The sequence below is a fragment of the Chiloscyllium plagiosum genome, unplaced genomic scaffold (assembly GCF_037043375.1).
Source record: "Chiloscyllium plagiosum isolate Xiang-an unplaced genomic scaffold, Cpla_swu_hap1 HiC_scaffold_18, whole genome shotgun sequence".
Taxonomy (NCBI): domain Eukaryota; kingdom Metazoa; phylum Chordata; class Chondrichthyes; order Orectolobiformes; family Hemiscylliidae; genus Chiloscyllium; species Chiloscyllium plagiosum.
Window position 1 is genome coordinate 95,562,809 of NW_028270156.1, and position 144,179 is coordinate 95,706,987.

At 44.1% G+C, this 144,179-nt stretch overlaps 1 protein-coding gene across 1 annotated transcript; it reads left to right on the top strand.

Moving 5' to 3' along the window:
- Window positions 1-43,322: 43,322 nt before the first annotated feature.
- On the top strand, window positions 43,323-118,830 carry LOC148147076 (uncharacterized). Its single transcript, XM_087996219.1, has 2 exons — window positions 43,323-44,165; window positions 118,792-118,830. The coding sequence occupies exons 1-2, from the start codon at window positions 43,323-43,325 to the stop codon at window positions 118,828-118,830; spliced, it is 882 nt and encodes a 293-aa protein (XP_087852345.1).
- The last annotated feature ends 25,349 nt before the right edge of the window (window positions 118,831-144,179 follow it).

Below are 144,179 nucleotides of genomic sequence, written 5' to 3' on the forward strand. Positions count from 1 at the left end.
GTTCGAGATAGGGAGGGCTGCAGACACTGCGTGGGATCATAGGGATAGGGAGATTTCTAAGAGCAAGGGAAAGTCACAAAAACATAGAAAGTACGGTGTCTGAAGGGGGTTAACAAACAGGTTTCAAGACTCAGGACAATGTTGCAAAATAAGGACAGTTATAGGGATTGCATGACCATACAAGATAGCTAGGGCTTTCGACCCTGTAGGATATTACGTTACAGATATGGGGAGAGCTTCACGACGAAAGGGAGTTAGAAAGATCAGGAAGATTTGAAGTCATTGGAGCAGCTTTGACTATCTAGTTCCGACAGAGATAGGGAGAGTTCTGGAGTCTGCATCAGGTAACAGACGTAGGGAGAGTTTTAAGAATAAGAAGGGCTTTTCAAAGAGACTGAGGTATGTCGGGATGGAACGTGGTGAGAGTAAGTGAGAATTACGGCAACTCATGACAGTAATGGAAAAAAATAGTGTATTCATATGGGGATGACGTTAAAGGTATAAACATTCGTAGTGACTGAAGGTGATTACATGCATAGGGAGGGTAGTGGGGACCAGCAGAGGTTTCAGAGATTGAGACTGTTTCAGAGAGGAAGAGTTTATCGTCACCATTAGGATTGTAGAAACTACTTTCCGTCATATGGACGGTAGAACGAGATGGGATACACAGACATGGAGCATGTTAACAGGTGGAGGGAGTGCCTAAGGTCAGGAGTTCCTTAAAAGATGACACAGACATTGAGATTCTCATGTAGTAGCCTGACACAGTTGCAAAGACAGGGAGGTATTTCACATCTGGCAGGGATTACACAGGTCGGGACAGCTCAATGGTCTGAAGAAATTTTCACAGATACCGTAGGGTTGCAGGAACTGGAGACGTTTACCCAGATAGGGACGCATGTAGAGGTTAAAGCCAAATACATTGACATAGAGGGTGGTATTGGTAGGTGGAGCATACAGGGAGAGGCTGGTTTGTCGGGGTTTAAAGGTATGACGTAATTTATTATCTACTGAAGAATATTTCGGGATTAGGGTGTTCGTGATTGCAGAACCTGACAGAAACAGAGAGCATTGTGTGGACTGTAGGAGATTCCAAACAGAGGAAGGATTATCGGAACTGGAGGATAATACAGAGATCACTAATAGAGCATGAGTCAGGATCAATGCCTGGGACCTCCTGCGCTGTCTCAGTGAGGATCAATACAGCAGAGCTGAGCGCAGGACCCTGACAAGATAGTGGGAATGAAGCCTAGAATGTAGCTGTTCCTTGCCCAACAGTGTGTCAACATCTTATCTTCCTGGTACGAATATTGAAGTCGACTAAATCCTCCCTATGCTGTTTACTGTGATGTTTCTTTCGTGTGTTGCAGGATTTACTGAAGGTTCCAGATTTACATCTCCATCTCTCTCTGGCTGACCAACTGTCTCTGATGTGATTATGGACGAGACAGGAGTTAGTAATTCAGTTGAGTCAGAACATCCTGTTTACCTGTAGGAGACGGAGAAATAGTCAGAATGGGAAAATGGACAGATGCAGTGAGGATGACTCATGTACAGTAGCACTGAGTCCAACAGAGATCTGGAAAATCCCAGTATCCATCCCTGGCGTGTACTGCCTCGTCTCTCTGGATTAGAGATTTCTGTTGGCTCAGGATGTGGAGTAGCTACAAGAGCGATAGGCGCAGACAGAGGCAACAAATAGACTCAAGCAGTGATGGATATCTCATGGAGAGATATTGAATGATATCGCCATAGTTCAGGAAGTTAACAGGCCAATTAATTGAGACAAATAAGATGTTCAGAATGTTAGATCATTTGTACAGTGAGACCTTTTTCCCTCGGATAGCGATGCCGAGCCGGAGGGGTAATAGATATAGAACAGATGGCAGAGGTAGTTTCTTTACTCAGGATTGTAGGGGCGTAGAATTGATTGCCTGCAACAGTAATGGACTCGCGAAATTTATTGGCATTTAAATCGTCATTGGATAAGCATAGGAAGAGAATTGAATAGTGTTGATTAGATGGGCTTCAGGTTGTTTTCATAGGTTGGCGCAACATTGATGGCAGAAGGGCCTGAACTGCGCTGTCATATTCTATGTTCTAGACGGCATAAATATGAGGTGGAGAGGAAAGACCTAAAAGGGATCGTAGGTGAACATTTTTCACATAATGTATAGTGCATGTATGGAATGAACATCCAGGGGAAGTGGTAGAGAAAAGCACAATAACAACATGTAAAAGACATTTGGGCAGGTACATGGAGTGGAGAAGGGTTGAAGGGATATGGGATAAAATTCAGGTGAACGCGAGTTGTTCAGGGACTCTGGTCAGCATGGTCTAGTTGGATCGAAGGAACTGTTTCTGTGCTTCAGCGAGAGAGAGAGAGAGAGAGAGAGAGAGAGATTTGCTTCATGCAGCATTGGTATAACTGGTTAGGAATGAGCAACCTGTGAGCATGCGAGGTGATGGCCGAGTGGTATCATTGCGAGACCATATATCCAAAACCTCAGCTAATGTTCAGGGGAGACAGGTTTGAAATGGTGGAATTTGAAACCAATATTTTTTAAAAATGCAATCAACAATCCATAAATAAGTACGAAACCATTGCAGATGTACAAAAAAGGTCCTTTGTACATCAATACAACACTTGTCCTTCAGAGAAAGACATCTGCCATTCTCATGTGGTCTGCATGACATGTCAACAGCAAAGTGTTTGCCTTTTAATTGCCCTCTGAGATGGCAGAGCAAGCCATTCATTCAAGTGCAGCTAGGACTTAGCAAGAAATCTGGTCAACCAGAGACACACACAACCCACGAGTAAAAAGTAACAATAGCGTTGAACTAAGACTAATGGAACCGTGTTAGTAACGGTGCCTTTGCCAATCATGTCAGTATATTTAAGGACATGGTTTTAAGCTGACATGTAGGATGTACGGACAGGGTTCAGGTGAAAGTTGCTTTCCAAATTCAAACAGAAAAGGTGAAGCATTGGAACTGCACAGGGATGGGACTGAAGACAATCAGAAAGAAAGAGGAATGGAAAGAGTTTAACTAAAACTGTACACCAGGGAATCGGTTTGTGACAGGAAATTATGGGAAACGTTAAATTATGTATTGTTTTTGGAATGGACAAAGTATCTCAGTCAGGTAATTGGATTTGTGACACGGACATAAATGTAGTTTAGACACCAGAGAGAAAATGGTTACAGGGCGAAAAAGAGGTGGGACATTAATATGCAACGGGACACAATCCTGCGGCATCTAAAGCAGAATAGGAAAACAGGGTTGGGTAACGCTGACAGTAAAGGGTAACAAAGGCATTAACGAGAAAGCCTTTGACCTCACATCATAAAATACAGTCAGCCTGAATGTAACTTCTGCATACTACTTGCTAAGGACACAAGCAGCAGAACAGTTTTAGCCACATAACAGCATTTCATTGCTCATCACTGCATTAAACAGGCTAAACCGTTTGGTTTCTGGCTGACTGCGCAAAGAGTAATGGGAATCCTTGTGGATCAACCTGAACAAGGTAGCTTATAGGGTCAGCAGGCAATAAAGAAGGTAAATCAAATGCTGACATGTATTACAAAGGGAATGGAGTCTAGAAATAGGGAGGTCTTGCTAAAACTATACATGGTACAAATCAGACCACATGTAGAATATTATGAACAGCATGAGTGCCAGAAGGAAAGATATTCCTGCATTGGACGGGAGGCCAAAAAAGTTTGATTCGGCTGATGTTAGAATGGGCAGATGTTAAAAAAAGAGATGGATTGATTGAGCATGACTTCATTGGAATTTCGAAGAATGAGGAAGAAATTGAGTGAAACATCCAACATTCTGAACGGCTTTGCCAGGGTGGATACTGGGAAGTTAGAAAACAGAACGGTACAGCATAACATCAGGCCCTTCGGCCAATCATGGCTGTGCTGTCCATGATGCTATTCTAAAGTAATCCCATTTGCCTGCACACGGTCCATATCCCTCTATCCCTACCTGTTCACATCTCTGTCTAATTGCCACGTCAAAACTTTGCTCACGTTTCCGCTTCTACTAACTCCCATCATATCTTTCACTCTCTCTGTAAAACAACACTTGCTTCGAACATTTCTTTTAAACTTTCCCCAGCTCCGCTTAATCCTATGCACATTTGAATTTGATTCTCCTACACTGGAAAATATATTCTGACATCCACATTATCCTTGCATCTCCTAATTTTATATTTCTGTACCATTTCACGCCTCAGCCTATGATACTCGCAAAACAATCCAAGTTTGCTCAATCTCACCTTATGGTTAACAGACTCTTAAAAGATATAACACAGGTAGAATGTTTGTAACCTGCTTTTATACCCATCACAAATACTCCCGATTCTTGCTATCGTGTGGCGATGAGAGCTGCACACAGTATTCCAATGTGGCCAAACCAAAGTTACACACAGTTACAACATGACGTGCAAACGGCCATACTCAAAGCGGTGAGTGATGGAGGCAAGCATACTGTGTACTTTCTTTTTCATCTCAACCACTTGCATTGCTATTTACATGGATTCCACTGCAAATACATATCCTCAGCATCCTGACTTTCTTGCAGTTGACCACACAAATGTTTCATCTCACACTGGTCAAGTTAAGCTCCTTTTGCCATTTCTCCACCCATCTTTCCAGCTGATCTATATCATGCTGCAACCTTTATTTTCCTCCCTCATTGGCCACAACTCCACTAATTTTCTTGTTGTCTGCCGTAATTATCTTTGCCAATTCCTTTGGTTTCCCTTGTGTGAGAATCGTTAACTAGGGGGCATCAAATCCCCGGAAGGGCTCACTCATTTAAGATGTCGATGAGATGGAACATATTCACTTTGAGGGGAGTGACTCTGTGAGGTTCCTCACTACAGAGAGCTCTCTGGGCTGGATTATTAAGAATATTGAGAGCAGAGATGGTCAGATTTTAATTCATCAGGGAAACAAGTGTGTCGTGGGAAAGACAGTGAAGTACAATTAGGGGGTCATTGGATCAGCCATGATCTCACTGAATGTTGGAAACTCTCAATGGGTCAAATGCCCTATTTGTACCTCTAATTCTCCTGGTCTTCACTTAATCAGACTGAAGATCAACAAAAGATTATATAGTATTATGGTTCTCTGCTCACAAATCTTCTTGAAAATGAGATTATTTGACATTTCTCATTATCTAACATTTGATAGAGAGTAGGGAATTTTCTTGATGGCTCCTGACATGGTATTACAGAAAACTATTTGTATACAATCAATGATTATATTCATTACAGCTCTGATACTCATTAGTTATCCAGCCGGGATGGAGACTACTGTCACACGCAGTTCCTGTCCTGCTCTTGCTACAAGTACATTCCGTGTCCTCATTGTAACCATATTTACATTACCATCACTGTTCGCTGCCTATAAAGTAATTCTTGCTAACGGTTGCTGCCTCTTGCTGTTTCTCAGATCCACCTAAATAGAATCTAAATTTTGATTTTCAGATCCATATGGCTGTCTTACCAATGCACTCACCACATCCTTTATTTACAACGTAAATTAACCTTGCTTGTCGTTTTGCCTGTCCTGCTGAAACCCGACGACCCTTCAATATTCACTTCATAGCCTCGCAATTCTGTAGCCACATCTCTATAATGACATTTCGAACATATCTATTCACTTCAGTTAATGCTGTCATTCCATTTGCCTGGACACAATCCCAAGGGTATTTCAGTGATTGTGGATGTTTCTCTGGATGGATAGAGGTCACAGAGTTAGGGAGACATTCAGAGGATCGAAGAAGTTATAAAGATACGCACAGTTACAAGCAGTCGAAAATGTTGGTGAGAGAAATGGCTTTAGGAAAGACACAGGGAGATCTGAAGGGACTGCAGGTGATAGAAAGGACAGTGAGGCTTCTCAGTGTAGAATGGGGTTAATTTACACAGATGACGAGTATTTTATGGAATAGTGCTCTTTACAGAAACTAAGAGAGTTGAATAGAATTGAGGAACTAACAGACACACGGAAGGCTACAGTGAATGAAGACATTTGCTGATATCAGATGAGGAGATCTGGAGGTTATATCGATGGCGAGGCTGGAGAGACACACGAACAGCAATAAGGCCTGGAGACAAACAGATAGGGAGCATTGCACAAACTGGAGGAGATTCTTGCGGTAGGGAGGGTTGTAGGCCAGTAAATGTATCAGGACAGTAAAAAGGAATTGGTCTGGATTCTACAGATCGGGGTGTTGCAGAGACATCATAGGATAACATACATAGGGAAGATTATAGGGACTCCACATTTTAAGAGCGTTTAATAACTGTAGTTACTTGCACAGATAAAAAGTGATGTTGGAGCTGTAGGAGCGTACCGAGATGGGGAAGATTGGAGGTCTTTTTATGCACAGAGGGATATTTTTAGAGATAGTAATATGGAACACAGGTGGACAGTTGCAGAACAAAGAACATTACCACGCAGGAACAGGCCCTTCAGTTCAAGCCTGTGCTGATCGAAATTCTGTATCTAAACTTACCGCCTATTTTCTAAGAATGGAGATCCCTTTGATTTCTGCCCATACATGTATCTGTCTAGATACATCCTTAATGACGCTACTGTTCCCGCCACTACCACCTCCGGTGGCAAACTGTTCTAGGCAATCACCACCTTCTGCGTAAAGAACTTGCGACATATATCTACTGTGATCGTTTCCCCTCTCACTTTGAACTCGTGACCCTAGTAATTGTGTCTCCCACTCTGGGGAAAAAAATCTTGTTATCCACCCTGTGGACACCTTTCACGATTTTGTCAGCATCAGTCAGGTCCCCGTCAACCTCTTTCTTTCTATTGAAAATAATTCTAATCAACTCAAACTCAGCTCATAGCTAGCACCCCCCATTCCAGGCAACGTCCTGGTGAACCTCCTCTGCAACCTCACCAAAGCATCCACATCTTTTTGGTAATGTGGCCACCAGAACTGTATGCAGTATTCCAAATGTGGCCGAACCGAAGTCATACACAACTGTAACATGACCTGACAACTCTTGTACTAATTACCCCGCCCAATTAAGGAAAGCATGCCATATGACTTCTTGACCATTCTATCGACCTGCATTGACACATTCAGGGAACAATGGATCCGAACACCCAGATCTCTCTGCACTTCATTTTTCGCAGGACATTTTCATTTACTGTATAGTTCATTTTCCGATTGCATCTTCCAGAATGCATCAACTTACATTTGTCCGGATTGAACTCCATCTGCAACTTCTCCTCCCAAATCGCCAATTTATCTTTGTTCGGCTGTATTCTCGGACAGTCCTCTGCACAATCTGCTCATCCTCCAATCTTAGTGTCAACTTCAAACATGTTAATGAGGCAAAGTACACCTCGGTAGAATTTATTTATGTATTTCATAACGAGTTACACAAAGGTTGAGCGTTTGAGATGCGGGGAGTATTGTAGGGAGTGGAGGAATAAACAGAGTTGAGGAGTGTTGTTGTGCCTGGAAAAGTACTCTGAATATAGGGGGACTATGAGGGCCTGAATGTGGTGACAGTGACAAGAGCCCACAGAGTCTGTCAGGACTGGAGTAAGCCCGGCCGATGGCGAGTGATATCGCTGCTGGACCAGTTACAGAGTAGACCTGACTGATAGAAAGTGATATTGCTGCTGGAGCAGTTACAGATGGGGAGAGATGTGGCTGCTGGAACATTACAGAGTAGGCCCGACAGATGGGGAGTGGTAGAGTTGCTGCAGCACTTACAGAGCAGGACTCACAGATAGGAAGTGATATAGCTGCTGGAGCAGTTCACGATTTGGCCTTACAGATCTGGAGTGATATAGCTGCTGGAGCAGGTACACAGTCAGCGTGACCAATTGAAAGTGATATAGTCGCTGGAGCATTTACAAAGTAGGAATGGCAAATGAGGAGTGATATAGCTGCTGGAGCCGTTACTGAGTTGGCCTGGCAGAAGGGGAGAGATATAGCTGTTGGAGCAGTTACACAGGCGGACTGACAGATGGGGAGTGATATCGCTGCTGGAGCAGTTATGGACTAGGCCTGACAGATGGGGAGTGCTCTGCATGAGCAGGTACATATAAGTGCTGACAGATTGTGAGCTGCATAGATCCTGAAGTAGTTACATAGTAGTCCTGACAGATGGGGAGTGATATCATTGTTGGAGCGTCACAGAGTAGGCCTCTCTGATGGAGAGTGATGTCACTGCAGCGGCATTTATATACTATGCCGGAGAGGTGGGGATTGATATTGCTGCTGGAGCATTTACAGAGGAAGTCTGACAGATGGTGAGTGATATAGTTGCTGGAGCAGTCAGAGTGTTGGCGAGATAAAGGAGGAGTGATATAGCTGATGGAGCAGTTACAGAGCAGGGCTGACAGATGGAGAGTGATAGAGCTGCCGGACCAGGTAGAGAGTAGGCCTGATAGAAGGGGAATGATATCTCTGCTGGAGCAGTAACAGAGTGGGCCTGATAGAGGGGAGTGATGTGGCTGCTGGAAAAGTTGCAAAGTAGGCCTGACAAATGGGGAGTTAAACCGCACCCTACAGAGTAACCTGTCAAATGGAGAGCGATATCACTGCTGGTGCAGTTAGAATAGGACTGACAGATAAGAAGTAATACAGGTTCAGGAGCAGTTACACAGAATGTCTGACAGATGGGGCGTGACATAGCTGCTGGAGCAGTTACATAGTAGGCCTGACTGATGGAGAGTGATATCGGTGCTCGAACAGTTAGTGTAGAAATGACAGATGAGAAGTGATATGTCTCGCAGAGCAGTTACAGAGCAGGATCGACAGATGGGGAGTGATTTAGCTGCTGCAGCAGTTACTGAGTCGGCTTGGCAGATTGGGAATGATATCATTGCTGAAGCAATTAAAGAGTAGGCCTTACAGATGGGGAATAATATTGCTGCTGGAGCCGTTACCGGGTGCCGGACAGATGGGGCGTGGTATAGCTGCAGGGGCAGTTACACAGTAGGCCTGACTGATGGGGAGTGATATCACTGCAGGGCCATATATATTACTATGCCAGACAGAAGGGGCGGGATATCGCTGGAGGACCAGTTAAAGAATGTGCCTTCCAGATGCGGAGTGATGTCGCTGCTGAGAAGTTAAAGAGTAGGCGTTACTGATGGGGAGTGATATAGCTGCAGGGGCAGTTCCACAGTAGAACTGACAGATAGGGAATGATATCGTTGCTGGATCAGTTACATACCCGGCCTGACAGATGGGGAATGAGATAGCTGCGAGAGCAGTTACACAAAAGGCCTGACAGATGGGGAGTGATAAAGCTGCTGCAGCAGTGAAAGAGCAGGCCTGACAAATGGGGAGTGATAGCGCTGCTGGAGCAGTCACAAAGTAGCCCTGCGGGATGGGGAGTGATATTGCTGCTGGAGCAGTTACAGAGTAGGCCTGACAGAAGGGGAGTGTAATAGCTGCTGGAGCAGTTACACAGTAGACCTGGCCGATGTGGATTGATATGTCTGCTGGAAAAGGTAGAGTAGGCCTGAGAGATGGGGAGTGATATGGCTGCTTGAGCAGTTGCAAAGTATGCCTGATAGATGGCGAATAATACAGTTGCTGGAATAGTTACAGAGTAGGCTGGATATTTGTGGAGTGATATAGCTGCTGATGCACTTAGAGATAGCGGGTTTTGAGAAGAGTTGTAGCTCAGGTTGAGATTTTTGTTATAGATTTGCTCGCTGAGCTGAAAGGTTAATTTCCAGACGTTTCGTTACACTACTAGGTAACATCTTCAGGGTACCTCAGGCGAAGCAATGCTGAACATTCCTGCTTTCCATTTATATGTTAGTGTTTCTTGATGTTGGTGATGTCATTTCCGGTGGTGATGTTACTTCCTGTGGTGAAGTCACGTCCTGTTCCTTTGCTCAGGGTCTGCTAGAGGGGGTCTAACTCGATGTGTTTGTTGATAGAGTTCTGATTGGAAGGCCATGCTTTTAGGAATTCTCGTGCTTGTCTTTGTTTGGCTTGTCCTTGGATGGATGTATTGTCCCAGTCGAAGTGGTGTTCTTCTTCATCCGTATGTGAGGATACTAGTGAGAGAGGTCATGTATTTTTGTGGATAATTGGTGTTCATGTATCGTGGTGGCTAGTTTTCTGCCTGTTTGTCCAATGTAGTGTTTGTTACAGTCCTTGCACGGTATTTTGTTCATTTTGCTCATTTTCCGTATAGGGTCTTTCAAGTTCATTAGCTGCTGTTTTTGTGTATTAGTGGGTTTGTGGTCTACCATGATGCCCAGGGGGCTCAGTAGCCTGGTAGTCATTTCCGAGATGTCTTTGATGTTGGGAGAGTGGCTATGGTTTCTTGATGTGATTGGTCTGCTTGTTTGGTTTGTTGCTGAGCAACCGGGGGACTGTGTTCATTGGGTGCCCTTTCTTTTTGAATCCACGGTATAGGTGATTTTCCTCTGCTCTGCGTAGTTCCTGTGCGTTGCAGTGTATGTTGGCTCGTTGAAATAACGTTCTGATGCAGCTTCGTTTGTGGATGTTAGGATGATAGGCCTGACAGATGGGGAGTGATCTAGCAGCTATGGTATTTACAGAGTAGGCCGAACAGAGAGGGTGTGATACAGCTGCTTAAGCACTTACAGAGTAGGCCTGAGTGATGGGGAATGACCTAGCTTCTGGAGATGTAACAGAGTAGGCCTGACTGATGTGGAATGATATCGCTGCAGTGGCATTTACATACTATGCCAAAAAATAGCGGAGTGATATTACTGCTGAAGCAGTTACAGTGTAGGACATATAATGGAGAAGTGAAATATCTGGGAGAGCAGTCACAGAATAGGCACCACATATAGGGAGTCATATACCTGTTGGAATGGTTCCACAGTAGGCCTGACAGATGGGGATTGATATAGCTGCTGGAGCAGTTACAGAGGAGGCCAGACAAATGAGGACTGATGCATGTGCTGGAGCAATTAGAGTGTAGGCCTGACTGATGTAGAGTGATCTAGCTGCTGGAGCAGGTACAGGGTCGGCCTGATAGATTGGGAGTGATGTCGCTGCCCGAGTGGTTATGGAGTTGACGTCACATATCGGGTGTTACGTTGCTGCTTGAACAGTTGTAGAGTAGGCCTGATAGATTGGTAGTGATATCGCTGCTGGAGCAGTTAGAGAGTAGGCCTGACGGATGAGAAGTGATACCGCTGCTGGAGCAGTTACAGAGTAGGCCTGACATTTGTGGAGTGATATATTTGCTGGTGCATTTACAGAGTAGGCCTGCGAGATAGGGAGCGATATCGCTGCTGGAGCAGTTACAGAGTACGGCTGACAGATGGGCAGTGAGATATGTGCGAGAGCAGTTACACAAAAGATCTGAAAGATGGGGAGATACATAGCTGCTGGATCAATTACATAGTAGGCCTGACAGATGGGGAGTGAGATCCCTGCTGGACCGGTTACAGATTAGGCCTGACAGATGGGGAGTGATACTCATGCAGGAAAAGTTAGATAGTAGGCCTGACTGATGGGGAGTGATATAGCTGCAGGAGCAGTTGCACAGTATGCCGATCCACCGGGGAGTATACAGCTGCTGGAGCAGTTACAAAGTAGACCACAGAGATGGGGAGTGATATAGCTGCCAGAGCAGTTACAAAGTAGGCGTGACCGATGTGGAGTGAGATCGCTGATGGAGCAGTTATATAGTAGGCCTGAGAGGTGGTCAGAAATACAGCTGCTGGATCAGTCGCAGAGTTGGCCTGTTGGATGGGAGTGATGTAGCTTCGAGAACAGTTACAGAGAAGGCCTGAAAGATGGGGAGTAACAGTGCTGTTGGAGCAGATACAGAGTAGGCCTGACAAATGGGGAGTGACAAACCCGCCGGACGAGTTACAGAGTAGCCTGACATTTGCGGACTGATAAACTCGCTGGTGGCATTACAGAGTAGGCCTGACATTTGGGGAGTGATATAGCTGCTGGAGCAGTTACGGAGTAGTCCTGACAGATGGAGAATGATATAGGTGATGGAACAGTTACAGAGTCGGTCTGCTAGATTGTGTGTGATATAGTCAACTAGGAGAAAGTGAGGACTGCACATGTTAGAGATCAGAGCTGAAAAATGTTTTGCTGGAAAAGCGTAGCAGGTCAGGCAGCATCCAAGGAGGAGCAGAATCGACGTTTCGGGCATAAGCCCTTCTTCAGGAATGAGGAAGGTGTGCCAAGCAGGCTAAGATAAAAGCTCGGGAGGAGAGACCTGGGGGAGGGGCGTTGGGAATACGATAGGTGGAAGGAAGTTAAGGTGAGGGTGATAGGTCGGACAGTCGGTGTGGTGGAGAGGTCGGGAAGATTTCAGTTCAAGAAGGCGGTGCTGAGTCCGAGGGTTGGGATTGAGATAAGGTGGGGGGGGGAGGGGAAATGAGGAAGCTGGAGAAATTAGCATTCATCCGTTGTGGTTGGAAGGCCACTGACTCAACAAAGATATCTACTATAAACTGACCGACTCCCACAGCTACCTAGATTACACCACCTCCCACCCTGCCCCCTGCAAAAACGCCATCGCATATTCCCAATTCCTTCGCCTCCGCTGAATCTGCTCCCAGGAGAACCAATTCCAATACCGAACAACCCAGATGGCCTCCTTCTTCAAAGGCCGTAATTTCCCCTCAGACGTGTTTGACGATGCTCTCCACCGCATCTCCTCCACCTCCCGCTCCTCCGTCCTTGAACCCCGCCACTCCAATCGCCACCAGGATAGAACTCCACTGGTCCTCACCTACCACCCCACCAACCTCCAGATACATCGTATCATTTCTACCACCTCCAAACAGACACCACCACCAAGGATATATTTCCCTCCCCACCCCTATCAGCGCTCCGGAAAGACCACTCCCTCCGCGACTCCCTCGTCAGGTCCACACCCCCCCACCAACCTCCACTCCCGGCACCTTCCCCTGCAACCGCAAGAAATGCAAAACTTGCGCCCACACCTCCCCCCTCACTTCCCTCCAATGACCCAAGAGATCCATCCATATCGGTCTCAAATTCACCTGAACCTCCACACACATCATTTGCTGCATCCGCTGCACATGCTGTGGCCTCCTCTACATTGTAGAGACAGGCCGCCTACTTGCAGAACGTTTCAGAGAACACCTGTGAGAAACCCGCACCAACCAATCCAACCGCCCCGTGGCTGAACACTTTAACTCCCCCTCCCACTCCGACAAGGACATGCAGGTCCTTGACCTCCTCCATCGCCAGACCAAGGCAACACGACGCCTGGAGAATGAGCGCCTCGTCTTCTGCCTAGGAACCCTCTAACCACAAGGAATGAATCAGATTTCTCTAGCTTCCTCATTTCACCTCCCCCCACCTTATCTCAGTCCCAACCCTCTGACTCAACATCGCCTTCTTGACCTGCAATCTTCTTCTCAACCTCTCCACCCCACCCGCTCTCCGGTCTATCACCCTCACCTTAACCTCCTTCCACCTGTCGCTTTCCCCTCCCCCAAGTCCCTCCTCCATACCTTTTATCATAGCCTGCTTGGCACACCTTCCTCATTCCTGAAGAAAGGTTTATGCCCGAAACGTCGATTGTCCTGCTCCTTGGATGCTGCCTCACCTGCTACGCTTTTCCAGCAACACAGTTTTCAGCTGGGAGTGATATAGTGGTTGGACCAGTTACTGATTAAGCCTGACAGATGGAGAGTGTTACACATTCTGGAGCAGTTACAGAATAGGCCTGACAGAAGGGGAGTGATGTAGCTTCTGGAACAGATTCCAGAGTAGGCCTGACAGATGGAGAGTGATAGCGATGCTAGAGTAATTACAGAGTAGGCCTGACAGTTTGGGAGGAAAATAGCTGCTGGTGCAATTACAAAGTCGGCCGGAGGATGGGGAGAATAATCGATGCTGGAACAGTTACAGAGTCGGCCTGACAGAGTCGTCCTGATATGAAGTAGGGGAATTTAAAGAATAGGTCTGACAGATGGCGAGTGACATAGCTGCTGGAGCAGTTACAGAGTCGGCCAGACAGATGGGGAGTGATGTAGCTGTTGGAGGTAGTTACAGAGTCAGCCTGACAGATGTGTTGTGATATAGCTCCTGGAGCATTTGCAAGTAGGCCTCGCAGATGTCGAGTTGTATCGCTGCTGGCTTAGTTACATAGTAAGCCTAACAGATGGGAAGTTATACAACCGATGGAGCAGTTACAGAGTAGGCCTGACAAGTGGTGAGTGATGTAGCTACTGGAACAATTACAGAGGTGGCATGGCAGATGGGGACTGATATAGCTGCTGGAAGAGTTTCAGAGAAGGCCTGACAGACAGGGAATGGCATCGTTGATGGAACAGTTACAGATTCGGTCTGCTAGATTGGGAGTGATATATCGGCTGGATAGTTACTGATTCGGCAAGACAGATGGGGACTGTTACACATGCTGGAGCAGTTACAGAGTAGGTCTGGCAGATGGAGAGTGATGTAGCTCCTGGAGCAGTTAGAAAATAGGCCAGAATGATGAAGTGTGAATAGCTATTGCATCAGTTACAAAGTCGGCCTGCTAGAAGGGGAGTGAGAGAGCTGCCGGAACAGTTACAGATTCGGGCTGACAGATGGGGAGTAATACAGATGCTGGAGCAGTTAAAGAGTAGGCCTGAGAGATGGGGAGTGATAAAGTTTTTGAAGCTATAACAGAGTAGGCCTGACAAAAGGGGAGCGTTGCAGCTGCAGGAGCAGATAGGTAGGGTAGCAGGTACTGAAGGAGATACAGAGACAGGGAGTGTTACACAGATAGAGAAGGTCGGGATTGAAGGAGATACAGAGACAGGGAGTTTTACACAGATAGTGAGGGCAGTAGGTACTGAAGGAGATACAGAGATAGGGAGTGTTACACAGTTAGGGAAGAGCGAAGAGACTGAAGGAGATACGGACACAGCGAGTGTTACACAGATAGGGAACATCGGGAATAAAGAAGGTACGGAGACAGGGAGTGAGACACAGATAGTGAGGGTAGTAGGGACTGAGGCTATACGAAGACAGGGTGTGTTACACAGATAGAGAGGGTAGCAGGGACTGAAGGAGATACGGAGACAGTCAGTGTACACAGATGGGGAGGGTTGTAGGGAGTGAAGGAGCTATGAAGACAGGGAGTGTTACACAGGTAGGGACGCTAGTAGAGACTGAAGGAGATACAGAGACAGGGAGTGTAACATAGAGAGGGAAGGTCGATACTAAAGGACATATTGAGATAAGGAATGTGACACACATAGGGAATGACGGAGATACAGAGACAGGGAGAGTTACACAGATAGTGAGGGTAGTAGGGACTGAAGGTGATACGGAGACAGGGAGTGTTACACAGATTGGGAAGGTCAAGACTGAAGGAGATTCCGAGACAGGGAGTATTACATAGATAGGGATGGCAGCAGGGAACGAAGGAGATATAAAGACAGGGAGTGTTGCACAGATAGTGAGGGTAGTAGGGACTGAAGGAGATACGGAGACAGGGAGTGTTACACAGAAAGTGAGGGTAGTAGGGACAGAGTCAGTTAGGGAGATAGGGAGACAAAAAAGTTTACACAGATAGGGGGTAGTAGGGACTGAAGGAGATACGGGAACATGAGTATTACACAGATAGGGAAGCTAGGAGAGACTGATGGAGATTCGGAGACAGGGAGTGTTACACAGATAGTGAGGGTACTGGCGACTGGAGGAGATATTCAGACAGAAAGTTTACACAGATAGGGAGTGTAGTAGGGGACTGAAAGAGATATGGAGACAGGCAGGGTAACATAGATTGGGAAGGGCGGGACTGAAGGAAATATGGAGAGAGGGAGTTTAACACAGATAGGGAGGTTATTAGAGACTGAAGGAGATACCGAGAAAGGCAGTGTTGCACAGATAAGGAGGTTGAATGGCCTGAAGGAGGTAGAGAGAGAGGGAGTGTTACACAGGTAGTGAGGTTAGTAGAGAATGGAGGACATACGGAGACAGGGAGTCTTACACAGACAGGGAGGCTAGTAGGGCCTGAAGGAGTTAGAGAGACAGGGAGTGTGAGACAGGTACTGAGAATAGTAGAGACTGACGAACGTACTGAGACAGGGGGTGTTACATAGTAACAGAGAAACAAGGACAGGTGTAAGCCATTCAGCCCTACCAACTTGCCCCACGATTCAATATGATCACGGCTGACCAGCTAACTCGGTGCCCTATTCCTGCTTTCACCCCCATACAAATACTGTCAGAACTGGGGAAGATAACCTAGATAGAGAGGGTTGGATTAAGTGGAGGTGATTACATTATTCGGGAGGGTGGGAATGATTGGAGGAAGCCCGTGGATTCTGATCGAGATTAATGACCTGGGGAAGATCATTCAGTCTGGAGAAGATGATGCAAATAGGCAGAGATTTGGACATTGAAATAAATTACTTAAAAGGGTGGTAGTTATACATGGATTGGAGAAGGTTACTGTGACAGGGAAAATTATAGAAGGTGCTGTTGGTTATCGAAATAAAATCGTCTTTGTTTCTGGAGGTGGTAATACACAAACGTTTCTAATGACTCTTTAGGTTTGCATGCACAGGGAGGGGAGTAGAAAGGGGAAGAGTTTAGTGAGGGGCGAACTGGGTTGTAGAGATAGAAGAAAGGTTTATTGTAATCATGAGGGTTGTCGAGAGAAAATGATGCAATGCGAGTGTAGTAGGGACAGAATGGTATACAGGGATAGGGAGGAGCTGGAAGAGGATACTGCGATAGTGAGGTTTGTTGTGATGATTGTCGCGATTAGATGAAGGTTGTAATACAGAGGGATGTAGACTCTGGATGGTTCTTCGGACTGAAGGATATTTCAGAAAGTGACAGATGTAGGGACTGGGGTTGGATACAGCAATAAAGAGGACGTTTTAGATACTTGGATGGTTTTCGTGGCTTCAGGAGGTTATAAACATAGTAAGGCTAGTAGTGATGTGAGTAGGTAGAGTTAAGGATCATTGTGGTAATTGGAGAAGGTCACAGCGATAGACGAGATTGCAGAGACTGGAAGCGGTTGCAGGCATGGGAGGGTTAAAGTGGCTTCTGAGCGCTCTACACAGGAAGGCCTGTAAGGATTGGAGCAGTTTACAAAGGCAGGAATGGCTATAGTGACTGCAGGAGTTCATCCAGATAGGGACGTCTGGAGGGATATTAGACGGTTACAAAGGTGGTCTGGCGCTATAGGACGTAAGGCAGGGGTGTTTTGGGTCAGGAGAAGGTTTCGGTGATATCATGTGCGATAGGGGTGGAAGGAGGTACGCAGATAGGGAGTTTGGTAAGGGCTGGAAGATGTTACAGAAACAAGGTGGACTCTCAGTACTGTGCAAGATGGCAGAAATGAGCATCATGATATTGACTGAAGGTGGAGATGGCTGAGATTTGCCATGTCATCCACACTGGAGCAATATACAGAGGTTGGGATTGTAGTCAGAATTGAACTAGGTTTCAAATATATAGGGGGATTGTAGACATTGGAGGAGTTTACAGAAAGAGGAACTGTTTGTAGAGTTAGAATAATTAAAGGTACTGGCGCAGATGAGCACAGGCCTGGACTGATAACTGTGACAATCCCTTTGATGTTTCATGCTGGCTCAGTATAGCAGAGTTGAAAATAATCCTCCCACAAGAGGGTGGGGATTGAGCCCGTGAACTTCATGCTCTATGTTTCCCCTTCAGCACTGTTTCTGTGTCATGTCTTGTGGGCCGATATTTCAAGCCCTTTAAATGCGCTCTATTCTGTTCACTCTGTTCCGCTAGAGAGCTGGCCACACACCCTTGACTCATACAGGTAACTTGGAAAAACATAAATGCTTTGGCCTAAAGTCTCATCTGTTTATGTACAAACAAAAAGGCCTTTCATCTCTGTCCCATACTCAGCCGTCTTGGAGCCCAGCCTCTTCATGACCCCTCTGGAAAAGAAAACAAGCACACGGTATCCTTGTGAAAAGGAACAGCTTTTAGTAAAAAGGATTATCTTTGTGACAATATGGATGCTTTGGAGAGGATGCACAAAAGGTTCACTCGGATATTGTCTGGTATGGACGGTGTGCGAGCTACGAGGAGAAGTTCGGTAAATTAGGATTATTTTCATTGGAAAGAAGGCAATTGAAGGGGACCTGATTGAGGCCCACAAAATCATGAGAGCTGGAGACAGGGTGGAAGACTCAATTACTCGTGGTTATGATTTAAAAGTGAGAGAAGAAATGTTTCGTGGGGTTATACTTGGGAAATTCATCACACAGAGGATGGTGGGTGCCTTTCCCGCATTGCCAGCGGAGGTGGGGGGTGGAATGGGAACGATAGCGTTGTTTAAGATGTATGCAGACAGATGCGTGAATGGACATCCAGCAGAGGGATACAGAGCCTTAGAAAATAGGCGTCAGGTTTAGACAGAGGATCTTGATTGGCGCAGTCTTGGAGGAATAAAGGGCCTGTTCCTATGCTGGAATATTCTTTGTTCTTTGTTCTCACCAGCCTCTGTGTGAAAAGATTGCGCCTCAGGTCCATTTAATATCTTTGCCCTCTCACCCTGAACCTATGCCCTCTAGTTCTGGACTCACTCAAACCCAAGGGAAAGACGTTGTCTGTTCATCCTATCCATGCCTATGATGAAATTATAAACTCTATAAGGTCACCTTCAGCCTCCGACACCTCCAGCCTATTCAACCTCTCCCTAAACCTCAAATCCTCCAATCCTGGCAACATTTTTATTCATCTTTTCTGAACCTTGTCAAGTTTTACAACATCCTTCCAAAAGGAAGGAGATCAGAATTTCATATTCCAAAGTGGCCCATCCAATGTTTAGGTTTCCTTGGGTTGATGACGTTATTCCACATGGAGAGTCATTTCCTGTCATTTTTTTTTCTCTGAGGGTGGTAATTGGGGTTCAAGTCAATGTGTGTGTTGATAGGGTTTCGGTTGGAATACCTTGCTTCTCGGAATTATTGTGTGTGTCTCTGTTTGGCTTGTCCTTGGATGGATGTGTTCTCCCGTTTAAAGTGGTGTACTTCTTCATCCGTAGTGAGGACAATCATGAGATTGGGTCGTGCATTTCTGTGGTTAGTTGATGTTTGTCAAATGTAGTGGTGTTTTTACGGTTCTTGCAAGGTATTTAGGTTCTGCAGATTATTTAAATATGGAGGATGTGGAATGGAACATTTTACCAGAGATAGGAACAGCAGCTTTGGTTGAGACTGTTTTACATATAAGGAAACATTGTACAAACTGGAGGAGGTTCCTGCAGAAGGGATGGTTTTGGGAGAAGGGGTGATGTTTACACAGATAGGGCTATAAGACCTGGAGAAGATTATGGAGATGAGGAGATGGATGGAGAGACTGGAGGATATTACATTTACTGTGTTAGTGATTGCAACACGAGGATGTTACTTCGATAGTGAGTCTTGTAAGAACTGGATCAAGAGAGTTACAGGCATTTGATTGGGTTCGACAGATCGACAGTGCTGCAGGTGCATTAGAGGATTACACAGATAGAGACAATTGTAGGATCTTCACAGACTGATAGTGCTTTAGCGACTGGAAGAGGTTATGTCGAAAGGGAGGGTTGTAGGTGCTGCCGAAGCTAATAGAGTGTTGAGGGGATGCAGTAGTTTACTGACAGCGGGAGGTTTCTTGACAGAAGTAGGTTACTGATAGTGATGATGGTTTGGCTTGAGGAAATTAAAGGTAATTGAGAGTTTTCGCGTCTGGAAGAGATTACGTTGATACGGCCAATTGAAGACATAAAGTATTCTTTCATGGAAAGGATAACACACATTGTGAGGGACATGGGCATTGAGAATGAAAACGCAGACATAGAGGGTGGTATTGATAAATTGAACTTCAGGGATAAGGATTGCAGTAGGGTTTAATGAGATAGGGAAAGTTGTATTTCCTGGAGAAGGTTACACTGATACAGATATTGTTATGAAGAGTGTAATGGAAGATAGAGGAGTTAAGACGCTTTAGTGATGGGAGAAAGTCACGGAGATAGGAAGGGGGCCAGGTTACAGACATAGGCAGGGTTCAAGCAGCTTCAGAACACTACCTAATTAGCACATCTTTGGATTGTGGGTGAAAGCAGTAGCACCCAAAGGAAACCCACGCAGATTCGGGGAGAATGTGCAAACTCCACACTGACAGCTGCCTGAGACTGGAAGCGAAACGGGTTCCTGGTGCCGTGAATCAGCAGTGCTAGCCATTGAACCACCGTGCCACCTCCAAGAGATAAGGATAGTGCAAAACTGAAGTGTCCAAATTTGAAGAAGTACACTTACCATTAGATTATCATTATCGCTGGATATTATCACTATCGTTAAACAGGATCTGACTAGCACAAATTGGGAGACACTGCTTGCACCTGAGTCTCTATTCAGAAAGTGGGAGTATTTTAAAGTGATGCAGTGAGAATTCAGGACCAGCATGTTCCCATAGGAGTGAAAAGCAAATGCAACACTTCCAGCGAATATTGAGCAAGCAATATCATGAATTTGACAAAACAAATGCAGTGCAATAAAACAGGGGAAACACAGAGAGGACAATGGGATTGTGAAAACATGAGGGGAAAACAATGGTCAGGATATATATTTGGAAAATAATATTAAACCAAAGCCATGAGTATTTTATCACGACAGTTCGAGTAAGAGGAATCCCAGCAAAACAGTGGGGTTTGTTAGAAACCAAAGGGACAATCTGTGCATGGAGCCAGGAGAAATAGGTGAGGTCTTGATTGAATACTTCCCATCTATATTCATACACGAGAAAGACATTGTCGCCGGGGACTTCTGTTGTGATGGTGAGGTTCGAGAACATGTTAAGATGAATAAGGAGGAGGTATTAAATGCTTTCACAGGCAAAATGGTGGAGAACTCCCTAGCGCCCAATGAAATGCATCCCAGGCTGCTATGAGAGGTAAGGCAGGAGATTGCTGGAAATATACTTAATGCTTTCTTGTACACAGGTGAAGTGCCACATTACTGAGGATAGCTAATGTGGTTCCTTTGTTCAAGAAAGGTAGCAGGGATAGGTCAAGTAATTACAGAGCAGATTGTCTGACATTAGCGGGAGGGAAATTGTTTGAAATAATTCTGATAAAAAGGATGAATCAACATTTTGGAAAGGCAGAAATCGATTAAGTATAGTCAGCACAGATTTGGTACAGGAAGATCCTGTCTGATTAATCCAACTGAGAGTTTTGAAATGGTGTCTGAAAGTACTGATGAGGTCAGTGCAGATGACGTGGTTTACATGGAGTATATTAACGCCTCTGATAAGATCCCACATGGAAGGCTGTTCCAAAAGGGAAGAGACAATGGGATTCTCGCCAAGTTGGCAAGTTGGATCCTCAATTGTTGAAGGTTTGTTTTTGTGATTGGAAGCCTTCCAACATTGGGTGTACCGAAGGGATCTGAGCAGAGGCTTATAGAAATACATTTAACAGACATCTGAATGGGAATATCAGCAGAGGCCTCACCTTCAATCCCCTACGCTGTCGGATTAATGAGTTCAACACGTGGCGTGACATCGAACAATTCTTCCGCCGCCTTCGCCTCCGTGCCTATTTCTTCAACCAAAACTCTCGCCCACCCTCTGACGACCCCGTCTCACGCCTCCAACACACCCCATCCACCTGGACACCCTGTGCTGGCCTCCTACCTGTCCTCGACCTCTTCATAGCCAACTGCTGCCGTGATATTAATCGCCACCTGAACTCCCCCACCCCTCTCACCCACTCCAACCTCTCACCCTCGGAAGGCGCAGCCCTCCATTACCTCCGTTGCAACCCCAACCTCACTATCAAACCAGCAGACAAGGGAGGCGCGGTAGTAGTTTGGCGCACCGACCTTTAACCGGCTGAGGCCAAACGCCAGCTCGCAGATACCTCCTCCTACTGCCGCCTTGACCATGACCCCCCCCCCCCCCACCAAACCATCATCTCCCAGACCATCCATAACCTCACCACCTCGGGGGATCTCCCATCCACCGCCTCCAACCTCATAGTCACACAACCCCCTACTGCCCGCTTCTACCTCCTGCCCAAAATCCACAAACCTGACTGCCCCGGCCGACCCATTGCCTCAGCCTGCTCCTGCCCCACCGAACTCATCTCTGCATACCTCGCCACGGTCCTGTCCCCCTTAGTCCAAGAACTCCCCACCTACGTTCGGGGACACCACCCATTCCCTCCACCTCCACCATGATTTTCGTTTCCCCGGTCCCCAACGCCTTATCTTCACCATGGACATCCAGTCCCTGTAAACCTCCATCCCCCATCACGAAGGACTCCGCTTCTTCCTTTCCCGCCGTACCAACCAGTATCCTTCCACTGACACCCTCCTTCGACTGACTGAACTGGTCCTCACCCTGAACAAAATCTCTTTCCAATCCTCCCACTTCCTCCAATTGAAAGGAACCCGCATGGTCACCCGCATCGGCTATGCCTGCCTCTTCGTAGGATATGTGGAACAGTCCATCTTCCGCAACTACACTGGCCCCACCTCCCACCTTTTCCTCCGCCACATCGATGACTGTATCGGCGGCGCCTCGTGCTCCCATGAGGAGGTTGAACAGTTCATCCACTTCACCAACACTTTCCACCCCGACCTCAAATTCACCTGGACAGTCTCAGATTCCTCCCTCCCCTTCCTCAGCCTTTCTATTTCGATCTCAGGCGACCGATTCAAAACGGACATCTGCTACAAACCGACCGACTCCCACAGCTACCTGGACTACACCTCCTCCCACCCTGCCCCCTGTAAAAATGCCATCTCATTCTCTCAATTCCTTCGTCTCCACCGCAGCTGCTCCCAGGAGGACCATTTCCAATACCGTACAACCCAGATGGCCTCCTTCTTCAAGACTACAATTTCCCCCTGATGTGGTCGACGATGCCCTCCACCGCATCTCTTCCACTTCCCACTCCTCCACCCTTGAGCCCTGCCCCTCCAACCGCCACCAGGACAGAACCCCACTGGTCCTCACCTACCACCCCACCAATCTCCATGTACAGTGTATCATCCGCCGTCATTTCCGCCACCTCCAAACGGACCCCACCACCAAGGATATATTTCCCTCCCCTCCCCTATCAGCATTCCGTAAAGACCACTCCCTGCGTGACTCCCTTGTCAGATCCACACCCCCCACCAACCCAACCTCCACTCCCGGCACCTTCTCCTGCAACCGCAGGAGGTGCAAGACTTGCGCCCACACCTCCCCTCTCACCTCCCTCCAAGGCCCCAAAGAAAACTTCCATATCCGCCACAAATTCACCTGTACCTCCTCACACATCATCTATTGCATCCTCTGCACCCGATGTGGCCTCCTCTATATTGGGGAGACAGACCACCTACTTGCGGAGCGTTTCAGAGAACACCTCTGGGACACCCGGACCAACCAACCCAACCACCCTGTGGTTCAACACTTCAACTCCCCCTCCCACTCCACCAAGGATATGCAGGTCTTTGGACTCCTCCATCGTCAGACCACAACAACACGACGGTTGGAGGAAGAGCGCCACATCTTCCACCTAGGAACCCTCCAACCACAAGGGATGAACTCGGATTTCACCAGTTTCCTCATTTCCCCTCCCCCCACCTTGTCTCAGTCAAATCCATCGAACTCAGCACCGCCTTCCGAAGCTGCAATCTTCTTCCTGACCTCTCCGCCCCCACCCCAGTCTGACCTATCACCCTCACCTTGACCTCTTTCCACCTATCGCATTTTCAACGCCCCTCCTCAAGTCCCTCCTCCCTACCTTTTATCTTAGCCTGCTGGACACACTTTCCTCATTCCTGAAGAAGGGCGTATGCCCGAAACGTCGATTCTCCTGTTCCCTGGATGCTGCCTGACCTGCTGCGCTGTTCCAGCAATACATTTTCAGCTCTGATCTCCAGCATCTGCAAACCTCACTTTCTCCTCTAAATAGGAAGGGTTGAGAAGAATATTGACAAAGTTCCAGCAAATGAGACTAAAAACATCATGCAAGAGTTGAACCAAAGGATCTATTTCGATGCTGTGCATATCTATTATTCTATATCTTAAAAGGACCCCGCTATAGAAGAGGAGGTGGTGGATGTCTTAAACCACAAAGTTAGATAAATCCCCAGTACCTAATCAAATGTATTTCAGGGCATAGCGGGAAGCGAGGGAAGAAATCTTGGGGCACCGATCAGAGATATTTATACCACAGAGAGACATGTGTGGTGGGATGGAAGACTGAAGGATGGCATCGTGGGCAGTGAAGGAGGTTTTCTAAGATTACAAAGGAATCTCGATGATATGGCTGAATGGCTTAAAAACCCGAGATGGAATTCAATCTGAATAAATATGACGCAATGCATTTGTGTCAACAAAGAAGGTAGGGCTTATACAATAAATGGTAGGACCTTCTACAGTGCTGTAGAACAGAGAGACCTCGGGGTTCAGGTACACTAATCTTTGAAGTTTGCAATGTGGATACATAAAATGGTTTGAAATGTGCGTGTCACACTTGCTTTCATTGCTCAGTCCTTTGGATATTGGAGTTGGAAGTCACGTTGAGTTAATATAGGCTATTGGTGAAGGTTCTTTTACAATACAGTATCCAGTTATAGGAAGAATATTATTAAGCTGGATAGGTTTCAGATGAGATTTACCAGGATGTTGCTAGGTACGGAATGTCTCAGTTATGAAGAAATGCGGGATTTGTTGCAAATTTTCATTGAAAGCTGAATGCTGAGTGGCGATCTGATAGAAGTGAATAAAATACTGAAGGTATAGATAGAGTTAATATTCGTTATCCTTTCCTTTGGACATGGCAGTTTCAAGACTAGGGGCGACATTTTTAAGTTGAGAGGACAGACATTGGTGGTGGGGTCCGTTTGGACCATCTCTGACAACTCGCTACCCTTCCTGGTTCAACTGGACCATCTATGACACCTCCCTCTCCCTCCACTTCCTGGACCTCTCCATCTTCATTCAAGAATGACCGACTTGACACTGACATTTTTTACAAACCCACCGACTCCCACAGCTACCTGGATTTCAACTCTGCCCACCCTACCGCCTGCAAAAATCCCATCGCATATTCCCATTTCCTCCGCCTTTGCCGTATCTGCTCCCAGGAAGATCAGTTCCACCACAGAACACATCATGGCCTCATTCGTTAGAAACCGCAATTTCCCTTCTCACTTGGTTAAAGTTGCCCTCTGACGCATCTCGTGCATATTCCGCCTCTCCATCCTCAAATCCCACCCCCCAACCGTAACAAGGACAGAACTACCCCCTCTCCCGGTGCTCACCTTCCACTCTCCCTTTGCATAAATCACATCGTATGACAACATTTCCGCCACCTCCAAATGGACCCCACCACCAGGGAATTTATTTCCCTCCGAACCTATTTCCGCTTTTCTCAAAGAACGTTCCCTCCGCGACTACAAGGGAGTTGCAGTGGGAATGGTCTCTGCAGAATGCATATACGGATGGGAAAGGAAATATATCGCTGGTGGTGTGGTCTGGCAGCAGTTAGTAGAATTGGCAGAGGTTAATGCGCTGTATCTGGCGATTAGTGAGGTGAAGATGAGGCCTGGGGTAAAATTCCTATCGTGGTTGAAGTGGTGGGGTAAAGGCGGTCGTGTGGGAATTGGGGGATATGCGTTGGAGGACATTGTTGATCACGTTAGAGGAAAATTGCGATCCTTGAAATCGGAAAACCTTCTGAGATGTTCTGAAGGGGAATTGCTCCTCCTGGGTGAAAATATGGCAGAATCGGAGGGAGTATGTGTACAGGGTCACGTTCTTACGGGAGTATATTCGAGTGTGGATCAGGAGAGCAAAAAAACTGGACATGAAATCGCTCGAGCAAATGGTTGAAACAGAATCCAAAGAGATGATGCAAATACATCGCAGATAAAAGAATAACCAGGTAGAGAATAGGACCCCTTAAAGATTAACAAGGCCATCTATGGAAGCACAGAAGGTGATAGAGATATTATGCGAGAATTTCACATATCATTTTTATTACTGGAGAGTTATATGGCAGCTAAAGAGTTTGGAGAACTAAATAGTGATAACTTGATAAATGTTCATATTGCAGAGGAATTAGTATTAGTTTTCTTAAATCGCATCAAAGTGGATAAATCAATGGGACCTAATCAGGTGTATCTCAGAATTGTGTGGAAAGCTAGTATGGGGACTGTTGGGCCCCTCAATGAGATATTTATATCATCGATAGTCACAGGTGAATTCCTGGAAGACGGGGGGTGCAATGATTTTAAGAAAGGTGGTTAGGAAAGGCCGCAGAACAATGGAACTGTGAGCTTGAAGCCAGCGCAGTCAAGTTGTTGGAAGGGACTCTGAGGAATAGGATTAACATGTGATTGCAAAGGCATGAAATTATTAGGGATAGTCAACATGGCTTTGTGCATGGGAGATTGTCTCACTAACTTGGTTGTGTCTTTTGAAGAAATTACCAAGAAGATTGAAGGCAGACTGTGGACGTTGTCAATATGTACTTCGGAAAGATATTCAACGAGGTTCCACAAAGTAGACTGGTTAGCAAGGTTAGATAACATGTAATGCATTGAGAACTAGCCATTCGGAAAGAAAACTGGCTTGAATGTAGGAGACTGAGAGTGGTGATGGAGGGTTGCTTTATGGACTGGAGACCTGTGAGCAGCAGTGTGCTGCAGGGACAGATACTAGGTCTTTTTATGTAAATGACTTGAATGTGAATAGGCTGAGAGAAGGGGTGTCATGGCTCTAGAAGTAAAGGTGGCAATAAAGAAGTGATAATGAGTGTGCAGAGAGAGATTATAGGGAGATTAGGAGCTGTGAATGACCAAAGCTGAAGCCAGTGTTATGTGACAAAATATGTGGATGATGGGGGGGGGGGGGGGGATGGGTGAAGCAGAGGCAAAATGGAAAACAGGGGAGAAGGGTATCAAAGGGGGATGAGGAGAGGAAAAGGGTAATGAGAGAGTGGGGAACGAGGGAAAGAGAGACAATCAAGAAATAAGACGTACAGAACAGTGAAAAACAAATTTCAAAGGCAAAAAAAAATAAATGAAATAAAATTACTGAGCAGAATGAAAGCAGAGGGGTCGAGATAGGATAATCATCTGATGGCAGATGAGTTTTGGATGTGAATATATGAGGTATGGTCAGTAGGTTTACAACATAGACCGAAGTTGGAGGTATAGTGGAATGCGAGGAGTCGCAGGTCGGCAGGGTAGTTAAGGCAGCGTTTGGTACACTTACTGTTATTGGTCAATACATTGAATTCAGAGGTTGTGACGTCATATTACGGCTCTATAGGACATTGATTAAAGCTCATCTGGAATTCTGTTTTCAGTTTCAAACTCCCTGTTCAAGCAATGATGTTGTGAAACTTGAAAGGGGTCAGAACATATTATCAAGGACTTTGCTAGAGTTGGACGGTTTGAACTATTGGGAAAGCCTGAATAATCTTGCTCTATTTTCGCTGTAGATGTAGAGCCTGAGAGGTGACCTTATTAAGGTCTATAATCATGAGAGGCATGGGTCAGGTGAACAGTCTGTATCTTTTTCCCATGTTAGGTGGTCCAAACTAGAGGGCAAATGCTTAAGGCGAGAGGGAAAAGATAAAAAGGGATCTAAGGGGTAACATTTTCACGTCGAGTGTGGTGAGTGCTTGGAATGAACTGCTTGAGGAAGGGGTGGAGGCTAGTACAATTCTAAAATTTAAAAGCATCTGATTGTGTACATGAAGAGGAACATTTAGAGGGACATGAGCCAGCCCCTGATAAATGGGACTCCATTAGTTTAGGATTTCTATTTGGCTTTCACGAGTTGGACAGTAGGCTCTGTTTCAGTGTTGTACATCTCTATGACATTAATAAATTATATTTAAGATAGGTTTCTCTTTTTTGGACAAGTAGTACAACTTTAGATAATTCTCTTTGGAGCTGAGAAGATTAAGCAATGATTTTGACAAGGAACAGCTTTTTCTTCAGAGAGATTTAATTGACAGAGAGGCAGAGACAAATTATTAACGTTGTCACAATTTTCAGTAACTACTGTCAGGTAATTGGCAAATAATGCAGGTTGCAAATGTGAATATTATTTTACTCAGTAAGTTCTGAGCATCTGGAACTGTCTGAATTGCAGCTGGACACAGATTCAGCAGTTATTCTCAAACAGATTTAGAATTTTACTTTTTAAGGAAACATGTAGAGAGCTATGGACAAATAGGAGAGGGTTCGGGATAGAATGGCAGCATCTCCAGAGGGACAGCCACAATTCGTTCAATAGCCCCCAGCCCCTGTGCTCTGTGATGATGCCCCATTCACTATGATTGGGTATATGAATAGGAAAGGTTTAGAGGGTTATGGGCGAATAGCTGGCAAATGGGGCTCCATTGATTTAGTATCCCCAGTTGGCAGGGGCGTTTTGGACAAAAGGGTCTGTTTCTGTGCTGTACATCTCTATTATACTAATAAATTAAAATATGAATCTCTCTTATTGAGAGGTAGCAGAAGATAAGATAATTTCGTTGGAGCTGAAACGTTTAAGCAGTGATTTCAACCAGGAGCAGATTTGTTTCCAGGCTACTTAATTTACAAAGTCAGAGAGAGAAATCATAACGTTTTCACAATTTTTAGTAACTATTAAACTTGGCAAATCATGCAAGTTTGAAAGGTGAAGATTATTTTGCTCAGTAAAGCCTGAACATCGGGAACGGTTCTGCATTTTCTGATTGTTGCTTCTGATTTACAGCATCCACAGTTCATCCACCGATTCAGCAGTCATTCTCAAACAGATTTGGAATGTAATTTTTGAAGGACAGATTTGGACAGCTATGAACAAATGGAAGGAGAGTTGGGACAGATTTGCAGCATCTCCAGAGGGAGAGAGTATAGCCCCAATATGCTGAAGAGCCGCCAGTCCTGTCATCTGTGATACTGCCCCATTCATTGAAATGATGAAGCTCATCCCAGGGCAGAGAGAGGGAGGATCCCACCACTCACCTCACAATGGGGCCAGGCTGATTGACGGCAGCGCCAGACCAATAGGACGTGAGTTTGTGTGGATAACACGTGACCATGAGCTGTGCAGGCACAATGTCAATGTGAGGGGGAACTCAGTGAATGGGAAGGGAGTGGGAGAGACAGCAGACACTGTGTAGAAATGGCGTTAGTGTTAACTGGGAGGGTGTATAAACTACAGGTAAATTAGAACTAAATAAACTGTGGATGCTGTAAATCAGAAACAACAGTCAGAAGATACTGGAAAAGGTCAGCAGGTCTGGCAGCATCTGTGAAGAGAAATCAGTGTTAACGTTTCGGATCCAGTGAAACTTCCTCAGAACTGATGGTATGACGGTTTCTATGCAGAAGGTATATTATACACAGCGTGGAGAACATTTAGATCAAGGAGTAGCTAAAGATCTGGCTGGGAGGGTGAATAGCTCTTAATGGAGACTGTTAGTGGCTAACCATAGGTATTGTGTAATGGCGAGTTATGTAATGACAAGACCTGGTGTGTGAGTTAGGGGCATAAGACATGAGGGAATTCAGGCCAGATAACTAGTGAACTCGGTGTTATGTCCGGAGTGCAGCAGCATTCCCAAGCGCAAAACAAAGTATTCTTCCAGCTTATGCTGATCTCCGCTGGAAGACTGCAGTACGTCTGAGTCAGATGTTAGCGAAAGAACAGGGTAGGGTGTTAAAGTGGCAGCAACTAGAAGCTCAGAGTTACTTGCAGACAGAGTGCAAATCATCTGACGTCATTTCTGTCAACTCCAAGATGCCGCCATCAAACATTCCCCTCCCATCCCTTGTCCACCTTTTGCAGGGACAGTTCCCTCTCGGACACCCTGATCCACTCCTCATTCACTCCAAACAGGACCCACCGCCAATCCAGCACTTTCCCCTATAACCGCCGACGGTATAACACGTGCCTATTGACTTTCTTCTTCCTCAGTATCCAAGAGCCACAGCACACCTTCTAGGTGTCTGTCTTTTTAACACACCACTCTGTACCCTGGCAAACACCTCTGTTTCAGGCTTGCTGCAGCATTCCAGTGAAGCTCAGCACAAGCTGGAAACGCAGCACCTAATATTCTGCTTGGGGACTGTGCAGCCTTACAGACTCAATATCATGTTGAATAATATTAGGCCTTTCTCCTAGCCCCTTACCCAACACACCAGGTCTTGATATCACATAGCCTGCCTTTGCACATTACATGTTGATTATTTGCAGGGCCTAAAACCTTTACACCATTTGTCCGTTTGATATTAGATGGATATGCTTGATGTGTATTAGCTACACCTAGGTCACAGGAATGGCTAATGTAGAAAAAAAAAATCATGCAACAAAAAAGTGATTCCTTGAACCGTCCCAGTAAATCAAATTAAACTCCATTTGCCTTTCTTCAGCCCATTCTCCCAATTGATCAAGATCCCTTTCCAATCATAGATAATATTTGTTACGATGCACTTTAACATTTTTATGTCACGCAAACGAACCATACTTTGTGCATTCTTATCCCCAAATCATCTATATACATGGCAAATCAAAATGGACACAGCAGCGATTGCAGTAGAGCACTGCTGGTCACAGACATCCAGTCTGAAAAGCAACCCTCCACTATTGCTCTGTCTTCTGCTTTTCAGTTAATTTTCTATCCAGTTGGCAAGCTGTCCCTGAATCCCACGTGATCGAACTTTACAAATTCGTTTCCCATGCAGAACCTTTTCAAAGGCTTTACTAAAGTCAAAATAAACAATGTCTAATGCCCTGCCATCATTGATTTTCTTGGTGACTAACTTAAAACCTCAATCAAGTTTGTGAGACACCCTCTTATATAACCATACTGAATATCCATAATCATTCCTTAGCTCTCCAAAAATATGCAAATCCTAATCTTCAGAATCACCTCCAACAGCTTCCACACCTCTGAAGTCCGGCTCAGAGGTCTACAGTTCCCAGGCTTCTCCTTATATCCTTGCTTTAACAAGGAGTGTTAAAGAAAGCATTAGCCACTCTCCAGTCATCAGGCAGCTCACCTGCTGTTGTCAGTTGTACAGATATTTCTCAATGGTGCCCCCAATTTCCTCCCACCCAAACTGTTCCCGTACAATCACTTTAGTTCCTTTCGCTATCTTATGTGCCAAGCAAATGTCAGGTGTTGCTCGATTTCTGACAGAAATATTGCATATGGATAAAGAATATTGTCTTGAACCCATTTCACAAACTCTGATCCAATCAAACCTTTCACACTACGGTCGTCTAAGTCAATGTTTGAAAAACATGAATCACCCACTATTACAACATTATTCTGACTTTATATCAGAGATCTCTCTGTCTATTTGTTCCTTGCGTTCTCTCTAAGTATTGAAGCGTCTATAGTGCCATTCAACTCAGGTTATTTTTTTAAATTATTTTTAAAACACAATTTCTTTTGAAAAAATGCTCTCACCCACAATTTAAAAATAGATCTTTTTTGTTTGTTCACTCCGAGAATGTAGGTATTTTCCCAGAAGGCAGTTGAGAGTCAGCCACATTGCTGTGGGTCTGGAGTCATATGTTGGCTAGACCAGGTGAGGTTGATAGTTTCCTTCCCTAAAGGACATTAGTGAACCAAATGTTTTTTTCTTCAAACAATCGACAATCGTTTCATGATCATCATTAGACTTTTCATTCTAGATTTTATTGAATTCAGATGACACCATCAGCCATGTTGGGATTCTAACCCTAATCCTCGGAACATTACACATACTACTCGTCTGTCAAGAATACCATTCGGCCATTGCCTCCCTTTTTACTCAGGTTCAAAACAAAAAGGTCAGTCAATCTATGTGTACAATTTGAGATTACGCACTGAAACGTCCATGTATCGGCCTCTCCCAGAGGTCATCTCACAGAAGTCTGCATGGGGGGAGAAAATATTTCACTTTTTTGGATTTTTATTTTATATTTTTGAGATAAAAGAAACAAAAAATGAATCGAAATGAAAATCTTGTATCACAGACATGTAATCCCTGAAACTGGAGGGGCGATTACAGAGCTGGGGAGGGATGTGAGACTTGAGGGGCAGTGCAGAGACAGGGAGGGCTGTGAGGCTAAAGGGGATCATTGTCCAAACATCACCGGTGTACATGGACTGCAGCATTTCAGGAAGGCAGTTTCCACCAACTTCTCCAAGTCAAATAAAAATAGCCAATAAATACTGGTCTGTGCAGCAAAGGCAACCCTCAGCGAATGAAACGAAAGCAGTGAACTCTCTCGACTGACTGGCTGTGAAGTTAGAAACCTCTCTGGAAATGGAACTGGGAGAAAAGAGACACAAAGTGACGTTTCACAACTTCTCTCAGTAAGACCTCAATCTCAGAACTACTAAAAGTCAGGGATCATCTCAGTGGGTATCAATCTCTTAAAACAACAATCTTATTCTGTTTTAGTTTGATCCGTCTACAGTAGTGTGTAAAGTGATGGTTTCTTTTTAATATGTCTTACGGTTTCTTGTTTACATTTTTAAAATGTAAGACATAGGCATTAAGTTAGTCTCGGGCATTATTTTGTAGATCAGTAAGACTGTGCCTTTTTCTGGATTTGTAGATTGTTAACGCGGAGAGATGGCCTGTTTCCAGGGACATGCTGCTCCTGTCGGATGTGTGAGATTAAGGAGAGTTGCAATGATCCTGATGATTATATCTGAAGGAGGTGTGATTGCAAGTCCTATCGGATTTCATGGATGGGTTGGGGAGGGATTAAATGATTTGGAGATGCCGGTGTTAGACTGCGGTAGATAGAGTTAAAAATCAGACCACACCAGGATATAGTTCAACAGATTTATTTGGAAGCACTAGCTTTCGTTGCACTGTTCCTTCATCAGATGATTGTGGAGTGATTGCACGCAGTGAGGAATTGACAAGAGCCAGGGGGTGTTATAGGTGGCAGTCTCAGGATTGTAGGATATTGCAGATACGATCAGGTAGATGGGTTACATCCAAGAAAGGTGCAAGGGTTCGGCAGGTAATGCAGGAGTCTGCTGTGCCTGTCCCCACCTCAAAAAAGTATTCTGGTTTGGAAAATTTAGTGGTTACTAGTCGTTCAGGGAAATGTAGCACGAGCAGCCAAGTTACTGGTGCTGAGACTGGCTCTACTCTAATGTGAGGTATATCAGGATCCAGATAATCAATTATGATTGGGGACTCTCTAACAAGGGGCACAGACTTCCGTTTCTGCAGCTGACAGTAAGACATCAGAATGTGTTGGTGCCTCCCTCATGCCAGGATCAAGGATGCCTCAGATTGAGAGCAAAATATATTCAAAGCGGAGAATCATCAGTGGGAGGTCATTGCACATTGGTACCAATGACAGAGGATGGGGGTCCTGATGAGAGAATGCAGGAAATTATGTAGGAGGTTAAAAACAGTTTCTCAAGGATAGTAATACCTAGATTACTCCCGGTGCAACATGCTAGCGAGAGTAGGAATATCAGGATGGAGGAGATGAATGTGTGGCGAAGGAGCTGTTGCAGGTGAGAAGGAATTACATATTTGGATCATGGGAATTTCTTCTGGCGTATATCTGACCGACATAGCAAGGAAAGATTGCATCTGCATTGGAAGGGGACTAAAATCCAGGCAGGGAGATTTGCTAGTGCTGCTCAGGAGCCATTAAACCAGTGATGGAGTAGGGGTAAACCCAAAGAGACAGAGAGAAAACACTTAAATGTGAGGCTGACAAGCAAGAGGTCAGACAAGCAAGAGCAAGCCACAGAATGAGGTGCGACCGTGCAGTTACACTGCTTTTATTTCAGTCTTGACCAGTCAGGCAGATGAGCGCAGGTTTTGGTTTTGAACATGGCACTGCGTTATTATCGCAACTACAAAGGCATGATAGGTGAATAGGACTAGCAGCTCAATGTTCCAAGATATCAATGTTATAGCAAGGAGAGAAAGGGAGATCAGAGCAGGGGGAGTGGCGATTTTGCTTAAGGATAACATTATGGCTGGAATTCAGGAGGACATTCCTGGGAGCCCATCCAGGTACGTTATTTGATTGGAACGGAGAAATAAAAAAAATGATGATCTCCTTATTGGGATTGTGCGATCGACAACACCCACCCTTCCCCAACCCCCCCCCCCCCCCCCCAACCCCCCCACCCCAACAGTCAGTTGGGAATTGATAAACAAATTTACCGGAAGATCTCAGGTATCTGAAAGAATAATGTGGTTGTAATGATAAGGAGTTTCAACTTTCCAAACTAAGCCTCGGAATGTTGTTAAGGGCTTGGATGGAAAGGTGTTTGTTCAATGTATACGAGAACATTTTTGGTTCATATTGTAAGATGTACCTACCAGAGAAGGAACAAAACTTAACCTTGTTTTTTTCATTTATTCACACATGAGGAGGTCACTGGCTGGGCCAGCATTTATTGCTCATCCCTAATTATCTAGAAGGCAGTTAAGAGACTACCACGTTGCTATAGGTCAGGAGTCACATGTAAGCCAGATCAGATAAGGATGGCAGATTCCTTCCCTGAGTGACATTAGAGAATGATTTATATAAATGACTTGGATGTAGATATATGTGGTATGATCAGTAGGTTACAGAGTATATCAAAATTGGAGGTGTAGTGGACAGTGATGAAAGTTCGTTCAGATACAACAGGATCTTGATCAGATGGGCCAATATAGTGTGAAATGGAAGACGGAGCTCAATTTAGATAAATGTGAGCTGTTGCATTTTGGAAAGGCAAATCAGGATAGGATTTATGCAATCAATGGTAAGGTCCTGGCAAGTTCTGCTGAACAAAACGACCATGGAGTGCAGGTTCATTTTTCCTTGAAAGTACAGTTGCCGGTAGGCAGGGGAATCAAGGCAGCATTTGGTACCCTTATATATATTGGTCAATACGTTGAATAGAGAAGCTGTGACATCATATTGTGACTGAACAGAACATTGATTAAGCCACTTCTGGAATTGTATGTTAAGTTTGAATTTCCCAGTTCTCGGAAGGGCAATGTGAAATGTGAAAGGGATCAGACAAGACATTGCCAGGATTGGAGTATTTGGGCGACAGGGAAAGGCTGAATAACCTGGGTCTATTTTTCTCTGGAGAGTCACAGACTGAAAGGTGACCTAATGGAGATTTATAAATTCATGACGGGCATGGATAAGGTGAACAGCCGAGGTATTTTCTCCCCATGTTAGTGGGTCCAAACAAGAGCAAATGGGTTAAAGTTGAGAGGGCAAAGATTTTAAAGGGATTTAAGGGGCATCACTTTCAAGCTGAGTGTGGTATATGTATGGAATGAGCTGCCAGATCAAGTAGTGGAGGCTGATACAATTACAACATTTAAAGGCTTCCGATTGGGTTCATGAATATGAAGGGGTTCGAGGGATATGGACCAAAAGCTGGCAAATGGTATTCCATTTGCTTAGGATTTCTAGTTGTCTTGGTCGAATTGTGTTGCACTTCTGTATACACTAATAAACTAAAATAATCTGCATTTTTCTTTAATGGAGAGCCAGCAGAAGCACAGATAATTGTCGTTAGAGCTGAGAAGGTTAAGCAGTGATTTCGACCAGGTGCAGATTTGTTTCCAGGATATTTAATTTGCAGACAGAGAGGAATTGTTAACACTGACACAATTTTTAGAAACTACTTTCAGATAATTGACAAATAATGCAGGGTTAAATAGTGAAGATTATTTTACTCAGTAAGTTCAGAGCATCTGGAACAGTCTGACTGGCAGCTGGAGACAGATTCAGCAGTTATTCTCAAACAGATTTGGAATTCTCATTTTAAAAAAACGATTTGGAGGACTATGGGCAAATGGCAAGGGAATTGCGACAGATTTTCAGCATCTCCAGACGGAGAGACAACAGCCCCAATGGGTTGTATAGCCCCCAACCCCTATGCTCTGTCCTACTGCCCCATTTCAATAACGAAGCTCATCGCAGGGCAGAGAGAAGGATGATCCCACCACTCACCTCACAACGGAGCCCGGCAGATTGACAACAGCTCACCAAATAAGAGAAGAAGAGTTGGTGTGGCCATGCAGTCAATGAGAGTGAACAGCAGCCTGACACGTGACTATGATCTGGCCAGGCGCACAGTCACTGTGAGGGGGTACCCAGTGAGTGTGAAGGAAGTGGGAGAGACTGCAGTGACAGTGACGGACTCTCCAGAGAAAACCAAAATAACTGTGAATGCTGTAATCAGAAACAACAACCAGGAAGTTCTGGAAAAGGTCAGCAGTTCTAGCAACATATGTGAAGAGAAATCAAAACTAAAGCTTCACATCTCAGTGATCTTGAGCTGATGTTACCGGAAAAAAATGGTTTATATGCAGAAGGTAGGGTGGGGTGGGGGCGGATATAAGGAATAAAGGATAGATGGGGATAGAGCGATAAGAATGGTTGTGTAAAGAATGGATAATGATGTGGCGAGGAGGGTGAACAGCTGTTAATGCAGATTGTTAGTGGCTAACCATAGGTAGTGTATAATGGCAGGCTGCGATAAGAAGGTGTGGTGTGTGGGTAGTGGGCTAGGACAAGGGGTTGTTAACCTACTGTTAGCCACTCACTGTCTCCATTGTAAAATGTTCCCCATCTACATCACTCCAAGATTGGAGCCGCCGAGGACACAATCTTCTGGGATATCCTCCCTAACCGCTCTGACCTCCTTTAAGATGAATTTTAAATCGTTCTCTTTAATCAAATTTTTTCATCATTCATGAAGCACTTTAGGAGATTTGTCAATGTCGAAAGCTCCATACAATGCAAGTAGTTGTTGTTATTTTCTGACAATGGGAGAAACAGGAATGAACATTCACTCTTCTATCTGATGAACAGGAGTCAAGCAGAAGCGCTGTGCATGCAACAGCCCACAATGGGCCACAGGTGATTGATGTCAGCGCGGGACCAATAAGAGGACAGGGCGCTGGATTAGAGCGCCAAACAATCGGAGTGAATGGGGGGCGGGGCTATATTTGACCAAATGATCAGCCTCGCGAGCAGCACATTATTGTTATGAACAAGACATTGGGAACATGATTGTGCAGAACCCGCGAAAGGTAAGAAATGAACAGCATGAAGAAGGAGGGGAATGGTGTTGGTATGTGCTCAGAAGTTTTACAGCAACTTCGAGCACATCGGAAAACACAAATTTGAAAATCCCAAGCCTGTGTTTGCCTCAGATCGCAATAGACCCGAGTGAGCGCTGGAATCTTTATTGAAGGGACGTGATCCTCGGCGGTCATGTTTGTGAGGGGCAAGCTGCAGCAGGACGGATGCGCAGCCTTCCCTGGCAGGGAGTGATAGTGCAGAATTTACACAATGTGCCAGAGTCAGGATGTTTTCAAAGTCCAAGAGCGTGATGCTGGAAAGCACAGCAGGTCAGGCAGCAGCCGATCTGTGGGAAGGAAAATGGACTGGAAAGACATGTCAAGAGGGCGGTGCCAAGTTGGAAGTTTGTATCTGGGATAAAGTGGGGGGGTGGGTGGAAATGTGGAAATTGCTCAAATCCACATTGATCCCATGTCATTGGAGGGTACCAAGGCGGAAGATGAGGCATTCTTCCTCCAGGCATCATATGCTTTGTATTTGGGTGTGGAGAAGGCCCAGGAGCTAAATGTCCTTGGTGATGTGCAAGGAGATGTTAGAGTCTTCGGACACAACTTGTTGGCTTGTTTAGTGGTTTATTGTTACTTTCACAGAACTTTTATAAATGACTCTCCACTGCTGCTCAGCCTCTGAGCATTAGCTGCTATCTTAACGGATTACAGTTTCAACAATATCTGTAACGATCAATAATTCGTTTCTCGAAAAAAGTAGATTTTCCTTCCACTTCTGACTGTCAAATTCTGCACCATTTTCATTCACTGTCATTCATTTTGCACTCCCTGAAACGTCAGCTGTTTTTCTCCCTCCACAGATACCAATGATCAATGCCACGGTTGCCTGTGGAGAATGTGATGTTTGACTTCCTTGTCCTGCTGCAGTTCCTGTGATTTAGATATTCCCACAATGTCGTTCGCTCAGAGATGTTACAGATGATTCACTCAGCAACAGTGAAGAGGTGACAACTTATGTGTAAATTCAAAACAGTGTGTACTTTTACTATTTTTATAACTTCTGACATAAGAGATATTAGGTTAGGTGATCAAAAACATTGCCCAAATAAGCAGGAATTCAGTGATAGCTTCAAGGATGAAAGCACACCTGAAAGCGTGAGGGTGGGAATTCCAGATAGTGTTGCCTTGGCAACAGGAGAAAGAGCCAGGCAGGTGAAGTAATGCGTAAACATGGTTGGGAGTCTGAAAGAAAATAAGTTGTCGAGATCTCAAATGTCGTGTGGTGCAGGAAGATCGCAATGTTCACAGCCAAGAATTAAATCAAGGGTGAGAATTTTATGTTCTTGTTGCTTATAAATAGGAACCTTTTGATGGATCAACAAGGTTTGGTCTAAGTGAGCAATTGGGTAGCAGATCGTTAGATATCTTTGAGGTTACATGTAAGTTGAATGTGGAAGTCTGGCCAGGAGTGTGTTTGGATAATAAGTCTGGAGATAGCATTGAGATGGATAAGAGATTCACCAATTGAGCTGAGACTGGGGTGGAGTTGTGCGAAGTCACTGATGTAGAAATAGCGGTTTTGGAGTGGGATTAGGCTGTCACCCTCAGCTCATCTCTGGGATTCAGCTGTTTGTCAGTTTGTGAATCAAGTCTGCAAAAAGCTCAGGAACTGAATGGCTCTGGCAGAACCTAAACTTGGCATCACTGAGCAGGTTATTGCGGAGCAGCTGCTGCGTGAGAGCACTGTTGACGACACCTTCCATTACTTTACTACTGATCGAGTGTGGATTGATGGAGGGAAATTGGCTGTGTTGGCTGTTTCCTGTGTTTCTGCATTGAACAGACCTCGGCAACGTTCCATATTGTCAGTCGATGCCAGTGCTGGAGCGGTACTGGGGTTTGTGGTTGGAAAGTTCTGGAGCACAAGCTATCATTACCGTAACCCGAATGTTGGCAGGGCTCATACCCCTTACACTCTTTGTCCATTTCTTGATATTATTTGAACTGAAACGATTGGTTAAGCATCTATGATGTTGGGGACCACTGGAGAAGGCTGAGATAGAAAATTGCTGCAAATGCTGTTTCCTAGTTTTTGCATGAATGTGTGAGGCCCCTCCATCAAGTAAGAGTGGGGATATTCAATTATGCTTCCTCCAATGAGTTGTTTAATTGTCCATCACCATTCATGATAGAATTGCAGAGCTCAGATATAATCCATTGGTTGAGGGATCGCTTAGTTCTATTTCTTGTCGCTTGTGCTGTTTGGCATGCTCGTTCGGTAGCTCTTTTAGGTATATTACAAGATTACAGTGATGCTGGAAAAGCACAGCGGGTCAGGCAGCATCTGAGGAGCAGCAAAATCGAAGTTTTTGGCAGGATACTTTCATCTTGCACTGAACCAGGATTGATCCACTATCTTGATGGTAATGGTTAAGTGCGGGTATGACAGGCCATGAGATTTCAGGTTGTGCTGGAGTGCAATTCTGCTATTGTTGTACCACAGTGCCTCAGAGATGCCCCGTTTTGAGGTCCGCCATCTGCTCGAAGTATATCCCATTCAACAAAGTGACAGTGTCTGTAAACACAGTGGAGACGACTCTCCACGTGAATGCAAGGCATTGTCTCCAAAGGACTGTGTGATGGTCGTTCTTACTAATGCTGTTATGGACAGATGTATCTGTAGCTGGTCAATTCATAACAATGAGATCAAGTATGTTTTTCCCTCGTCTTGGTTCTCTCACCACCTGCTGCAGGCCCAGTTGAGCAGCTACGTCCTTTAGGACCCAACCAGCTGAGTCACTAATCCTGTTGCTGAGTTAATCTTAGTGGTGCATATTGAAAACCCATAGCCAGAGTACGGTTAGCACCATTTACACCCTCAGTGATTCATACAAGTATTGCTCAACATGGAGGAGTACTGATGCATCAGCCGAGGGAGGACGGTATATGGTAATCAGCAGAAGCCATGAGACATCCTGCCGTCTTCTGTTAATGCTGAGTACTCCCTGGGCAAGTCCTTCCTGTCTGTACACCACTGTGCCACCACCTCTGTCTGGTCTGTCCTGCTGGTGGGATAGGACATATCTAGGAATGGTGATTCCGGGTTCTCGTTATTGTCAGTAATTTATGATTCCGTGAGTAAGACTATGTCAAGCTGTTCCATGGTTAGTCTGTGAGACAGCTGTCCACATATTCGTACTTGCGCCAGATGTTAGTGAAGAGAAATTTGCAGGGTTGAGAGGGTTGATTCTGTGGTTGTATTTTCTGATGCCTTGATAGATGCCATATGGTCCATCCAGTTTATTTTCTTTGTTGAGACTTTACAGTGATGAAGACAATGAGTAGCTTGCTGGGCCACTGCTACATTGGCAGTTACCTTTCCCGGGAGGGCATTGGTGATTTATTCTGCCATTGGCAATTGTTCAATGGAGATCAGTCGGTTCGTAATTTCAGTTGTTTTTTTTTTTAATTGAATTCAGATTTCACTATCAACCGAGGTAGGATTCGAATCCGGACTTCAGTTTTACATTTTAATATTCTGGATAGAAGTTAAATACATCAGGTTTGTTCACTCATTTTAAATATCACTAACCCAGGATTTGTTTCTTTGTTGAACACTGTCCATCATCCTGTCTTCTCCATTCTCCCCAACAAGTGAGGAGCACATACAATCCGATCAGCTGCCTCTGCTGCTTCCATCCCTTTCATTAGCCTACCAAGCCAAACTGCCTCACGTGGTTCTCATCGTTTGAGTCTGAAACTAACAGCTTTCTCCATTTTCTTGTCAAGCTTAATTAGAGCTCATCTTGACCCTTTCCCCTAGCCTCACTAAACTACAGACACTACAACTTTGTCTTATCCTCCTCCTCATCAGTCTCCCTCACCACATCTCAGATACTGTTCTTTGTTATGTCTGTCTTTTCTCGTTATGTCCTTCTCACCCATTCCGCTAAATCTAATATTTGAGCTCACTGTCGTTGGAAACTCTTGCTCCATCTCCACTTTCCCTTTCCTTTCTGAATTCCTTTATTTGGTGTCCCTCCAGGAATAATCCATAGTCCCTCCTGTTTCTCACCTACATACATCCAGGAGATGACATCGTTCAAAATATCGTGTTGGGTTTCACACGTACAGAAACAATACATGTATTGTATTGTACCTCATTAACATCCTCACGAGGTGGCATAATGGCACTGTGTTTAGCACTGCTGCCTCACCGCACCAGGGTCCCTGGTTTGAATCCAGCCTTGGGTGACTGTCGATATGGAATTTGTACATTCTCCTCGTGTCTGGGTGGGCTTCCGTCGGGTGTTCCGGTTTCCTCCCACAGTCCAAAGATGCGCAGGTCAGGTGAATTGGCCATGTTAAATTTCCAGTAGTGTTAGGTGCATTAGTCAGATGGAATTCGGTCTGGTTGGGTTAGTCTTCGGTCTGGTTGGGACGAAGGGCCTGTTTTCACACTGTATGTAATCTAATCTATTCGAATCTCTCTCCATTGCTGCACTGTTACAGTCATCAAATTCAAAGTTTGTGTGAAGATTTGTAGCTCGGGTACTCGTTGTTGTGGTTCTGTTCGTCGTGCTGGAAGTTTTTGTTGCAAACGTTTCGTCCCCTGTCTAGGTGTCATTCTCAGTGCTTGGGAGCCTCCTGTGAAGCGCTTCTGTGGTGTTTCCTTCGGCATTTATAGTGGCCTGTCCCTGCCGCTTCCGGTTGTCAGTTTCAGCTGTCCACTGTCGTGGCCGGTAATATTGGGTCCAGGTCGATTTGTTTATTGATGGAGTTTGTGGATGAGTGCCAAGCTTCTAGGAATTCCCTGGCTGTTCTCTGTTTGGCTTGCCCTATGATAGTAGTGTTGTCCCAGTCGAATTCATGTTGCTTGTCGTCTGCGTGTGTGGCTACTAGGGATAGCTGGTCGTGTCGTTTCGTGGCTAGTTGATGTTCGTGGATGCGGATCGTTAGCTGTCTTCCTGTTTGTCCTATATAGTGTTTTGTGCAGTCCTTACATGGGATTTTGTACACTACATTAGTTTTGCTCATGTTGGGTATCGGGTCCTTCGTTCTGGTGAGTTGTTGTCTGCGTGTGGCTGTTGGTTTGTGTGCTATTATGAGTCCTAGTGGTCGCAGTCGTCTAGCTGTCAGTTCAGAGATGTTTTTGATGTATGGTAATGTGGCTAGTTCTTTGGATTGTGGCAGGTCCTCGTTCCGTGGTCCATCCCTTAGGCATCTGTTGATGAAATTGCGAGGGTATCCGTTTTTGGCGAATACCTTGTATAGGTGTTCCTCTTCCTCTTTTTGCAGTTCTGGTGTGCTGCAGTGTGTTGTGGCCCTTTTGAATAGTGTCTTGATGCAACTTCGTTTGTGTGTGTTGGGGTGGTTGCTTTCATAGTTCAGGACTTGATCTGTGTGTGTGGCTTTCCTGTATACCTTTGTGGTGAATTCTCCGTTTGGTGTTCTCTGTACCATCACGTCTAGGAATGGGAGTTGGTTGTCCTTTTCTTCTTCTCTCGTGAATCGGATGCCTGTGAGTGTGGAGTTGATGATCCGGAGTATTTTCACTATTTCCGTGTTTTTAATGATTACAAAGGACCAGCTGTCCCTAGTTGCCACACACGAAGGCGAGAAGCAACATGAATTCAACTGGGACAACACTACCATTTCGGGCAAGCCAAACAAAGAACAGGCAGGGAATTCCTAGAAGCATGGCACTCATCCACAAACTCCATCAACAAACACATCGACCTGGACCCAATATACCGGCCACGACAGTGGACAGCTGAAACTGACAACCGGAAGCGGCAGGGACAAGCCACTATAAATGCCGAAGGAAACACCACAGAAGCGCTTCACAGGAGGCTCTCAAGCACTGAGGATATCACCTAGACAGGGGCCGAAACGTTTGCAACAAAGACTTCCAGCTTGGCGAATAGAACCACAACGAGCACCCGAGCTACAAATCTTCACACAAACTTTGAACACCTACGGGCGAGAGACGCTAAGACAAGCCAGGAAATGGGAATCCTGCACTAACCGCCTAAGCGCCACATACGAACAACTCCAGTTCCTGCATGGATGCCGAAAGAATCGAATCCTTGCACGAAGTGTCAGATACAGACCGCCAGTCAACAACCCACAAGCCAGAGACACAGCCAGACAGAACGGATTCAGGATGATGCAGGTAATGATTACACACGCTCACAACCAACTTCACAGATACAGACAAGAAATTGCGCGCCAAAAGTCGTTAATTTCAAAAACCACTAATCAGGAATGGACCCGGACCACAGAACAGGCTGTCAGTATAGGACAGAACAGGACTACACACCGCAAAAAAAGGCACTAAAAGAAAAATTGGCCAAATTAACACACAACAAAGAAGACACCACAACACACACCTGTGTTAAATACCTCTCCAACAGACAGCTAACAGACACGGAAAGATCAATACTGGCCAAGGGACTCAACTACAACCACAGGGACGCCAAGACAGCAGACTTCCTAGCAGCACTAGAATACACACTCAGGAACAATGGACTGACAGAAGAGACACAACAAACAGTGAGACAAAGTATCGTACCTCTGATAACAAGGAAAAGACAAACACATAACCGCAACACCAAGGAGAGGGAAGCACTAAAATCACTAAGAAACGATAAGAACATAATCATACTACCAGCAGACAAAGAAAGAATGACGGTCATCCTGGACAAAGCAGAGTACACCCAAAATGCACAACAACTACTTGCAGATACCAACACCTCCCAAAAGAGGGAGTTTGACCCCACCCCACAGCTCACCAATAGGATAAACAACACACTGAGGAATCTACAAAAATCCGGACAGATAACCAGGTCTGACCTACAAAGAATGAAACCTGAAAGCAACAACACCCCAAGATTCTATGGACTACCTGAAGTGCACAAACCAGACATCCCACTCAGATCCATAGTATCACGACCAGGGACACCATCACACAAACTGGCTAAAGAACTACAGCAGAAACTGAAACACCTGATCAACGGATCCAGACACTCTATACAATCAACACAGGAATTCTTGGACAGCATCAGAAATATACACATAGACAAAGAAGAAACCATGGTCTCATTCGACGTAACGGCACTGTTCACCTCTATTGACAAAACCCTAGCAAGAGAAACATTAGCCAACCTGCTGGACAGACATAACAGACAACAGGACTTTTAACCCATCGACAAAGACGGCATACTTAAACTACTAGACTTGTGCCTCACAACACACTTCACATTCAACAACCAGATATACGAACAAATCAACGGAACACCCATGGGCTCACCGATCACGGGACTCATAGCAGAAGCAGTAATGCAAAGGTTAGAACAGACAGTCCTACCACAAATTCAACCCAAAATCTGTGTCAGATACGTGGATGACACCTTTGTAATCATTAAAAACACGGAAATAGAGAAAACATACCGGATCATCAACTCCACACTCACAGGCATCCGATTCACGAGAGAAGAAGAAAAGGACAACCAACTCCCATTCCTAGACGTGATGGTACAGAGAACACCAAACGGAGAATTCACCACAAAGGTATACAGGAAAGCCACACACACAGATCAAGTCCTGAACTATGAAAGCAACCACCCCAACACACACAAACGAAGTTGCATCAAGACACTATTCAAAAGGGCCACAACACACTGCAGCACACCAGAACTGCAAAAAGAGGAAGAGGAACACCTATACAAGGTATTCGCCAAAAACGGATACCCTCGCAATTTCATCAACAGATGCCTAAGGGATGGACCACGGAACGAGGACCTGCCACAATCCAAAGAACTAGCCACATTACCATACATCAAAAACATCTCTGAACTGACAGCTAGACGACTGCGACCACTAGGACTCATAATAGCACACAAACCAACAGCCACACGCAGACAACAACTCACCAGAACGAAGGACCCGATACCCAACATGAGCAAAACTAATGTAGTGTACAAAATCCCATGCAAGGACTGCACAAAACACTATATAGGTCAAACAGGAAGACAGCTAACGATCCGCATCCACGAACATCAACTAGCCACGAAACGACACGACCAGCTATCCTGAGTAGCCACACACGCAGACGACAAGCAACATGAATTCGACTGGGACAACATTACCATTATAGGGCAAGCCAAACAAAGAACAGCCAGGGAATTCCGAGAAGCATGGCACTCATCCACAAACGCCATCAACAAACAAATAGACCTGGACCCAATATACCGGCCACGACAGCGGACAGCTGAAACAACCGGAAGCGGCAGGGTCAGGTCACTATAAATGCCGAAGGAAACACCACAGAAATGCCTCATAGGAGGCTCCCAAGCACTGCGGATGTCACCTAGACAGGGGACGAAACGTTTGCAACAAAAACTTCCAGCTCGTCGCACAGAACCACAACAGTTATCAAATTGCTTATCACGATTTTTCTATCCGATTCAGTGGTAGTTCTTCCAATGAAACGTTGCAATGTTTGAAACCAATGCGATCAGTTGTTATTACAAATTAATTTCCCATTCAGCTGAGCTTCTCCCTCTGACTGGGATCTCTCTGAGGCAGAACTACGCTCTGCACAATATTGCTCGCCATTCTGAACCCAAGGTTAGCTTCTGATCAGACATCTACACAATTACAAACGCCAGAAATTACAATCTCTTAAATGTTGCTTGTCTGCTCCTCATCTCAGCTCCATTGCTACGGAAACCCCCTACCCGTGTCTGTGTTGCTGTATGCCTGATGAATCCGAAACAGAACCACTGATTCCGTAAATGATGCAGAATCTGGTTCTGGACACCCCCATGTTTGGAACCAGCTTCTGAGTATTTACCCTGTCAAACCCCTTAAGAATCATATATGTTTCAATCGTATCGCCTCTCATTCTCCCAAAATCCAGGGAGAAGTTTCCCAATTTCAACAGCCATTGCTTAAATGATAATCCCTCCAAATCAGGGATTATCCCAGTCAATGTTCTCTGAAATGCCTCCAATGAAGTGATACATTTCATTAAATAAACAGACCAAAACGTCTTACATTACTCCAGATGTGGTCTCATTCGCACTTCGGACAGTTGCCCTAAGTATATACTTCGAACACTTACACTGAAAACCCCTTGAAATAAGGAGCAACATTCTTCCTCCCCTTCTTGATGACCTGTACTCACTGCGTGCTAGCTTTCTGTGTTTTCTGCGCAATTACCTTTAGCTTTCTACAGTTTACACCATTTAAATAGTACGCTGTTCTTTTAGTATCTCCCCAAAATGAACAACTTCACAATTTCCCAAGTTATATTCCATTTTCGAACTTGTTGCTCACTTCTCCTGTAAATATCTCTCTGTATTATAATCCTCTTGGACCTTTAAAGGTATGCTTTTCTCGGAGATTTCACACCTCATTCTTCTAAACATTTCCTGGGAGTTCTGGGCAGTGAGCAGCATGCTCAGTTGTTATCCTTTTCGGGATACTCTATGGAATGACTGCAAGGGCATTGCTGACCATTCTTCAGAATGCCGATAACCTGCCCATCAAGCTGCATTCGCCTTTCACACCCAATGTCTAATTCGTGAGGTGCAGTGGCAACTCGGAAGGAATGAAATGAAGCAAATCCTGCTCACCACATCTCAGCAGCCCTTGGAATATTCTGTCCCATGTGTCAAAAATCTGTTCTGTTCAGTCACATGAAGTCCCAAGGTGCAAACTCATAGAAACCACATAGAGTTTCCCCTGTATTGACTGCTGATGTCCACAAGGGGTAATGTCTCCAGTATCCTGCGGCAGTAGGAAAAGATGGTTTGAGTTTCCAATCTTAACTGACAGTGACGCGTTTTATAAACTTGTATTACAGGATATGACAGGTGAACATTCAGATTGTAATCTCAGTAACTGCAACGCCAAACTCTAACAGAATTACTCAATTCATCAGGACCTCGATATTTGCATTGTATATGAGTATTGTTTTCCAGTTCGTTCTCATTTGCTGCATAAAAGTTTTCCTTTGAATCGAACCATTCTCGAAATAGATTTCCCCGAACTCTTCGATATCTGTCCTGTAATCCTTTTATAATCAGCTGATGAGTGTTAAGTTTATCGATTTAATGTATATCTTTTTTTAACGCCTATTTCACAGTTCCCCACTATTTCCTTTGCTACAAGGAGAACAATGTCAGTTTGTCCAAACCTTTGATTCCACAATGTCTGTTTGCTCTCTATAAGGTCTCAACAGGATTGTTGTGGATGATTCTCCACTTGCCTGTATCAGTGCAGCTCCCAACAATATGAAAGAAAGTTAACATCCTCCAGGACAAATGACTGTGCCTGAATAGTGTCCTATCCAACACGTTCAGCATTTCCCCTCTCCACCCCGAGGCATTGTGGGATCACTGTATAAAAGGTAAAGACTTAGTAGACTTAGCAGACCGTAAGGCTGCTCTCTCATTAGGGAGAGATGACTGGTGCTATTTTAACCTGAAGGTTATACCAGCCCATTCAAGGGAAAGGTTGAGAAGGAGAGTCCCATCAACACCCACGTCTCTGCTACTAAAATTCGCCATTCTTTGAACCATCCTGGTAAATCTCCTATGCACTCTCTCTGGGATCCTGCCAAATGTACCAACGTGTGAGTGATCTCTGGAAGGACAGACCCAGCTGCTCCGTATTCTTGTGGGTAATGCCATTATATTGCAATAGTTGCACTAAACATCACTGTCTGTAAGGGTGGGAGACACAGGAATCCCGAAAACATTTAATATATATTTAGGTGTACACTGGCGATGCCATGACAGATAACACTTTGGACTAATTACTAGAAAATACATTTGGATAGGTTGGAAGCAGTTTTCTTTGTCACAGATACAATAGACCACACAGTCCTTTTTCTGTCTTGTAGATCACTGAGATGATTGACAGAGGAATATGACAAGCCACATTTGAACTTAAGGTCAGAGAGGTGGTAAGATGACAAATGATTGTTTGACGATTTGGGGAGTAAAGTGAGATGGAGGGGTTCAGGAGGAAATTCTGGAGCCTGGGGAGAGGGTACAGGATCTGATAGTGCCATCGTCACATACGAAGTTAAAAGAGGGCATTCTCAAGGTTGGAATTGCACATATAGCAGCGCTTGGAGAGATTCGAAAAGATTAGAGATCGGGAGGATAATGAAGCTGGAAGAGATTTGTGTTCGGGAGGACTGTGAGGTTCGAGAAAGTCACAGCGATAGAGATGGTTGTGGCAGCAGAGCTTGTGTGAGTTTTGGCTCTGCAGAAGAATTAGAGATAAGGGGGAGTTCTGCGGCTGGATGAGGTGACAGTGATAGATTTGTGAAGAAAGAGGAATTCACAGATAGTGAGAGTTAGTCGTAGAGATATATAGAACCAAGACAGACCCGGTCATCCAACCAATCCACGTCAACAATCACTCCAAACTGAACTATTCCCACGTGCCTCCGCTTTGTCCAAACCCATTCAAACAACGTAGCTGCCCAAAGGTCGTTCTCAAAGAATCCCATTCCCCTACTAAATATCCACGCATGACTAATTCACCTAACCGACACATTCCTGAACCTGGAAGAAACCCACGCACACACGAGAAGAATGTGAAAACTCCACAGAGACAGTCGCCCACGTCTGGAATCGAACCTGGGACCCTGGCGCTTTGGCAGCAATGCTAACCACTGAGCCACTGTGCAACCCTACAATTGTAATTGTATTCACAACTACGACTTCCTCTGGAAGCTCATTTCACACATGAACCGCGGTCTGTACAAAAATAAAAAAAAAAAATCCTGAACGTCTTCTTAAAGCCATTCTCCTCTCACCTTATAAAGTATTTACCCAGTCTTGAATCGCGCACCCTCCTGGATGAGGTGATAGTGATAGAGTTGTGAAGATAGAGAAATTCACAGACAGCAAGAGTTAGTCATAAAGATATACAGCACGAAAACAGACCCGGTAATCCAAACAATCCATGGAAAGGAAATCGGCTATTGACGTTATCCGTCCCCCTCTTGATTTTATAGACCTCTAATACGATCACCCCTCAGACACCTTCACTCCAGTGAAAGTAGTTCCAATCTATCCAGCCTCTGCTTAGAATTCAAATCATCCATTCCCATCAAAATCGTCGTAAATCTCTTCTGAACCAGCTCCAATTTAATAATATCCTCCCGATAACACCGCAACCAGAATTGGACACAGAATTTCAGAAGAAGCCTCACCTACATTCTGTATAAACGCAGCAAAACGATTTCCTATACTCAAAGATCTAAAAAAATGGAGGTATGTGTTTCAACACCTTTGTAACCACCCTCTCTACATGTGACGCAATCTTAAAAGAACTGAACCACCTGGTGTCTTTGTTCTCTATCACTAATCAAGGCTCGACTGCCCTCGTTTGCTTTATCAGGAAGCAAAAGTTTGCATTTATTCAAATCCAAAAATCCAAAAGATCCTGAGATTCCAAAGACAGTAGAAGTGACTAAAGAGGGAAATCAAGACGGTAAAAAGGGGACATGAGATAGCTTTTTGAAATAGGTAAGGATAATCAAAAGGATTTTCTTTTATATAAATGTCGTAAGAACAAAACGGTAACGAGAGACAGAACTCGATGCCTCAAACAGCAACGAGAAAGCCTATATGTGGAGCCATAGGAGATGGGGGAGATACTAACCGAATATTTGGCATCAGTGTTTACTGTGGAGAAGGAAATGGAGGATATGGATTTGGGGAAATAGATGGTGAAAATTTGAAAATATCCAACTTATTGAGGACGAGATGTTGGGTGTGTTGTAATGCATAACGTTTGGTAAATTTCCAGGACATGATCAGGTGTACCCTTGAATTCTGTGGGAAGCTGGGAATGTGATTGCTGGGCCCCTTGCAGAGATATTTGCCTCATTGATAGCCAAAGGTGAGATGCCGGAAGACTAGTAGTTGGTTAAGAAATGTGGTAATGACAAGCCATGAAACTATCAAACAGTGAGCCGGATATAGGTGCAGTGAAAGTTGTTGGAGTGAATCCTGAGGGAGAGGATTTACATTATTTGGAAAGGGAAGGACTGATTAGTGATAGTCAGCATGGCTTTGTGTTTGGGAAATCATGTCTCACAAACTTGAGGTGTTTTGGTGAAGTAACAAAGAGGATTGATGACGGCCGATTTGTGGACATGATCTATATGGACTTCAGTAAGACGATCGACAACGTTCCATATAGGAGACTGGTTAGCTTGGTTAGATCTCATTGAATACAGGGAGATTTAGCAATTTGAATACATAGCTCAAAGTTAGAAGACAGAGAATGGTGGTGGAGGGTTGCTTTTCAGATTGGAGATCTGAGACCAGTGAAGTGCCACAAGGATTGGTGCCGGGTCCACTACTTTTCATCGTTCTTATAAATGATTTGGATGTGAACATAGGAGGTATACTTAGTAAGAGTGAAGAGGACACCAAAATTGGAGGTGTAGTGGACAGTGAAGAAGGTTACCTCGGATTACAATGGGATCTTAATTGGATGCACCAATGGGCTGAACATAGGCAGATGAAGTTCAATTTAGGTAAATGAGAGGTCCTGCAATTTGGAAAAGCAATCTTAGCTGGAATGATACATAGAACATAGAACAACACAGCGCAGTACAGGCCCTTCGGCCCTCGATGTTGCGCAGACGTGTCATACCAATCTGAAGCCCATCTAACCTGCACTATTCCATGTTCGTCTATATGCTTGTTCAATGATGACTTCAATGTACTTAAAGTTGGCGAATCTACTACCGTTGCACGCAAAGAATTCCATACCCTTATTTCTCTCTGCGTGATGAAACCACCTCTGACATCTGTCCTATATCTATCATCCTTCGGCTTAAAGATATGCCCCCTCGTGCTCGCCGTCACCATATTTGGAAAAAACTACTCTGTCCACCCTATCCCAGCCTCTGATTATCTTATATTTATATTTAATGGAAAGTTCCTAGGGGTTGTTGCTGAACAAATAAACCTTGCAATACAGGGTCATATTTCTTTTAAAGTGGAGTTGCAGGTAGATGAGAGAGCGAAGCTCTTTGGTCCACTTCCCTTTATTGGTCAGAGGATTGAGTATAGTCGTTGGAAGGTCATGTTGCATTTGTGCGTTACAATGGATAGGATACGTCTGGAAAATTGTGTGCAATTCTGTTCTTGGTCTATTGGAAGGATGTTATGAAATTTGAAAGGGTTCAAAAAAAATTACAAGCATGTTGCCATGGCTAGAGGGTTTTAGCTGTAGGAAGAGGCCGAATAGGCTGGGACGTTTTTCCTTGGAGCATAAGAGGCTGAGGGGTAACCTCATACAGGTGTATAAAATCATGAGGGGCTTGCATAGCATTATCAGAAAAGTTAATTATCATGGAGTAGGGCAGTTCAGAAATACAGGATGTAGGTTTGGATGAGAGGGGAAAGATATAAAAGGGAACTAAGGAACGCAGAGAGTGGTGGGTGTATGGAATGAGATGCCAGAGGAAGTGGTGGAGGCTCGTACAATTAATGCGTTTTGAAGGCTCCTGGATACTTACTTGAAACAGTTTAGAAGGATATGGCCCAGATGCTGGCAAAAGGGACTAGATTAGGTGAGGATATCTGCTCCGCATGAGCAAATGTGACAGAAGGTTCCATTACGTGCTGTTCACCTCTGTGACTTACAGCTCAGTGGGTTTCAGTCTCTTAAAAAATAAACGTTCGTCTGTTTTAGTTTAGTAAAGTTATAACATTCAGTGCGGTGAGGGTTTATTTCTTTAAATACACATCTTATGATATTTTGATTAAATCTCTAAAATATAAAATATTAGTTCTAACATATTCTATGGTAATATTTTTTGAAGCAGCAAGACTGCCTTTTTCTGGGTCAGTGGAATGCTAGGGTGCAGGGATGGCCATTCATATAGTGATGTGTCATTTCTGTCGGACGTGGGAGATTATGGAAAATTTTAATGATCTGATGATTGTCTGCAGGAAGTGAGCGGGCAAATCAAATAGGATTTCATGGATCAGAGGGAACGGTCGATAAATATTATGAAGAATTTACAGGAATCGGGGGTTTGATAGGTGGTAATTTCAGAAAGGTAGGAAAACTTCACATCCAGTCAGTTAGATGGGTAAACTCTCTGAAGGGTGGGAGTAGAGGGCAGTTAGTGCAGGAATGTCCTATGGCTATCTCCTCTCAAACATGTATACTATTTCAGAAAACGTCGGGGTCACAGACTCTCAGGAGAATGTAGCACTGACAGCCAAGTTACTGGTACTGAGACTGACCCTAGTTTAATTAGAGGTATATAAGGTTCCAGGTAATCGATGGTGATAGGGGACTGTCTAGTCAGGAGCATTGAATGCCGTTATGTAGCTGAGAGTGAAACATCAGAATCGGGTGGTGCCTTAGAACCAGAGTCAAGTATGTCTCATAGAGGGTGCAGAATATTCTGAAAAGGGAAGAATAGCCCATAGGAGATCATTGTACATTGATACCAATGACACCGGAAGGAAAAAATGATGAAGTCCTGATGAGAAAAATAAAGCAAATTAGCCTGGAAGATAAAAAGTATTTCCAAGTGAGTAATAATATCTGGATTGCTCCCAGTGCCACACAACTAGTGAGAATAGGAATATTAGGATAGAGAAGATGAACGTGTGGCGAAGGATCTTGTCCAAGGGAGAAGGTTTTCCGCTTTTGGATCATTGGAATCTATGCAGTGGTAGAATTGACCTGCATAAGAAGGACGGATTGTATCTGAATTGGAATGGAAGATTTGTGATGCTAATCTGGAGGCATTAAACCAGTGAGGGAGTGGGGTTAAATCCAAAGACATATTGAGAAAAAGAGAGATGTCTGAGGCTGATAATGTTCAGAAATCAAACAGTCAAGGTAGGCAAGGGTAATTCACAGAATGAGGTACGACTGACAAGTAACACTGCATTTATTTCAATGCAAGAGGCCTGACAGGAAAGGCATATGAGCTCAAGGAATGGTTTTAATTATGGGACTGCGATATCGTGGGAATAACAGAAACGTGGCACAGGGATGGATAGGACTGGCAGCGTAATGTTCCAGGGTATAGATGGAAGAGGAAGGATAGAAAGGTGGAATCAGAGACGAAGCTGCGTGGCGTTTTTATTAGGGATAGCATTATGGTTATGCTTAGGGAGATATTAATGACAGTACGTCCAGTGAAGTAATTTGGATGGAACAGGGAAATAAGAAAGTGATGATCACTTTAGAACGTAGAACATGGAAAGGTACAGCACAGAACAGACCCTTAGGCACACCATGTTGTGCCGAGACTTAATACTAATGTAAGATATAGTAACTTAACCTACGCATCCCTCAACTCACTGCTATTCATGTGAGCTTAAATGTCCCCAATGACTTCGCTTCCACCACCTTAGCTGGCAACGCATTACATGCATTTACAACTCTCCGCATAAAGAACTTACATGTGATGTCTCCTTCACATTTTCCTCTAAATATCATCAAACTATGACTTCTCGTATCTGTCATTCCTGCCCTCCGGCAAAGTCTTTGGCTATTGACTCTATTTATTGTTCTTATTATTTTGTACACCTCAATTTGGTCTCCGCTCTTTGTCCGTCTCTCCAGAGTGAAAAGTCTGAGCTTATTAAACTTTCTTCATAAGGCAAGCCCTCAAGTTCAGGCAGCATCCTGATAAACCTTCTTTTCACCCTCTCCAAAGCCTCTGTATCTTTCCTAGAGTAGAGCGACAAGAACTGGACACAATATTCCAAGTGTGGTCTCACTCGGGACTTGTAGAGCTGCAGCAAAACCTCGTGACTCTTAAACTCGATACTCATGTTAATGAAAGCCAAAACACCATATGCTTTCTTAACAATCCCACCCACTTGGGTGGCAACTTTGACGGATCTATGTACTTGCACACACAGATCCCTCTGTTCCTCCACACTGCCAAGAATTCTGTCTTTAATCCTATATTCAGCATTCCAGCTAGCCCTTCCAAAATGTATCACTTCGCATTTATCCAGGTTGAACTCCACCTGCATTTCTCAGCCCAGCTCTGCATCCGGTCTGTGTCGCGCTGCAGCCTGCAGTATCCTTCTATACTATCGGCGACACCTCCAACCTTATGTTATCTGCAAATTTACAAATCAACACCTCAACGTTTTCATCCAAGTCATTTATAAAAACTACAAAGAGATGAGGCACAAGAACAGAGCCCTGCGGGACCCCACTCAACACTGACCTCCAGGCTGAATACTTTCCATCTACAACCATTCTCTTCCTTCTGACTGCCAGCCAATTCTGAATCCAAATAGCGAAATCTTCCTGTATCCCATACTTGCTGACTTTTTTGAATGAGCCTACCATGGGAAACCCTGTCAAAGGCCTTGCTGAAATGCATATACAGTGCACCCACTGCTCGACCGACGTCGACCTGTCTTGTCACCTCCTCTAAGAACATATTAACATTTGTGTGGCATGAATTGCCTCTCACAAAGTCATGCCGACTGCCTTTAATCTCACTACGCTTTTCCAAATAGTCATAAATCCTATATCTCAGAATTATTTGCACAGCTTCGTTGACCACAAATGTGACACTGACCGGTCTGTAATTGCCAAGGATTTTTCTATTTCCCTTCTTGCAAAGTGGAACAACATTTGCTTCCTTCCCATCGTCCGGTACGACTCCCATGGAGAGTGAGGAGGCACAAATCCTTGCCAGCAGCTTAGCAACTGCCTTTTCCGCTTCCCGGAACAGCCTTGGATAAATCTGGTCTGGCCCTAGCGAGTTATCAATCTTAATGTTGTCAAATATTTCTAGCACAGCATCTTCATCAACCTTGATCTGGTCAAGATTGTATCCCAGCACCTCTACGTTTTTATTTGCAACAAGTTATCCTTCACTGGAGAAAGCCGAAGCTAAAAAACACTCTTTTCGGGCTTCCCCTGTCTGCTCAGACTCCACGCATAAGTTTCCACCACTATCCCTGATCGGCTCTACCTTCTCCCTGATCATTCTGTTATTCCTCACGTAAGAGTGAAACGCCGTTGGATCCTCCCTAATACTTCTTGCCAAGCCTTCTTCGTGCCCCCTACTGGATCTCCTCAGTCCATTTTGAGCTCCTTTCAAGCAAGCCTGTAATCTCTAAACTTATGCTAGATCCTTACTTCCTCCACCGTACGTAAGGTGCCTTCTTCATTTTGACGAGAAGCATCTCTGTTCTCTTCATCCAAGATTCCATAATCTTACCATTTCTTACCTGTCTCAGAGGAACAGATTTGTGCATCACTCGCAAAAACGGCTCCTTAAATAGTATCCACATGTCTGCTGTGTCCTTTCTGTGGAAAAATTGCTCCCGGTCTGTATTTCCCAACTCCATCCTTTTCCCCAATTAAATACCTTTCCTCGGTAATTGCACCTTTCACTCTCCCAGACTATGCTAAATGTAAGGCAGTTGTGATCACTTTCACCAAAGTGCTCTCCCACCGCGAGATCTGAAACCTGTCCTGGCTCGTTGCCGAGCACCAAATTCAAATTGTTCTCTCCCCTCGTCGGACTGTCTACATACTGAGTAAGGAAGGCCTCCTGAACTCACCTGACAAAAAGACGCCATACTATCCATCTGCACTGAGGAGGTCCCACTTGATATTGGGAACGTTGAAATCACCCATAACAACAATCCTGCTACTTTTGCATTTTTTCAGAATCTGCCCACCTATGAGATCTTCAGTCTCTCTCCTGCTATCAGGTGGTCTCGAGAAAACTCCAATGCGGTGGCTTTTTAAACGTTCTAAACCCTGCAACATCAAGCAAACATCCCTGCCCCTATGAAACCCACGTCTCCGTTATGGCCACAGCATTGTAGCCCCAAGTCCAGATCCATGCTCTAAGTTCGTCACTCTCATGCCAGACAATGAAGCAGACACACTTTAACCGATCCCTTTGTTTCATCGCGTAAGATACCTTCCGATAGATTCAATAAATCCTGTCGCTGTCCTGTCTGCAACTGACACCCTCTCAGACATGTGGCTCCGATTCCCACGCCCCTGCCAATCTAATTTAAACCCTCCCGAATCGCACAAGCAAATCTCCCACCCAGGACATTTGTATCCATCCAGTTCAGATCTAACCCTTCCTTCATGTACAGGTTCCACCTTCCCCAGAAGTTATTCCAATGGTCTCCGTATCTGTAGTCCTCGCTCCTGCACCAGCCGTGCAGCCATGTGTTAAGCTGCATTCGCTAATTATTCCTCATCTCACTATCTCGTGGCACCAGTAGCAAACCTGAGCTCCCTACTCTACTCGTCCTGCTCTTCAGCTTCCAACTAACTCTCTGTAGTCACTTTTAAGATCCTCCGTCCCTTTCCTGGCTATATCATTGGTGCCAAAATGTACCACGATTTCTGGCTGCTCCCCCTCCCCCTTCAGAATCTTGTAAACTCGATCGGCGACATTCCTGACCCTGGTACCAGGAAGGCAACATATCTTCCGGGAGTCCCGTTCCTGACCATAAATTCTACTGTCAATCCGTCTAACTATTGAGTCCCGTACCTGTAGCGTTTTCCTCTTGCACGCCCCCCTTCCCTTCTGATCACAGTGCCATGCTCAGTGCCAGAGACCTGACAAATATGGCTTTTCCTGGTAGGCTGTCCCCACCAGCAGTATCCAAAACGATATACTTTATTGGCTGACTCGTGGTTCCTGCCTACCAGCGTGATGTGCTGAGTAGTCTCCTTATCTTCCTGTGTATTAACAGACAAACAGGAGGGTAGAAGTAACCTGTAGCTTGGCTGCATCAGGAGTTGGAGAAGTCAACATTTTAGATCTAACCATTCTTCCTGACTGAGGGTGAGAGTTGGGGGATCTGCAGATAAAGAGAGAAGGAAATGTTTGTGGTGGGATGAACAGCAGGTTGCTGAAGTAGGGAGAGGTGGACACAAGTGATAGATGCAATATGGTTGGTCGATGAGAGAGAATCCGGTTGGTAAATGAAAAGAAGGTACGTTAGGCTGAATGGAAGGGAGGAGGTGGACTTGAAATGGTGTAGGTGCATGGCTGGGAATGCCATTTCAAATTGCAGAACTCATTGTTGTGTCCTTTGAGCTATAGGCTGCCCAGGCGGATGATCAAGTATTGTTCCTCCAATTTGTGGTCTGACTCACTGTGGCAACAGAGGAGCCCAAGAATGGTAATGTGAGAAAGGGATTGGGAAGGGGGATTGAACTGGGTCGTGAGAAGATCATATCAGGAGCGCAGGATGCAATAAAGTAGGATAGAAGAGAGCCAGGTGAAACTCTGTCTCACCTGGGTAGACACGGAGAGCTCTGCAGGGAGGTGAGGGGAGTGTTGTGCTGACAAGTGATGCATCTATTCCAGTTGCAGGGGAAGTTTCGGGTGGGGGGAACTGGAGGAATAGGTGGGAAGTGTGGCACCAATATTAGCGAAGCGAACGGCCCTTGTGGAATATGTACCAGGTCGTAGGATCCAACCTAACTTACTGTATCTGGTGCTCAGGATGTGGTCTTGTCGATATCGGGGAGACCAAACGAAAACTAAGGGAATGTATTGCTGCACATCTCAGCTGGGCCCATCAGCGCTGACCTGACTCCCAGTCGCGGCCTATTTTAATTCTCCCTCCCAATCCCTTTCCAAGACTGCCTTCCTTGGCCTCCTCCATTGCCACAACGAACCAAACCGCAACTTGGAGGAACAACACCACATCTTCCTCCTGGGAAGCCTACAGCCTGGAGGAATCAACAGTGAGTTCTCCAACTTCAAATAGTCTCCCTTCCAGTCCCCCAACTACTTTCCCAGCCCGTTCCATTACTTCCATTCCTCTGATCAAACCTTTTTCCAGCCACCAACCGGATTCAGTCCTCCCGTCAACAACCCTGATGGTACACTCTACCTGTCTTCAGCCATCCAGACCTCACCACACTGCCACCTCCTCCCTCACCCGCCTCTTTATCTGTAGCTCCCTTACTCCCACCCCCCAGTCTTGAAGAATGGCGTTGACTTCTTCACCTCCTGCTGCTGTCTGGCTTGTTGTGTTCTTCCAGTCTCCTGCCTGTTCCCTTTGGATTTAACATTTGCAGTTAAAAAAAAAGTCAAGGCAGGAGATAGTGAATGGGTTGTGCCTCTTCTTATCCAATAGTTTCGAGGGGCTGTAGGGCTTTCTCACATTCCTGTGAAACCAGCTTGAGATGCTGCATGCGCTTCTCTTTATTTTCTGTGGAAATGTGCAGGGTCTAACGGGACTGTTACATGCATGTTTACTACACGTTAACAGCACACGTTTGAATGTGGTCCAGGTTTTGACACATTCGCACCTGTGTCGTGATAAATTGTTCTGAACATTGTGTGATAGTCACTGAACCGTCTCACCTCAGATTGTATGATGTAGGGAAAGACATTGATGAAGCAACTGAAATGATTGTGCCAAACAGGCAACTCTGAGGATCGCCCATAGCGATATCCAGGGACTGAGAGGAGTGACTTCCACCAAACACATTGTGTTCTGAATTATCCAACCAGTTTACACCTAATTCCCATTAAGTTTATTTTTTGTTCAGGTTCCTTGACACCTTGCTCAGTCAAATCCTGCTGTGATGTTATTGCCAGTCATTCTTACACAGTGTTCATATCTTTGTTCATGTCAATAAGCCAAGGTATATGTGTGGGGAACATTTCCTTCTCTCAGAGGTTAGTAACTAATGGGGTCTCCGTATCCCAGACAGTTACAGGAGCTACGTCACTGAAATGTTTTGTGGGATGGGGGTGGGGGGGGGTGGTGGGGAAGGGTGTCAATGGTTTTTGACGTGTCAGAGAGTTGATGGCAACAATGAACTGGGATGAAAGAGAAATTGAGGCCGACAGCAGATCAGCCCTGACGTTACTGAAAATGAAGGCAGGGTTGAGGGGCGAAAGGGTCTCCTGTTACTTCAGTATACCACATATGCCAGTCTATTTGGGGACTCTTTCTGTTCTTGTCTAACAGACTTGAGGAGCTGAATGGACTGATCTTGTTTCTGTGTCCCTGGGTAGTGGTGCTGCATGGCCTAATCTGGGTACAGTGTTATAGGCTTGAGGCGCTGATATGCCTGTGAATGTGATTGCATATCAGACTTCAGGGGTGAACGGCCTCATCCTGTTCTGGTGTAATTGAATTCCGCATAGACTAAGTCTGCTCGGAGAAAGTGAGGACTGCAGGTGCTGGAGGTCAGACTCGAAACGTGTGGCACTAGAAAAGCACAGTCCGTCAAGAAGCATCTGAGGAGCAGGAGAATCGTCATTTCAGGTATCCACACTTCATCAGAAATGTCTGAACATCGATCCTCCTGATCCTCGTATGCTATCTGACGTGCTGTGCTTTACCAGCACTACACTTTTTGAATTCTACCTGGTCAACCTTCCTGTTTAATTCATCACATAACTTGAACAAATTCGTCAGGCATGTTCTCCCATGCGAAAAGCTATGCTAACGATTCCTAATCAAATCCTGTCTTGCCAAATGCATATATCTCTTATCCCTCATAATCTTCTCAAGTAGCGTACCTCCCACCGATGTTAAGCTGAACAGTCTACGTTTCCCAGGCAGTTTTTGCTTCTTTCACAGTCCTTCACGAAAAAAGGGAACAACATTTGTGACCCTGCATTCACCGCGGACCTCACCTGTAATTAATAGTGATGCAAAAATATCGGCCAAGTCCCCTGCAAATTCTTGTCAATCTACTTGCAGTGTGTATCTTGCATTTATCTGATCAAGGCCAGGAGATTTATCTAACTTCATGCATTTCAACACCTCCTCTACTGTGATATAGACTGTCGCCAATATAGTACCACGAACATCCTAAAGGTCCGAAGTCTTCATGTGTTTCTGCATGGTAAACAGGGGAGAAATATGCATTGAGGACTTCGCCCATCTCCAGCAGTTCTGCAAATACATATCCTCCTGGATCCTTGAGCGGTCCTATTCTCTCTATTGGACTGGGGTGTACAAGGTTAAAAATCACACAACACCAGGTTATAGTCCAACAGGTTTAATTAGAAGCACACCAGCTTTCGAGCGTCGCTCCTTCACCAGGTGATAGTGGAGGACTCAATGCTGGGACAAAGAATGTTTAGCAAAAATTACAGTATGATGCAACTGAAATTATACATTGAAAAATAACTTGATTGTCTGTTGAGTCTTTCATCTGTTTGATTGTCATGATAGTTTCACTTCTTTCATGTGTAAATCACAAAACCTTTTTTTAAATTTGCATTCTCGGGTTAGCTGTTACAACGTGTGATAGCTAGACCAGTATGTTGAAGGTGTTCGCCCCCTGCGTTCTCTGTCTATGCCTTGATGTTTAGATTGATTCTAAACTAAAAAGTGAGATAACAGAGGATTACATGAATTCATGCAGTTTTTGGGCAAAGTGCAATGTAACTCTGTAAGTACAAATTCAGCCCACAAAATTTATGTGTGCATATGGGACTTTGTATGTGTGTGTGTGCAGGGTTGGAGATTGTGAGAGAGAGTATATGCGTGTGTGTAGTGAGTGTAGAGTGGTCTACGTCTCTGACAGGATGGCTGTGTGAATGTGGGAGTGTGCGTGTCTGTAAGGGTGTGTGTGGGTGTATGTGTGCGTGTCTGTGTATACGTGTGTCCGGGTATGTGTGTGTGTGTGTGTGTGTGTGATAGAGAGAGAGAATGTGTGTGTGTACGAGTGTCTGTGTGTGTGTCCGGGTTGAGGCCCTCTCTATGGGTATCAAACTTAGCTATCAGCCTCTTCTCGGCCACTTATTCACTCTACAATCACTACACACACACATACACTTTCTATCACACTTACAACCCCAGCCCAGACACATACACACACACAAACACATACATACGAAGACCCACATGCACACATATGTTTCGTGGGGTGAATTTGTACTTGCAGAGGTACGTTGTACTTTGCTCAAAAACGGCATGAATTCATGTTATCCTCTGTTATCTCACTTTTTAGATTAGAATCAATCTAAGCATCATGGCATAGACAGAGAAAACAGGGGGCTAATACTGTCAACATATTGTCTTGCTCTCACCTATTTTTACAGCTAACTTGAGAATGCAACTTCTCAGAAATAATTGTGTGATTTACACATGAAAGAAGTGAAACTATCATGGTATTCAAACAGATGAAAGACTCAACAGAAAATCAACGTATTTTTCAATGTATAATTTCAGTTACATCGTACTGAAAATTTTTGCTTTAAATTCTGTGTCTTAGTGTTGAGTCCTCCACTATCACGTGACGAAGGAGCGACGCTCCGAAAACGAGTGTGGTTCCAATAGAACCTGTTGGACTATAACCTGTTGTTGTGTGATTTATAGCCTTCTACTCTCTCTAGTTATTCTTTTTTTTCTTTAATATAATTAAAGTACCTATTTGGAATACACAATCTTCTCACCCAATACTACTTTGAGCCCCCTTATCGCCCTCCTGATTTCATTCTTCAGTAAACGCCAGTATCTCCTGTACATCTCCTCTTTATCTCAACTGCGTGTACTTGAGCCATGCCTTCGTTATTCTGGTCAAAGCCTCAATTTTTCGTGTCACCCATGGTTTCTCAATTCTTCCCAACATTTCCGTTCGCCCTCATGGGAACATATAGACCTTGAACTCCCGCTATCTCACTTTTAAATGCCTCCCACTTGCGCGAGTGCCCTTTGCCTGCAAACAAACACTTCAATCAACCCCTACAAAATTCCGTCAAATTTCACGTTGCATGAATTTAAATTTTGAACATGTGGACCAGTTTTCTCCCTCTCAATAACGATTTTAAAATTTAATAGAACTACGCTCGTTTGTCCTCCAAACTAAAAATTGGATATGAGTCTGATTTTATAACAGTGTTGACCTTTTGATAATCCACGCAGATTCGTTGAGTCTTTTCCAGTCTGAGAACTAAGCTGTTTGCCGAACTCTATTCTTTCAGGCTTGGTTCACTGATACCGTCATCGCGCAGACCTCTGCCTCCATCTGGGTCTATCTAGCTTTGAAAGGATTAAGCCGATAGTGATCTTGTTTTATCAGAGCAGTATTCCCGATGTCTACTTCATGTATGGCAGCATTAGTCTTAACCGTCTGACTCTTACATATGTCCTTCTCATGCAGTAACAGATCTTTCAACTGCGTTTTATCCTCATGAGGCATATATTTGACTAACCTATCCCACTCCTGAAGGACTCCTTCGTTTTTTAATCGATTTTGAGGCAAATCAAAAATCACATAATCTGGATTTGATTCCTCATTGTCCGGAGACGCAACTCACACCTGTTTCTCCAGTTCGTTTTCTCACCTAGTTCTCTGGAGGGGACCTACACAATCAACAATCACCCGTGTGAAAGGTTGTTCAAATCTGGGAATTGGCAACAAAGGTGCTGGTCTTTGGCTGTGGCTTACCTAGCATTTGGCATGTATGACACGTACGCCAAAGGTAATCACATCCTTATGCATTTCAGGGCAATAAAAATGTTCTTGTAACTTAACCATTATCTTTCATGCACGTAAGTGATCTCCTACAGGTAGTGTATGTGTTATCAGTAAAACCTCCTGTCTGTATCCGACTGGTAACATAATCTGGTGCACTTCGGCCCATTTCTATTTTACAGTGATCTGCTGTTGTTTCTATTACTGCCGTAGAATTTTATCTTTCAGATAATAAGTTTCCAGAATATTCTCTGCCAACTTTCGGAAGTATGCATCCTAAAATATAATTTTGATCGTCTCGTCGTGCTGTTGCAAAATTCTTTGACTTTCAGGACTCCAAACTTTTGTCTGATCCTCTGCCTGTTCTCGTTTTTGCTGTACCGTTCTGTCAACAGGATATTCGCTAACTGATCCTCAACCCCTTCGTCTTTTAGCTAGTTTTGAGAAGATTTGTAGCTCAGGTTGAGGTTCTGGGTGTGGGTTAGCTCACTGAGCTGGAACATTCATTTCCAAATGTTTCGTCACCATATTAGGTTAAATTTTCTTTGGGCCTCTGGGCGAAGCACTATTGATAATTCCTGCTATCTATTTATAAATAGAATAAATTTAAAACATATAAATAGAAAGGCTGATTTATCGAAAGTGCTTCGCCCAGAATGCCACTGAAAATATTAGGGTGAGTAGGGTGAGGAAACGTCTGGGAATGGATCTTCCAGCTCAGCGAGCAAGCCTCATTCAGGTCCTTTATCTTTGTCTTCACGTTTCGCTTCAGGCTGTGACTTATGATAGCGGGACCAGTTACTACACTGTCTGGGAAGATACCAGGATATTTCTATTTAACTCCTCAGTTTTGTACTCTTCCTTGGGCTTCTCCACAGCAAGGGTTTGATTCTCCCATCTTGGATTCTGCCAAATCATTCCAAAAAAACAAACTGAATTCCTGGAACTGACACTCTGTCAATGATTCGTACTGTAACTTGCACAGTCTAGAGTTGGCACTCCAACCTAATCTTACATTGGGAGAGCTAAATATCTGTCCATTTATCCCACAAAGTACCATACACTCATGCAACAGATCAGAAAGAGTGCAAATTCACTCATTCTTTACTATCAGCGTTAGATCCTTTGCCTCTCCAAATCATAACTTCTTGTCATTTCCCCTGTTCTTTAGAGTAAACTTTACCCACGGAGGGGAAATATTTGTATACATCAGGCACTAACTTCATACGCAGAGAATTATTGACAATTCCTGCTATCTATTTACAAATAGAATAAATAGAAAAACATATAAATATAAAGGAAGAATTATCAACAGTACTTCGCCCGGAGGCCCACTGAGAATGTTACCTACTAGGGTGAGGCTGTGCACTTTCCTGCAGTTCCTCGTCTCTTCTTGGGGTCTCCTTCACTACCTTCACTAATGCCACTGTCTTACATTATTTTTTCCACATCTTTTCTCACGGCGCCTTTCTTTAACGACCCACACTGTGACTTTACGTGTCTGACGTTACCACAGTGGAAAAACCTGAGACCATTCCAACGTCTTAGCCTTTTTTTTTAAAATCCTGTGATAATTTCCGTACCAGTGTTCTCTACACTTTGTTCGCAGTGAGGGAGCTCCTTTTCTCCCAACGTCTTTCTATCACACGACGAAATGCAGGCCAGGAACTTGCCTCGTGCATTACGATATATTATCTGCTAATTCTGCTGTCGTTTTCATTTCCTGAATTTTCTGTTCCTCCACTGAAATTATTTCTATCTCTGCAAGTGGGATTGTAAACCCCTCCAACGTATAATCGTTCGGACAGCCTCGAAGGTTCTGATGTATTTTTAAAGCACGCACCCATCCATCAAATTGACTATGTTTAATTCCTTCTAACTCAACATAAGTCTGACTTTATGTTCCTACTTTATGTTCCTCAATCCCAGTCTATATGCTTTTGTACCAGTTCAGAACAGTTAAAAAAAAAACCTGATTGACGTCTTCGTAATGCCTTGACCGCTCATCTGACAGCGCCACAAAAACCGCACGCGTTCGGCCTAAAAGTTTATTCTGAACTAGCAATACTCATAAATCCTCTGACCGCTCCATATACCTAGCCAATTCTTCAAATGAAATAAGTAAGGTTTCAACGTCTTTCTCATCGAAATGTGGCAGAGTTTTGACATATTTGTATATATGACGACGATCCTTTAATCTTCAACCGGTTAACTTGACTTTGCTGACTATGGTGCACCTTCACAAGTTCGAGTTCTCTTTCTCGTTATTTCTCCCTTTCTTCTCTCTCTCTCTGCCCAACTAAGAGCCATTTCTCTCTCTGTCTTTTTCCTCTCTCTGTCTCTTTTTCTCTGTCTCTCTCCCTCTCTTTCTCTTTGTTTATCTTCTAACTCCATTTTCCTCAATTGTAATTTATGTTTTTTTTCTAGCTCTAATGCACGTGTCTCTGACACACATAATTGTTTGTCTAACTTACTTACAATTTCAACTTTACTTGGCCTTTAGTTGAACACAAATCTAACTTCTTAGTGATATCTAAAAATATGTCATTTTTCTTTATTTCTAAACTTTCTGGAATAATTTGAGAATCATCTTCATATTCTTGAACTGCTTTCACAATTTTAAGAGCCATTTCGCTCACTTTTAATTGAAGCAACCACAAGTCAAGAGAATTAAACAAATTGTCTCACCTAAATTTTATTGAAAGATCCAGGGCACTAACTTGCAAGTGTTCAAATCTGCTGGTATTATTTTCGTTCCTTCAAATCTGTCTCAACCAGTTTAAATCTCAGATGAAAGACCACAAGCTGTTAAATCCCAGCACCGAGACCCAAGTTAAGACATGGAGTTAGCCCCAAGCCCTCCCGCCCCTATCCCCCTGATTTAAACCACAAACACAGAAACGATTTAACCAGGGTCGTAATCTGTGAAAATTCTAGAAGCCAAGACCATTCAAAATATCACTGTTTCAAGTAAAATCTAGTGATAATGTTTAGGTCTAACAGAGAACAATTAATTACTCCATCTAATGCTCTGTTAGGGAAATCATTAACTACATTGTCCCTGCATTAACTACATTGTCCCCTCTCACCCTGCATATTTATTCTGTTAATTCCAGTTGTCTATTTGGTGACCTAGGGTACAAACCCGATAACGTCACCATCCCCTACTTATTTCTTAGTTCCACCCACAAAGCCTCAGTGGATGAACCTTCGGTTATTTTATCCCTGATCACTGCTGTGATTCTCACCTTAACCAAGCATGCAACACCTCCTCCGCTCCTTCCAATACGTCTGGCCCTCCTTCAACACCTGTACACTGGTTCATTAAGTTGTCAGTCCTATCTCTCCCTTAGCCATTTTTTTTGTAATGGCCATGATATCCCTATCCAATGTATCTGTCCACGCTCTGAGTTTATCGGCCTTACCTGTCAGCCGTCTTGCTTTGAAACAGAACCAATTCAATACAACAGACATTCCTTGCTCACTGTTGTGTTCTAGCCTGACCTGCATGTCCAAATTACTATTTTTTGATTATTATGTCTCCTTCCTGCCTCGGACTTGCTTCCCAGCTGTTCAGGATTCCACTTCTCCTACCAATTAGAGTTTTAATCCTCCTTTGAAGCACTGCCAAACCTCGGTGCCCCCCACCCCACGCCAATCCAGGGACAAACCGTTCGTCTTGAATAGGTCACCCCTGCCGCAGAAGAGATCCCAGTGATCTAAAAATCTGAATCCCTGCACAATGCACTAATTCTTTAGTTACGCATTTATCTGCCATATCCTCCTGTTCATGCCCTCACTAGCACGTGACACTGGAAATAATCTTGTACTATCACTGTCATGGTCCTGGTTTTTAACGATTCCCCTCGCTCTCTGCAGAAACTCCACAGGACCTCATTGATATTTCAATCTATGTCATTTATACCAAATGTACAATGGCGTCTGGCTGCTCACGCCCCCCACCCACACCCACACCCCCCGAGGACGTTCTGCAGCCACTTGTAGATATCATGTACCCTGGCACCTGGGAGGCAACACACCATGCTGGATTCCCATTTGCGGCCACCACGTTTCCTGTCTGCCCCCTAACTGTTGAGTCTCCTATCTCTACGCAAACCCCCTTACTTTTCCACTTTCCTGATGTGCCCCAGAGCCAGTTGTAGTGCAAACCGACCTTGCTACCGCTGCTTTCTCCTGAATGGTCATACGCCTAACATTATCTGAAACAAATTAACTTGTCTATGAGGGGAATGGCCACAAGGGATTCCTTCACTCTGCCTTCTCCCTTTGCCTTTCAGGGTTGTAACCCAGCTCCTCTCTGCCTGCAACACGACAAGTAGCAAGGACCTCGCATCTATTTCAATGCAAGAGGGCTGACAGGAAAGGCTGATGAATGCAGGGCATGAATTGGTATGTGGGACTCGGATACCACAGTCATTACATAAGGAGGGACATGGGTGTGATCACTTCACTAAATCTCTTATCTATGAAGTGCTCAGCATCTCGAATGGTCCTGAATGCATCCAGCTCCAGCTCCCTAAAACATTCTCCAAGGAGCTGCAGACGGGTGAACCTCAAACGCATGTAGTCATCGGGGATAGTAGCAGTTTCCCTGAGCTCCTGCATCCAGCAGAAGAAACACGCAACTGCTCTAACTGCCGTCTCACTCTTGTAAGACGGAATTTTAAAGGACTTTACCTGAGCTAACCTGTACTTTTGGCTGAACAGTCGCTATCCAAAATCTCTCGAACCAAACCCTTACTTCTGACGCTGTTAACAACAAATTAAGCATATCACTCCATCCCTCCACCCTCCACCCGTCCGTTTAGATTTGGTTTGTGAAGGACGGAGATACGACAGTGATGTAGAGTTTGCATCTTCAGCACTCCTCACCAACAGACACAGGATGTTCTACTGCACAGTGCAGGTCATTGGTTGGCCTTGGAGGGTATCTGCCTGAGGTCTTCCATACCAATCTGTATCATCACAGTCCTCTGCTGGTCCTTTCTGGCTATTAGTATTGCATTTATGAATTCCATGAATCCGTTGATTGCATTCCAAACTATGCCTCACTCCAGAGGGAGAGAGGTTGATGTTCCAGTGAACACAGGGCTATTGGAAAGGGAATATCATCAGACAGAGGTGCAATAGCATTCCTAGCCCTCACTGAATCTGTCCTTCCTTTCAATAACATTACATTTATTCTGATATTTCCCTTTTCTACTTCCATGCAATTTTCCCCATAACCGTTGTTTAAAGAATCCGTCTCCCTCAGCCTTGATCATATTTAATGATTCTATAAGTCCATTAGTAACAGGAGTGGAAATAAGGCCATTCAGCCAATCGAGTCCACTCCGCCCTTCAATCATTGCAGATGGGCATTTCAAACTCCATATCCCTTAATTCCTTGTGAGATTAAACATTATATTAATCTCTGCCTTGAAGACATTTAATGTCCCAGCCTCCACTGCGCTCTGTTGCCATGAATTCTCCAGGGCCGCCACTCTCTGATTGAAGTAATGTCTCCTCATTTCCGTTTGAAATTGACGCCCTCCAATTTTAAGGCTGTTCCTACGAGTACAAGTATCCTCACCTGACAGAAAAAAATTCCAGCATCCACCCTTTCTCAGCCATACATTATCTTATAAGCTTCTACTAGATTTCTCCTCTAATGAATATAATTCCAGGATCTTCAGCCGTTCATCATGTGTAAGGCCTAACATTCCAGGAACCATTCGTGTGAATCTCGGCTAGGTACGCTCCAGTGACATTATGTCCTTCCTGAGGGCGTCCAAAACTGGACACAATATTCTAAATGTTGCCTAACCGGAGCTTTATAAAGTATCAGTCCCATTTCACTGCTTTTACATTACAACCCTCCCGAAATAAATGACAACATTACATTTGCTTTCTTAACCACGGACTCAGCCTGCAAATCATTCTTTACAGAATCCCACACGAGTATTATTATATACCTTTGTAGTTTGGCTTTATGCATTTTCTCACCGTCTATAAAATAATCCATGCCTGTGGTCTTTTTACCAAGGTGCATGACCTCACATTTGCTCACGTTGAATTTCATCAGCCATTTCTTGCATAATTCTCCTGAACTGTCTAAATCTTTCTGTAGCCTCTGCACCTCCTCAGACCTACCTGCCTGTTCACCTAACTTCATATCATCGGCGAACTTCGCCAGAATGCCACAGTCTCTTCATTCAGATCATTGATGTATTAAGTGAACAGCTCGGGACACAACACTGAACCCTGCGGGACGCCACTTGCCACCAGCTGCCATGCTGAAAAAGAACATTTTACCCCAAATATCTGCCTTCTGTCAGACAGCCAATCCTCAGTACATGCCAGTTGCTGACGTCGAACACCATGGGCCCTCACCTTATTCAGCAGCCTCCACTCAGACATCTTTCCATCGCCCTTTTGGAAGTCTAAGTAGATAACATCCACTGGGTTTCTCTGGTCTAACGTACTTGTTATTTCTTTAAATGTCTTCTAACAGGTTTGTCAGGCACGACCTCCTCTGACTAAACCCATGCTTACTTCTTCTAATTCGTCCCTGTACTTCCAAGAATTTAGAAATCTCATCCTTTAGGATGGATTCTGGATTTTTATCGCCAACTGAAATTAGTCTAATCGGACTATAATTTTCTATCTTTTGTCTTGATCCTTTCTTAAACAAGACAGTTACAACAGCGATTTTCCAACCACCTGGGACTTTCCCTGAATCCAGTGATTTTTGAAAGATTAAAAACAACGCCTCCACTTTTTCTTCAGCCACATTTCTCAGAGCTCTAGGACGTAGCCCATCCAAGCCAGCAGATTTATCAGTTTTAACACTTCAGCTTATAATTACTTTCTCCTTTGTAATGGCCACCATACTCAACACTGCCCCTTGACTCTCCTTAATTGTTGGGACATTACTCATGTTTTCCACTGCGAAGACTGATACGAAGTATTTATAACGTTCTTCAGCTATTTCCTTATCTCCCATCACTAGCCTTCCTGCATCAATTTGGAGAGGTCAATCTCTACTTTTCCCTCTCGTTTGTTTCGTATGTATTGAAAGAATTTTAAAATTTAATTTCTAATATTACTGGCTGGCTTACCTTCATATTTGATCCTCTGCTTCCTTATTTCTCTCTTTGTTATCCTCTGTTTGCTTTTGTAGACTTCCCAATCCTCTGATTTCCCAGTGCTCTCGTCCACTTTATAGGTTCTCTCTTTTTCAGTGATACTTTTCCTGACTACCTTCGTCAGCCATGATTGTCTAATCCCAATCCAGGTAATCTTTCTTTTCTTTGGGATTCAACCTGAATTTTCTCAATTATTTCCTACCACTGATGACAAAATTGATAGTCTTTATTCCGATGGTAAAAACAATGACTGCAGATGCTGGAAACCAGATTCTGGATTAGTGGTGCTGGAAGAGTACAGCAGTTCAGGCAGCATCCAAGGAGCTTCGAAATCAATTATTCCACTGGCCCATTTCTCACACTCTGAAAATTGAACCCGCATTAGATGTTATCCTGTCCTATAAAACCTGTTCAGTGGCCAGTGGCAAAACGAAAAGAAAAGAAATTCAAGAACCTGTAATCTCTTCTCTCATCTCGCACATCAGCCGAAGATACAGCTCATCCAGATCTGGGGATTTGCCCACTCTTTATCGAGCATAAACTTCCAATTCTTCCTCGACGTTTGCATCAATCTGTTCGAGGATCGCACTGTCATTCTCCCTGAATCCAGTCACTGCTTCTCCAAAGGGAAGACCGATATGAATTGCGTATTTATCATGTTTACAAGCTCCATGCACATGCTGCCTCCTTGGTCCTTAATACAATCAATTCTTTCACGTGTTATCCTCTTCCCCTTCACAAACCGATGCAATATCGTTGGATTGTTGCTAATTTTTCCCGTTAATGTTTTATCACATCACCTTTTTGCTTTTCTACTCACTTTCTTAAGTTCAGCCCCACAGTGTCTGTATTCCTCTTGTACCTCCACTGATCTGCTCACATTATACGAGGCTTTAAGCTTTCATTTATATTTTTTATTCCGTTTCGAAAATTTGTCGACATACTAGAGTCTCTACGCTGGTTTTCCAAACTTTCAGCTTCGATGTAACATGTTGGGCCTGTGCTGACATCATTTCCATTTAAATCATGTGACCCCATCTCACGCTGTTTTGCTGCAATGTCAAACAGATATAACTGTTTCCACACTGTAAGTAATTTAATCTAATCTAAACTGCACTTTCGCCAGTTCCTTTCATTTTTAAAAGATGAAATCTGCCTCCGCATTCCAAAAACATCTTATTTCTCAGACCTTTTGTTTTGATTTTTCCCTGGAAAAATTTAAAATGTATGAGACATAGTTACTGGTCCTATAATAGTCTCCAATTCCTGCCTACAATAACTGACTGACTTCACTCCCCACAATGAGGTCACAGTATTCCACCACCTCCTGTTGCGGCTTCCACATTTTAATATAAGAAAATCCCTGGAATAAATTTCAAACCATCTGGCTTCTCTGAAAAAAAGTTATCACGGCCCCAATAAATATTGGGAATTTAACTATCTCAGATCATATTACTGTTTTACACACCTCAATGATTTGTGTTAATATCTGTATCCTGTATTATATCTATATCCTGTATTTTCATTCATCTGGTGAGTAATAATGTATCCCAGCAGTTGTCTGTCATCGTTTTAATCCTAAACTCCAACCACAAAGCCTCGCTTGAAAATACTTCCAAGATATCATCCCTCCTTAAATCAGTAACTTCATGACTAATAAACAAAACCACCTTCGCTTTTACCCCTCTTCTGTCCTGGTTATGGTTCCTGTACAATAGAATACTGAGTTACGAGTCCTGCTCTTCCTCAGCCACATCTCTGTGATGGCAAAAATGTCGCACCTCCACATCTCAAAGAACAAAGAAGAACAAAGAAAATTTACAGCCCAGGGGCAGGCCCTTCGGTCCTCCAAGCCTGAGTCGATCCAAGTGTACTGTCCAAACCTGTCAGTCAATCCTAAGCATCTGTATCCCTCTGCTCCCCACCTACACAAGCATTTGTCCAGACTTTCTACCTTTTAGCTTGAAAGCGTGACCTCTTGTTATTGAATCCTTCACCCTAGGAAAAAGCTTGTCTCTATCCATCCTGTCTTTGCCCTTCATGATTTTGTTAACCTCAATTTTGTTGAACTCCTTCAGCCATTTCTCCGCTCAAATCTCCAGTTTATCTATATTTTCCTGTATTCTTCGACAGTCCCCTGTGTTTTCTGCTACTCCACCAATCTTCGTGTCGTCTGCAAACTTACCAATCAGACCATCAATGTCCTCTTGCAGATCATTTATTTACATCACAAACAACAATGGTCCCAGCACTGATCCATGCGGAACACCATTGGTCGCCTTTCTCCATTTCGAGAAACTCCTTTCAACTACTAGTCACTGTCTCTTGTTGCTCAACTAGGTCTAAATTCACCTAGGTTGAAGACTGTGAGCACCATGTGACTTCACTTTCTTCATTAGTTTACCATGGGAAACTTATCAAACTTCTTACCAAAGTCCAAGTATATGACATAGACATCACAACCTTTATCTATGAACTTGGTCACTTCTTCAAAGAATTCTAATAAGTTGGTAAGGCACGAATGCCAACGCACATAACCATGTTGCCTATCACTGTTTAGACCATTATCTACCAAATAGAAATGGATCCTATCCCTCCGTACCTTCACCACCAACTTTTCAACCACTGACATCAGGCACACGGGTCTGGAGTTTCCTGAAATATCCTGAGAATCCTTTTTTGAACAGGGAAACAACATTAATAATGCTCCAGTCCTCCGGAATTTCACCTGTGTTTAATTAGGCGACAAAGATCTCTGACAGAGCCCTTGCTATTTCCTCTCTCACCGCCATCAGCAACTTGGGATTGATCCAATCCAGTCCTGGGGATTTGTCCACCTTAATATAATTTAGCGTACCCAACACATCCTCTCTCCTTATGTCCCTCATGATACCAGTACTTTATAAGATTTGTAACGTTGACTTCTTCAACAACCCTCCCAAGCAATGCATTCTGGACACATACCATCCTCTTTATTGAAAGCAGATTGCACAAATACTTTCACAATACCTTGTCTTTCACTTTAATCGTGTGTCCCCTGGTTTTTAACTCATTTACTAAGGGGATCAGCTCCTGTCTGTTCACTCGGTCCGTAACACTCACGACCTCTGTCAGGTTCATTCTTCAATCTTCTCTGCTCGAAAAGCAAATCTAGCTTATCTTCATGGTTGAATACTCTCTTGTCTTGTGTTTTTCTTCCAATGTACAGCATTCACATATTTCAGCGTTAAGTTTTTTTTTGGGGGGTCATTGATCTGCCCATTTGAACAATCTGTTTGTACTCTCCAGTAACCTAACACGGTCCTCCTCGTTGTAAACGACCGGCAAAGCATTGTGTCAACAACAGCATTGTTTATCATCCTACAACACCCCCTCAATCGCGTACATTCTAACCATCAACATTTATGCATATCAGAAACAAAACTTGATTTTCTTCCTGTTCTATACAAGTTGTTACACAGGAAGAAGTCAGAATACCATTCTCCTGATTATTTTTCTCCATTCGTGAATTTTTAGCGTGATGCCATTGAGGTCTTTTATGAGGGAGCCACAAATCGTATTTTGGACATGGAACTGAATTCTGCCTTTATATTTTGCTCCGCTGTGGCACAGTGGTAAGCACTGCTGCTTCACAGCACCAGAGACCCGGGTTCAATTCACCATCTCAGACTATTGTCTGTGTGGAGTTTGCACATTGTCCCTGTGTTGCATGGTTGCTCCGGTTTCCTCCCACAGTCCAAAAATATATAGGTCAGGTGAATTGGCCATGCTAAATTGCCTGTAGTGTTAGATGAAGGGATAAAATGTAGGGGAATGGGTCTGGGTGGGTTGCTGTTCGGAGGGTCGTTGTGTACTTGTTGGGACGAAAGGCCTGTTTCCACACTGAAAGTAATCTAATTTGATGTATTATGCATAAGGCTAGTACATCACCAATTTTAGACAAGCTTTTGGCACTGTGCATTGTAACATTTCCGCTTTATGCGCACCTGCAGCTTATTCTTTATGTCATTCACTGCAGTAGTCAGATCTGAAGATCTTTTTTCATCTGCAGGATGGACAGACTCTTTCGTTAAGTATGCTTGAAAGAGCTAGAGCGATGAGAATAAATGTTGAATTAAATTCTACAGTTAAACACTGTGTAGAAAATCAATTTTCTCGTTCTCATCCCTGGGTTAAGTTGGAAGCAATTTAATGGAAGAAACAACCACCGTTCTGAATATTTTTATTAAAAATGACGTCATGTTGAAATAATGCATTGGGGACAAAGAAAAACGTTGTGTGCACTTGATAGACATACAAAAATGCAGAGTGATTGTACAATATGAACAAGAATCTAGTGTTAATTTTAAAAGTAGGAGAAATCTTTTCTTAATTTTCAAAGGAAACCAGATACCAGATTTCCTGAACCGTGATATTTGATTGTCCATCAATCTCACTTTTCCAAACACAGGCTTTTTTTGCCACTGATGCTTTTTCAGCCACACCACCTCCTCGCCTTCCTACTCTTTCCTTTAACATATACTTCCCTTGCATTGCGCGGTTTACTACTACAGACACTTCCACTGACCGTCTCCCTTAACATCTCCTGCACTGTATGTCACTCCACTTCTCCTATTACTCCCACTTACCCTGACCATCACTTTCGCTTTTTGCTCTCAGCTCGATGCTGAAAGTTGCTGATTTCTATGCTACTGCAGGTCATCAATGAATGATGAGTTTGGAATTATCAATTTCCAACAGCTACAGACAATAATATTTTTCCAACAACTGCTGCACCGTGAACTGAATGGTTTTGGCCAATACTGAGCTTCTTGCTGTCCCTCTTTCACAAAGCTTAACCAAAGAATCTTATTGCCAGTAGGACAGAAATCTTCGGGCAGAATTAAAAATCCGTGCCCAATTTACTTTTGAAAATTTTGAGGACATTATTAAATAAAACAGTCTTCTCATCTTTTGCTGTTTATTCTTTCAATGGACCTTCCAGTGTAATTTGAGGTGAGATAAGAGTAAACTCCCTTTCCATTGAAGCAGGACTTGACGGAAGGTGGCATCAAGGACCTTGACCAAATTATGACAAATCCGCATTAGAGAATATTCTGCACTGGTCATGGGAATAGTGAAAAAATAAAACGTCTGCAAGTTATCTTCCAAGTAACATGTCATTCTGTCTTGGGACTAATTTGTTGTTAATTCACTATCAGTTGTTAAACACAACTCGAAATGTCGCTAAAAAACAGTTGTGTGCGTATGTGCATCGTTCAGACAGCTCTCTGTCACCTTCTGCAGAATGATTCGGTTTGACAAATACAATCTTCCCATGTTAGTACGTTCAAAACTCATGGAGTAATGTGTCCTGTATAAATATGCCAAGTTATTTTATGTTTCATAATGTTTGAGAACTTGCTAGATGAATCCGAACCCAGTGACATGAGGAAACGACATGACATTGAGGTCATGATCGGGGTTTTCACTTCAATCGATTACCTTCAAGGGGTTGATTGTGCGACATCATGGCCACTGATTTCAACATTTGCATGTCAAGTTTTGAGAGTTCATGACGTTATCGATATTGAGAAATTTGTCAAACATAATTTATTTTAATTTTACGTTCAAATTCTGTTACCACATGCTTGAGAGTCAACTGAAATGGCAGCTTCACCATCTCCTTTCAGGTCAGATATATGTCCAGTCCAATAGAATAAAGACAGTTGAAACCATTAGCACATCTGTCAGCATCTGAGCAGCGAGAAACAGAATTTAAGTTTTGAGACCAATATGAGTTTTTCAGAAAAGAGTCAGATCAGACACAATATGCCAGTTCTGTTTCACTCTTCGATCCTGAGTCATCTGATGAATTTCGTCACCATTTTCTGTTTGCATTTCAGAGTTCCATGTTCCCCAGTATTCCTTGTCACAGGAACGCAGTTGTGAGCGTGGCACGGTGGCACGGTGGCTCAAAGGTTAGCGCTGCTGTCGTATAGAATTACGGGCCTTGGTAAAAATGTACCCTTATAGTCTCGTGTCTGTATTGAACTTTCACATTCTTCCCTTGTTTGTAAGTGCTTCCTTTAGCTGCTCCCGATTCCTCCCACAGTCCAAACATGTAAATTTTAAGAGAATTGACCATGTTAAATTTCTCATCTGCAGCGACTTGAGTTGGCTATGGGAGTACAGGGATAGGGGAGGTGGCAGGATAGCCTGAGGAGATACATGGATAGGATAGCAGGTGATTCTGGGTGCAGTGCTCTTCAGAGGTCAGTGTCGGTTCGATGGGCCGAATATCTCACTGTTTATGTTTAGGATTCCACGTGAAAATTACAACAAAGGTCGCAGTTACCGAGACCATCATCTCTGCACCAGCTCGGAACGAGTTATTTATTGATGGTTGTTGTTCTGTATTCAATGTGTTATGCCATTGTAGAAAGAGATGCATCAACTCTGTCACCAACAGAGTTCAGCAGCTCCTGAGACAGGGCGAGAGATCAGAATCTGAGAACATTCGACTGGAATATTCTAACAATCGATCAGAATCTGAGATCAATGGACTGGAATGTTACAATTACGCACAGGCGTTTATCCGAAGGTCTTTCCTGGTTCCACAGAACTAAGTCAGATTTACCAAGACAGATACGATGTGTACTCATGATTATTCAGGCAGGTTATTATCCAGTCCTCGCTCCTATTGGTATTCCTGGTAAGTCCCTCTAATTGTGCTCATTTATTAATTACAGAAACCATGTTGAAATTCTTTTTTTTCTGCTTTGCATATCTGGTAAACAAAGAAACTATTGTATTTAGTTTCATTATAAACTCCATTCATTATCTGTATATTTCAGAACATTTCCTCACAAATATCTCAGAAGAAGACAGCAAGCACCGTTTTTATCTTGAACTGAATTACACCTTGAATTATCTTCCACCACCATACCTGTCCACTACCTGTTTCATAATAGCCCGAATCTCCAACTCTGCATCAGTGCGGTTGCTGAATAAACCATGATCTAAGCCAAGGTGAAGATCAGACTTTACAGTTCCAGTTCTCTGCTGGTCACTGATCCAGTTACACATATTTCAATCACAAACTTGTTCTTGTGTCCAAATTTATTTCATAATGGGGACAATATGTCAGAGTAGGAAAGTCGCTGGATGGATAATTCAGGGTCAGAGGTCACTACACGAAAGACACTTTCAAATTCTACCACAGCTGGTAGCAGAACTTAAATTCAAATAATAAGAACCGAAATTAAAAAGAACAGTTTTCACGCATTGTAACCATCAAATCAGCAGCATTTTGTCTAATAACCTATCTGTTTTACTGATATCCTTTGGTAATAAAATATAACATTGTTACCGAGTTTGGATTAAGAGTGATTCATACCCATAACAATGTGCTTGGTTCTATACTGCCTCGTGGAACGGTCATTGTCAACGGAAATTAGGGATGGTCATCAAATGCTGCCCTTCTCAGCGATGCTGAAATCCCGTAAAATAACAAAATAAAGGGTAAATCAAACAAAGAAAGGTACTGGTGATCTGAAACAGAAAGAACCAGAGTGCTGGGGGAACGGGACAGATTTGGCAGCCTCTGTTGACAGATAAACAGAATTTTGAGTACACTGATCACGGGTCAGGTCTAAAAGTTGCTGGGAAATAGTGTAATGCGTGTTGGTGAAGTGATCTAATATATGAAGAAATAGAGAGAAAGAAAAAGGAATCAGCAAAGGAATTGTTGATAATCATCTGGGATGGAATTAAAATATGAGCTCAATATCACTGATTTTTCACTTTTTCCCATATTCCTGTGTATCATCCAAGGTCAGTATGTGTCCCTCTTTAAAGTGAGTTATGTTTCCTCTGTTTCTATTCCTTGAGTGTGGTCATCTTCTTTTATTCACTATGGTTCATCAGTGTTATTTCTGAGTCAGTATATGTTTCCCTTTCGCAGTTGCCCTTGATAAGGTGTTGGTGAGCTGCTTTCTTGAACCACTGCAGGCTGCCAGTGCTTAGCCAGGAATGCAAACTAATGAGAGGATGATATTTTTAACACTGATCGGGTGCACCATGTACGTGAAGATTTGACTTGTTCCTGTTATTGGAAAGTCAGAGGAAGTTCGCTGGTTGGTAACCTTGGATTTGTGTTGTCAGCTGCTCGGATTGTTCAGGGAGATCTGAGGGTCTTGTATCCCCACAATGGACAAGGTGTAAGACACTGCATTCACCAATTGTCTGGATCTGCAGAGACGTCACAGGGAGGGCCAAGTCACTCCACTATCATTTTAGTTATTTCCCAAAGTTGTGTCTTATCCAGGTCCAAAGTGTGAAGCCAGTTTATTTCAACAATGTGGAGGTCACAGAGCTTTGTAACCTCATTCAGCATAACCTGTTGATTCGTACCAGAGAGAAGATTGTACTGACAATACCAAACAAATATTTTGATTCTAGAACATTCTGGACATGTGTGGGTGATTTATCCAATATGACACCGTGTCAGCCTCTCACGTGGTCGCTACGTGACAGAGGCCTTCTCTGTTCGAGGTAAAAATGTTGCTTGTGTCTCCACAGCGGAAGCAACAGAAAATCTTTTGGAAATGGGGTAGAGGTTTACTCACTGAGCTGCAGCTTGGTATCCAGACGTTTCATTACCTGGCTCGGTAACATCATCAGTGGCGACCTCAAAGTGAAGCGAAGCTGTTGTCTCCTGCTTTCTATTTATATGCTTGTCCTGGATGGGGTTACTGGGGTTTGTGGTAATGGTATTTCCTATCCGTTGTCTGAGAGGTGATAGATGGTATCTAGATCTACGTTTTTGTTTTTGGCGTTGTAGTTGGAGTGCCAGGCCTCTATGAAATCTCTGGCATGTCTTTGCTTAGCCTGTCCCAGGATAGATGTGTTGTCCCAGTCGAAATGGTGCTTTGTTTTATCCGTGCGTAGCGCTACGAGGGAGAGAGGGTCGTGTCTTTGTCTGGTGAGCTGGTGTTCGTGTATCCTGGTGGCTAACTTTCTTCCTGTTTTTCCTATGTAGTGTTTGTGGTAGTCCTTGCATTGAATTTTGTAGATGACGTTGGTTTAGTCCATGGGTTGTACTGGGCCTTTTAAAATTGTTAGCTTTTGTTTCAGAGTGTTGGTGGGTTTGTGTGCTATTAGCATTCCTAGATGTCTTAGTAGCGTGGCTGCCATTTCTGAGACTTCTTTGATGTGGTCTGTTCCTGAGGAATCTGCGGACTGTATTTTTTGAGTATCCGTTCTTCTTGAATATGTTGTATCGGTGGTTATACTCTGATTTCGGAAGGTCGTCTGTCCTGCAGTGTGTGGTGGATCGTTGGAATAGTGTTCTGATACAGCTTCGTGTGTGTGTGTCTTGGGATGGTTGCTGGTGCAGTTAAGTATTTGTTCAGTTGTTGTTGTGTTTCTGTACACACAGGTTTGTAGTTCTCCATTGTCCATTGTTTCGTCTGTGACGTCCAGGAATGCGAGTTTGTTGTCGGTTTCTTCCTCCTTGGTGAACTTTATACCTGTGAGGGTGTTGTTGATGATGTTACCTGTCTCTTCCATCTTGTTTCATTTTGTGATAACAAAGGTGTCATCTACGTAGCGGCCCAGATTTTTGGTTTGATAGTTGTTCGGGCTGTCTGTTCGAGTCTTTTGGAAATGTTAGAGAACAGGGTGACTGGCGAAAGTGAGGAACTTCCAAAAACTAGAGTTATGAAAGTTTATGTATTGGAAAAGTTCATGGTAGTGAAGGTTGGTAAGCTGCTGGACAAGATGAGTGATGAATTTAGAGGGCTACAGAGATAGTGTTGGAGAATTGAGCTCGCTGGATAACACTTTTGGGATTTCGTAGAGACAAGACAGGTCAATGGCCTCCTTCTGCATTGTCAATTCCTTAATTCTATGAGGGAGGAAAAAGTTCATCAAAACACTTTAGATTATGGAAAAGCATCCTACAGACTGTAAAGTAATCTGTCTGAACGCAAAGTGGAAAAGCAGAAAACCAACTGATAGATAACTTGACGTTGGGTATGAGAAAAATATTCGCATTTTTTTGTAATTAACGATAACCAGACCCTCGGTGAATAATGATATGATTTAGCAGAGTCAGCCGAGATTCATGACAGGGAAATTATTTTTGATAAAAATACTGGAGTTTATGTAGGATGTTGGTTGTGACATCGAGGAATGAGAAGCAGTGGAGGTGGTGTATTTTCATCTGAGAAGATATTTTCACATGGTTGCGCACAGGTGAGTGAAGAAAGTAACAGTGTAGCGTAAGGGAGAATATACTAAATGAATTGAGAATTGAATGATGGACAGAGTACTGGGAGCAGGTCTCTGTTTTGTTCTGAAGACTACTACTCATTGGTATCACATGCACGAGTCGTTGAAACACCACTATTCACAACGCAAATAAATGATTTGAACAACAAATGATGTGCGCATCATATACAGTCCTTTTCATTTTGTATTTCTTAGAAGGTGAAAAGTAGGGAAGCGCTTTTCTCGAAACGGACCTTGATGCCCTTGGTCATAAGTCACTAACAGAATTCATGCAGGCCATCTATGACTCAGTACAGTGAATTGTTTGTTTTCCTACATTACAAAATGAATCGTGGTAGGAGTAAAGGCACCTTCGTTCAGCTGTATAGAGTTCTTGAAGCAGTATTTGGGGTATTCTGGACAGAGGTTCGCTCCTTTATAGGCAAACATCTCCACGTCACAGAGACAGTGCAAAGGATTTTCACCAGACTAATCCCTGGGTTGATGATACTATGAGGAGAGCGTAAATGAAATAAGTGTTCAATTTGTAGCACTCTGACAGAATAAGAGGAGATTGCATTAAATGTTGAAGATTATGGACTAACACTCACTATGTCGAGGGAAAGACATTGATAGCATAAGATATTGCATGTTCGCGATGATACCTGGCCTGATAGTTTACGTATCTCTGTGGGGCCCCCATATTTGGTGAGACAGAGCTCCAGGCTCTGAATACACTCCCACTATCTCAATGTGCAGTTGGTTTGTGACCATTCACTGAACATCATGTTGTTCATAAATCTGTCAGCAGGCATAATGCCTTATTCTTGAAAGAGGTTGCAAGTTCCACCAGCTTCTGACCTCCAAACAGAACACTAGCCTGTCTTATTGGAGATGGAGGTTGCCTTCTTGAGAGTCGGCACAAAGCAACCACTGTCCGCCCTCACCGTCAACAAACCACAATAAAATAGCATTGTGTACCATTAACACCGGAGCCAGGTGGAACAACGTGGAGCAGTCTGTCCGTCCAGTCTCTGCTTCTTGGTTTGTCATGTTGGGGCGTTGATATCATCCTCCTATTGAGGGGCCTGAGGGACTGAACCCTCCTGATCCAATTGAAGAAGCTCAAGGACATGATTTGGGGACCGCTCATTCCTGCTTAACAGCTCAACATTTTGACTAGTTTCTTTCTCTTCCTGTTTAAACAGCAGGAGGGAGAGAATGGACTATCCCTCTTATCTAATAGCTGAGGGGCTGATTAGCTTAATCGAATTCCTATAAATAAATCTTGAGCTGCTCAATGATCTCCTTACTTTTTCTGGGGAAATATGCACTGTCTAGCAGTACTATTACATGAATTTTACCCACAGTTTAACAGCACAAGCCTGAATGTTGTCCGATTCTTGCCGCACATGAACATACACCACTTCAGGAGATGAGAGGGTCACATTGTTGTGAACATTGTGTAATCTTCAGTGGCCATCCGCACTTTTGATCTTATGATGGGCGTAACATATTGATGAAACAGCTGATGATGTTTATGTCGAGTAATCTACCCTGAGGATCGCCTGCAGAAATGTCCCATCACTTGGCAGATGTCCATGAACCGCAAACATTTCCTTAGTGTTCTGAATCACTCCAACCAGTGAGGAGATTATTCCTGGTTGCCATTAAGTTCAATTTTATTCGAGTTACTTGATACCAACCTCAGTTAAATCTTGCTTGATATGAGAACCTGATACTCTTCCCTTGTGTGCATATATTTTATTGATGCCAATAGATCACGGTGTGCTTGTGGTGAGTGCTTCGTTCTTACAGATGGTAGTGACGGTCGGGACATCTCCTATCCAGAGTGTTACGGGAGATCGATCACTGAGAATTTTGGAAGACAGGTATCGATAGATGTTTTACATGTCAGACAATTCAGGAGTTGGGGCCGAGAGCAGATTAGCCATGATCTGATTGAAAGGAAAGTTTGGCTTTAGGGGCTGAGTGACCTACACCTGCTTCTTATGTTCTTTCATTCTGTTATTAGTGGTTTCACTGCTTTTATTTTCCCAGAAGATTTGTGAAGGTATTTTGCAGTCAGAGAGACCGAACGATTTTACGAGTAATGACTGGGTGCGCCATCAGACATGTATTTATAGTGAATCTTGGTGTACAACATGGCGAAATAAATGGAGATAGGGGAAATTCTGCGAAACGAAACGAGGGGAAGGTTTCACTGTAACACCTGCTCTTCCCCCAAGAACGTTTTCCAATTCATATCAAACCATGCTTTACTGTGAGCAGGGGCTGAATTTTCTCCGCTTTTTTTTCTGTGCATCAGTTACAAGTAGAAAGTGGCCTTCAACTGCTCCTGTCTAGCGATTTTGAGGAGCTGACTGAAATGTGGTGACGTAGAACTGAGGAGCAGGAGTTGCTCCATGCTCCACCTGGCACAAAGATTGTGGCTGATCAGATTGTGGCTTCACTTTCCCATCTGTGGTTCATGATCGTCGAGTGACTTTTCCAAAAAAAAATAACTAAGGCGCAGCTTTGAATAAATGCGCACACACAGGCATCACAGACTTGTGAAGAAGAGAATTCCCAGCAAACGGCCTTTTGAGAATTTCTCTTGATTCCTCTTCCTACTGCAGTTGGAGAGTCACAGTTTCCTTTTCTAGTCCCACTTCTCCATAGAAGGTGATAGGTGACCAAATGTGTCTTGTGGCAATTGATATCGGTCTCAGACTGGGTTAGGTTCAATGTTACTAGCAAGTCATGCAGATTGTTAAATTTTTAAGATAAGTTCGAAAACAAAGTTACTCGAGCTACGATGGAAAGATAAATGAGAAACAGTTTGGACATTAACAATATGTACATCAATATTTATTTTTCTGAGACACAGAAATGTGCACAATCCTGCAAAATATTAGTTCAGAAGAGCTTCGTCCAAATAAGAGTTAATATCATGACAAAAAGAAAATTGCGATTGTCTCAGTTGTTAATCTACCTCTGAAGTTATTCTGTTCACACCAGCTGCTAGCATTGGCGTGTCTTCCTGGAACAGTTTGATTTAGCTGAATTTCCTTTGCTGCAGGCATTAGGAATATTCCATTGAATCCTCAACAGGAATCCTACATAAGTGAAAAAGATGTCTGATTGGTTTTCAGCTCTCATATGTTGCTGTTACGCGAAAATCAACCGGAACCATGTAGAGTCTCGTTGAAAGTTCCACTGACTGTATGACTACATCATCGGTCTTTCTCAATTTATGAGTGATTCATAGTTTAAAATGAAATTACATATTTACATGTGCCTGCATGAACTTATTTACAACAAAACCATGTCTTCATGGTACCTGCCATAAAATTAATGTAGGTTTTCTTAAAATTGAATGCTTAGTTTCATTTTCTCATCCACCGGCTATGCTTCTGATGCAATCTAATTAGGTTAGATGGTTCCATACGAATATCTCCCACTTTCATACCTGAAATGCCCTGGACTTGTATAGGCCACGAGGGATCTAGATACGGTAAACAGCTAAGGTTATTTTCAGAGTCTGTAAACTCGAGGGCAGAAATCAAGTTGATAGGGGCAAGATTTTCATGCAGAGTGTAGTGTGCGTATGGAACAAGCTGTCAGAGGAAGTGGTAGAGTTGGATACAATAAACTTTATGAGGCATCTGGATGGTTAAATGAATAAGAAGAATTTAGACGGTTATGTGCCTAATGCGGCAAATGGAATTACATCAGATTGAAATATCTGGTGGGTGCAGATGAGCTGGACCGAACGGTCTATTTACAAGCTGTATGACTCTATATATCCATCAGACCTTCATTTTAGTAACGAGTAAAGTGCAACATCTTTGAAAATCTTCTAAATCAATTGCATATGTTTCTAACAGCATAGTGTTTCAGAACTACATTCAATGCATCAGATTATAATCGAAGCATTGCCATGTACAAATGAAATAAAGCATCCCTATGATTATACCTGATAGCCCTTGTAGGGAACTGCATCAATGCATACATTTTCTTTATCATTTGCCAAATCTCCTGACGAAGTTTAAGTTATTCTTGTACTGGAACATGCAAATCCCTGAGTACCACAGAATATTGCGATTTTTTTCTCCATGTAAGCATTTCATTATTGTTTTGTACGTCCGTCACAGCACGAATCATCGTTATACCATTACTGCTGAAGATTTTATCACTAACCTCCCTGTCTTTCTTTGCCCATTGCAGAGTCTCCATGTCCAATTAAATGACTATCTTAGTGAATGAACTAATTGAACTCCAATCCAATCAATCCCCTCATCCAATTCATTGGTATAGATTATAAATAGTCGATAGCCTCACACTGATTCCTGAGGCACTCCACTACCTCACCGGTTCACATGAAAATAAACATTAATCGTGAATATTTCTTCCCTTATAGTTAACCAGGCTCACCTGTTGCAGGGCAGCTGACTAGAAACTTTGGCTTTCCGCCCCCCCTACCCAACCGATACTGTGTAATATACTTAAAGGGCTGAATTATTTCAATCTATTCTTGTGTAAATCCATCGAGGGCAGAATGGATGAATGGGATCTTCATCTTCCGCTTCAACAGCCATGCTAAGCGCATATGGGTGAGGAGAACCAGTTATCCCTTCAGTCCGTCGAGCCTGATGCAAAATTCAGAATGCTCATTGTTGATATGAGAGTGGCTGAACATCCCTTTTGAGCCTGTTTACTTTTTCCTCAAAGGCCTCTGGAACCCAACCTTGACTGTTTTCAGTCATCCAATCCTCACAGCATATTGAAAATGAGAACACCACAGATTGCACAATCCCGATGAGAAAGCAATATCTCTATCCCAGTCCGAAATGGGAATGCCTTATTCTCAAAGATTGTTCCCTTCAAATAAATCACTGCCGTTTTGAAACACAACTATTAGGAACAGATATAGAGCATTCAGCTCCTCAAACCTGACCACACTCCCATTAATGCGCTTCACTCAAATACTTTCCAAATTTAGCCTCCACTGAATTCGCAGAAAGCCAATTCTGCCCACCATAATTTCGTATGCCAATGAGAGACTGGAGCAGAATGAAGGTATTCGACTTATCATTACGGAAACGTTTTTCCAAGTCATTCACCTGACTTCTCCGACTGACCATTGATTGCCTATTAATTATTGTGTAGTCTTAGTCTTACCAGATCATAGGATCTGGACTTTTATTAGCGAGAAACGACTGGTGGTGAGTTAACCTGAGGGCCACCAGATCGCAGGTAAGGGAAACGGTGGCGAAGGAAATTCCTTCATGTGGAACTCAAACCGGTAATGGGAATTGATCCCATACTGTTGGCGTCACGCTGCTCATAAAACAACAATTCAGCCAACTGAACTAAACCAATTCTCTGCCGATTGAACTTACAAGTATATGTATGTATACACACACACACACACACACACGCATATTTCTAAATACACATACATATACCCCTGTGTGCTTGTGGGTGCGTGGTTGGGGTAGGGGATTCGTGTGTTTGTGTGTATGTGCCCATATTCGTGTTTATCTCTTTGTGAATGTGTTCTGTGTATTAGTGTCAAAGTCTCTGCTTGTGTGTACTTCTGTCTGCATCTCTGCAATCTTGTTTTCCGAGCAAATCCATTAAAATTGGAATCAAAGTCTCCCACCTGTCTCTCTGTCTGTCCGTTTTTTAAATATATTAATACGACACTATACTCTGCTGGAGGCCGCTCAGGATTGCATGAGTGGCAGTTTTTTTTCTTCGAGAAGACACCAAATGATGTGAATCTCGAACGTTGCACAGTTGTTTGGTTTTCCAAATAGTATATTTGGAAGCACATAGCAGTTTAGGTGATCGTAAGCGATGTTGTTCCTGCGATATTCTAACCACTATTGAGTCTTTTTTCAGACTTTTCGATTCTTTCTCGTACAATGTTTAAGCATTAGAAAACATCGCAAGTTACTGAATGTGCAATAAATTATCTCATCCCCTGATAAAATGGTTCAGTCTGAGGTGCACACTTCTATTCTGACCGACTCAAGTCTATTTGCAACTCTTCCGTATGTGTGTTTGTGTGTGTGTGTGTGTGTGTGTGTGTGCACATGCGCTGTCAGGTTGGATGGTGCTGTGACGTGCAATCCACCCTGTCTGCATCCCAGACTGAATCATTGAGGCCTATCACTCTCTGGCCCTATCGCTGTGGGCGACGTTGTATCTCTTTTAGCATCACAAATCTGCCAGACTTGCATCCACACGCAGACTCACGCAGAGACAAACACACAAATACTTTCACTATCAGGACTCCCGCCCACCTTCCAAGGACCCCTTCACCCACTTCCAACACACTGCATCCAACTGGGCACGCCGCGCTGGCCTATTACCTGCCATTGACCTCTTCATTTCCAGCTGCTGTCGGGACATTAACCGCCTCAACCTGTCTACCCCCTCCCCCACTCCAAACTCGCACCCTCACAATGCGCAGCCCTCCATTCCCTCTGCTCCAATCCCAACCTCACCATCAAGCTAGCAGATAAGGGGGCGCAGTGGTAGTCTGGCACACTGACCTGTACACCACTGAAGCCAAACGCCAACTCGAGGACACCTCTTCCTACCGCCCCCTGGACAAGGACCCCACCCCCATCAACATCCATCATCTCCGAGACCATACAGAACCTCATCAGCTCAGGAGATCTCCCACCCACAGCTTCCAACCTCATAGTCCGGGAACCCCGCACTGCCCAGTTCTACATCCTTCCCAAGATCCACAAGCCTGACCACACTGGCAGACCCATTCAGCATGCTCCTGCCCCACTGAACTCATCTCTACATACCTTGACACTGTCCTATCTCCCCTAGTCCAGGAACTCCCCACATACGTTCGAGACACCACCCACGCCCTCCATCTCCTCTAAGACTTCCGTTTCCCAGGCCCCCAACGCCTCATCTTCACCATGGATATCCAATCGCTTTGCACCTCCATCCGCCATGACCAGGGCCTCCCAGCCCTCCGTTGTTTTCTCTCCCGACGTCCCCAACAGTACCCTTCCACCGATACTATCATTCGTTTGGCCGAACTGTCCTCACCCTTAACAATTTCTCATTTGAATCCTCCCACTTCCTCCAGACCAAAGGGGTAGCCATGGTCACCCCTATGGGCCCCAGCTATGTCTGTCTCTTTGTTGGCTACGCAGAACAGTTGATCCTCCGTAATTACACCGGCACCACTCCCCACCTCTTCCTCCACTACATTGATGTCTACATTGGCGCCACCTCGTGCTCTCGCGAGGAGGTTGAGCAATTCATCAACTTCACCAACATATTCCACCCTGACCTTAAATTTACCTGGAACATCTCAGATACCTCCAGCCCTTCCTGGAACTCTCCATCTCCATTAATGACACCGATTTGACACTGATATATTTTTACAAACCCACCGACTCCCACAGCTACCTGGATTACACCTCTTCCCAACCTACCTCTTGCAAAAATGCCATCCCCGTATTCCCAATTCCTCCGCCTCCATCGTATCGACTCCTAGGAGGACCTGTTCCACCACAGAACACACCAGATGGCTTCCTTCGTTAGAGACCACAATTTCCCTTCCCACGTGGTTAAAGATGCCCTCCAACGCATCTGATCCACATCCCGCACCTCCGCCCTCAGACCCCACCCCTCCAACCGCAACAAGGACAGAACGCCCCCGGTGCTCACCTTACACCCCACCAAGCTTCGCATAAACCAAATCATCCACCGTCGTTTCCACCACCTCCAAACAGACCCCACCACCAGGCATATATTTCCCTCTCCACCCCTTTACGCCTTTCGCAAATACCGTTCCCTTTGTGACTACCTGGTCAGGTCCACGCCCCCTTACAACCCACCCTCCCACCCTCGCACCTTCCCTTGCCACCGCAGGAACTGAGTTACCTGCGCCCACACCTCCTCCCTCACCCTAAAGGAGCCTTTCACATCCATCAAAGTTTTACTTGTACATCCACTAATATCATTTATTGTATCCATTGCTTCCGATGCGGTCTCCTATACATTAGGGAGACTGGACGCCTCCTAGCAAAGCGCTTTAGGGAACATCCCGAAGACACCCGCACCAATCAACCAGACCGCCACGTTGCCCAAAGTTTCAACTCCCCCTCCCACTCTGCCGAGGACATGGAGGCCCTGGGCCTCCTTTATTGCCGCTCCCTCACCACCAGACGCCTGGAGGAAGAACGCCTCATCTTTTGCATCGGAACACTTCAACTCCAGGGCATCAATGTGGACTTCAACAGTTTCCTCATTTCCCCTTCCCCCACCTCACCCCAGTTCCAAACTTACAGCTCAGCATTGTCACCATGACTTGGTTTGACTTGTCCTACTTGTCTGTCTTCTTGTCCACCTATCTACTCCACCCTCCTCCGCCCCCGACCTATCACCTACATCCCCTCCCCCACTCATCTATTGTACTCTATGCTACATTCTCCCCACCCCCAACCTCCTCTAGCTTATCTCTCCACGCTTCAGGCTCTCTGACTTTATTCCTGATGAAGGGCTTTTACCCGAAACGTCAATATTACTGCTCTTCGGATGCTGCCTGAACTGCTATGCTCTTCCAGCACCACTAATCCAGACACATATAAATGTACCTCCACTTTAATACACATTGATACAGATACAGAAACACAGGCATACACAATAATGCCTTGACATTTATACAGACGTAGGGAATCTGTAAGTATATCTTTTGATCTTTGGTTATTTTCTCACTATTTCACTCTCTGTGTCGTGGTTTCTCAGCATTACTCTTAGGTGTTTGAGTTTGCCAGTATGTCAGTTGTCTTGCATGGAGCACGATGTTGTAAAATTTCCAAGCTTGCAGATATGTGACAGATGAGGATCAAATTAGAGCTTTTTAATGTGGTGTACTTTGGTAGGAATGACTTTGAAAGACAGCATAAAACAATCTGTATCTTTCTCGACGGGGTCCAAGAGCAGAGGGTGCTGTGTGTATATGAGCACAGATTATTGAGATGCCAGGACAGATAGGGAGAGCAGTAAATACCACAGATACTTTTCAGTTTCTGAGCTGTTTACAGTAGTATGCGTAAGGGAGCGCCACCGTTCTTCCTTCCTGGGAGGTGTTGGTGACAATGTGTCGTGAGCACACCGTCGTGACCACTGAGACAATGGGGATTCCATTTGTACCAACTCGACACAAAAGGTAGATGGCATCAGGGCCACACTTTCTGAATTATGCCGTGGGTAAACGGAACTGCCAATAGTTTTAAAGTGAGAATTGTCCATCAATGAACATTGCTTCTGACCCAATTGTAGGGCTTGGATATGTCCGAATCTCCACGCGAGGCATCCTACTCCTGTCTGAATTGTACCAGTGTGTGAGGACACAGATATGGAGCACTCCAACACTTGGCTTGGCACTTTCCTTCCTATTCCATGTTTTTTCTTATGGAATGGGAGATAGGAAAGGAGGGATTGAGGGTGGGAGTGGGTGGCCGTACTGTTTATGTTGGCATATGAATTGGCATAGTGTCTGTACGTAGTCAGTCCACAGTGTTGAATCCATGCAGTGTTATTAATGTGGAAGGATAGCAGAAGGTTGTTGGGGGATTGGAGAGAAAGAGAGAGAGAGGTAGGAAAGATGCTGTATGCAGTGGGGAGAGTGGTGGAGAATGAGCCGAATTCACGGGACAGGTGGTATAACAGAAATACAGTGAGCATGAGGGAGCAGAGAGAATATGGTGACGGTCGTAGATGCCTGTCTTGTATTGCTGGGCATTTCTTCAGACTACAGGTACTGCACTGGGCTGGGTGGTAAGCTCAGACCATGCTTGGTGGGACTGGTAGTGTGGCCCACTCTGGGAAAAGAATGGTCCTCTTCTGTACTATCCCATCCACCAAGATTTCGCTGCCCCCGTCGACAAAACGTTGTATAATTGCCGCTTCTCTGGAATGCTCACGGTAAACTGTGCAGGATAGCTCCCAACTAAGAAACCTCCCTTGTCCTTTTAAGGATAGCGCCAGTGCCAGGGATCGCGGGATATTCAGGAAAATCCGGGCGATGGTGTGTATCATCAGCAATTATGGGTGGGAGAATTGAACTGTCATTGAATGAGAGGGACACCATGGATTGGGGTATGTTGTTACTGAAGTGAGTTCAAAAGGAAACTATCTCGGCCTCGTGCAGACGTTTCCATGACACACTCAATGAAAATGTGACTGAGACAAAGTATTGTTAGATTGAGCACAAGAGACTTAGACTTTGCTGAGCCCACCCCCCGTTTCAAAGCTCAGCTGCTTGTCCATTACTCGCTATCACAGAGAAGGAGCTAAACGTGTCTTACCTTTGGTGGGGGCGGGGTGGGGGGGGGGGGCGGAGGCGGGGGCGCACTCTTTGTGGCAAGTCATCATAAATCTATTAGTTTAAAAATTGAGGTGAAAACGGACGAACTGAATCTAAAAGGTACAGTTCAAAATTGGAGGAAAGCCAAATTTGATAATATTAGGCACGAACTTTCAAAATACGATTGGACCTCATCGTGGCATGTAAGTGGAAGGGGTACGTCTACAAAAACGAGATGTCAAGAGTTCAGAGTCAGTTTGCTCCTGTTAGGGTGAAGGGTAAAGGTGGGAGTGTGAGAAATGCCGGATGGCTCGAGGAGTTGAGGTTCTGTTCCTGGATAAGTGGGAATCATATGTCAAATATAGACAGCAGAAATCGAGTCTTTTTCAATAGCCATTGGATGAAGTGTCATTGTGTTGACAGAATTTATTGGCCATCTCTAATTTCCCAAATGACAGTTCAGAGTTAAACACAATGTTGTGTGTTTGGAGATCACATGTCGACCAGACAAGGTAAGTATTGCAGTTTGCTTCCTTAAAGGATATTCGTGTATCAGATGGGTTTTTCCAAACAATTGAAATGGATTAATCATCGTCATTAGACTCTTAATTCCATGTATAAAGTGAATCACCAGAGGAGTCTAAAGGCAGGAGGAATGCACCTCAGAAGGAAATCAGGAGGGCAAACAGGGTATATGAGGTAGCTATGACAAGTAAAGTTAAGGGGAATCCAAAGGCATTCCATAAATGAATTAAAGAGAAAAGAGCAACGAGGGAGATGAAGAGCGTTGCCGATGTGCAGAACTGCAAAAGATGAATGAGGTATTAAAAAAGCACTTTGTATCATATTAACTGTGCAGAAGGATATTGAAGCTAGAGAATTCCCAAATATTCAATGACCTCATGGAAAGTGTCTGTATTACAGAGGAGTTCATAAGACGTATAAAGTTGGAAAAATCTCCAGGACCTAATCAGATGTACCCGAGAAGTCGTGGAACGATAGGAAACTGAATGCTGGGCCCGATACTGAGATATATGAATCATGGATAGCCACAGGTCAAATGTTGGAAGACTAGAGCTTGGCTAACGTAGTGCCACTACTAAAAGAATCTAAGAAGGGTGATAAGGAAAAGAGGTGAGCCTGACGCCAGTGGTGGTCAAGTTTTTGGGAGAGTATTATGAGGCATAGGATTTGCATGGATTTTCAAAGTCATGGACTGATTATGAATAGTCAACATAGATTGAAGCATGGGAAATCCTGTCTCGCAAACTTGACTGAGTTTTCTGAACAATTAACTAAGATGCTTCATTGAGGCAGGGAAATGTGTATTGTTGAAATGGACCTCAGTAAGTGATTTGACAACTTTCCACATGGTAGACCAGTTAACAAGATTAGTATATATAGGGAGAACTAGCCATTTTATTAGAAAATTGACTTGAAGGTAGGAGTTGAGGTTTGTGGTGTAGACTTGTTTTTGAACTGCTAGGCTGTGACCAGAGGTGTGCGACAAGGATTGGTGCTGATTCCACTAGTTTTAATTGCTTATATGAATGTATTGGATGTGAGCAGAGGAGGACTAGTTGGTAAGGTTTAAGATATCACCAAAATTTATGGTGTAGTGGACAGGGAAGACGGGATCTTGATTAGATGGGCCAATAGACTGAGGAGTGGCAGATGGTGTTTACAATAGATAAGTGTAAAGTGCAATATTTTGGAGAGGCTAATCATTGCAAGAATTATACACGCAATGAGCGGGTCCTGCGTCGAAAGACAAAGAGACCTGGGAGTGCAGGTTCATGGCTCCTTGAAAGTGCAGTCATAGTTAGATAGGATTGTGAAAAGGCTTTGGTATGTTTGTCGTTATTCGTCAACACTTTGACTATAGGAGTCGGACGTCATGTACTGGACAGTAATTCCGTCACTTTTCAAATACTGCATTCAATTCTAGTTCTCCTCCTGTGGGAAAAACGTTGTGAATGTTGAAGTGGGTCAGAGAATATTTACAAGAATGTTGCTGGGACTTGAACTTTAGACAGAGGTTGAATAGTTTGGGGCTACTTTGCCTGGGGCGTGAGGGGCATGGACAGGGTGAATATCAAAGATCTTTTCCCCAAAACTAGAGTGTTACAATCTCAGGTGAGAGGGGAAATCAATTAAAAGGGACCTAAGGAGCAACTTTTTCATGCAGTGGGTGGTGTATGTTTGGAATGAACTGCCAAAAGTTGTGGTGGAGGCGGGTAAAATTACAACATTTAAAAGGCATTTGGATAGGTATATGACGACAAACGGTTTAGACCGATATAGGCAAAATGTTGGCAAGTGTGACTAACTTGTTTTAGGATATCTGTTCAGCAGAGATCACTTGGATAGAAGGGTTTATTTCAATGTTACACATCTCCATGCCTCTCTGACTCTGTCTGAGCTCACAGCAAAATTCTGTTTCTGCATCATTACTGGAAATGCTGCAAAATGCTGTTGAAATGTCTTAATTTCAGCATACTGAAACCTGTGAACACATCCTTCAACAATGCTCTCTCCCAGTGTCTCTCCCGCTGTCTACTTTCCAAACCCTCACATTTGTTGTTAATCAAACTGACATTCAGTTTTAATGTGAATAACTGTCCTGTATCTTTCCCTGGCCTTCAGTGATGCTTACCCTAGAACAGCAGATTCCACTGTTAAGAAGTTGAGGAAAAGTTTTATTTTAAAGCATAGCTTGCGGTTTCTTTGTCCTGCACGGTGCTTCATGTTGGACTGTGGGATTTCAGCAGCTTTTCAGACACGTCTTTGTAACTTGTGCTGAACCTATTTACTGAAAGCCCGCGTTAACCACTCTTTGCTAATCAGTTGCTCAGTTGCATGAGGAATCCCTTCAACTGTGTTTGATTTAGACGAGGATTCTAACTTGTCATTCAGTGACATTTAATTTAATTCGGTTCTTGAAAATTTACTAGAAGTACTGGGGAATCTTCACGTGGAAGTTGTGTTTTAAGCTTCTGTGTACATTCAAGAAGCTTAGAGTATTTGGTGACCAACTCTGGAGAAGTTACAAAGTGATGAAGTTGAAACAAAATCTTTAAGAGCAAGTTGAAAAGCTGTCATGTGGCTGACTGCAGGCACAAAGTGTCCTGAACAAATTTAAAATGAAACATTTTGGCTGTAACATAGGAAACCTTGTTGTTTTCACAGCACTTCGAATTCAAACAACCTGTTTAAATTATGCCCCAATATTCTAAAAGTGAACCGAATTTGAATTTTACTGTTTTGACAGCATCGAACCAATGAGATGATCCACTGTTTTGGGGTATAAAACGCGAACGCCAAAAGAAGGTGCTCTTTTAGCAATAAAAAGAGCACCTTCTGCCATTGAACGAAAGCGACTCTCCCTAAAAGGTACCTTTTTATGCATATACAAAAACAAATCTGCAGCAGAAGGCTGAAGACGTCCCGGGCAGTTCTGCAGTGGAGGATCGACACTGGTGGCTGGTTTTGAAAATTATCGGCTGGAAATTAAATAGGGGCTTTATTGGATCATTAAATTGTTACAGTTAGCTAAATATTTTAGACAAAGGACGCTCGGAGATGGAATATTTTGTGTTTAATTATCACTTTTGGAGTTACAGAATACAGTGATATTTGGGGTAGTTCTCTGTCACCCATGCTTTAACAGATTAATAGGCAAGATGAGCATTTCTGTGTGCGTCGTTTAATTAGTGGAAGCTTTTACCGGCGTGTTGCAACAACAGAATAGATGACGGTTGCTGAGGGATAGACCATAAATCTTTCAATCATTTTAATTCTTGTATTTGTGAATAGTGCCAGATCAGTGCAGGGTTGTATATGTCCCAACCTGTTTATAAAAAAGACAGAGATAAAACAACAGACCAGCTGTATAAAATGTCTTATGGGGCCATGTCTAGAGGCCATAAAGCAATGTAAAAATATTTATTGTTCATTGACTTTGTGCAATGCTGCTCCAAGTTTTAAATGCCCAGTTATGAAGGCCTTTCAAACATCGAGACATCTTTCAGAGCAACGCGACTGCTGCTCAGGAACGGCGAGAGCAACATGCGCCTGACAACATGCAACATGACAACATGCGCCTGTTAAAGAGGGATATGAGGAAGTTATTCAGCCCATACGAGCCTGATCCCACTTAAAGATGTGGAAAGCTGAAATTTGCGACATTTTGCAAAAGGAATGAGTGAAAGCATAGAGAAATGTTGCTGCATCTGTACGAGGTGCTAATGAAAGGACACCTGGATTAAATAGTGCTGTTTGTTTTTCTTTCCGTAATTGAGAAGGGTGAGAGGTCCAGCAAATACTGTTTACTGGCTGTTCATCATCCAATGGTTGCTGCGTCATTTAATGCCTCCGGCCTGCTATACACGCTAAGGAGAAGGCCATTCAGCCTATTGAGCCTGGTACATGGTGATAGGCTGAGGCCATTCCATCCAGACCGAGTAAATGCTCCCTTTTACTATAATATAAAAATCCGTAAGGAAGGGGTTAACGGAACATATTCGTTCTGTCATGATTTGAAGACGCTGGTGTTGGACTGGGGTGTACAAAGTTAAAAGTCACCAAGTTATAGTCCAACAGAATTTGTAGCAAAAGTTTACAGTGTGATGTAATTGAAATTATATATTGAAAAAGACCCAGATTATTTCTTTCATATGTAAATCGCAACACATTTTGAAAAAGATGCATTGTCTGTTTATAACACAGTGCTTAGCCTCTCTATGTTGATTACCCAAATCTTTGCCAGTTGTTCAAATTTAAACTGATTTCCTCCATGCGTATTCTATCTAAAAAAAACGGTTTTCAAATCGACTGCCAACAACGCACCAACACAAATACATATAATGCGCAAATGAGATACAGAAATATGCATTTATGGGAGTTCATTTACTGTCACTCGATGGATTGCAAATCCTCCCATGCAACACATTTCTCAAATAAAGCATATGAGTGATATACTGCAATGGTTTACAATGCTCCCCATGCTGGGCAGATAGTCTAATTTATGGAGTACTCCATTAGAACGGTCTGCACAGCTTTCCATTCTGGCTGGTATCTTGCCCCATTTATGTTATCTGGGCGGGTCTATGAGGCAGATTCAGAACTTGATATGACAAACCATTTCTACTGATCTGACAATGTCTTAATTGAATGTTCTCATCCTTGTGATTGGGCCAACCATTGTCTCACTTCTCCAGTTAGGTCTACTCTCCTGTCTCCTTATCTATATGTTCACAACATGTTAGCAGTTAATTAATTACTTGTCTCTCTCTGTGTCTTTCCCTGACCTCAGCTTTTGACTCCCCAGTGTATCGAGTGTTGGCATTTTGAAGATCAGAAAAAATGACTTGGTGTGTGCCGGGCCGTTGTTCTCTTCCCAGTATGTCCCATATGGTGCTCCATGTTGGATAGAGGGGCTTTCAGCAGCTTTGACGCATGTCTTTGTAACTTTGTCTGTGCCTGTCCACGGACCGCCTGTAATGCCCTCTCAGCTGATTGTGCGTTCAGTAACACGAGGAATTCCCTCGAGTATTATTCTAAATGGTCAGGCATCTATGTTGCAGCTTAGGAACTTCTGACTGTCTCCTGCTATTGAAAAGTTAGTGCAGGTGCTGGGGATGTTATTTTGGAGGTTGTACTGTGAGCTGCCTCAGATATTCAGGGAGACATGCGGAATCTGGAAGGAGAGACAAGGCGCTCTGTCTTCCCTTCTTTGGATCGTTTCACGGAACGTCTCTGGGTCACCCGCACCCACCAACCCCACCGCCCTGTGGCTGAACTCTTCAACGCCCGCTCTCTCTCCATCAACGACATGCAGGTCCAGCCTACCGTTGCTAATCATCGCCGGGGTGAAGAATGCCTCATATTTCGCCTTTGGACCCGACAAACACATGGGATAAATGTGGATTTTAACAGCCTCCTCACTTCCTCTCGCCCAACAGTATCCCAGTCCTCAGCCTCCAACTCGACACCGCCCACCAGAACTGTCCATCCCTCGTCCCTCAGAACTATCACCTTCTCCTTCACCTTAAAACACACATCGCCTTCTCAGCTACCTTCTCCCCAACCCTAACCCCGTCTCATTTATATCTCAGATTTGTCCCACAAACCTCATTCCTGATGAAGGTCTGATGCCTGAAACATTGATTCTCCTGCTCCTCGGTTGCTGCCTGATCTGCTGTGCATTCCCATCAACATATTCTCGACAACACAATGATGTTTGTAAATATACGGTTTGGGAGAAAATTTTTGTGTTACAAGTAATAGTTATCGACAAAGTTAACATGACTGTCCGATGCAGTATGGAGAAACAATGGATGCAGTGCATTTGAGCTTATACGAATATTTTTCATAAAGTCCCAAGCCGAGAGTGCAAAATCAAACCGAGTGGTACTGGGGCTAATACATGAACATGGTTTTAGAATGGGCGAGCTGACAAGAAGCACTGTATCGTTTAAAGATATCATTGTTTTGTAGCAGACGCATCATGGGATACCACAGACGGTGGTACTTCGGCCTCAGCTATTCCCAGTACATCTCAAAGATTTGATTAAGAGGATCAAATGCAATATTTCCAAGTCTGCTGATGGCACTTACCGATGGTGGATGATTGTGGCAAGTGGAGTGACTGGGCAAATACGTGGCAGATGAAGAGCAATGTGGGAAGATCTGACGTTGTGCTCTTTGGTGGGAAAAATAGAATGTCAAAATACCATTTGAAAAGGCATTGATGAAAGAACGTTGTTAGAATAAGGTGAATTATGGTCATTTTCTTTTTTTCTTGCTGCAAACCCCTGCGAGGTCCATGCAGGACAGTGAGTTCTGAAACCAGAAGTCAATACTGGGAATGGCATTGGCACGCTGACCAGCGTACGTAGACCCACATGGATTTCTCTATCACTGAAAAGGATTTGGATCTCCTTTCACTACAGTCACCGAAAGCAATATTGCAGGAATGGAAAACAGTTAAGAACAGAAAAGTTGTATTGCACTTCATTTCCAGGGGATTTGAGTCCAGCAGTGATGGTATCTCACTGCAACTGTACATGGGCTTGGTGATACCTCATCTAGAACATTGTGGAGGATTGTGTGAAGTTTTGGACTACTTAACTAACAAACGACACCAGACATTGACGGAGAGCAGCGGCGTAGAGCCACACTGATCTCAGCGATGAAAGGATTGTGTAGGAGAGGAGTATGGGGCGAATGAACCTGTATTCCTTGGGGTTTAGGAAAATGAGTGGAGATCTCAGTGACATATATAATTCTTTTACAAGGTGAAACCGATTGGAAGCAGGGATGATAATTCATCTTGCTGGAACGTCTAAACCAATTGCCCACAGTATTAGGTACAGACAGGTTACTCTGCATTGAGATGACAATTAATGTCTGCGCTCAGAGACTGGTGAACCTGGGGGACTCTCTCGCACATAAGGCTGTGGAAGTCAAGGCACTGAATATAAATGAGGATTTCTATATACTAGAGGGAGTGAACAGGCTAATGGTGTGGAGATAGAGCAACAGCCATCATTTTTGGATTATGGTAGAAAACTCAATGAACCAAAGGGATTAATCAAATGTCTATTTTTATATTTTTATAATAGTTAATCATATTAAGGAATATGCACATTTTGTGGGCAAAGTGCATTGATGGGATATTCTCAAATGAATTAGAATGGGTGGAGGCTCAATGTGTTGAATGACCTCCTCCTTTCCCGATGTTTCTGTGCAGTCTGTGGGAAAACTCTGCAAATGTTGTCACAAGCCGTCACGTGTTCGGAAGGAGGGAACTGCAGGCCTACAGGACTGTGTATCGGATACTTTTTCCAATTCTGAGCCTGGTGATGGTTGTTCTATCTGGTTTGTTCTTGAAGACCTCAGAACAATGTGATATAATTGATGGTCTGCTTGGCCCTTTCTGAAACTATTGAAGAGTTCATATTTCTGCGTGCCTGACGTCACGTTTAGGCCAGACCAGGAATGCACGCGTGATTTGATTCCTGAAAGTACACTGGAGAATAAAGTGGTGCTTCCAGTCGACGCTGAATTCAGGGTCACTGTTTCTGACACTAGATTTTAGATCTCGATATTTTATTAAATGTTTTTTAATTTCCACCAGCTGTCAGAGCATTAGTCTGGCGTGGTTAGTAATCCAATGACATTTCCACAACAACACAATTTCAACATGGGAACCTATCACAGACCACACTGAGCAGGTTATTTCTGAACTGCTTGGCAGCTCTGTCAAAAAGAACTCCCACCAATGTTACTGTCTTGATGGGACTGAAGCGGTGGGAATTGGTCAAATTGCAATTATTCTTCTGTTAGGGGATGGGACACAGCAAAATAATTTTCCACGTTGTTGCGAAGCTGTAAGATTTGGAGCTGGAATGAAACAGTTTCTCCAGGGACAACATGCAACAGACGTTTTCAGTCCTATTCCAGGAACGATGTCACGGCCCATTGTCTTTGTTATATCTATTTTGTTCAGCTGTTTCTTCACGTCAGGTGCAGTGAATCGAATTGGTTGAACATGGAAATCTGTGAAACTGTGGGTATCCTTGCGAGGGTGAGGTGGATCATCGACTGAACACTTCTGGCAGATGATAGCGCAAATAGTGCATGCTTTGCTTTTACCCTGATGCGCAGGGCTATTCCATTCTTAATAATTGGGATATTTGTGGAGCCATCCACTCCAGTAAGTTGTTTATTCGTTCACCACCATTTTTTGACTAAACGGGGCAGGACGGAAGAGTTTCGATCTGATCTGTTGGTCTTGAAAGCATTTTACCTTCTCTTTCAGATGTTAGTTCTGGTCTTTGGAGTGTAACCAGTCCAGTCCAGTATCTTTAACAGGTTGTGATCAGGTTTCAGTACACACGTTTCTAATCCTGGCATGTGCAACACACTCATTGCTGAATTATAGATTGGCTTGTTGGTGATGGTAGACTGAGGGAGTATACCGGGCAAAAGGTCGCAGGTTGGGGTTCAATATCATTTTGCTGCTCCTGATGTGGCTTACCTTACTACATCAATGTTCAGAATGATATTTTCAAAGTAAGAGGAGCACGATCTTTGAAGAGGCCTTTTGTCCTAGAAATGAGCTGAGAGCAACAAAGCTTTGGTGATGAAAGAAATTTATAAAGTCATAGGGTCTTATGTTCACAAAATATACATAGGTGTCCAAAATCAATGTACCTTTGATTTTGGACACCTCTTCCCTGGGGAAAAGACCTTGACTATTTACCCTATCCATGTCCAACATAATTATAACACTCTGTAAGTTCACCATTCAGCTTGCTACACAAAAGGGACAATAATTCCCAGACTATCAAAGTCCGTGACCTCGGGATTAGTACCGGTTCCACGTGCTCGCCAACATAAAAATGAAAGAATAGGCAGGAAGAACATGTGGCTTGGGGGATGGTGTAGGAGGTTCAGGTTTGTTGGACATTTGGACCGGTTCTGCGGAAGATGGGACTATTAAAAATTGGATGGTCTACACCTGAACCAGACTGGAGCTAACGCCCTTGGGGAAGTTTTTGCAAATACTGTTGGGGAACTTTTAAACTCACGTGGAAACCAGAATACCAGAGAAGTAGACAACAAGGTCGAAACTGGAGACTATAAGAATCATGAAGTTAACATTAATAAGGGGAAGGGTAGGCAGAGAACGCAAAGATGAACGCAAAGAACTGGTGGCCTCAAGTGCATATACTTTCATGCATGGAGTATTTTGGGGAAGGTAGATGAACGTTGGGCTTGGGTTGGTGCCTGGAATTATGTCGTTATTCAGGTCACAGAGACTTGGTTGAAAGAAGGGCCTGATTAACAACTAAATGTTCCAGGATATAAACGCATCAGACAGGGCAGGGAAAGAAGTAAAAAGGGTGGGGAGGAGTTGCATTGTTGGTCAGGGATGATATCACGGCTCAGCAAAAATAGGGCATCATGGTGGGCTTTAGTAATGAAGCTTATGGGTGGAACTGAGAAATAAGAAGGGTGCAATTCCATTGTTGGAGCTGTATTATAGGCCTCCCAACAGTGAGTGTGAGGTAGAAGGACAAATGAGTGAACAGATTTTGGAAAGATATCGAGCCCACAGTGTGGTTGTGATTAGACATGTTAATTTTACGAACATTTAATCGCAGGCAATTAGTGACTGCGGTCTGGATAGGATAGAATTTATAAGAAGCGTCCAGGAGAGTTTTCTGGAGCAGTATGTCAATAGTCCGACGAGAAAAGAGGCCACATTGAACCTGGTGTTGGGTAATGATCCAGGCGAGGCGGTAGAAGTTGCTTTGGGGATTTCTTTGGGAACAGTGACCACAATTCTGTAGGCTTTAGAATACTCATCGAAAAAGATGAGAGTTGTTCTAAGGGAAACGTACTAAATTGGGCCAAGACCAATTCTGTAAAAATTAGGCCGAAGCTGGAAAATGCGGATTGGAGCAACTATTTGAAGGGAAGTCCACATTTCATATGTGGGAGGAAATCAGAAATAATGTGAAAATAGTGCAGAATAAGCATGCCCCGTTGAAAGCAAAGGATAGGAAAGGCAAGATTCATGAACCGTGGATGACAGGAGAAATGGTACGATTAGCCAAGAGGAAAAGAGAAGCGTACATAAAGTTCAGGTAGCTAAAAACAGAACGGGCCGGCGTGGAATATCGGGAGAATAGGACCATTCTTAAACTAGGAATTAAGCGGACTAATAAGATTGAAGAATTCATTATTGGGCAGTTTATGGAAAAATGCAGATGTAGTAAAGTTGTTGTTTTGGGTGATTTCAACTTTCCCAAAATCAGCCGGTATCTCCTTAAAGAAGATTGTTTGGATGGAGCCGTTTTCGTCAGGTTTGTTCAGGAGGGGTTCCTTACTCAGTATGTAGACAGGCCAACGAAGGGAGAGGCTATTTTGGATTTGGTGCTCGGAGGTGAGCCAGGACCGGTGTCATATCTCGCGTAGGGAGCACACTTCAGTGACAGTCATCATAATTGCCTCACATTTATCAAAGTCTTGAAGAGGGAAGACAGCAGTTACAGTCGGGAAGATATTTAATTGGGGAAATGATGATGCTCTCAGACAGGAGTTGGGAAGTACAGCATGGGAGTTATTGTTCCACAGAAAGGGCATAGCAGACATGTTTAAGGAGAAGGTGTTGCAAGTGATGCAAAAATTTGTTCCTCTGAGACGGGTAAGAAGGGGATGACGAGAACAGATGAACTTCTCACCAATAGGAAGTAGATAGCTGACACAAGGTGGAGGAAGTAAGGAACTACCACAGCTTTAGAGGATCACAGGTTTGCGAGAAAGGAACCCGGAAATGGACTGAGGAGAGTCAGGATCGGGCACGAAAAACGCATTTAACTCATACGTAAGGAATAAGAGAATGATCAGGGATAAAGTAGGGCCGATCAGGGACAGCGTAGGGAAATTGTGCATGGAATATCAGCAGAAAGGGGAAGCTCTAAATGAGTCTTTTCGCTTCGGTTGTCACGAAGGAAAGGGACTTTGTTTCGAATGGGAGCTTTGAGGAACTTGTATAGTTCAATCGATGAAGCTGATGTGCTGAAAACTTTGGCAAACATTATGATTGGTGAGTCCCCAGGTAAAGGCCAGATTTATCCTAAGCTACTCCAGGAAGCGAGAAAGGATATTGTTCCACTTTTCAAAAAGGGTAATAGGGAAATCCCTGGCAATTACAGACTAATTCGTCTTACGTCTATGGTCAGCAAAGTTTTGGAAAGAATTCTGAGGGATAGGATTTATGACTAGGAGAAAGTGAGGACTGCACATGCTGGAGAACCAGGGTGGAAAAACGTGGTGTTGGAAAAACACAGCAGGCCAGGCAGCATTCGAGGAGCAGGAGAATCGACGTTTCGAGCACAAGCCCTTCTTCATTCCTGTGAGCGGCAGGTCATGCCTCACAAATTTTATTTTTCTTTGGGGAGGTGACAAAGCAGGTCGATAAAGGTCGCGCAGTAGATGTGGCATTTGATAAGGTTCCCCATGATAGCCTCACTCATAAAGTCAGGAAGTATGGGATTCAGGGAGAGTTGGCTATCTGGATTCAGAATTGTTTGGATGACAGAAGGCAGGGAGTGCATGTAGATGGAAAGAATTCTGCCTGGAGGTCAGTGTTGAGTGGGTCCCACCGAGCTCTGTTCTTGGGTTTGTGCTCTTTGTACATTTTATAAATGAGTTGGGTGAGTAGGTTGAGAGTTGGTGAGTAAATTTGCAGAAGACACAAATGTTGGAGGTCCTTTTATAGTATCAAGGAATACTGCAGCTACAGCGTGACATAGGTAAAATATAGTGCTGGGCTGAAAATGACAAATGGAGTTCAACCTTGACAATATGAGGTGATACATTTTGGAAGGTCTAATTCGAAATCTGAATATAGGATTCCAGACAGGATTCTTGGAAGTGTGGAAGAACAGAGAGATCTTGGTGTTCAAGTAGATAGGTCCCACATAGTTGCTACCCAAGTGAGTAGGTGTGTTAAAGAGCATATAGTGTTTTGGCTTTCATTAACAGGGGGATCGAATTTAATGCCCCGAGGTTTTGTTACAGCTCTACAAGTCACTGGTGAGACCACACATGGAATATTGTGTCCAGTTCTGGTCGCCCTATTGTAGGAAAGGTACAGAGGCTTTGGAAGCAGTGCAACAAAGGTTTACCAGGATGTTGCCTGGACTGTAGGGCTTGCCTTGTGGAGAGAGGTTGACCAAGCTCGGACTTTTACCTGTGGAGAGGAGGAAGAGACGTGACCTGATCGAGGTACGCAAGGTAATGAAAGAAATAGGTAGAGTCAATAGCCTGAGACTTTTCCCCAGTGCAGGATTGACTGGTACAAGAGCGCGTAGTTTTTAAGATATTAGGAGAAAGGTATCGACGGGATGTCAGAGGAAGGTTCCTCCTGCACAGAGTTGTGAATGCATGGAATGAGTTGTCAACGGTGATGGTGGAAGCAGAGTCATTCGGGACATTGAAGCGACTGCTGGGCATGCAAATGGAGAGCAGACAGCTGAGGGGTGTGTAGCTTAAGTTATTTAATTTTACATTAGGATTAATATTCGGTACCACATCGTGGACTAAAGGGCCTACGTTTCTATTTTCTTTGTTGTATTAAAAGTGGTCATTAAATAACTTTTGCGAGAACAGTTAATGAGAATCGCAAAGCCTTTTATTCGCATATCAGGAGCAAGCGGGTAACTGGAGAAAGGATTGGTCCACTAAAGGATAAGGAAGGAAGCAAGGGTGCATTTTGAACCTGAGAAGATGTGTGAAATTCTGAATGATTACTTTGCATCAGTGTTCACTGAGAAGAGGGACATGATGAATATTGAGATGAGAGATAGAAGATAGATTACTCTGGATCACGTTCACAAAAGTAGGTACGATGTGTTTGGTAGGCTAGAGCTTATTAAGATGGACAAATCCACAAGACCGGGTGGGATGTACTCCATGTTTCTAAGGGAGGCAAGAGAGAAAATAACTAGGCCCTGTCAGCTAACTTTGTAGCATCCTTAAACACAGGTGAGGTTCTGGAGGATTGGAAAATTGCTCATTTGTCCTCCTGTACAAGAGGGTACTAGGAATATTTCGGTTAACTACAGACCAGTTAGCCTGACATCAGTGGTGGGAAAGTTGCTGGAGAAGGTAAAGTCTATTTATATTTGGAACAGAATGGACTTAGCAGTGATAGGCAAAATGATTTTCTGCAGGGGAGATCGTGCCTTACCAACTTGAATTATTTGAGTAAGTAACCGCCTTAATAGATGAAGGAAGGCCTGTAGATGTCACATACATAGACTTTGACAAGGCGTTTGATAAGGTTCCCAACGTAAACTAACGGAGAATGGGAAGTCACATGGTGTGCAGAGTGTTCGAGCTAGGTGGATAATGAACTGGTTGAAAAACAGGAGACCGAGACTAGTCGTTGAAGGAAATTTCTCCAAATGGAGAAAGGTGACGAGTGGTGTTGCACAGGGATCAGTGCTGGCACCAGTGCTGTTTATGTTGTACCTCAATGATCTGGGAAAGGGCACTGTTGGTATAATCCGCAAGTTTGCAGATGACACGAAGATTTGTGTAGGAGCAGAAAACATAGGACACAGTAAAAGAATACAGGAGAATATAGATAGACTGGAGGGTTGGCAGAGAAGTGGTGGATGGAGTTCAATCCAGGCATTTTGGAAAGTCCAATTTTAGAACGAATTATACAGTAAACGGAATGGCATTGTGAAAAGTTAATGAGCAGAGAGATCGGGGAGTGCAAGTCCATTGTACCCTGAATGTCGATCAGAGGTGGATGGATTGGTCAGGAAGGCGTATAGTATGCTTGCCTTCATCGTATGGGGTATTGAGTATAAGAACTGTCAGGTCTGTTAAAATTGTACAAGACAAGGTTTGGCCGAATTTGTAATACTGTGTACATTTCTGGTCGCCGCATCACCAAACATATGTGGAGGCTTGAGAAAGGGCGCAGGCAAGGTTTATGAGGATGTTGTCTGGTATGGAAGGTGCTAGCTATGAAGAGCGGTTGAGTAGCTTTGGATTATTTTCATTAGAAAAAAGGTGATTGAGGCGAGACCTTATTGAGGTCTAGAAAATCTTAAAAGATATAGTCAGGGTAGATCGAGATAAGCGTTTTCCAGAGTGAAGGATTCACTAATGAGATGTCACGCTTTCAAGGTGAGAGGTGAAAAGTTTAAGGGGGATACTCGGTGCAAACACCTTATAAGAGGGTGGTAGGTGTCTGGAACGCGTTGCCAGCAGAGGTAGAGAGGCAGGCACGTTAGATTCATTTCACATGCGTCTGAACAGATGGATGATTACATGGGGAGCAGAGGGAAAAAGAATTGGGTGACAGATTTACACAGTGGATTTGGATTGGCTCAGGCTTGGAAAGCCAAAGGGCAGCCTGGGCTGTAAATTTTCTTTGTACTTTTCTCTTTGTTATTTCCAGGCTACTCTTACACCTCAAGACCTCCAGTCTCTTTCACATCATTGGTAAATATTTTGCACCCTTTCCGGTTTATAACATTCTTCGTACATCAGGGCATTATGAATTGTACACAGTACTCCAAATTTGACTTTATTGTCCTCTTGTACAGCCACAGCATCATGTCCCAATTACTATATTCACTGCTCTGACTGATGAAGGTAATCGTACCTACTGCCTTCCACACCACCCCGTCCACATATGTAACTCCTGCTCTGATTTGTCGAAAGAAAAAGCCAGCACCTCATATTTATCTGCAGGAAGTTCAACATACCAATCCTCGGCCTACTGGCGCAGTTAATCATGATCTCATTTTCCTTTTAAATGATCTTATTCACTGCCATCTAACTGCAATTTAGTGTCGTCTACAATGTTACCATCCATCCTTTGTATATTCTCACCCAAATCATTTCTCAAAATAACAAACAGTGGCCCCAGCACCGGTCCTGTTTCACACCGCTGGTCACAGCAAATCTCTCCCTGTAACATCTGCCTCATATTTTAATTTAGAAGCTCTTCCTGATCCCCTGTGATCTAACCTTATTAACCAGGCTACCATGTAGCATCTTGTTGGATCTCACGAAGATCCAAGTAGAAAAACGTATGCTTGAACAGGCCCTGGGTGTTATTCTAACGTTTCGTATTTTCAAAATTCTGGCACTTCCTCTTCTGTAAGGTAGACGCATTTCAAAATATCACTGCATCGATTTATTTCCCTAAGTTCCCCAGCTTCAATGTCTTCCTCCACAGTAAATACTGACGCGACATTGTCATGGTTGTCTCGCCCACTGAGCAGGAACTGGCTCTAACTCATCGGAGTGGGGTGCGTTCGATACTTTGTGAGGACTGTGAACCCAGCATAGTCAGAGACATATGTCGTGCGTTGTTCAAATGTTAACAGTGTTTCTGTGCTTCCACTTTTACCAGAATGTCTATAATTCCTTACATTTTAAATGTGTTTTCTTTACTTTTCTGCTTTATATCAAGATCCTGTACTTTGGTGGGGGAGGGGAACTTTGTGCCGAAGATTGCGTCATATATGGCGACTTGCACAGTTTTCCCTGTCCTCATGTGAGTACACGTGACAATAAACCTCATAAACGCAATGGCTTGTGTGGGTCCACGCAAAGATGACTGTCTAAGTTTTTAGGCGCCCTATTGTCGCTCTAGATTTTCTTTTGCCCTTAATATACTAATATAATCTCTTTCAATTCTCCTTAACTTTAACAGCTGTCTCATGCCCCGTTTTTGCCCTCCTGATTTCCCTGGTAAGTATACTCCGGCAAACATTACGCTCAAGGGATTCCATTGATCCCTGCTGCCTATACCTGACATATACTTGCTTGTTTTCCCTTGACCAGACACTCAAATCCGCTGCCATGCCCTGATCCCTACTCCTGCCGACATTGCTCTTCATACGAACAGGAACGTGCTGTCCCTGAAATCTCACTATCTCGCGTTGAAACACTCCGACTTGCCAGATGCCCTTTTAACTGCGAACAGCTTCTCCAATCATTTTTTGAATCTTGCTGCCAAATATCATCGCAATTGGATTTGCACTAATTTATGATGTTAACATCTGTACCAGGCTCATCCTTTTCCAGAACTATTTTCAAACTAATGGAATTACAGTCACCCATTTTAACAGCTGAACCGCATGCTCTGCCTTAATTCCCAGGAGGAAATAAAGGTGATGACAGGATCAGATCAGCCATTATCTTATTGAATGGCAAGGCAGCGACTAGGAGCCAAACGTCTGCATTGGTGTGTGTGTGTGTGTGTGTGTGTGTGTGTGTGTGTGTGTGTGTGTGTGTGTGTGTGTGTGTGTGTGTGTGTGTGTGTGTGTGTGTGTGTGTGTGTGTGTGTGTGTGTGTGTGTGTGTGTGTGTGTGTGTGGGTGTGTGTGTGTGTGTGTCTACGTGTTCGTGCTTTAGTGTGTTAATGTGTCTGTCTCTGCATCTGCGTCTCTGAGAATTGGATTTCTGTTGTTTTGCGAGTGAATCCATTGAAATGAGGATCAAAATGCGTCTCCTCGTTCTCTCATTCTCTCTCTTTGTCTCTCCATCTTGTGTTCTAAGTGATGTAATACCAACCTCTACTGTCCACCCCGTGCCCCTGCACAAGCAGCAGCTCTGTTTGGAAAAACCATCAAAGACAGTTAATCCCTCACATTTGAACTGAATTGGCTTCAATGTCACGTCCACTTTAAGGAATGCAGTGGAAGCATTGCAATGGCTTCACTTATGGCGCCATCTTAGGTACAAGGAATCTTGGAACAGATTCTTAGGGATTTAGTTCAAAAATGAAAGAATGAAAATTGAAAGTCCAGAAGAAGACTAAAAGAGAAAAAAAAACCAACACGAATTACAATCCCTGACACACATGTTTGTGCCAGCAAAGAGTCTCCAGACCGCAACGGGCCCAGTCTCCACACTGGGCCGGGCTCCATTTCGAGAATGCACTGGAGCCAGCATCCAGAGTACATCGAGCCCAGTCTCCCGAGTCTTCTGTCAATATGGGGACCAGTCTCCAGAGTTCCACAGGCCTAGTCGCCAGACAGCACTGGGCCCAGTTTCCCGGCGGCTCCAGTCCAGTCTCCACAAAATACCAGGCTCAGTTTCCACAACGAAGCAGACCCAGTATCCAGTCCGCACTGGGCTCAGTATCCAGACACTACCGAGTCCTGTCTCCAGGTTGCACCAGGCTCAGTAGCCAGACAGTGCTGGGCCCAGTCTCTAGACTGCACCGGGGCAAGTGTCCAGACTGCAGCGACCACAGTCTCATGGCCACATTGTGCTCAGCCTCCAGGCCGTAATGGGCCCAGTCCCCAGGCTGTACGGGTCCCAGTCTCCAGAGTGTACCTGACCTAGTCAACGGACGATACCGGCCTAGTCTCCATAGTTCTCCAGGACCACACAGCACCAGGCCCAGTCTACAGGCGGCCACTGGCATAGTTTCTACACTATGCCACGTCCAGTCTCCAGGCCATACCAGGGTCAGTCTCCAGACCGCACCAGACCCAGGCTCCAGACCACATCGGGCCCATTCTCCAGGCCGCACCAAGTCCAGTATCCAGATTGTAGTCGGCCCAGTCTCCAGGCTTCACCGTGATTTCTCGAGCACCCCATCCTCGCGACTGCCCCCTGTCTGGGACTGACCTCCTCCATTCAAATCGAGGAAATTTAAACTGTTATAAGTTTGGAAAAAAAAAGCCTCTCCAGAAAACAGAATAATAAAGGTATATATAAAGAGTGGGCAGAGCAGAGAAGCTCCGGATGGAACGTTCTGACTGTGCCACTATCTTTAGGATATGTGTTTCCTTCTTCAAAGAATGACTTTGGAGACTCAACGCAGTTTTGCCCAATTCATTGCAATGCTGCCTCTTAGTAAAAGGAGATGGGCATGTCCATTGCTGGCCCATATGCTGACATTGGGTTTGGGACTTTATAATCCATTCTCACTAAAAATTGGAAGAGTATATCGAAAAATATTGCAAGGTAGAGAAAGTGGCCGAAATTCCATCTTAACTTCTTCCATTGTGCTTCACTGAGAGTAGCCTGAATACAATTGTGCTGCTGTGGTCTGCATAGCTCGTGCTACACGACAGATATCTCGTCTGGGTTTATAGATCAATGCACTGCTGTGATCTGCATAGCTGCCAGTGCTGGACAGATATCTGGTGTGTCTGGATGAATACACTGCTGTGGTGGGGATAGCTCCCAGCGTTAGACGCATATCTAGTCAGAGTTTATAGATTAATGCACTTGTATGGTCTGCACATTTTTCCGCACTCGGCAGATTGCTCGGTTAGACTGAACCGAGTTTGAATTTCACTCTGTGCTGAACAGATATCTCCTCTGAATTAACGGTTCTCTGTGTTGGATTGAGAATAAGTTCTAACGAGCTATTTCAGCTGATCTGGCAATGCTTTTAGTTCTCATTCTTGTGATTGGATCCTCCGTCCCTTCCCCAGTTCATGTTGCAGTGTGACCATGCACAGTCTACCATGTTCGTGAAAACTCATTGTGCTGGCCTCTACATTCATTGTCCTCGAGTCTCCACGTCAAAAGAAAGGATTGCCTATCCGATAAAGGCCTTCCCCTTGATACACAGCACAAAACACACACTCCCAGCACTCCACACCGCCATCCAAGCACATAAAAATAGCCAGCGTGTACTGAGATCAACTGGACCACTGAGAGCATCGGGGAGCAGATCTTCAAGGAGATGGAGCAACACTTCCCATTTGGGAACGAGAGCGTGAATCCTCCAGTACACACTTACCACGGAGTCCTGTAATCATTCCAAATTTATTAATATATAGCTTGTCATTCTTCCTGTAGAAGTAACAGGTTCACAGTTACCCACGTTATTTTCCAGGTACCAAATTATCATCCATTGTTTATCCAATTAGAGATACTGCACGGCCTCCTGACAACTTAACGTCCTGCCCATTTTAGTCAGAATACATTTGTTAAATCTTTCGAAAACCTTGATATTAGTGGCAAGTAACTGAGGCCCCAGCACTGGTCACTGCGTCACAGGAGTCGTTAATTTCTGTCAAACTGATATATACTGATTTATCCCTAATTTAGCCCAGTTCCCATCTCAGTAACCAGTCCCTCCAGTATTCCTGTGTAGCAGCTTTGCACGGCTGAATATTCCCTTCAATTTTCCATGTAACACACATGAGAGACTGAAAGATCTTTTTCAAAGGCGGAGTAAAAGACTCGAACGGCTGAATGACCTCATTCTGTTCCTGTTTAAATTTTCTGATGGTCTGATTAGCCCGTTTTAGCATGGGTGGAGTTGTGACTGGTGCTGATCATTTTGGAACCATCAGTGAACAGCTCACTTCTGATTTTATCATGGAGGGAAGACCATTAATGCTGCAGCTCCTGCGAGCCCACAGTGCGCCATGGAGGTGCAGGTTCCATTTGCTCGGTCCTTGAGAGCATGTCTTACTGCACAGGAGAGAGTGCCACATAAGACAGTAGGCGGTATCTTCAATCTGTGGCTGGTATGTTCCCTCCACCAGGACCGTGTGCTGGCTGGTCCTACAGATACTGTCGGGGCAGATCCATCTGTTACAATTGTTCTTGTGAAGATGTTTTCCGCTTGTTGGTTCCCCCATCACTTCCCCCAGTCTGGCTGCTGTGTATTTGAGGCCTCTCCATGTTCAGTCAGTGGTAGGCCTATGGCGACACTCTTGGTGATAGACTTCGAAGTCCCACACCCATACTAAGTTTTATGTCATTGGCACCCTCAGTGCTTCCTCCGAGGAATACTGTGGAGGGCAGTAGGTGTCTATCATCAGTAACTTTCCTTGACAATCTCCGACCTGTTACCATGAGATTTCCCGGGTTCTGGAATCAATGTTGGGGAATTCCAGGATATCTCCTTTCCCGACTGTATCTCACCGTGTCGCCACCACTGGTGTGTCTATCATGCCGGAAGAACAGATATCCCTAGTGTTGGTGATGAGACTTCTTGAAACATGACTCATCAAGCCTGATTCTGTGAGTATGACGGTGTCACACTGTTTCCTGACGGCGTCAGTATGAGAAATAAAGGCGAAAGTGAAGATGGGAATAATGATTTTAAAAAGTTGATGGAACGTACTTTATTGCAAAATGTTTTATATTCTCAAAAGGGATTGAGAAATGGATATGATTTAATGCCATTAGAGAAACATGGTGATCGGACCACCAACACTAAGAACTGAACCATCACCCGATTTTAGATTAAGGGATAATATACAAAACTAAAGATGAGGTAGGGTAGATCTCCTAACAAAGAATGACATCTGTATGATTGAAAAGGAGGATCTTAAATCCATTGATCAGGGTATTGCGTAGATGATTTCATGTGTGACAAAGTTTGCAGGTGACAGAAAATAAGTGGGCGGGCGAAGTGTACAGAAGACACTGAACGTCTGCAGAGGGGTAGAGATAGTATAGTGAGTGGGGAAGGGTCTCCCAGATTGAGTACAATGTTGGTCAATGTGAGTTCATCCATTTTGGCAGGAATAACAGTACAATGGACAACCTTATATGTGGTAAAAAATTGCAGCATGCTGCTATGCGGAGGACCCTGGTTTTCCTTGTGCAGGATTCACAAAACATTGATTTGCAGATAATTAAGAAGGCAAATGGAATATTATCCTTCATTGCTGAAGGGATACAGTTTAAAAACATAAAGATTCTGCTGTAAATGGTGCTGATGACGCCACACCGATTATACCGTATACAGGTTTGGACTCCTTACTTGAGAAAGAACGTACTCACATTCGATCGGTGCAGAAGTGTTTCTAGAATTGAGAGCGTTGAATAATGAAGAGAGATTAAGTACTTTGGAACTATACTCATGGGGACATAGAAGGATGATTGGTGATTTATGCTAACATATCATTGTGAAGGGATTAGATACAGTAATAGTCGGGAGGTTGTTCTCACTGTTGGGTGAAACTTAAACCTAGGAGGATCCTCAAAATGAATGGGACCAGATTTTGGACAGAGTTGGGGAGGATCATCTTCACGTGACTCTGTAGAATACCCTGTTGAGTGAAATACGTGTGGCTAGTTTTCTGAATGCTTTTAAAGCAAAGCTAGATTTTGGAAGAGTAAAGGAATCACGGGTAATGGTGAGAGGACGGGTAAGTGGAGCTGAGTCTATGAAAAGGTTCGCCCTGGCGTTATTGCAGTGCAGGCTTGAGGGGCTAGATGGCCGACACCTGCTCCAATTCCTTATGATCTTATGGATTCATCTTCATAATGATTGTTTTTTTATGCACAGTGCCAGTTGATTTGGGTTTGGGGAGAGATTTCGAACATGAGGCTGAGGGGATCTCACCAAACTCACCAAACATTAATTGTTGTTTGGGTCCTCACCATGAGAATCACATCGGTCTTCCCCCACTTCTTACTGCACAACATTCCCACCACGGGAGAGCCTGGAATTATCCAGAATCCCAAGGAACCTGTGCCATCTTTGAAACCCCCTAGTGCACTGGGACAAGCACAGTCGTGTGGTGAGAACTTGCACAGACCCTGATATTGAGCCTGTACATGGCAGGCAGGGTGACATTACTTCCCTCCCCAAACTTTTGTGCATGGGAATAAACTCGTCTCGGGTGACAAGGGTCACAGTCAGGACTTCCCCTTCCCCCAGGTCCAGGAGTGAGGGCCATGAGAGCAGACCATGCCTACCTGCTCTGAATTTACTCCCAAGGTAAGAGCAAGTATCGGGAGCAACGTACATAATTGTAGGGAGATCATTGTGATTCTCCACTCAGCCACCACAAGGGGATCCCCGGGAAAAATCTCACCATTCCCCTTGAGAACGACAAATCTGACGCAGCGAACTTAGCTTAACATCGAGGAAGGCCTCAGGGAACATCTCGCTGAATCTATAATTAATCTCACCACAACCCACGGCGCTCAGAATATACAGAAACAATTTGTCTGGACCTTAGAAATAGCAAGAAGAAACAAACACTGGTGGGTGTTATCTCTCAAAGGCAAACCTGCAAATCTTGTGCATGTTGTAAGCATGGCATCAGATATGCAAGAAATTGCTGGCAAAACTCAGCAGGACTCGTATCATCTGAAGGAAGAAAGCAGAGTGAACATTTCAAATCTGAGGACGCTGCAATCGAAGAACTTTTGTTTCAGATCTCAAGCATATGCACTATTTGTTTTATTTTTCAATAGTCAATTATTATGTATACCACAGTAGTAATGGTTGGGTTAATATAGGAAAGGGGGAGGGGTTGAGGGCAGAAGTGCAAGACATGGGACAATTGCAGCTGAAGGCCCTGTCCATCAGAGTTTGGGAGGGTTAACGTAAATCCTCGTGCGAGAGAAAAGGTGGGCATGCCTAAAGTCCTCCACTGTAACTCGACATCACCTGAACAGATGTGATGGTTCCAGAGAAAGTAGGAGAATGCAGTAACTCTGCGCTGGTCACGGGGGTGGAATGTGCCTCCGTGGTTACCACTGCTGGCTCACGGCAACTAGCGCCTAGCTTTGATTCCGAACTTGGGTGACTGCATGTGTGGTGTTTGCACATTCTCCCTGGGTCTGTGTGGGTTTCAACACTGTTTTTGACTTTCGTCCCACAGTACAACATGAGCAGTGACCTTGTTAAACTGCTGTGCAGTATCCTGGTTGTGGTGGATTGGTTGTAGGAAATGTCAGGTTAACGAGGTAATGCATGGCTGCATGAGTCGAGATGCTGTTTGGCAGGTCAGTGTAAAACGATGTGCCGAATGGCCTGTTTCCACACTACAGAGCTTCCATGATTTATATTTTGGTGTCTGTGGCTGGCAACATATCCCAAAATCCTACCTATAACTTCTGCCCCCAGTTGGCTCATCACACCGTTACACCTTAAGTTTGTAGAACATAAATTCCATTAGCAAGTCTTCGACATTTTGGCCCATCTGATCAGTGTCCTGTTGTACTCTGAGTTAACCATCTTCACTGTTCACTAAATCACCAACGTAGATATTACCTGCAAATCCACGAGGCAATCCTACATTATTCACATCCAAATCATTTATGTTTATTACAACATCCATTAGATCCTTATGGCACTCTGCTGGAAATATGCCTCCAGTGCAAAACAAAAACTGTCCTCAACCACTTCCTTCATCTCTTACCTTCGGGTCAATTACCTCCAACTCTCCAAGTATTTCATGTGATCTAACAAGTGCTATCCAGTTTACCATGAGGAATCTTTTTCAACACCTTACGGAAGACAATATGGACTACCCACACTTCCGCCCCTTCACCAATCTACTTCGTCACATCTTCAAAAATCTAAATCAAATTTGTGAAATATAATTTCCCACACAAAAAGCCATATTATCTTGCTCAGTCCTTGCCTTTCCAAAAACAAGTTTCTCAGAATCCCCTGGAGCAAGTTACCCACCAATGACATCTGGCAGACCAGTCTACAGTTCCTGGCTTTTCCTTCCCAGTTGTTTTTTAAAAATCGCACAATATCAGCCACCCTGCCGTCTTCTGGCATCTTACCTGTGACTGTCCATGATGCAAGTACCTCAGCGAGAGGCTGAACAATTAGTTTCCGAGCTTCCCAATGAATTATGTGAAACACCTGATCAGGTCAGAGAACATCGAACAGTCCAGGCCATTTAGCCCTCGATATTGTGCAGGTCTTCCATGCTTCTCCAAACCAAACTAACCCGTGTGCCTATCCAGGAGTCGCTTTAAAGACAGGGAGTTCCAACTCTATTTTGATTTAATCCCTGCCCTCCCCTTCACCGTTTGATCGCACAGCATTGCTCTTTGGTGTGAAGGGCACTGCTGGTCACTGGCCAATTGGGTGTTTCTTTTCTTCCTGATCGTGGAAATGGAATAAAGATTTGTACTCCTTGTGTCTTTTACTGTCTCACATTTGCACACACACACACACACACACAATGAACAGGAGTGTCTCTGGTTCTGTCACCCTGAGAGCTGCTTCTGAGGGAGCTGGATCAGTGTCAAGTACTCTCTCTGGTGATGGGATGCCGACCTCTGTGGAGTTATTTCAGTTGCCTCAAGAATAAAGCACATTCACGAAACTTGACTCTGTTACGACACGGGGGAAAGCCCCTGCAAAAAGAGAGGAAAAATTAAACACAGGGAGTCATTCACCTTGATGCATTTTAAGATGGACAGCTCTTCATCTTCTGTCATAGGGTCACTTGCCAAAATATCACTGTTCATTTCCTCAAGTTATCTGCATCACGTATCCTTCTCCACAGTACATACGAACGCGAAATATTTATTCAGTGTTCCCCAAATCCTGTGATTCCACATGTTGGTCGCCTTGCTAAACTGTAAAAGGGCCTGTTCTCTCCCAGTTACTCGTTTGACCTTAATATGTTTGCAGAAACTCTTTGGATTATTGCTTACCCTATCTTCCAAAATTATATAATGTCGCCACGTTTCCCTCCTGATTTCCCTCTTGAGTATTATCCTACTGTCCTTGTACTCCTCGATGGATTCAGTTGATCTTTGATACCTACACCTATCATATGCGTCTTTCTTTTTCTTGACCAGAACCTCCATCCTTTTAGTCATCCAGCGTTCTCTACAGCTACCATCCTTATACTCCTCATGAAAAGAACTATACTGTCGCTAGACTCTTTAATCTCATTTGTGAAGGCCGACCACTTTCATGCCAATAGCTTCTCTCAAGCAACTTTTTAAAGAGCCAGCCTAAAACGTACAAGGTTGTCCTTACTCAAACCTTAATGTTTATGTCATGACTAATTTCTCTATAAGTATTTTAAAACTAATACTTACTGCATAACAGACTAAAGAAGTAGAATGGCTTCCTCCTGTTCCTCTGTGACAGGGTCAAGGGGCTGAATGGCCTCCTTCTGTCCCTCTGTGACAGACAAGAGAGGCTGAATTACCCTGATATAACAGGCAAGGGAGGCTGTTGGCATTCTCCTATCCTTCTGCAAATGACACATGGGGACAGAATTGCTTCCTCCTATTCCTAATTGGCAGTTTAAATGTTTTGGATGATTTCTCGAGGTTTGGAAGAATTTATAAACGTTCACGAAACAAGAGGAGTGAAATTACAAAAGGCAATGGGCAGTAAATCTTGTTACCCTATTTTGTGGTCTCGAGAAAATGCCCAGCAGACATTTTGTAAAGGTGCTCTGTTATTTTATCTCTGTCATATACATTCCTGCAGTGTTCTGACAGTGCTCCTACATACAGGGAGAAGAGATTTATAATATTGAAAGTTTATGGTCAGCCAACCTCATCCATTCCATCTAGATCGAGGAAATGTTCCTTTTATTGTGATACATAAAGTGATGTAAGGAAGGTGTAAATTTCACCTCTTCCTTTGGTGACTGTCAATAATGTCAATCTCCAAATAATCTAAGCATTCCAGTGGAGGGTTTCCATCTTTTAATTATAAGTCGGCTCCATTCAATGTGTTAATCTATCGGATGAGCGGCAGCATTACCAACAGTACTAACAGGGATCAACAGTACCACAGAGAGGGGGTGGATCCATCAGAATCTGAGAACGTTCGACTATGATATTCCAACAATTGATCAGATTCTGAGAACATTAGACGGCATGTTCTAACAATGGACAGAAGTTTATACTGGGATGTTTGGCTTTCATCTACATATTATGATCGAAGTTAATTATCATGTTGGATCGAATATTATTCAATATTTTGATTATTCAGTCCGTGCTTTCTTTGGTGTCTCTGGTAAGTCACACAGTTCAGTCACTTATTCTATAAATCATGTTTGACTGTAACACTGTTCTTTTCATTGACACTACCATTCTTGCCGCTCCTAATGTTCCTGCTGAGACTCTGAATTCAGATATCCACTTTAAAAAGCTGTACTAACTGCATCAGTGAACTTGATGATTCACTATCTCCTTCATTGCTTCGTGCAGTGTTACTCATGGGTCTGTATGTTGACCTACTCAATTTTAGCTGTGAACCATGTTTCATTGTATCACTGCCCTTGATATTTAAATATTGGGAGCATAGAACACTGTTTTCTATTCTGATTGCAAACTCAATTTCCTTCCTTCGACTCCATCTCATCCTTGACAAATATATGAGGCTGAAACAAATAACTGGCAACAGTAGTGATCCCTTTGGTCCTGATTTGATTTCTGCACCATAACCTGCCCACTCCTAATTATAATTACTGACACCTGTAGGATATACATCTCTGGCTCATCGCATCTGCTGTTTGAACTTTGCGCTATGACAGACAGTCTTAATGAAGCCAATAATCTGCTGCTAAAACTCCCAGCTTCAAACCTGCAGAAGCTAATCTGCGTCAATTCCATACGGCTCTTATCTGAACCCACAAAAAATTCCCCATAGTTCTGTCATTCCTTTGCGCACTGATGTTGTTATTGGGTCTGGCAATGCCTTTACTTTAATACTCTCAAGCATATCCTCACACCTGTCCATTAACTGTTTCTCAGTCCCTCTCTGTGTATCATCCCCAACTCGCCTATTGTTCATACTTGAACTGATTTTCTCCATATGTGTTCTCTCTCAGACAATGATTTTCACATCTATCATCGCCTCTGTTATACACACACGAATGCACACATGAAAAAAGACCTTGCATCAAGCTGATGCATGGAGATACAGAAACATAAAGTTTTGGGAGCCCCATTCACAGTCGTTTACAGTATGGACTACAAATCTTCCCATGCTTAACAGATATCTATTGCAGCAATATACTGTCCAAGATTTTCAATATTCCCCATGCTGGGCAGATAGTCTAGCTTACTGAGAATTACAGGAACATAGTCTTCACCGCTCTCCTTTCTGAGCAAACAACCTATCTCAGTTTAGACCGTCTGCGTTTGTTCTGTGAGGCAGATTCAGAATATAATGTAACAACTTGTTTCAGTTGATTTGGCACTGCCTTTAATCAATGGTCTCTTTCTTGTGATTGGATCTAGCAAGGTCTCACTCCTCCAATTAGAAGTACTCCCCTGTGTTTTCCCCCATATTTCAACATGTTCTGTTTCTGTCTTAATTATCTCTTTCTATCTTTAACCCGAATGTTTATGTCTCTCTGTATCGTTCCCTGAACTTGGGTGTTTGGCTTCCGAATGTAATAGAAGTTCTTCCCTTTCTATAGTCTCCACATTCCCTTTCAATTCCTGTGTAACAGGCACAAGACGGCAAAAATCTCAGCTGCAATTGCCGCGAAAGAGGCACGAGTGGTTGATTAGACTCACTTTGTTGCTACTTTCCACACTCGAGTGCTGAATGGGATTCTTGGTGTTCCTACATTATAGTCTTGATACGCTGAATGTCGTCCTGGTGTTCCTATATTATGGTCTCAAAGAGCTGAATTTCCTGCTCCTGTTCATGACCAAGCCAAACAATACGTGAATGCCTTCTGCTTTTTCTTCATGTGAGGATTGGGGACATATGGAAACTTGCTGCACCATTTCAAGTGGCTGAAGTGTCTCCTCATGTTTCTTCACAACAGGCTGGAGAAACTGAACAGTTGCCTCCTATATCCGTGAAATCGCAACGACGGTGTGATTGGTCTTCTCCTGTTCCCAAAGAACATAAATGTGGATGAATTGCCCCCCTTGTTCAAATAAGAAACCATCTCAAATGGTTTCATGTCCGTCTGCTATTATTGTGCAATTGACTCAATCGACTGAATAGCCGTAACCTAGTGTGAAAAGTTCCAGTGACTTTGTGGCGTCTTCCAGTTCTTGTGTTGCAGCACTTAGAAGGCAGAATGGCCTCATCTTGTTGTGTTTAACACGATCTAGGTGCTGCATGGTCTATTATGGCTCCTGTGTTGGAGTGTGGACGTGCTGATTGGCCTGTTCCTGAAACTATATCAGGATCCAGACACGAAACATCCTCCTGCTAAATCTACTGTAACAGTTTCGAATAATCTCCTTCTGCTGTTCCTGTGTTCCAGGTTCGAGAAGTGAAACGGATTCCTGAATTTGATGTGTAATTGTTTTCCATTGCTGAGCCCTAAAACAAGACCATTGTCATTCTTGTAAACTTTAAGAGGTATTGGATCAATCTGCTTATCCCTCTCTCCTAGTTTAACGTGACGCTGTGGCTTAGTTTATTGGAGTTCCTCCTTAATAAACAGGTAGATCGGGGGTTAATAACCTAGCAGAGTCTGCACCTCACATGAACCATACCTTGTTAAACCTCTCTCAAATCCCATGTTGCTGTTCCATCAGGTTGTTGATCCAACTTCGTGATGCAGAAGGAGACGGTTATTTGTTGAACGTGTGTCGTTGAAATTAAATCGACATTACTCAAATGCGAGCAAAAGGAAAACAAAAGCTTTACCGTAACCTCTGCAGGGGGCCCAATACACTTTGCAAGATGCCGCATGTAAGGCGCTGAAAAACTTGTGCATATTCTTTTTATACTGCATTTCACTGACATGAACTGGGAACATTCGGCTCTTGCTATGATTGCGTATGTTTTCCCTGACTCCTGTTGAATGTGACTGATTTTTCAAGACTTGCAAGGCCAAACTGTCTGCTTGCACAATCGAGCAAAGTCAGGCTATGTACTTAAAATTTTAGCAAAGTGTTAGTTTTATCGAAGTATTAGATTTAGCAAAGTATTCTCTTTCAGATTTCACGGCAAATGTTAATTGTGTTAATTTTCCATTACATCTCCCCCTTTTGGCATTTTACAAAAACACCAAAAAAAAACTATACAAAGCGACATCGTGCTACATCCAAATTGCTTAGGTAGCACCAGGCTTTTCCTACCTGTAACACAGCTATGTGTTGATGTCATCACTTGCCCTTGTGTGCCCTGTACACAACCCATTTTCACACGTCATACTCGTCAACGTCAGGGTATGGTGTGGTCCTCGCAATCGGACACCTCCTGTTGTGGGGCCACTGATTGTTTTACCATTTGGAATATCACTGCACTCATAAGCAAACGGCGTAGCCAGGTACACAAGCAGTGTCCTATACAAAGCATTATGTGCATTACCAGTCCTACAACTAGGAGAACGTGTAGTATTAAATACCCCTAATCCTCTCTAGAGGGCGGTGAGCCATTTGTGCAAATACACGTTTCTCCCCTCCCTTCCACCATATAGGAGGCTGTGGTCAGAAACGTGTCAGCCTAGGGACTGCAGTTGGCCTTGATATCTGGGTGTGGCGCGAGGTTTGCCCTAATTGCTTCCCTTATCAGTGGCAGGGTAGTCGCCGCCCGCGGGAGCAGACAGGTAGCATTTCTCCCCAGGCTCTCTGTAATTCGTTCAGCAGTCCACCGATGGGCAGTGCCGCCAGAAATGGCTGGCGTGTATGCAAGTAGCCAACGCCTAATTTCCGGTGTTGTATTAGAGCCAAAACACATGCTCTGCTCCCTTCGCATCTAGCAATGGTCCTTCGCATCTCCCAACCTACTGGCGTCGCATTTACACCATTTACCTCCTGCAGGGCCAATTCCAATACCGAGTTGGCTGACGATTCCCTCCGGGTTCGGGCGTGACATTAATGCACTCTGCCCTGCTTGGGGTTAGGTCCATGATTTGGTTTGTTTGGTTGCCATGCCCCGGTGCTACTATCTGGAATACTGCACTGCATCTCGGGGGTAGGTGGAGGTGTGACTAAGCCACTATATTCACCTGCCTAATGATGTCAGAGAAGGGTCTATCTATTTCACAGACTCCCTCATCGCTATTCTGAGTCTTGGATATTATCATCTGTGCCCTGGCACCTCCTAAAGAAGGGCTTATGCCCGAAACGTCGATTCTCCTGTTCCCTGGATGCTGTCTGACCTGCTGCGCTGTTCCAGCAACACATTTTCAGCTCTGATCTCCAGCATCTGCAGACCTCACTTTCTCCCCGGCACCTCCTACCTTGATAATAGAATACGTAGTTCCCGGGTCAGTTGTCCCTGTAGCCGTGATAGCTAATTCAAAGTGCCAGTCACTAGCGCCACCAGAATCCCTGCATAAATATTTATTATCCAATTTATTGTCTTGTTGGTTTGTAAACGGCCATGGGTCATATGTGAATGTTCTTATTGCACCATCATATAAGATTATCATCTGCATCTGTATCTCAGACGCCAGTACTACCAGGGCGCTTGCTAACAGGGCATCCCCATATGCGTGCGAGGCTTCTAATTACTACTTGCACTTAATCGGTTCTGCTGCTGTCCGATGTCTCCTCAGGCCCAGTTACACGTTTGCAATGGCTGGCGTGTATTCACGGAGCACTTTCGGCGATCTTCACAGCTGTCTGTGTCGTGAGGAACACATGAAACAGTCCCAGCCATCCCTTCGCCTTCAGTTTTTCTTCCTGAAGTCATTCAACACTATCCAGGCTCCAGGTCCTAGATCGTGCAGCTTCCCTTCCGCTGGTTGGGAACGTGCTGCTTTCACTTTATTCCGCATTTGAAACAAAAGTGTAGAGAGTTTCACAACATTTCACCCTCACAGTGGTCTGTTATCTGTCTGACCGTGGGTCTTGGTCGAATACCTGTATTGGGAGGCCTACTAAACAAAATCTCAAACGGGCTGAAATTAGCTCTCCCTCTCCTCATATATCTCATATATATTAATATAATTGGAAGTGCCTTTGTCCATGGACTCACTAGTTCCTCACAGCATTTTTTCAATTTAGTTTTTAGGGTAGCATTTTCTCTTTCAACTGTCCCAACGCTCGCTGGGTGATAGGCACAGTGTTGTTTCATGTTTATTCCCAAATAATCACTGATTTCCTGTCGGGAATTACTGACAAATGGTGTCCCATTCTCACTACTAAGCCTTTCAGGGTTGCCCCATCTCGGAATTATTTAAGTTAGCAAAACCTTTGCTATTACACTGGCATCATGATTAGACGCGGGGAACGCTTCCACCTATGTGGAAAACACATCAACTTTTACCAGATAATACCCTTTCCCTTCACTGAGCGTTAGGTCAATTAAATCCATCTGGAAATGTTCGAAGAGTCTTTGGGGTTGGGGGTGTGCTGCATGACTCATCTGCAATCCCCTCCACACATTACTAGTGGCACAGATAACACATCCTTCACAATATTTCTGGGAGTAATGATTAAATCCCTTAGTGTACCATTGTGCCGAAATACTGTCATGCCTCCACCTTTTGGCACATGGTCCTTACCGTGTGTTAGTTTGGCATAGAATGGAAGTAATGATCGTGATAGGGAAGGTTTATCATTGGGGCCACACCATTCCTCTTTTCTCTCGCTGGACCCTGCTTTAGTCCACTCACGCTTTTCTTCCAGCGAGGCCCTTTGTCTGTAACACTCGTACGTCTGCTGTTGGGGTACAAATTTTTGTCATAAACATGTCAAATTGATCACTTGGCGGCTGCTGTGCTGCCGTCCTTGCCGCCGACAGAATTTCAGCTGCAGTCATGGCTTGCAGGCATTGAGGCAATCCTGCTACTACGGGGACCAGCTTAGCCGAAAAATAAGCTACCAGTGTCAATTTTCCCCCATGATCGTGCAACAGCACAGATGTCATGCAGTCACGCTTCTCATTTGCGGTTTGTACAAAAGGCTTGTTTGGATTCGGAATCCCGGTGTAGGTGCAGTTTGGAGCCCCCTTTTTAATTCAACAAATGCACTCTCGGTTTCTGGGGTCCATTGTAACGGACTCAGGCTCTGAAAACCTTTCTTATCGGTTATGTCACTTAGGGGCGCATCAGGGAGTGTGTAATGTGGAATAAACATTCTACAGTAGGAGCACATGCCCAAAACGGATAGCACTTGTTTCTTCGTGTGAGACATTGGAATTTGCTGAACTGCTTGAAATCTGTCTTGATCAATGGCCTTCCCTTGTTCAGATATTAAGTGACCGAAGAACTTCACCTGTTTTGCACAAATTGTAGCTTTGCAAGACTAGCTTTCTGCCCTTCCCTCGCTAGATGGCAGAGCAATGCAAGTGTATCCTTCTCACATTGTTCCTCTGTCAGTGCTGCTATTATACTGCAGAAGTGCTGACCCCGGGGTAAAAACTAGAGTCTCCAGACTTCTGCGTAAAACCTCATTAAATATGGTGGGGGACTCATAGTCACCTTGACAAAGTCGTGTGAAGCTATATGATTTCCCTTTGAATATAAACGCGAACCAGAATTGCCTATTTGTGTGAACTGGTACACGAAAGAAGGCATTGCTAAATCCGCAAAAGACAACCATTTACTGTCCTGTGAAACTTGAGTTACTATTACATAGGGGTTGGGAACATTTGGGGCACTTGGAACAACAGCGTTATTGACAGCCTGCAGGTCTTGAACAAACCTCCATTCCTCCGGTTCAACTGGAATGTTTGCCTCTTGACCGTAAAAATGGGAGTTCTCACCGGTGAGTTTTCACAGGGGATTATCATTGCAGCCTTTAGGATGGATTCAAAGACTGGAGTATTTTTTCTATGGCCTCGGGTTTTAACGGTTATTGTGCTCTGCAAGGACGATACTCGGACTTCTGGGTTCACAGCCTCGTATGAGTCCCACACCATGTTTGCCTTTTGCCCACAACTCAGTCGAAGCCGTTTTAATCTTGGGTCCGAGACTTCTATCTTAGGGAAACGTCAGTGTACCCTCCTATGCTCTTCAGGACTAGCGGGGGTTATCTGGACTGTCCGATCTTCCTGAGTTAGCCAATTTGGTTTCTTCCTATGTGTCCACATATCTGCATTGAACCAGATACCCACATTGTCCCTGAAGTTCCAACCTTTGTGCCTTTAGCACCCATGGTCCCAATTCCTTCTGGACGCCTTCGTCAATGACACGTGAGGAAAAAGAGCCTTGCACATCAAAAAGGAAGTGTCTGCTTGCGGTTATAGATACTTCAAATAAGTTCACACTGACTGCACATCTGTGTTCATTCCAATAAATTTCGCACAATAACAAATGATCTGGTTTAAAGAATATCCTGAACCAATCCTTTCAATATGATTACTCAGGGCCATCGTGGTGTATATGTGCTGTGCAGCGCGTCACCAGCAAGATTATCGGTGTTAATAGGATTAACATGGTTACTTATTCCCAAGGCGAGTGAATCACTCACTGAACGTATCGTTCTTTGGCTTAATCACCACTCATAGACATACATCAGGGGTCGTGGGTCGTATTTTACAGCCTGCACGGGTAAATATTCCCTTTGGACTACGTGCAAACACTCGGGGTACTGAGCAAATCCAACCCCAGACTGACTATGATATCCCGAGCTATCAAACTTTAAGGACAGAATTCAGATAACAAAAATAAGCGTTGGAATGCTTCCCCAGGACTCGGTTCACAAATTTGGGGTGACGAAAATCTCTCTCATATCACGACTTCTGATGCACACATTGTGTTCAGGAGCCTTCCACTCATCTTTATTTCCGTCGTTTCTCTGAACTGGCTTAATTTAAGGTCGTGATATGTTGCCTCTGTATCTACCAAAAAGATAACTGATGTACCTTCCACATATAACATGGAGGTAGGCATCGACTTATATGCATCATAGTTATATTGAACATATAGTCCACACTTCACAATCTCAGTGCTCAAAATGGCATTGGGACTTGTTTCAGTGCCCGGACGTTAAGCAGAAGAGATTAGCATAAGCGATACTTCATTGCCGAGCTTTAGGGAAGGAAGCTTACCTGTACCTTGTGGGCTGCCCACCTCCACCTCAGCATTCCCCTGTCAGTCACCCTGCTGTCCAGCCTCCAGGGCCGATTGGGATTGTCTGAATGGACACTGTCTCGCCCAGCGGTCCATTGCTTCGCAAACAAAGCACCCACCAGATCTACCTCTGCCAGCGCCTCTTCTATGACCACTTCGTCTTCCTCTTCCGCGACCTCCTCACCTGCCTCACTCCCTGCAGTACTTCCCTCCAACGGCTGACCATTTGCATCATAGTAAGCTGAGGTTTATGTCCTTGCTGTTCCATCTTTAGTTTCTGCTTCTCCTTCCCGTGGGTCAGCATTTATTTCAGCATGTATCGCATGCTGTTCTATCACATTCAGCTTTCTAGTGTCCCAGGTAATACATGTGTGTTTTACCTTTTTGACTATTTCGCCCTTCATTCCATTGATGAAGCTGTTCCTCAGGTGTGCTTCATACGGTGTGATTTCTGCTGCCGTCATGTCCTCGGATGGTCTCCGTCCACCAAGGGCATTATGGACTTCATTGAGGCGCGTAAGGTTCTGGGACACTGTCTCATCTTGTTGTTGTTTACACGTTCCAATTTGGTCATATCCATTCGCACTGGGAATGCCTCCCCACAGGCGGCTTCCATCGTGGAGCGAAAGCATTTAAGTCTCTGTTCTCTTACGCTTGTGGGTTGGTTGATCTGGCATGGACGTTTACGGCTGACCATTTATAATTGATTGTGGTGACATCGGCAACAGTGTCTGTCCAAGGAGATGTCTTGACACAGAACTTTGTTACTTTTCAGCAAACTTATTAGCTCCAACCTCGCGTGGGTCAGGCAACTGCCCATAGGCAGATTCCAAATCTTTCATGGTCCATGATCAGTGGACCAGCACTGGGCGCCCTTCTGGACCTGCAATCTCAACCATTAGTGCTTGCAGAACGACCTGTTTAGATGATCGCACGTGAGTACTCTCGCTGTCTGACATATCGTCAATCGTGGACTGATCGTGAGCAGGCCCTGGATGTCTATCAGTCTTGAAGTGGCCGTCCTCATTTTAGGCTTCTTGCTTCAATTGGTTGCAGGTACGATAGGCTATTGATGATCCAGCAGACCCGAAGACGGCGGCCGCTGACTTGGAACCTTCGGCAGGTGGATCTCATAGAGGGGTTGTAGGTCTCGGAGGGCAGTCATCATGGTCAGGATCTGGAACAGATTTAAGACACTGTACAGCTTCATAAGGTTGTTTTCCGCGCACGTCTGCATGTGTGCTCGTGTTTATACGCGTATCTGATCTATCTTTTACTTGATATCTGTCCTTTCCCTGATATCAGCATCAGCCTTCCACACGTTATAAGCACTCCAGTTCACAGGTTTTATTCTTCCCTTCCGTTTCTTCTTCTCTCTCACCTCCAACCGTGACTTCAATATTTCCAACTGCCTTCAACTAAAACTCGCACCCTCCGAAAAACCACATTCCTTGATCCACAATTCTAACTGCTTTACAGACTCTGGGCTATAATTATTTAACATGTTCTGTACTTTTGGTTGACCATTCCAAGTCCTCTCAGGACCCTCTTTTGTTTGCTCTTGCTGGAGTCCATTTCAACTTTACTGGAAAAGTGTTCAGCTCTCTCTCTCTCTACTGTTATATTTTCCTTTCTGACTTGCTTTCACCTCTGGAGGTGCCTTCTCGAAATGGGCGCGTCTGCCTAAATGTCTTGGAGTTCGCAAACCAAGAAACGACATGTCCGGCATGTCTTTGGCGAGTCTAACTCAGGAAGTGGTGGTTCCAAGTCTAAAACTACCCTTAAACTTACTGTCTATAAAGCACTGTAGAGTCAGCAATCCCATCCCTTGTGTTTTACTCGAATACCGAGCGCAAGTTCGCTGGAAACTCTTCCTGCTTTATTTATTCTCAGAGAATGATTCTCTAAATATGATTAGTTAAGCCAAAACTCTTACCCCGGCCCTATTCGATTGAAATCCTGGTGGTGGGGCGATCCACAGATTCCCAGTCCTCTCACGCAAAGGGGCAAATTCAACGTTCAAGATGAAGCGAAAGTCCTTCAATGCGCTGGCACCGACACCTCCTGGGAATACTCAGATCTTACCCAGTCGCGGGGTCCCGGACGAGCCCCCAAGTTTGCAGTCGTGGAAATTAAATCGACTCGATTCAAATGCTAGCAAGACTAAAGGGAAAGCTTTATTGTAACTTCTGCAGAGGCTCAATACATTTGGCAAGACGCTGTATGTGAGGGACTGCACAACTTTCACATATTCATTTTGTACTACATTTTGCTTATCCTTATCAAGGACAAGAACTGGGAACATTCGGCTCGTTATATAAAGTTCATGATTTCCCTGACTATTGCTGAATCTGACAGTTTTGCAAGACTTGTAAGGGCCAGCTGTTTGCATGCAGAATCCAGCATAATTAGGTTGTCTACTTAAAATGTTAGCAAAGTGATAGATTTAGCAAAGTAATCTCTTTCGGATTAATCTCTTTCTTGCTGTCTCTATCTCTTTCAAGGTAACAGTGCTCCCACTCCTATAAGCAGGGCTTGTCCCCCAATCAGACAATGTCGTGTTCAGTTGAGGTGATTGTGCACTGGTATGTGTGCACTTCCCTATGCAGCCAGAAATGTAGTAGTATCCTCAGGAGCTCGATTCAAATCTTGTTCATGGGTTCAGTTTTGCGTGGTCCTGTGACCGAGCAAGATAAGGCGCTGTTTTTAAGCTTCACTGTGAAAGTAGCTGTGGACTTGTATCCCATCACTGCCATTTGCGCTAATTGCGTGTTATGCTGAATCTTCGTGTGAGTGAGCTATGTTTAAATTGAACATGACAAAAATGTAATCTGTTTCTTACAAAGTGATCTATGATGAGGGACAACGCAGAGCCTTCAGAAAGTCAGCGGCCACACTGTGATTCTGTAATGTGTAGTTGTCGCATTCACCTCCCGTGGGAAACATCCCTAGGTAGAAACAAGTGTGTGCTGCTCCTTTAGATTAGATTACTTACAGTGTGGAAACACGCCCAACAAGTGCACACCGCCCCGCCAAAGCGCAACCACCCATACCCCTACATTTAGCCCTTACCTAACATTACGGGCAATTTAGCATGGCCAATTCCCCTGACCTGCACATCTTTGTGACTGTGGGAGGAAACCGGAGCACCCGGAGGAAACCCACGCAGACACGGGGAGAACGTGCAAACTCCATACAGTCAGTTGCCTGAGGCGGGAATTGAACCCGGGTCTCTGGCGCTGTGAGGCAGCAGTGCTAACCACTGTGCCACCGTGCCGCCTATCAATATCTCCACATGTGAACTATAGACCAGTTAGCTCAACATCTGGGTTGGCACTGCTGCCTTACAGCGCCAGTAGACCCGGGTTCAATTCCCGCCTCAGGCGACTGACTGTGTGGAGTTTGCACGTTTTCTCCGTGTCTGTGTGGGTTTCCTTTGGATGCTCCGGTTTCCTCCCACAGTCCAAAGATGTGCAGGTCAGGTGAATTGGCCGTGCTAAATTGCCCGTAGTGTTAGGTAAGGGCTAAATGTAGGGGTATGGGTGGGTTGCGCTTCGGGCGGGTCGGTGTAGATTTGTTGGGCCAAAGGGCCTGTTTCCACACTGTAATTTAATCTTCATTATGTAGGCAAGTTCTAAGACCGACATAGTGTAGCTCAGTCGTTAGCACTGCAGTCTCACAGTGCTTGAGACCCGCGCTCAATTCCCGCCTCAGTTAACCATCTATGTGGAGTTTGCACATTCTTCCGTGTCTGCCAAGGTTTCCACTTGATATTCCAGTTTTGACCACTGTCCCACAATTTGCTAAATAGGTGGATTTGGTGTGCTAAATTACCCTGGATGTCCGGGAATGTGCAGGCTAGATGCACTAATCATGGAAAATTCAGTGTTACAGAGATTGTTTGGGCGAGGACAGTGTTTCGGGTTGGGATGTGATGGTCTCCTGAGGCTCAATGTGGGGTCGATGGGTCAAATGGCCAGCTTCCACACTGTAGTGATTCTATGATCAAAATCTTCACGGCGAAAATAAGTTAAGGGAACAATCTCTTGGTTAATTCAAATATCCTTTCCTCAGTGAGGAGATAAAATCTGTACACGCTACTCCAGGTGTGATTGCACTAAGATCCTGCGCAGCAGCAACAACACTTTACCACCCTGGTGCAAAGTTCTCACCCAGCTTAGAGCGGTTTCAGTTGCCTGGGGGAATGCACAGCATTGTTGAAATATTTTGCTCATCTCTACTCCACGAGCATAATGGGAGAACTGGTGAAAATGACAGAATGACACTTGTGAAGGACGTGTAGGATACAGCGAGATTATGTCAATGTTCAAATATGCCTTCGCCAAAAACTTTCGCCTGAATCGGCCATTAATTTTCTTCGATCCCAAGTCGGTCAGGTTCCACAGAATCTGCTAAAGTGGAGCTTAGAAATAGCAAAGATAAGCAAATATTGACGGGATTTATTTATCAGCGTCAATGTTGTGACACAAATGGTGCGTATGTTACAAAATAGGAAAATAGAAATGCAAGATTTTGGGTACTGCAGCAATTATGGAGACATTAAAACCGCACCTAAACAATGTGAATCCAAGTTAATGTTTATGCTGGTAAAATCAGTTTCATGAGTGTGTATGAGCTGCTTTCCTTGAACAATTTGTTGAACAGTGAACTCGAGATCAGGCTATTTAGAAATTGCTGTTGTGTGATCAGAAGAGCTATTTGAAAAACTTGTGGAAAAGGAGCTTTTGGGAATAACCATCTTAATATATTGAATTTTACATGATATTTGAATACAAAGTATTTTTTAAATTAAATTACGTGTATCTGATTAGAGTCATGAATGCATGAGGAGCAAGGTGGCAACTTTAAAAGTGCATCAGAAATATACAGTGGAAGGTGGGCACTTTCTGTTGATTAGATTCCCAACTGTGTGGAAACAGGCTTTTCGACCCAACAAGTCCACACCAATCACCCAGAACGATTCCGCTACACCTAACCCTGTGCACAATTTAGAATGACCAATTCACCTAACCTGCACATATTTAGACTGTGGGAAAAAAAAACCGGAGAACCTGGAGGAAACCCACGCAGACACGGAGAGAATGTGCAAACTCCACACAGACAGTTGCCCGAGGCGGGAATTGTACCCGGGTCCCTGGTGCTGTGAGGCAGCAGTGATGACCACTGAGCTACCGTGCTGCCCTTCAATTATCAAAACACTGTAAGTTGACAGTATACATATATCCTCCAAGGCGCATATAGCAAAAGGGTAAGGTGACTCAACCATGATTAACAGACGGAGTTAAAAATTTTATTATATCAAGGAAAGTCGTTCAGAAAAATGGCAGACATTATGGATTCATTGGAACAAGGGAGGACTAAGAAATTGATAAGGACATTAAAAAGACATCAAGAATGCAAACTAAATAGAACCATAAAGACCTTTGCAAAGTTTAGGACAATATTTGAAAGGAAAGTTAAAGCCACGTGAAATGTTAAGCAGTGTGGAACAAATGTGGATAGGATAATTTATTGCTGATAAAAGAGAAATTGCAGGGAAACTAACTCGTTATTTTGTTTCTGTCTTCGTGGAGGAATACATAACATCTCCCAGAAATACAAAGTGACCATGAGACTTGTGTAACTAAAGACTCAACTCATTCATATTAGTAACGAGGTATGTTTGAAAACATAACCGGGTTAGTGATTGGTAAGTCTGACAGACCAAATGTACTTCATAATGAAAGTTTAGAGAAGGAAGCAATGCACAGATTGATTGCATTAGGCAACACAGTACTTCTCCTGTGCAATTTGGAAGATTATAAATGCATTCCACGATCCAAAAAGGGAAGAAGAGGATAAGAGGGGAAGTATAGACCAAGTAACTTGTCATGCACAGGAGGGAATCTGTTTAAATCTGTTATACCAAACGTGGTATTGGTCATTTAGAAAATAATAGCAAACTTCAAGAAAGGGAAGTTATAATTTTCAGACATTTTTTCTTGAAGATATCGCTTGTAGATATAAAACAATGGAGAACCAACTGATTTGATATAATTGTATATTCCGGAGGATTTTTTAAAGAAATGTCAAAGCACGCTATTCGAAAGAAACTGAATAAAAGGGTATTGAAGAATCACGTGGAAACATGCAGATCTATTTCAGGTTTACCTTTATTTAATGGGAATCTGAATGTAGATGACGAACAGTTATCCAGACTGGAAGCATTAGCTTGCTCTCTCTCCATTAGTGCTGTTTGAACAGCTGTGATCTTCAGCATTTCTTGCTTTCACTACAGATTCCAGCATCTGCAGTTATTTACTTTGATTAAAGGTACATATGTCTTGCCTCGCTTACGCCGAGTGTTGCTGAGACTGTGACTTTAATACTGTGTAAAGGTTCGGTGTCCTGATCTAGGGAAGAATATACTGGGAACGTTAACTGAATGGGCATTCTCCAGATTAATCCCACAGATGGCAAGATTGTCTGGTGAGGGAACTCGGCCTGTGTTACCTAGAATTTCAACTATTGAGAAGCAATCTTAATGAAAACGAGAAGCTTCACACAGAAAGGGCTGAATAAAACAGGGAGTTGGAGAATGGGAGCAGGCATGATTGGGGAGAGTCCTAAGATTTTCCACAAGGACATCAAGCAGAATAATATTACATGCGAACAGTTAGAACCCATTAGAAAGCAAGAGAACAATCTGTATATGAAGGAGGAGGCATGGACAGAATTTGAGAAGATGGACTGGGAAGCTATTGAGCAAATTGATATAAGGTATAGTCATGGATTGATGGTTTTAGCTGATCTAAAAATTGGACAAATGATCCGGATGCATTTTATCCGGTTACACTGTATTGGAAGGGTGGTGCAGAAAGACCAGGGCACTATAGATCAGTGAATAACAGTTTACTTTTAGGGAAGCTATTGGAGAATATAAAGAAGGATAAAATTGATCTCCATTTGAGAGGCAATGTTTCATCAAGGACAGTCACCTTGGTTTTATCGGAGCAAGTCATGCCTCATGAATTTTCTTGGAATTTTTCAAGGAGATCTTTTAATGGTTTTACCACCAAGTCCATTGACAAAGCCCGCATGGGAAACTGATAAATTAATTATAATCTTATGGTATCAAGGTTAAATTGGCAAGTTATACCCAAAACTACCTCAGTGGAAGGAGAAGGAGGGTGGTAGCAGAAGGCTGTTTGTGTGACTGGAGACGTATAACACAAGGATCAGTGCTGTGTCACTTACTATTTGGGGTACTCTAACATAATGGAGATGTGAATGTTGAGGGTTGTGAGGGAATGTGGTTAGTAAGTGTTTGTTTGACAGTGAGGAGGAAGGTCTTATGTAACAGGAACATGTAGATGGAATGGCCAGATCAATAACAGATGCAAAGTAACACTGATAAATATGAGGTGATACACCTCAGAAGTAAAGACGCAGACAGGGGAATACTCATTGAAGGGCAGCAAACTGGGAAGTCCAGAGGGGGCTTCTGCACTGATCCATGAGTGCGCGAACACTTTTTTTGGGAGTGGACGTATCGTGGTGTGTGACAGTAATTGGGCCTTGGGCCTCAGGTATTCCCAATACACCTCAAACATAGGGTTCTCGGTCCCAAATGCTATATATCCAAGCCTGTTGACAGCACTAAACGGTGTCTGACTATGAGTGGGTAAGGAGGATATCAAAATGCTCCAAGGTGACTGAGACAAGTTGAGTGAATGGACAAGTACATGGCACATGAAGACCAATATGTGTAAATGTGATATTGTGTACTTTAGTGGGAATAATAGAACTGAAGCCTGCCATTTGAAAAGGGATTGGTTAAAAATATTATTTTCAAGGGACTTCTGCGGATTTTCTTGTTTTCATCTGCACAGACCGTCGAGGTTCATGCACAGCTGTGAGTTCTGGCGCCAGAGATCAGTTCTGGGAATGACATTGACACAGTGACTAGTGTACATATACACACGAAGTGGAAAGCTGCAAGATCGGAAATAATCTGGATCTTCTTGTACACTAGTCACTGAAAGCAACATTTAGATAGATACATGGTGCGTCGACAGTCATTTCAAGGGAATTTGAACACAAGAGTAAGGGTGTCTTACTGCAGCTGCAATTTGGTAAGAACACATATCTAACATTGTGCAATATTATGTGCAGTTTTGATTTCTGTACCTAATAAAGGACAAAACCGACCTTCAGGGAGTGCAGTGAAGGATCTCTGGGATATCAGGCGTGTTGTGGGAACTTAATTTATGTGGACTGAACCTGTATTCCAAAGGGTTTAGGAAAATGAGTGGAGATCTGAGTAAATAATATAATCCTGTGATGGTGAGACAGATTCGAAGCAAGGATGATAATTCCCCTGGCTGGGATTTCTGAAACAAGAGGCCACATTATGAGGTACAGCCAGGCCACTCTGCATTGAGACGACAATAAATGTCTGCACCCAGAGACTGTTGAACCTTGGGAATTCTCTCCCACTCAGGCCTGTGAGACAAAACGCACTGAAAATGCATAGACACTAAATGGGAAGAGATAGCGCAGGACCATGGTTTGAAGATAAAGGATCATCATCATTACATTGAATGGGAGCACAAAACGATGGATCGAAGGGACTACTGAAGATGATATTTAATATTTTTCCAATTGTTGATAATATTAAGGGATGCATTTTAGGGGTGAAATGCATGAGGGAGATGTTCAGCCATGAACTGGAATGGGGGATGCATAATGTGTTGAATGGCTCACTCGTTTCCCGATCTTTCTGTACAATCTGTGGGAAAGCTCTGTAAAGCATATCGCAATCTGTCGGATGTTAGGAAGGAGGCCTCTAGAGCGTCGGTAGGACTATACTTCCGTCTCCTTTTCCAATACGGAGGCTAAAGATCGGTGCTGTATCCGGGGTTAAAAAGCAAAAACTCCAAATGTACACAACCCGATGAAGGAGCAGCGCTCCGACAGCGAGTGCTTCCAATTAAAACTGTTGGACTATAAGCTGGGATTGTGTGATTTTTAATTTTGTAAAACCCAGTCCAACACCGGCATCTCAAAATCGTTAATTCCATCTGGGTTTATCCTTTCGACCTCGGGGCAATTTAATAAAATTGATCACCTTGCTTGGCGTTTCTGTGCAGCTCGACAGCTGTCAAGAAGACTGTACACGAATTTAACTGCCGTGATGAGTCTGAGGGTGTGGTACATGTTCTGATTGAAATTATTCCCCTCTTGGGGAATAGGACACAGTTGAGTAATTTTCCACATTGCCAGAGAGAAAGCTGAGTTGGAGCTGGAATGAAACATCTTCCCGAGTGACACTGCTTGTTGTGCAGCACAAGTCTTCAGTCCTATTGCAGGAATGATGTCAGGGCCCATTGACTTTGTCAGTTTTCTTTGTTCTGTTGTTTCTTCACGTCACGTGCAGAAAATCGAATTGATTTAAGACGAGCATCTGTGATGCTGTGGGCATCATGCTGGAGTTAGGAAGATCAATTCTTCAATTCTTCTGGCTGGGATGCTGCAGATACTACATCCTTGTCTTTTACACTGAGATACAGGGCTGTTCCATTATTTAGGATGGGGATATTTGTGAGCCATCTTCTCCAGTGAGTTGTTTAACCGTCCATCACCACTTATGACTGAATGTGGCCGGACTGTTGGTCTGTTGTCTTGGGGTTATTTCGCCCTGTCAGATGTTAGTCCAACAGTTTGGAATATAAGTAGCAAGTGCGGTAGTTTTAATGGTTTGCCATCAGGTTTAGGTACACATGGTTCTGTCTGGAATATTCACCCACACTCATCACCGAACCATATATCAGCTTGGTATGAATGGCAGACTGAGGGATAATCCCCAGAAGAAAAAGTTGCAGATTGTGGTTGAATATAATCATTCGTCTGCTGCTGCTGTGGTCTGTAGCACCACATCAGCATCAGGAATTGTCTATACCATGTTTCCTAAACTGAACTATTTCCATTTTTTCTGCTTTTGGAACGTACTCCTCCAACTCGTTCCTGTACCTGTACCCATCCAATTGTCTTTTAAATGTTGTAATTGTACTCAGCAATACCAGTTCCTCTGATAGCTGGCTACATGTAAGTACAACCCTCTGTGAGAAACAACTGCCTCTTAGATCCCTTTTAAATCTCTTCCCTCTCACCTTGAAACTGTCCTCTCTGGTTTCAGACACACTTACTGTTGTGACAAGACCGTGCATCCTATCTGTGTCCCTCATGATTTTATAAACCTCTGTAGGGTCACCTCACATCCTCCTACGCAAAGGGAACAAAATCACAGACTTGCCATGTATCTCAAAACCTCCCGTCTCCGCCACATCATTTAAAATATTTTGTCCCCTTTCCAGTTTATAACATCCTTCCTATAGAAGGGCGACAAGAATTGTACTCAATACACCAATGTGTCCTTACCATTCTCTTTCACAGCCTCAACATGATGTCCCAAATCCTACACACAATGGCGTGTCAGTTGAAGGTAAGCGTGCATAATACCCTCGTCCGTACCCTGTCTAGCTGCGACTCCACTTTCAAAAAACTATGTACCTGCAACCTGAGTTTCTCTGTTGAACAACACTGCCCAGGGCCCAACCGTTAACTGTGTAAATCCTGCTCTGGTGTGTCTAACAAAATGCAGCATTTTACATTAAACAGAAAGAAGCTCCATCTGCCATTCCTCGGCCCATTGGACCAAGATTAGATTACCTACAGTGTGGAAACAGTCCCTTCTGCCCAACAAGTCCACACCGACTCTCCGAAGATTAACCCACCCTGACACATTTTCCCCTGACTAATGCACCAACTTATGGGCAATTCGGCATGGCCAATTCATCTGGCACATCTTTGGATTGTGGGAGGAAACCCACGCAGGCACAGGGAGAACGTGCGAACTCCACACAGACAGTTGCCCGAGGCTGGCATCGAACATGAGATCCTGGTGCTGTGAGGAAACAGTACTAACGACTGAGCCACCGTTCTTTTCCGGAACCTTTTTCACTGCCCACTATAACAAATAATTTTGGGGTTTCATCGTCAAACTTACTTTCCAAGGTTCCTACATTCCAATCCAAATCATTTAGAAAAGCAATGAAAAGGAGCATCCTGCTCCTTTTGGCACATCACTGGTCACAGGCAACCAGTAGAAACAACAAATCTCTCCCAGGAACCTCTGCCTCCTACTGTTAAGGCAATGTTGTATATAACTGGCTAGCTCTCCCAAATGTTGAGGCTTGCTAAGGTCCACGTATACAATGTATGCTGACTGCTATTCATCTATCTTCTTGGTCACCTCTTCAAAAAATGTAAACTAATTTTTAAGACCAGTTCTACCACACAAAACGCCATGCTGACTATCCCTAATCAGTCCTTGTTTTTCCCAATGCATGTAAATCCTGCCTCCCAGAAGCTCCTATAAACATTTAGCCAACAGAAGAATAAAAATGAAAGAAAGAACTGACTCGAATTACAACCCAGTTTGTGCCAGCGACAAATATCCAGACAGCACTGGGCGCAGTCTCCAGACACCACCAGACCCAGTCTCCAGAATGCACCATGACTAGTCTCTAGGCTGCACCGGGCCGACACTCAAATAACATAGAGAGTGACAGCGGAGTAAAGGCCCTTCGGCACTCAATGCCACCGAACGGTGAAAATAATCTGATTCACATTTAATCAAATCGTTCCATTATTATCCATATGTCTATCCATGGTCCATTTAAATGCGCTTAATGTCGGCGACTCGACGACTGTTGCAGGCAGGTCATTCCTTTCCCCTATTGCACTCTGAGTGAAGAAATCTAATATCTAATATCAGTCCTGTGTATCTGACCCCTCAATGTAAAGCTATGCCTCCTCGTGTTAGCCTTCACCATCCGAGGATGAAGGCTGTCACTGTCCATTCTATCCAACCCTCTGATTATCTTGTACGTCTCGATTAAGTCACTTTTAAACCTTCTTCTCTCCAACAGATACAGTGTAAGTCCTCACTCACCCTTTCCTCGTAAGACCTTCCTTCTATGACAGGCAACATTCTCGTAAATCTCATCTAGTACTTGTCCAAAGCTTCCACATCGTTCATATAATGCACTGACCAGAACTACAGGCAATAATCCAGGTGCGGCCTTACCATTGTCTTTCTCAGTTGAACCTTGCCCTTTTGGCTCCGAAACTCAATCCCCCTCCGAATAAACGCTAACACACCATATGTCTTCTTAACAACCGTATAAAACTGAGTGGCAACTTTCAGGTATGTATGCCCCTGGACACTGAGATCTCTCTGTTCATCTAAACTGCCAAGACTTTTACCATTAGCTCAATAATCTGCATTGTTGTCATTTATTCCGAATTGAACTACCTCAAACTTGCCTGCATTAAACTCCAATTGCCACTTCTCAGTCTATCGCTGCATCTTATGTATTTGTCAGAACGATCCACAACTTTGCCTCCCTTCGTGTCGCCCGTAAATTTGCTAACCCATCCATCTTCGCCCACGTCCAGATCATTTATAAAAATGACAAGCCGCAGTGGCCCCAAAACAGGTCCTTGTAGCACAACACTGGTAACTGTCCTCCCGAATGAGCATTTCCCACTAACCATCACCCTCTGTCTTCTTTCAGATAGCCAATTTCTGATCTAAACCGCTGAGTCACCTTGAATCCTAAAACTCAGTATTTTGTGCAATACCCTATCGTGTGGAATCTTATCAAATGTTTTACTGAAGTCCTTGTTCACCACACCAACCACTTTACCTTCACCCACATGTTTTCTCACCTTATCGAAGAACTCAATAAGGTGAGTGAGGTACGATCTACCCTTCACAAAACTATGTTGACTATCTCTAATCAAATTATTCCTTTCCAGGTGATTACACATCTTATCTCTCACAAATTGTACAACATATTAACCACAAATGGTGTAAGGCGCACTGCCCTTTAATTACCAGCGTTGTCCCGACACCCCTTCTTAAACAAGAGAACAACTTTTGCTATCCTCCAGTCTTCTGGCACAACTCCTGTCGACAACGATGACATATATTTTGAAGTCAAAGACTCCTTAATCTCCTCCCTGGCTTACCAGAGATCCCAGAATAAATCCCGCTGGCCCAGGGTTAATACCTATATTCAGATCTTCCAAAATTGCGAAAACCTCCCCTTTGTCAACATCAATCCCATATAATCTTGTAGCCTGAATCTCCGTATTCTCAATGACATTGCCCTGTTCAAATGAGAATACTGACGAAAAGTATTAAATAAGTGCTTCCCCATGTCCTCAGATTCAACTAACACTTCCCACTACTATCTTTCATTGGACCAAATCCTACTAGCGACATTATACAATATCTAGTCTCGAGACTGGCGACCACACCAGGTTCAGTCAGCAGACCACACCAGGCTCAGTGTCTAGACCGCACCGTGCCCAGTCTTAAGGCCTCACGGGGCCCAGACTCCAGACTATACCAGGGCCAGGCTCCATAGCGCACCTGGCCAAGTCTCTAGACTGCAGCAGGCCCAGTCTCCAGGCCGCAGCACAACCAGTCTCTGGGACACACTGGGCCAGACTACAGAAAATGCCAGGAACAGTCTCCAACTGCATCGGGCCTATTGTACAGGCGACACCGGGCCACGTTGCCAGCCACACTTGGCCCAGTCTCCAGATTGCACGGGGCCCAGTCTTCAAACTGTACCAGACGCAGTCTCCAGACTGCCCCGGGCTCAGTGTCCAGACAGTACTTGGACATGTCTTCAGGCAACACTGATCTTTAAATCTTGAAGCCCTGATTCACCTCGCGATCCTCTGGTCTGGGACTCACTTCCTCCATTCCCAAAGGAGTCACGTTAAAAAGATAATAGATTGGCAAGAAAATACTCTCCAGAAAATAGAATAAATAAGAAAGACACAACGTGTGGGCGGTGCATAGGCGTTCAACCTGGAACATTCTGACCCTGCCACCATCTTTACGACATTCCACGTTGTTTCCTTCTTCAAAGAATGCCTTTGAAGGCTCAGAGCAGTTTTCTACGATTCCTTGTAATGTTGTCCTTGAGATAATAACAGAAAGCGATAGACATGCCCTTCGGTTGCCCGTATGCTGCCATTGGGGTTGTTTCATGACTTTACAATCTATTCTCACTATACTTTCGAAGAGTATATCCAAAAAACAATCAAAATTGTTGAAAGCGAACTAAAATTAAACTCAACCTCTCCTAAATTGCTTCGCTCAGGGTGGCCTCGATGCAATTTCACTGCTGTGGTCTGCATAGCTCCCTGTGTTGGACAGATATCGAGTTCGCGTGTGTAGGTAAATGCACTGCTGTGGTTTGCATAGACTCTGGTGCTGGACAGAAAAATTGTCCAGGTGTGTAATTCAATGCAGTGCGGTGGTCTGCTTAGCTCCCAATGCTGGACAGATATCTTTTCCAGGTTTATAGATCACTGCAGTGTTGCGGTCTCCCTAGCTCCCAGTGCTGGACAGAGATCTATGAGAAAGTGAGGACTCAGATGCTGGAAATCAGAGTTGAGAGTGTGCTGCTGGGAGTACACAGCCGGCCAGTCAGTATCCAAGGAGAAGGAGAATCAACATTTCTGGCATAATCCCTTCATCAGGAATCTGATCAGGGTTTATGCCAGAAACTTCGATTCTCTTGCTCTCTGCATGCTGCCCGGCCTGATGGACGGTCCCAGCAGCACAGATACCTGTGGACAGATACCTGTGGTCAATGCAGTGCTGTGTTCTGCTTAGGTCCGCGTGCTGGACTGATATCCATTTAGGGTGCATAGATCAATGCACTACTGTGGTCTGCATAGCTCCCGGTGCTGGACAGACATCTCGTCCGGATTTGTGGATTTGTGCTCTGCACAACTCGGCGAACTGGACTGATATCTAGTCTGTGTTTAAAGATCAATGCACTGCTGTGTTCTGCATAGCTCCCAGTGATGAACATACATCTAGTCCGAGTTTAAAGATCGAGGCAATGCTGTGGTGTGCACAGCTCCCCGTGCTGGACAGATGTCTAGTTTGGGTTTATAGAGAAATGCACTGCTGTGGTCTGCACAGTTTTCTGCACTCGGCAGATTTCTGGGTTGGACTGAGCAGGTCTTGATCGACACAGTGTCGCGTGTTGGACAGATATCTCCACTGATTTAATGTTTCTCTGTTATGGATTGAAAATGTATTATACCTAACAATTTCAGCTGATCTGTAATGCCTTTTATTCTCATATTGTGATTGGATCCTCCGTTTCTCACTCCATTCATGTTGCAGTGTGCCTATGTACAGTATATCATGTTGGTGAATACCCACTGTCCTGGCAGCAAACACAGCCTCCTCATTCAAAAGCAGCCAGCCATTCCCAACGTATTCAGGTCTCCACGTTGCCAGAAATGATAGCCTTCTGAATAAAGGCTATCCCCTTGGACAACGGACCAAAAACAGCACCACTCACCACCCACGCCGCCAACTAACCACTTCCAAATATCCCGTGTGTAACGAGAGCAGTGGGGCCACTGGGAACATTAGGGAGCAGACCATCAGGGAGATGGAGCAACACTTCCCTTGACTGAAACTTTCAGACTGAACCCAACAGTACACACTGTTTCTAAGTCCTGTTATCTCCTTACATTTATTTAATAAACAGACTGTTATTCTTGCTGAAAAATATCATAGTTTTACATATACCCACGTTACATTCCAGCTGCCAAGTCGCTGTCCATTGCTTATCCAATTAGAGATTCTCTACCTCCTCTTGATAACTTAGTTTTCTGACTATCTAAGTTAGAATACATCTGTTGAATTTCTCTAAAACGTTGCAAATCGTTGAGGTCCCACAACTGGTCACTGTGTCACTGCTGTTGTTAATTTGTGCTAAACTGATAAAGACTCATTTATCCCTAACTTATCCCTTCTCCCGGCTCAATAACCAGGCCTCCCATATTCCTGTGTGTCTGTTTTGAAAGGATGAATGTTCCCTGCAATTTCCAATGGACCAGGAATGAGATATTTAAAGATCAGCTTCAATTGTGAGCAACAGGCTCGAATAGCTGAATAGCCTTATTCTGTTCCTGTTTAAACTCTTGATGGGCAAAATAACCTGCTTCAGTTTACTTCTGACATGATGATGGAGGGAACGCCATTGATGCTGCAGCTGCTCATAGAGCATGTTGTCTCATGGAGGACCAGCTTCCATTTGCTTGGTCCTTTCGAAGTATGTCCTACTTCACAGGAGGGAATGCCACATAACACAGTGGGCAGGATCTTCAATATGAGGCAGCTGAGATATTCCCTCCACCAGGACTGTGTGCTGGCTGCTCCAACAAATACTGTTAGAGACAGATCCATCTGGAAAAAGGAGTTTGGTGAGAATGTTTCCTTCTTTTTGGTTCCCCCATCAGTTGCCCCAGTCTGGTTGTTGTGTATTTGATGTCTCTCCCTGCTCAGTCAGTGGTGGTCGTGTGGAGACACACTTGGTGATGGCCATGAATTCCCAGACCCGGAGTACGTTCTGTGTCCTTCTCACCCGCAGTGCTTCCTTTGATTTGTTTTCAAAGTCAAGGGGAACTGAGTTACCACTGAGAGGTGGGATGGAGAGGAGCAGGATATATCCATCCTCAGGCGATTTCCTTGACCACCTTTGACCTGTTAGCATGAGATTTCCCGGGTCCTGAAATCAATGTCGGGAATCTGCAAGGTATGCTCTTCCCTAACTTTAACCCAGGGAACCCCCATCACATTTAGGTCTGTCCTGCCGATGGGACAAGATATACCCAGGGATGGTGATAGTGCTTCATGAAATATTACCCATCATGCTGATTCTTTGAGTAGGATGGTGTCAGACTGTTTTCTAACTGGGAATGTAATGCTCGAAAAGCACAACAAGTTAGGGAGCATCCGAGGAGCAGGAAAATCAACTTTTCGAACATCATCCCTTCATTAGGAATGAGGTTTCCGGGCTGGGTGTTTGAGAGACAAATGGAAAGAGGTTGGGGCTGAGGGCAAGGTAGCTGAGAATGTGATAGACAGGTGAAGGTGAGGTAGAAGGTGATAGGTCAGAGAGGAGAGCCGACCAGAAAAAGGGAAAGATGAAGGACAGGTCAAGGATGCGGTGCCGAGTTGGAGGCTTCGGATTGTGATAATGTAGGGCGAGGGAAAATGAGAAAAATGTTGAAGTCTACATTGACCCTGTGCAGTTGCAGTGTCCCACAGCGGAATATGAGGCGTCTTCCTCAAGATTTCAGCTGGTTATTGTTACTCGATGAAGAAGCCAGGACCTGCATGTCCTTGATGGAGTGGAAGGCAGAGTAGAAGTGTTCAACATGGAGCAGTGGTGGTGATGCTGCGGGTGTACCAGAGATGTAGTCTGAAATCATCTGCAAGATGGCGTCCAGTATCCCCTATGTACAGGAGACCAAATTGAGTGCAAAGGACACTGTAGATGACATTGTCGTAGGCACAGATAACTTTCTGTCGGATGCGAAAGGATCCTTTGTGGCCATAGATGGATAACATTCGGGAGGTGTAGGCAAAGGTTTTACAGGTCTTGCGGTGGCAGCAGAAGGTGCTGGGAGTGGGATGAGGGCTGGTGGCGGGCGTCAATCTGACAAGGAAGTCGCGGAGGGAATGGCCTCTGATCAGGGTAGGGAGGGAACTATATTCCAAGTTGTGTGGTCTGTTTGTAGTTGGCGTAAATGGCGAAGGATGATGCAATGTATATACACGTTGTTGGGGTGGGAGGTGAAGGGTATCTGTCCTTGTTGCGTTGGGAGCACTGGGGTTGGATGGCGCAGGTGCAGGAAGTGGAGGAAATGCACTGGACGACATCATCAAATATGTGGAAAGGGAAATTGTAATCTTTGAAGAAGGCGGCTATCTGTTCTTTTTCTGAGGTGGAATTGGTCCTCCTGGGATCTGTTGGGACAAATATTGAGCAATTGTGAATAAGGAATCGCGTTCTTACAAGTGGCAGGATAGAAGGAGGTGTAGTCTCTATGGAGGTCAGCGCGCTTGTAGGAAATGTCCATTGTTAATTGGTCGCTAGAAATGGAGGTGGAGAGGTCTAGGAAGGGATAAGGTGCCCGAGAAGGTCCAGGTGAAATTGAGGTTCGCAAGAATATATTTGTGAAATTGATGATCTGTTCAAACTCCTCGTGGGAGCACCAGGTAACTCCAATACAGTCACCAATGTAGCGGAGGAAAATATGGGGAATGGTGCTGAAGTAGCTGCGGAAGGTTTCGTGGAATATTCGGTACCCAATATTTTATAACGGACATTTCCCAAACATTCTATCCCTGATATTATTTGTGAACGGCCGGACATCAGTGAATTGCACAAACGGTCAGATGCCGAGGGAAATGATCCCGTTCCAAGGAGAAGGAGACACTGTTCCGAAGTCCCTCAAGCAGTGAAAGGGTTGAGTACGTTTCCCCTGCGTTTACATTTCTTCGCGACACGGGATTGACCACAACTTAGACGAAAAAGCAGAAATTTCGAAACTCCGTTTGTCTACAAGGAACTGGGAATGAATCCTCAGGTTAGCAACTTTTTCACTCTGTGTATTATGAACTGTAAAGAAATGACCTGTGCATGCTCTCGAGTTATCGAGTTTGTGGGAATTTCTCATGAACCATCTGTTCTTGCGGACGTGTCTCTGTGTGTTTGGGAAGGGAGGGTTTCTTGTGATTTGTGACATTTTTATCAGTAATTCAGAATTTCCCATTTGTTATTGCAGCTCCAATTATTTTAGTAATAATTCTCTGAGTACAGTTGCACATTTGATAATCTCACTGGGTCCTCAGTCAGACTAGAAATTTTTCGTACAGGCTGATGGATAATCTGCTTGTTTTCCTTCCTCACAGTTAACGCACTGACAATCTACGTCCTGCATGAGAAAGATTGTAGATTGTCTCCATGTGTGAAACGTTACCTGGTGGCTATGGCAGCGGCAGATCTACTGGTCATTATCTTCGATCTGATACTGAGAAAGATTCCCGTTGTTTCTGCAGAGTTGGTTTTTTTTCACCTCCATCCCCGTGTGTAATATCCATGCCGTCCTAGTTAATGCATCCATTGACTGTTCTGTCTGGTTCACCGTCACTTTCACCTTTGATCGGTTTGTGGAAATTTGCTGCCAGAAACTGAAAAGTAAATACTGCAGTGAGAAAACAGCGGTTGTGGTGCTGGGAGCAGTGACGGTGCTGAGTTGTTTAAATAACATTTTCTGGTATTTTATGCTCACAACTCGGTATTGGCTGATCAACAGCCCCTGGTTTAGTGCTGCAAAAGATGGTGTTCAATCATCCCATATCAGGGTCACAATCGAATCCATATTCTCCACTGTAACCCCGGCTCTCCAATTTCTCCTGATTCTGCTGCTCAATGGTCTCACCACCACACATTTTTAGTCACCAGTAGAGCCCGCAGGAGCAATTTCACCCTGCTATGGTAAATATTTATGCTGTATTCTATGTGGGTCCGGATTTAGGGAATTGTGAATATCCCTGCATATCTCCATCGTTATCTGCGGGAATTGGACTTCATGCTGCTGGTCCTCAGTTATTGCACAAACACCGCGATTTATGCAGTGACGCAGAATAAGTTCAGAGTTTCAGAGATGAAGCAGTCTGTCTCTACATGAACAAATTGAGGGTAGCTCTGGTCTGT

What these genes read in the sequence shown, in the direction of transcription:
- LOC148147076 (XM_087996219.1), top strand. Translation starts at nt 43,323, where the DNA reads ATGGACCCGGACCACAGAACAGGCTGTCAGTATAGGACAGAACAGGAC. An exon ending in AAACCATGGTCTCATTCGAC is followed by an intron (nt 44,166 to 118,791) that starts GTAACGGCACTG and finishes CCTGTGTTCCAG; the next exon opens with GTTCGAGAAGTGAAACGGAT.